This window comes from Notechis scutatus, chromosome 1, assembly GCF_049901735.1.
Source record: "Notechis scutatus isolate UNSWTSFEM ecotype Mainland chromosome 1, rNotScu1.2, whole genome shotgun sequence".
In the NCBI taxonomy this organism is placed as follows: domain Eukaryota; kingdom Metazoa; phylum Chordata; class Lepidosauria; order Squamata; family Elapidae; genus Notechis; species Notechis scutatus.
This window is the reverse complement of record NC_142009.1, coordinates 193500612-193636842: the sequence shown is the minus strand read 5'-3', so window position 1 is coordinate 193636842 and position 136231 is coordinate 193500612. Positions and strand designations below refer to the sequence as shown.

At 37.4% G+C, this 136231-nt stretch overlaps 1 protein-coding gene and 1 pseudogene across 2 annotated transcripts; one reads left to right on the top strand and one right to left on the bottom strand.

Annotated features, from left to right (window-relative positions):
* Positions 1-25735: 25735 nt before the first annotated feature.
* SCN2A (sodium voltage-gated channel alpha subunit 2) lies at positions 25736-133773 on the top strand. Of its 2 annotated transcripts, XM_087949806.1 has the most exons (27): positions 25736-26015; positions 76054-76375; positions 81905-82023; positions 84903-84992; positions 85972-86100; positions 86526-86617; positions 87767-88039; positions 90198-90261; positions 90981-91122; positions 93336-93542; positions 95093-95386; positions 96191-96538; positions 99259-99391; positions 100944-101182; positions 104449-104622; positions 105107-105463; positions 106675-107154; positions 119462-119582; positions 120149-120303; positions 121300-121473; positions 124122-124244; positions 125383-125664; positions 126409-126462; positions 127473-127610; positions 129356-129460; positions 130548-130818; positions 131006-133773. In XM_087949806.1, the coding sequence occupies exons 2-27, from the start codon at positions 76106-76108 to the stop codon at positions 132199-132201; spliced, it is 6030 nt and encodes a 2009-aa protein (XP_087805932.1). In that variant the 5' UTR covers positions 25736-26015; positions 76054-76105; the 3' UTR covers positions 132202-133773. The 2 variants fall into 2 exon arrangements, with proteins under 2 accessions (XP_087805932.1, XP_026530167.2); XM_026674382.2 differs by lacking the exons at positions 25736-26015; positions 76054-76375; positions 81905-82023; positions 86526-86617 and adding an exon at positions 86714-86805 and having other exon boundaries at positions 84905-84992.
* LOC113429783 (large ribosomal subunit protein uL10 pseudogene) lies at positions 72172-72591 on the bottom strand (annotated as a pseudogene).
* Positions 133774-136231: the final 2458 nt, after the last annotated feature.

Below are 136231 nucleotides of genomic sequence, written 5' to 3'. Positions count from 1 at the left end.
CCATCTTTTTTTGTTTTTCTTCCTTAAAAGAAAATTTCTGCTGGTGGAGGAAAAGTTTCAACTATTACCTGGGGCGGGGGAGAATCCATGAGCTTCAGAGGGCATGTAATCATATCAATTACCACAGCTGGCATTACTTCTAAATAGGCTGTGAGTTCAAAATGCAACATCCAGGGTAAATACTAATATTAATACCTGTCTACTACTTGAATAAAGGAATTCCACAAGACGAACTGAAAATGGCCTCGCGATAGGAAGTTGTGGTATAGAGCGTTTTTAAAAAATGCAGTTTAAAAATTTCCAATCGTTAACAAAATCAGTTACATAATAACAGAAGGCACAATGGAATAGCATTCAGCTAAATCTAGGAAAAAAAATATTTATTTATGTATTTATTCAATTTCTATAGCTGTCTATCTTAATCCAATTGACTCTGGGCGGCAGAATGATAAATGTCTGCTGAAACACGGGTCTAAAAGGTTAGACTGAATTAGGAAGAAAGCCTTGTGAGACTGTTCCACATTGCTGATGAAAATAGCTTCCCTCCAAGGCCAGCCTACAACCAAGCCAAGACTAGGTGAGACCAGGAGAGCAACATTGGTGAAGTGACACTGGATGGAAGTCAGAAAGTAGTTAACAGCAGCTAACTACTTATTTATTTATTTTTATCCTGCCTGTGTTATTTTTTGGTAAATATACTCCTTTCTCCTCCTATTATCCCCACAACAACCTTGTTCTTTTCTTTTATGTACACTGAGAGCATTTGCACCAAGACAAATTCCTTGTGTGTCCAATCACACTTGGCCAATAAAGAATTCTATTCTATTCTATTCTATTCTATTCTATTCTATTCTATTCTATTCTATTCTATTCTATTCTATTCTATTCTATTCTACTCTACCCTACCCTACCCTACCCTACCCTACCCTACCCTACCCTATCCTATTGTGAACTGGGTTGAGATAAGAGAGAGTGATTGACTCAAGGTGACCCAGACAGCTTTCATACATGAGATGGGACTAGAACTCACACTCTCCCATTTCTAGCCTGGTGCCTTAACCACTAGCTCTCCAATCATAATGATGAAACATGCAAAGTGATTTTTAACACACACACAAACACACTGTGAACACTGCACTTATGTACTTGTATACAATTTAGTACATGTACTGCTATATCCTAACATTTGATGCAAGGACATATATTCTGGGATTTGCATCAAGATAATATGAAGCCCATTTTATCACCTTCCCCCTTCCATGTGGATCTCTGAGAATCAGCAAAGAGCCATTTCTGCAGCAAAATTAAATGAGACTCTGAGGTGAGATTGGTTGAGATTTAGCAGAATGGCAATTCTATGGCAAGACACATATCAGCTAATATTTCACGTGTGCTTCTTTCTGTTTGAGCTCCTAACAGTAAATTATTGCTCTAAATCAGAGGTGGAGAAGTATGGCCCCTTTATGATTTTGTGGATTTCAATTCCCAGAATTCCTGCGCTAGCATGACTGGCCCAGGAATTCTGGGAGTTGAAGTCCACAAGTCGTAATGGGGCCATACTTCCCCACCCCTGCTCTAAATTATGCTAGAAATTTGGGATAACTAAAATAATCCTTCATATAGAATTAGGTCAATAATATAAGACATTCTATGAATTCAACATAATGTTAAAGCATTCCACAATCATTAGGGAGTGATGGATTTTTATCTAGAAGGGTCAAAAGTTGTATTTGCATTTGCCAATGAAGCAAAGCTTGTTTAAAATTAATTTTTCTGATTAATTATTGCATAATACCTTGGGTGCACAGACATACAAAAAGCTAATCTGCTGAGTTGCCCTTATTTTAATTAAAGTCAAGTCACTGTTTAGGATTCCAAAATCATACCAGGATGTACATGTGAATATTTTGTATATTTTGTTGTCACCCTGCAACCAAATTTTTAATGAAAGTTGCCTCATGTAGTGTGAGAAGATCAATTTACATAACAAAGAATGAATGCAATAGTATATTCTAATTGGTTGAAATACACTTGTTGCTTTTTGACATTTTTTATTTAGTGATCTGTTCACCAGAATGGAAGTAAGAGGATTCAAAGGAGAATCCTCTCAAAGGCTTTGGCAGATGAGATACATCAATTGCAATGTTATCTCTTTATTTCAGTGTCTCTGAGTAGAAGTTAACTCCCCAGGTGTCTATGAAGATTCTCAGTCATCCAGGTCATGGTTATATCAAATATGCTTTTTTTTCCTTCAAAATACAACTGAACTATGCTTTTTCCTTGAAGAACAAGACATTTCTCTTCTCATCCAAGAAGTTTCATCAATTATGATGGTAAAGGGATGGAAGGATAGGTATCGAAAGTTGGGATTGGACAGTGGGCGGATGGAAGGATTGTATTTCTCTGAAGTCTTCTGGTTGTTAGCACTCTCTCTGTGAGCCATTGAGGGTACTTGGGGGTTTATCTGCGCCCTCAAATGGGATGGAATCTTCTTGGAACTGCTGAAGGGAGATAGGTGGTACCCGTGTTGAGGACCATTGGTTTCAAAGAGGGGTAAAAGAAGCCATCTATGTTAAAATTGAACAGCCCTTTCACAACAGAGGGGAAAGACAAAGGTTGCTCTTTTATAAACCGCAAAGTCCACATTCTGGATAGAGAGGACCACTGATTTGAAAGAGGGTTCAAAGAGGCCATCTACATTAAGATTGAACAGCCCTCCTCTCTCAACAGAGGGGAAGGAATACAACACCATCTATCTCCAATCTACAACACAGTCTTTTCAGCAATTCCAAGAAGCATTCCGCAACCATTTGCACTCTGATTCAGGTGAAGCTGGGGGTACAGATAAACCCCCCCCCAAGTGGCCTCAACAGCTCTGAGAGAGAGTGCTAACAACCAGATGACTGCAAAGAAATATGATCCTTCCATCTCCTCCTTACTACCCTGTCAGAACTAATTCTTCCATCCCTCCCACCACCCAGTCAGAACCGTCCCACCCCTCCAGTTCTTCGAGGGGAAGCAAAACATCTTTTTCCTCAAGGAAAAAATAGTCCAGTTGCCTTTTTTAAAAAAAGCATATTTGAGACAAACTCACCAGGAAATTGGAAAACTACCTCTAAATGTGAGGGGGGATCATTTTCAGAAATAATCTATGGGCTACAAAATATCACTTCTGAAGATATTCTGAATATTCATAAGGCAACATTGCAGTGAAAAACTCTAGGCCACGAGTGCCCAATTTTTGGCTTGTTTGGGCTGCAGTGAGTGAAGAGAAATTATCTTGGGCCACATATAAAATACATAATATAGTTAATGTATATAAATAACAAATTTCCTTTAATTTTTTATGATATTGTAGTGCTGTATTACTAGTTGTCCAGGGCCACATGCAGCCCACAGGCCCTGGGTTGGACACGCCTGTTCTTTTTTTAAAAAAAAATTTATTGGTTTTTAAAAACAAATATAAACAAACAAAACATAAAAACGTCAAGCTATCTTCCATATGTGTACATACAGTGTGCTGGTTGGTTTACAAATTGTTTTGTGCTTCCAATTCGTAGTCTTCAATTACAATTACATTGCATATAATCTCATATTTTCAATCAAAAATTAAATACCTCGGTATCATTATTAATCAATCATTTGACTATACTTTTATTCATTCATGTTTTACAAAATGATCATAATTTACTTAGTTTATTTTATAACAGTTCATATTATCATCCCAAATCTATCCTTAAATCATTTTGTAGATATAATAAGAAAGAAGTACATCTTTATATATTTATTATTTTCTAAAAGTCTACATATTTCATTACTGTATTTTATTGTCTAACCATTGATAGAAAAGATCCCAAATTTTATAAAATTGTTTAACCTCTTGTTCTCTAATTTCAAATGTCAATCTACTCATTTCAGCACATTCCAATATTTTCTTAATGATTTCCTCCTGTGATGGTATTTTCTCATTTTTCCAGTTTTTAGCAAATACAATCCTAGCCGCTGTTAATACATTTACAATCAGGTATTTCAAGTCTTTACTATATATTTCAGGTAAAATTCCCAATAAAAATATCTCTGGTTTCAAATCTTTATGTTTTTTGTCATTTTTTCCAACCACATGTGGATTTTAGTCCAGTATTTTTTAGCATCCGCACAAGTCCACCACATATGGTAATATGAGCCAGATGTCTGATGACATTTCCAACATTTTTCGGATTTATTCTTGAACATTCTTTATATTCTTGTTGGGGGGAAATGCCACCTGTAAAACATCTTATACAAATTTTCTTTATATGCTGTTGACATTGTCATTTTATAATTTTGAGACCACAATTTTTGCCATTTCTCTAAATCGATCCCATATCCAAAATTCTTCCCCCAAGCAATCATAGTTTCTTTAACTTGTTCTTCTTCTAATTTAATTTCTAATAAATATCCATACAGTTTTTTAATCACCTTTTCATCAGTACCTGTCAAAATCTTATCTAAATCAGTCAATTTATCATAGAAACCTTCTGTTTTAGAATCTTTATCATACCTTGAATGTATTTGCGCATATGAAAACCAATTCATCTTTATACCTTGTTCTTCTAATTTTTGCATAGATTTGAGTTCACCCTTTTCATTCAATATTTCACCATATCTAACTGTTTGTTCCTTTTTGTATATTATAGAATAAGAAAATGCTTCAATAGTCGATAACCAGACTGGAATTTTCAAATAACATTGTCTTTTAATCTTCTCCCAGTTTAACCACAGAGACTCCCGTATATAATGTCTTCTAAAGTACCCCTGTGTTTTAGTTCCTTTATACCATAAAAAAGCATGCCACCCCAACAACAAATCATGTCCTTCTAATGTCAACAATCTAGTATTTCTTAGTGTTATCCATTCCTTAACCCACATTAGATTTGTAGCTTGATAGTACAACTCCCAATTAGGCAAACCAAATCCACCTCTAATTCTAGCATCTTGCAAAAGTTTTAACTTTATTCTCGCTTTCTTACCTTGCCATATATATTTCAACACAATTTTATTTAAATCTTCAAAGTAATCTTTTCCAAGCTTAATTGGAATTGTTTGAAACAAATATAAAATTCTGGGTAATATATTCATCTTGATTGTTGAAATTCTCCCTATTAGTGAGAGTTGTACATTTTCCCATTTCTCCAGATCTAGCGCTGCTGTTTAAGTTTGATATAATTATTCTCTTTTAGTGTACTGCATCTTGCTGTCAAATATATCCCCAAGTAGTTAATCTTATTCGTGACCTGAATTTTCAATAGGTCTGCCAGTTCTTCCTTTTGTGTTAATAGCATATTCTTTGTCAAGATCTTTGTCTTATCTTTATTTATTTTCAAACCAGCCACCTTTCCATGTGTCTCTATCTTTTCTATCAATTTTGATGCTGTTTTTAAAGGGTCTTCTAAGATGAAAACCAGATCATCTGCAAATGCTTGCAGCTTAAATTCTTCCTTTTTGATTTTCATTCCTTTTATATTCTTTTCATCTCTAATATTTCTATTTAGCACTTCCAAAGTTAACACAAACAACAAAGGTGATAGTGGGCACCCTTGTCTTGTTCCTTTTCTTATATTGATAGAGTCTGTCAGTTCTCCCTCTATCATTGCCTTTGCTGTTTGCTTATAGTATATAGCTTCTATTGCTTGAATAAATTTTCTAGCAAAACCCATCTGTTCCAACAGTAATAACATGAATCGCCAATTCACATTATCAAATGCCTTCTGTGCATCTAGAAATATCAGAGCCATTTGTTTTTCAGGATGTGCCTCGTAGTATTCCAAGGTGTCCAAGATTACTCTCATATTGTCTTTAATTTGTCTCTTTGGCAGAAATCCATTTTGATCAATGATGAATAAAATTATTTAAATATTTTTAAAGTCTTTCCGCCAATATTGAAGCAAAAATTTTATAATCTGCATTTAATAAAGAAATGGGTCTATAGTTCTTAATTTGTAATGGATCAGCCTCCTCTTTGGGAATAAGTGTAATATAGGCTTCTGACCATGATTTAGGTATCTTCTTCTTTAATATAACTTCATTCATAACTTCTAGCAATGGAAGATTCAACAATTCTTGTAATGTTTTGTAAAATTCTGCCGGAAGTCCATCTGGGCCTGGTGCCTTTCCATTATTTTGCTTCTTGAGTGCTTCAGTTAACTCCATCATCGTTATATTGCTTTCTAACATTGTTTCAATCTCTTTAGGTATCTAGGGTAACTTAGCATTCTGTAAGTACTGTTTGACTCTTTCCTCATCAATATTCTCTTGCATATATAATTTCCCATAGAAGTCTCAAATGATTTCCTTCTTCTCTTTACTACCATAGCAAACTTGGCCTTGGTCATCTATTAATTGCAATATTTTCCTTGATTCTTTCTTCTTTCTCAATTTGTATGCTAACCATCTACCTGGTTTGTTTGCGTCTTCAAAGTAGTTCTGTTTAGCACCTCTAATTTTCTGTGCTAATTCTTCTCTTTCTATTTGACCCATTTTATCTTTAATTATATCCATTTTTAGCTTGATGTCCTTTTTCTGTGGCATTTTCTGTAGCTCTTTTTCAAGTCTTTTATACTCATCCTCTAGGGCCTTAGAGGCTAGTCTTTTCATAGTATTCCTTTTCCTTGTATAGTCTATTATCAAGCCTCTAACATATGCCTTCATTGTATCCCATACATTCTGAATTGATGTATCTTCTTTTTTGTTTTCTCTAAAGAAAAAAGCCAATTCTTTCTCTATCCACTGTGTGAAGTCTTTTTCCTTTAAAATAGTATTATTTAACGTCCAACTAGATCTTCTTTTTTGTCCTTTCCATTTAATTGTCATTGGATTGTGATCTGCCCAAGTACTTGTTTCAGTATTTATTTTTTGAATATTAGTTAACAATTCTGTTGACGTCCATATCATATCTATTCTGGACCATAATAAGTGTCTATTTGAGTAGAAGGTGTATTGTTTAGTTTTAGCATTTCTTTCTCTCCATGTATCTTTTAAGTTTATTTCATCTACCATTTTAAAAAAGGATTTAGGGAGAGTCTTTCTGTTTTGCTTTATTGTTTTCTGTGCTGTATAGTCCAATTAATTGTCTACAATTCCATTAAAATCTCCCATCATAACTATATTAACATAGTCCAGTTCAATTATTTTCATATGTAATTTTTTGTAGAATTCTTCTTGTTTGTCATTAGGAGCATAGATTGCAATCAGGAGTGTTTTCGTATTATTGTCCATTATTTCCACCGTTAGTATTCTTCCATCATCATCAGTATAATCAATTTTGCTGGGGTGGTCTCTTTAATATATAAAACTACTGTTCTCCACTTTTTCATCGGTTTTCCCTGTTCTTTGTTCAATATTCTCTGTTCTTTGTTCAATGTTCTCTGTTCCTTGTTCAATGTTCTCTATTCTCTTTTCAATATTCTCTGATCTTGCTTGAATATTTTGAATTCCTTGCAAAAATATCTGCAGAGTCACTTTTTCTTGTTCTTTTTCTTGCTTTAACATTGTCTGTATTGAACGTTGTCCTCCAGATGGTGGAGAGGAAGAAGTAGAAGTTGAAGAACCAAGAGCTGTAAATTTCCTACTCATTTTAAGCAATTCAAAATCTTCAGGTTCTTCTAAACTTTAATCCAATTGTGAAGTAACCAATTATAGTTCAAAAATAAAAATAGTAAAAAAAAAGAAGCCCAATAATAATGATTTAAAAAAAGAAAAAAAAAGGGAGGACAAAATTTCTTCAGGTTCTTGTATACCATAATCCAATCAATAGTTAGATGAAGAAAAAGGCTTGGAAAAAAAAGTGGGGGAAGGAAAAAGAAAAATTCTTCAGGTTCTTCAACACCTTAATCCAATTAAAAGGTCTCAAATAGGAAAGAGTGCATAAGAATAAAGCAGAAAGGTAGATGAAAAAACAAAAATACCAGGAAAGGGGAAAAAAGGCTATTCCCTTAAAAAAAAACATTAATACTTAAAGGCTTTCCCTTTAAAATAAAAAGCAAATGTAAAGATTGGACTTCCAAAGAAAAAAAGAAAAACAAAGACAAGCTCCAACAAAGCCAAAAACCCAAATAGTTATTAAAAAAAAAAAAAGATAAAATGAAATACAATAAAGCTGGTGAGGAGGGATAGCACAACTTAGAAAAAGTAAAAAGAGCACACTGCACTTTGTTTAATTATCCAAGGCTCTTATTATAGCTCTCTTCTCCAAAAACTTACCACCCTTTTCCCCCCTCGGTTTCAACACCAGACTCCAGCTGTTGATAGAAACCCAGAAGAGCCCCTGCAATAATACTCTCCCATGCTCTTCCCTCTATCTTATCACATGACAATGTCCTTGAAAAAGAGTCTCAGTTCTTTCTTTCTCAGCTTTGTCTGGTCACAGGGAAATAGAATATTTTCAAGCCTCTAGTTGGCAGTGTTACAAAGTTTCTTTGCTCTCACTTTCCCCCTCCTTTTCCAAGCAAGATATAATAAGAATTAATAAAAAAAAGAAAAAGATATTTTAACAAAAGATATAACTAAAGGGAGCCTCTAGCCTAAAATATTACAAAATCAAAAAGGAGGAAAAAAATAGATGTAAACGAAAAAACCAGTCCAGTTTCAAAATACAAGATCGTGTATAGAAAATCCAGCAATGAGAAAAAAACAACATTACTTTGACATTCCTGTTTAAAATAGCCGCTTAATCACTTCTGTCAAGACTTTTACAGATTCTTTCTTTTCCTTAGGGTGTCCTTTCAGATCTTAGAATAAAGAAAAAGTTCTCACCAAACCGGCACATTCTCTCTTTCTGTTCTCTTCCGTTTCGGAGCTGTCCCAACTTCAGCAGCTTTAATGGCTGCCTCTTTGCCGCTGGCAAGAAGAGCTTCTCCTGGATCTACCAGGGACTTTGTGGTATCCCTGGGATCAACAGGATGCGCTCTTCATTTTCACCATCTCTTCGGGACGGTTTAGATCCGAGAGGACCGTCCAGGAGCAAAGCTATCGGCAGCGATCTCAGACCTCCAAGATCGCATGCCATATCATCGCGATGCCAGCTCCACCCTCCGGACACGCCTGTTCTAGAATGAAACTTTACTGGCATGTCAAACACCACCCTTCATAAACAAAAGAAAAACAATTCTCTATCTTCCACTCCATCTAGGCTGCCCAGAACAGTAGCACATGGCAGCATGGTGCAAGTGGCCATTTTGAGTGACAGCATGGTTCCAGGTTTGAAGTGGAAGCCTGGGTCTCTATTTCAGGTGTTTTCAAGTGTTTCAGATGTTTTCATGCTGCTTTTTAAGGTGGATTAGATGGAGGTTGGGAGGGAGACAGAGAATTGTTTCTCTTTTGTTCAGAGGTATGTGTTCAACACGTCACAGAATCAAGGTATACATTTTCTGAATTTTGGACACACTGAACCCAAAAGATTTCCCATCACTGAAATGAGCAGCAACTGTTAGCAAAACATGAGTTTAGCTTGGGAAAACAGGAAATAATGAGGAAGAAAGTCAAGACTTCCTTGCTGTGATCTTTTTTGGTATAAAAGGAAAGGAAAGGCAAACTCTGTCAGGCTTTCAATATTTAGTTACAAGTAGTCCTTGACTTACAACAGTTCATTTAGTGACCGTTTGAAGTTACAACAACACTGAAAAAAGTAACTTCACACTTAAGACCGCTGCAGCAGCATTCCCATAGTCACATGATAAAAATTCAGGCACTTGGCAATTGATTCGTATTTATGATGGTTGCAGTGTCTTGTGGTCTATCTCAAATTTGCAGTCTGTCTCAAATTTTCAAACTGCTAACACAATTATAAACTAGTTGGAAGAAGAGTTTCTCCACAGGAGGAGAAAAACAGCGAGGTCAGAAAGAAAACAGAGCTAGCAACTGAAGAAAATTGCCATGCATCATTTCCCCCCCCCCTATTTGAACTGAGAATGTTCTGGTTGACTAGAAAATTAGAACAGCACTCATAAAAAGTGACTTACAAGTCCACAGCATCTCCACAGTCATGTGATCAAAATTTAAGCCCTTGGCAACTGACATGTATTTACCGCAAATTGAACCATCCTGGGATTATGTGATTGCCATTTGCTACTTTTCCAATTGGCTTCTGACAAACAAGTCAATAGGGAAAGACAGACTTGCTTAATAACTACATAATTTACATAACAACTGGAGTGATTTCTTTAACATCCGGGGCAAAAATAAAATGGTTGTAAAATTGGACATAACTCATTTAACAACCACCTTTATCTAACCACAGAAATTCTGTTCCAATTGTTATTGTAAATCAAGAACTACTGTACAGTATCCTAAAAGTCCATATTGCACGAGATGTTTCATACAGTGACCTTCAATAAATGGAGCAAGTAGAATTGAAACAGGTTTCCCACCTTTTTCTCACCTTCCTACCAATCTCTGGAACTACCGCTTTCATCTATGTAAGGGCTGTCAAACTCGTGGCCTGCGGGCCAGATGCATCATATGCTGACCATGCCCACACCTGGTTTAGCGAATGGGAAAAAGTCATGATATGTCACATGATGACATCATGACAATGCGAGTTTGACACCCTTGATCTATGCCAAGCAGTAAATAAGTGACATATCTGGCTCGAGTTATATGCTAGGGCCTAGATTGGAATGGAGCCTAGAACAGAATAAAGTACTGTACAATTTGTGCCTGCCTATTTGCCTGCCTAGATTCTTATTTTCAGATTGGGTTGATTCATCTTCAGGCTGAGATTGGGAGGTGTGCTAATTGAAGGCAGTGTTAAAGAGATTAACTCTTTCTCCATTAATCTACTGGCTGAGTATCCTAGAGGATGTTTCTTGATAACAAATTTCTAATCTTTTTTATTTATTTATTTTGTCAAGCAATTATAAGATAACAGGTATAAGTATAAACATAGTTATGAATACATGAAATGGATACATATAAGAAAAATAAAAAAGAAACAATAGGACAGGGAAGGTAGACACGTTGGTGCGCTTATGTACGCCCCTACAGACCTCTTAGGAAAGGGGTGAGGTCAATAGTAGACAGTCTAAGGTTAACGTTTTTGGGGTTTGGGGAAGAAACCACAGAGTCAGGTGGAGTGTTCCAGACATTGACCACTCTGTTGCTGAAGTCATATTTCCTGCAATCAAGTTTGGTGCGGTTTACCTTAAGTTTGTATCTATTGTGTGCTCTTGTATTGTTATGGTTGAAGCTGAAGTATTCATTGACAGGTAGGATCTAAAGAAGTTCATTTTTTTGTAAGTCAAGTATCATTGTACATGTTCATTTTTTGAGAGCACAGCTGTGTTCCACCATTTCCTATGGGAATATGCAAGGGAGTTAGAGAGAAGCCAATAATTCCTTAATTTCTCTTGAGTTTCCTTACCCTTCTTGAACCCAGCTTGAGTCCCTGCCATTTAAACTTTCAAATATGTTTCAGAAATTTTAATATTCATTTCAATACTCCTTATAAGATCCTCCATTTCTTTTTGAAAGAAATCTTACATAGCTTAAATATTAAATCTCTCAGAATATGCAAAATTCTTTTATACAAAAAGTTCAGCTATGTTTTTCTGTTCACTGAAATTTAAAATTGTCCTCAGCTTTGTTGTAGGGAAAGCATTTGCATAGAGATGAAAGAAAGAAAGAAAGAAAGAAAGAAAGAAAGAAAGAAAGAAAGAAAGAAAGAAAGAAAGAAAGAAAGAAAGATAGATAGATTCATGAGAAGGATATGCAAAGCTTAGCTGTTAGCTGACCACATACCACCAAGAAGAAAAAAGTCAGAGGAGTGTTTGTAGAAGAGAAAAGAAATGGTCTTGTAGAAAATATGTGGAGAAAAACACAAACTGCCCAGGAAAACAGGAAAGCATAAGAAAGAAACTCAAGGTCACCCTGCCTTGGCTCTGTTTTGTATAAAGAAGAGAGAAGGGAAAACTCTTGGACTTTCAAGTTCTGTTATTATAATCTATTTCAGTAAAGTAGAGTTCCTTTTTTGTTGTGATGTGTTTGTTCTGATTTGGCTTGCCATGATGGCAGTGGTGACAGTGTTCTGTGTGTTTATATGTGTGGAAAGAAATACAGAAATAAATATTCTAAAATTCACATTCCCATAAAATAAAGAGCAGGTAGATGACAGATAAAGAGGATTCATGGAGTAAATCCCTATTTATAGTCCAGTATACTGGAGTCAGTGCCATTGAAGTTTCTCACAGCAATCTTTAATTCACATGAATTAAGTTCTAATATCTGCTTTCTCATATTCTCTTTATCAGTTTTCTCAAAATTCTTTTCATCTTTATCAACATCATTTATAATTCCAATGGAGTAACTCTTATACCCTAATATAGGAAAATAATCTACATTATTCATTTGATTTATTATCTGTATATCTTTTTAATTTTTTAAATCATCATCTAATTGAATTTGTAAATTCAATATTTCCATCTCTTTCTTGTTATAATTTTAAATCCACCTTAAAGTCCATTTCAGTTTTTTTCCATGGGGTTTGTTTCTCTTTAATAACATCTTTTGATTCCATTATCAAACTAGCTCAAAAGCATCTTTGACCTGAACATCAAACATTTTTTAGTATTAATGATTCCCTTCTTTTTCTTTTTAAGGGAGTAGCATTTTTTTTTCTTTTTCTCTTTCTGCCTTTCTGGTACTTTTGTTTTTCCATCTACCTCCAATACTGGTTTTTTTCTTTCTTTTTATCTTCCTGGCTTTTTTTCTTTTTCTCTTATGCAGCCTTTTATATTTGAGACCTCTTAATTGGATTAAGGTGTTGAAGAGGAAAATTTCTCCTCTTTTTTTTTTTAGCTTTTTATTCCTCACTTTTCTGTCTTTTTTAGGATTTTACAACTTTTTCTCTTTTGTGTATGTTTATGGTTTTTTCCTTCATTTTTGAATTTTCATTGTTATCTAACTAATCGATTGGATTAAGGTATACAAGAACCTGAAGAAATTCTTTTTTTATTATTATTACTATTTGGCTTCTTTTTCCCTACTATTTTTATTTGGAATCGCAATTGGTTACTTCATAATTGGATTAAGGTCTAGAAGAACCTGAAGATTTTGAATTGTTTGAAATGAGTAGGAAATTAACAGCTCCTGGTTCTTCAACTTCTACTTCCTCCTCTCCACCATCTGGAGGACAACGTTCAATACAGACAATGTTAACGCAAGAGAAAGAACAAGAAAAAGAAAAAGTGACCCTGCAGATGATTATGCAAGGAATTCAAAACATTCAAACAAGATCAGAGAATATTGAAAAGAGAATAGAGAACATCGAACAAAGAACAGAGAACATTGAACAAAGAACAGGGAAAACCGATGAAAAAGTCGAGAACATCCAACAAATGATGATGAAGTATGATGAGAGACTACTAAAAATTGAAGAAGATAAACAAAGAGATAAGAAGATTGGAGACATTGATAACAGATTAACTGTGGTTGAACAAGATAAAAGTGGTATGCTGAGATGGGAGATGGACAGATCAGAATTTTATCTTAGATTCCAAAACATAGAGGAAGAAAAAGGACAAAATCTAGCTGAGATAATGATAGAAATATTGGCTGAAGCTTTGGAAATAACTGAAGAGAAGATGGTGGATGGAATAGATGAGGTCTATCGAGTCTTCACAAGATACGCAATGACAAATAGCCTACCAAGAGAAGTTCACATCAGATTTACAAAGAAAGCCATTAAAACGCAAATATTGCAAGTGGCAAGAGAGAAAACATTGAAATATAAAGACAAGGAGATTGTGGTCTTGAAACAAGTACCCAGAAGAGTGAGAGAGATGAAGAGAATACCGATTCTTGACTAAATTGCTACTTTAAAAAAAGGTGAATTATAGATGGCTGATTCCAGAAGGTTTAATGTTCACATGGCAAGAACAGAGATACAGAATTGATTCAATTGAGAAAGCTGAATCATTTTATACAGGATTTTTCAGAGGGAAAGAGGAAGAGGAAGAAAAAGAAATTTCACGAATTGAATTCCAAGAGGACTGCCAAATGACGACTGAAAAAAAGGAAGGTGCAGTAGGTGGAAAGGAGGAAGCCAAAGAACAACGTGAACTAAGATCCACGAGAGCTGCCAAACCTAATTATAAAATATAACCATGGAAGAGAAAAAAATGATTACAATTAATATAAATGGACTTAATTCAGCCGTTAAAAGAAGGAAAACCTTTCATTAATTAGATAAATTAAAATTTGATATAATCTGCCTACAAGAAGTACATATTAAAAAGCAATATGAACAATTGTTGATACAGCCAAAACTAGGGAAAATATTTACCTCCTTGACACAATGCAAGAATAGAGCAGTGGTTTTATATATTAAAGAGACCATTCCAGCGAAATTGATTTATATTGATGACGATGGAAGAATACTAATGGTAGAAATAATGGATAATAATACAAAAACACTCCTGATTGCAATTTATGCCCCGAATGACAAACAAGAAGAATATTATAAAAAATTACATATGAAAATAATTGAACTGGACTATGCTAATATAGTTATGATGGGAGATTTTAATGGAATTGTAGACAACAAACTGGACTATACAGCACAGAAAACAATAAAGCAAAACAGAAAGACTCTCCCTAAATCCTTTTTTAAAATGGTAGATGAAATAAACTTAAAAGATACATGGAGAGAAAGAAATGCTAAAACTAAACAATACACCTTCTACTCAAATAGACACTTATTATGGTCCAGAATAGATACGATATGGATGTCGACAAAATTGTTAACTAATATTTAAGAAATAAATATTGAAACAAGTACTTGGGCAGATCACAATCCAATGACCATTAAATGGAAAAGACAAAGAAGAAGATCTAGATGGACGTTAAATAATACTATTTTAAAGGAAAAAGACTACACACATGGAGAAAGAATTGGCTTTTTTCTTTAGAGAAAACAAAAAAGAAGATACATCAATTCAGAATGTATGGGATACAATGAAGGCATATCCCAGAGGCTTGATAATAGACTATACCAGGAAAAGAAATACCATGAAAAGATTAGCCTCTAAGGCATTAGAGGATGAGTATAAAGGACTTGAAAAAGAGCTACAGAAAATGCCACAGAAAAAGGACATTAAGTTAAAAATGGATATAGCCAAACATAAAATGGGTCAAATAGAAAGAGAAGAATTAGCACAGAAAATTAGAGGTGCTAAACAGAACTACTTTGAAGATGCAAATAAACCAGGTAGATGGTTAGCATAAAAATTGAGAAAGGAGAAAGAATCAAGGAAAATATTGCAATTAATAGATGATCAAGGCCAAGTTTGCTATGGTAGTAAAGAGAAGAAGGAAATCATTCGAGACTATTATGGGAAACTATACACACAAGAGAATATTGATGAGGAAAGAGTTAAACAGTACTTACAGAATGCTAAATTACCCCAGATACCTAAAGAGATTGAAACAATGTTAGAAAGCAATATAACGATGATGGAGTTAACTGAAGCACTCAAGAAGCAAAATAATGGAAAGGCACTAGGTCCAGATGGACTTCTGGCAGAATTTTACCAAACATTACAAGAATCGTTGAATCTTCCATTGCTAGAAGTCATAAATGAATGAAGTTATGTTAAAGAAGAGGATACCTAAATCATGGTCAGAAGTTTATATCACACTTATTCCAAAAGAAGAGACCGATCCATTACATATCAAGAACTATAGACCTATTTCCCTACTAAACGCAGATTATAAAATTTTTGCTTCAATATTGGGAGAAAGACTTAAAAAATACTTAAATAATTTTATCCATCCTGATCAAAATGAATGGAGGCACATCCTGAAAAACAAATGGCTTTGATATTTCTAGATGCACAGAAGGCATTTGATAATGTGAATTGGTGATTCATGTTATTACTGCTGGAACAGATGGGTTATGCTAGAAAATTTATTCAAGCAATAGAAGCTATATACTATAATAAGCAAACGGCAAAGGTAATGATAGAGGGAGAACTGACAGACTCTATCAATATAAGAAAAGGAACAAGACAAGGGTGCCCACTATCACCTTTCTTGTTTGTGTTAACTTTGGAAGTGCTAAATAGAAATATTAGAGATGAAAAGAATATAAAAGGGATGAAAATTAAAAAGGAAGAATTTAAGTTGCAAGCATTTGCAGATGATCTGGTTTTTATCTTAGGAGACCCACTAGAAACAGCATCAAAATTGATAGAAAAGATAGAGACATATGGAAAGGTGGCTGGTTTGAAAATAAATAAAGATAAGACAAAGATCTTGACAAAGAATATGCTATCAAGACAAAAGGAAGAACTGGCAGACCTATTGAAAATTCAGGTCACGAATAAGATCAAGTACTTGGGGATATACTTGACAGCAAGATGGAGCACACTAAAAGAGAATAATTATATCAAACTTAAACAGCAGATAGCGCTAGATTTGGCGAAATGGGAAAATTTACAACTGTCATTAATAGGGAGAATATCAACAATCAAGATGAATATATTACCCAGAATTTTATATTTGTGTCAAACAATTCCAATTAGGCTTGGAAAAGACTATTTTGAAGATTTAAATAAAATTGTGTTGAAATATATGTGGCATGGTAAGAAAGTTAGAATAAAGTTAAAACTTTTGCAAGATGCTAGAATAAGAGGAGGATTTGGTTTGCCTAATTGGGAGTTTTTTTTTTTTTTTTTTAAAACAAGTTTTATTAAAAGTTTCAACAACAAACAAATCATTACATATTAAATCTTTCCCTGTCTTTCTACAATAATTTCCCCAATATTCTCATAAAACACAAACAAACACAAACAAACATAAAAAAATCTTTTAGTAAAGTACCTTGGCCCCAGTTACCTCTCTTTGCATGGGCAGCGCATATCACTCTTCACAATTTTATCTAATTTAATCCATCTTAATTAAATCATTAAATTTGTATCTTTTGCCCATTCATTATCCCTCTATCTCTTCTTATAATAAAAATAATTTCTCCTGAAATCACTAATCAGAGTATGATGCCTTTCTATCCTCCCCCTAAGTTAGTAAAATTAACATTCAACATAACAAATACCCAATTTGGTTCTGCTTGGTACATTCTATCCACCAAAAATGTTTAAATACATTGTATCCTCCTTTCCTTCGATATTTTATTACATTTTAAAAATCAATCATTATTAAAAACTTCAACAATTTAATTTCTTATTAAATCTTAAACCATTCTAATTTACTATTTCACATATAAATGTTACAATACCATCTTCTGTACCTTAGCAGAATCTTTCTTACAGAAGTTTATATTTCATCCTTTGTCTAAAAAAATCCCTCTTCTCCCATCCAATTTTAAAGCTTTGAGGCTTTTCTCCGCCTTTCCCCTTTCTTTCTTCCCCCACCAAATCTTCCTACCCCCTTCTTCTTCTAACCTCTGCCTTGCTGGGATCCCTTCTCTGTTGTGTTCCCTTTTTCTCTTGTTTGCTATCATTATATTTACTTTGCATCATATTTTTCTCTTTCTCAAATGTTTTTTTAGATCTTAAGTCCTTCATTTTCCTTGCTCTCTTCCTTCCTTCTTCCTTAAATAAGTTTTGGGATTCAATAAAGATGGCGTCTTCGTCTCTTCCTTGTTGTTCTTCTTCCATTTCCATCTGTTCCATTGTCTGTTGGTAATTGACCAGCGCCATTTCTAGAAATAGAAAAGCTTTTTCCATGCCATCTTTGCAGGCTGCTTTTGTTTGCTCATATTCATCCCTCAGGTCTTCAAAAAGGAAAGCCATTATAAATAAATCTTTTCTTTTCTTTATTCCTCTTTCTTCTTACACCAACCAAATATTCGAGAGAAAGGTAAAACAATCCCAAAATCCACAATCCTCAATAAATCCAAGCAAGCCAAAATTCCCCTTCCTCTTCCAGGGGTGGTATCAAACAAATAAAAAAAAAGAGTCCAAATCTATATTTTAAAGCCTTATTAAAATTATATTTCTGTCCTCAAATCTTCAAGGCATCTCCTCCAACAAGATCCAAATTTATATATTTTCTTTATCCTCTCCCTTCCGGCTTAATTCCGTCGGGAGGAGGAGTAAACTTTCCTTTCAGCACCTCAAAATAGCCGCTTTTTTTCCTCTTGTGGAAATAATCATCAAAAAACCATCTTTTCCAGGAATTAAATTAGATAAATCTCAAAGCCCTGGGTCGACCAAGAAGAACTTTCACTTTCAATAACTTTCTCTTCTTCCTCCTGCGCATACTTGCCCGGCTGTCGACTTCTTTGTGGCGGCCATTGCGGACCGCCGCTGCACCGTCCTGGTAAAAGGGGTTCTGCCGGCCAGGAGGGGGTCTGCAACACCCCAAACCCTTCCTCCGGATCCCCTTACCTTCAGCTACCCCTGCAGGGCAGCCTTGCTCCGCACCCGTCCGGTCGGAGCCCCAAAACGGCTAGCGCGGCAGGATCGCGCAGCTTCGCGAATCCCTACCGCTCGCGAAGCCGACAAACCGGAAACCCCATGTTCCCTAATTGGGAGTTGTATTACCAAGCTACAAATTTGATGTGGGTTAAGGAATGGATAACATTAATAATACTAGATTGTTGACATTAGAAGGACATGATTTGTTGTTGGGGTGGCATGCTTTTTTATGGTATAAAGGAACTAAAACACAGGGGTACTTTAGAAGACATTATATACGGGAGTCTCTGTGGTTAAACTGGGAGAAGATTAAAAGACAATGTTATTTGAAAATTCCAGTCTGGCTATCGACTATTGAAGCATTTTCTTATCCTATAATATACAAAAAGGAACAAACAGTTAGATATGCTGAAATATTGAATGAAAAGGGTGAATTTAAATCTATACAAAAATTAGAGGAACAAGGTATAAAGATGAATTGGTTTTCATATGCGCAAATACATTCAAGGTATGATAAAATTTCTAAAACAGAAGGTTTCTACGATAAATTGACTGATTTAGATAAGATTTTGACAGGTACTGATTAAAAGGTGATTAAAAAATTGTATGGATATTTATTAGAAATTAAACTAGAAGAAGAACAAGTTAAAGAAACTATGATTGCTTGGGGGAAGAATTTTGGATATGGGATCGATTTAGAGAAATGGCAAAAATTGTGGTCTCAAAATTATAAAATGACAATGTCAACAGCATATAAAGAAAATTTGTATAAGATGTTTTACAGGTGGCATTTCCCCCCGACAAGAATATCAAGAATGTTGAAGAATAAATCCGAAAAATGTTGGAAATGTCATAAGACACCTGGCTCATATTACCATATTTGGTGGACTTGTGCGGATGCTAAAAAATACTGGACTAAAATCCACACGTGGTTGGAAAAAATGACAAAAAACCATAAAGATTTGAAACCAGAGATATTTTTATTGGGAATTTTACCTGAAATATATAGTAAAGACTTGAAATACCTGGTTGTAAATGTATTAACAGCGGCTAGGATTGTATTTGCTAAAAACTGGAAAATGAGAAAACACCATCACAGGAGGAAATCATTAAGAAAATATTGGAATGTGCTGAAATGAGCAGATTGACATTTGAAATTAGAGAACAGGATGATAAACAATTTTATAAAGTTTGGGAACTATTCTATCAATGGTTAGACAATAAAGTATAGTAACAAAATATGTAGACTTTTAGAAAATACTAAATATATAAAGATGTATTCTTTCCTTATTATACCTACAAAATGATTTTAGGATAGATTTGGGATGATAATATGAATTGTCACAAAACTACTTAAGTAAAATATGATTATTTCCTAAAGCATGAATGAATAAAAGTATAGTCAAATGATTGATTAATAATGATACCAATGTATTTAATATTGGATTGAAAATATGAGATCATACACAATGTAATTGTAATTGAAAACTACGAAATGGAAGCACAAAACAATTTGTAAACCAACCGGCACACTGTATGTACATATATGGAAGATGGCCTGATGTTTTTATGTTTTGTTTGTTTATGTTTGTTTTAAAAAGCAATAAAAATTAAAAAAAAACATTTTTTAAAAAATTAGCAGTTATAATTTTAAATTCTAAGTCTATAGAGTTCACATTTTTCCCCAGCAAAACCTATGACTTTCAGATCACATTCTTTTGTGAATCCAGTTCATCTGCAATTGAATGCATCTGAATATTTTTTCACACTCATTATCATTTCATCAAACTTTAAAAAAAAATCTTTCACATTGGAATTGCATATTATGAAACAATATTTTTTCAGATATCAGCCACATTTGCTTGTTGGTTAATCTGATACATTATTGTTCTGTGTAACTTGGCAATGATAAAAGAACACAAGAATCCTCAGAATGTATTTTTAAAAAGCAGGAAAGATATTTTCTGGATATTTCAATCCAAAATTAAAAGAACTTTAAAAAATCCAAACCTTTTGCAAATTAGTAAAATACAAAAATTCTGTAGTGAGAGTCTCACCATCATCATCATTATTTTAGCCATTGTCTATCCACTGCAGGATGAAGGCTTCTTCTGCATGTCCCAGATATCCCAGAACATGCTATGTCTTCCTTATGAAAAAGCAAAAGTTATTCAGAATACCTGCATAAATCAGAGGAAAAAAAGATTTAAAAAAAGAACAGATAGAGTCCAATGGGGTGTGGTGGGGGTATTAAGATAAATCAGCATGCAATCAGTCACTCAATCTTTAGACATAAAAAGCAAAATGAAACAAAAGCTTGAAAAAGTGAAGTTAAAAGTCAGGCATGCTTAAGAAAATGAAATGCTGAAAGTCAATGAACATGACTTTCTAAAGGGAAGTGAAATCTTCAAACTCCCCTTCCCAGGAGGGTCCAAAGCTGTCTGAATGCCATCTTGGCTTATTCCTAAGTGCTCAAATTCAAATTCAGGGAGCAGCACTACCAAAGAATCAGCTTTGGCAGCAAAATCATCAGATTGTCAGTAAGAGAGGAAAAAAAACCCTCACCATTCAGTAGCCACCTTAGGGAGCCACCAAGTATCATTTCTAGACTAAGAATGATAATAATAGTAGCAATAAAAATATAAAATAAAATGAACTGTAAATAAAAGTAGAATGACTGTCGCAAAAATATTAAAGGTATTATCAATAGTAACAGGAATTTTGGATGCAATTCCAAAACATCTGCAACACCATTTGAATATCATCAGCATTGACAAAATCACTATCAGTCAATTGCAAAAGAGTGACATCCTATGATAATACTTTTAATACTATTAAACCGACAACATCTACCTATGCCAGGTCCTTGTGAAGGACTTGAAAGTGGACAAAAATGCCATATTCAGTTTAAACATCTGGCTGAGAAAAATCATAGTGTATTAAACTTGCATGCTGCTGAACTCTCAATGACTCTGAGAATGACAATGAAAGAAAATCAGTGCAATAAAATTGGTAAAACATGAATAATAAATAATGGCAAAATATGATGAAGGAAGGGATCTCTCTTTTCCTCACTGAAGGCCTGGGTGAAGAACCAGGTCTTCACAATTCTTCTAAACAATAGCAGAGTAGCTAAACACATCAGTGATATTCTGTAATGAAATTATTTCCACTATTTTCTAAGCTGCTTCTATTTTCTTTCTTTACATTTTTTTTAAATGTTGAATGTAGAACAGTCAAAAGACTACCACATTTTAAATCTGAAAAGCTGAATTGCAGTTGGAAAGCAGCCTGTAGTCATATTACCTAAATGGTATGCAAATATCAGGAAGTATTTTATAGGGCATCTTTTAATGCAATTCCATCTGTTTTGTCTCAGTCACCAAAGTTCAGTGGATGGCTTTGGCAGAATTATCCTCATTCAGCCCATCTCACTTCATCTTATTCTATCTCACTTCATTTCACTTCATTTCACACTTTACCTCTCCGCTTTTGTGAAGCAAAATGTTTATGCCCCTTAACGATCCTGAAGGAAAGATGAGATCTGAATGAAACAAAGATTTAACAACACGCTTTTGCCTTTGTGGTTCTGAAACCATTAGAGCAATGTTTCTTTTTTGCGCATTTAATAAATGGATAACAGCAGATTAATCTCACTTCTTTCACTGGCTCGACTTGGTAAATCAATTCCTGTAATGCTCCTCGTCATTTGTTTTATAAGCAGACACACATGGCTTACAAAAAGTAGCGAGGTGTTATATGCTATTCTATAAAGTTAATGAAGAGATTACAGGTAGACCTCGATTTTCAACCACAATTAACCCCAAAATTTCTGTTGCTAAGCAAGGTAGTTGTTAAGAGAGTTTTGCTCCATTTTATAACCTTTCTTGCCACAATTGTTAAGGGGCATGCATAAGTGAACCATCGTGCCTACCGTCCCTGTCCTATTGTCCCCATTTATTCATACCTATTTCCTGTATTCTTACTCATGTTTATACTTATGCCTATTATCTTGCAAGGGATTGACAAATCAAAAAAATAAATAAAAAATAAATGAATCACTACAGTTGTTAAGTTAGTAACACGATTGTTAAGTTAATCTGGCTTTCCCATTGATATTGCTTGTCAGATGTCACCAAAGATGATCCCATGATCTTCAGGACACTGCAGCCATTATAAATACATGCCAGTAGCCAAGCATCCGAATTTTGACCATGTGATCATTGCAATGCTGCCACTGTCGTAAGGGCAAGAAACAGTCACACAACTCGCTTTTTTCAGCAATGTTGTAACTTTGAACAGTCACTAAAGAAATAATTGTAACTTAAGGACCACCTATATTGAGGATTCACTTATTAGTAAAATGGCTGTATATTTTATAGATATACCGCAAACGCTTCATTGTTCTGTGGCTAACCTTGGAGAGTAATATACTTCTTGCCTTTGTATAAAAACACCGAACAATTTTCTAGTCACTTTCATTCTAAACACGGAATTTTCATATGCCAGGCATACTTATAAATTTCACATGGTATTATATAGGAATGATGTATATGATAAATCAGTTCATTGCTCTATAAATGATGTTGCTAAATTTTGCCAAGCATTCTATTTCCAGTCTTAATGAAAATGTATTAACTTTCACACATAAGGCTATTTTTGTAACACAAAAACATTGTTGCAAAATGGATTACACAGATTAGCTGCAGTTTGTCAAAAGGATGCAGGCCGTATAAAATGGGAAAGCACATTAAAAAAAGGATGTGGGTTGAAAACTATACATGCAAAAAAAATCCAAGCTGCACTGCTGTCCTTTGAGCTGATTTCCAGGCTTAAATAAATATAGGTGTTGTTAAGAGAGTTTTGCCCCATTTTATGACCTCTCTTGCCACAGTTGTTAAGTGAATCACTGCAGTTACGTTAGTAATACAGTTGTTTAGTGACTTCCCTATTGACTTTGCTTGTCAGAAGGTCACAAAAGATAATCACATGACCCTGGGGCACTGCAACATCATAAGTATGAGCCAGTTGCCAAGTGTCTGAATTTTGATCATGTGACCACAAGGAGGGGCCAATGGTTGTAAGTGTGGAAAAATGGTCGTAAGTCAGTTTTTTCAGTGCTGTTGTAACTTCAAATGGTCACTAAATGAACTGTTATAAATTGAGGACAATTTGTACAATTTAGTAGTAGTAAATATAATTATTATTCCTCAATGATATTATATTTCTTAAAATTAGAAATGATCCCTAAATAGACTTGCTACTAAGAGTTCTCCAGAATAGATGTCTGTGAATGCCTTCTACATTCTCAATTAAGCAGAACTCAGAATTTTTTTCTGTTAAGGTTAATTCCAAACTAAGTGAAATTCCCTTGAATCATAGTGTTTACTGCAGGGCTGTCAAACTCCCGTCCCGTGGGCCGGATGCATCACACGCTGGCCACACCCACGCCAGGTTTAGCAAAGGGGGGGAAAGTCCCAATACATCATGTGACGACACCGTGATGCCGTGAGTTTGACACCCCTGGCTTAGACATGCTAAAGCTTAAAAGAAACTTAAAAGAGATTTCATTGCTTAGAATGACAATGTCGAAAATAGCTAATTCACAACACAAGGTTCTTTTCTCCACATTAATGAATCAGAACTATCATCATCTTCTGAGTCTAATCTCATAAATACAGGTTTGTATCCCAATCTATAATAATATAGTAAATATTAAATATAGTAATATTTCAACGTTTTTCATTACTGTAAGTATGAATGTTAAAGGGGAGGATTTTAATTTAAAAATTAATTTTAGAAAGTAGTTCATAATTGTTCAGTGCACCTGAGGCCTCAAGCAATGAATGAAACTTAATGAAGAAGAACCACTTGAAGAGTCACTTGTTGAGATGTGCTGCAGTACAAATTAAATCTAATCTAATCAATCAATCAATCAATCAATCAATAACAACCATTTTGGTACAGGTCGGTCAAACTGGCTGCCCATGGACCGGATCCATCAAGCACAGGCCATGCCTGCCCCAGCTTCACAAAGGCAAAAAACATGGTGATACATCACATGACGTGATCGAGATTGACACCCATGGTCTAGTAGTTAAGGCACCAGACTAGAAAGCAGGTGACCAATAGTTCAAATCCTGCTTTAGCCATGAAAAATCAACTTGGGTGATTTAGGGCTAGTCTCTCTCTCTCTCAACCAATACACTTCACAGGGTTGTTTTTCTGGGGAAAGTAGGAGGAGCCAGATGTGTTTGCTGCCTTGAGTTTTTTGTAAAAATAATGAAGGTGGGAAATAAACAAAGAAACAAACCAGTAATTCATCTCCTTAATTTAAATAATATGCATGACAGGATGCATAATAGTACATAGTGTAACAATTTTCCTTTTCTATATGCTAGTCCTTCAAATACTGAATACCTTTTTAAAGTGGCATAAAATATTTCAGCAATTTATCCGTTGGTTCAAGGTTTGTTTGTTTTTAGGGGAAACTATGAAAAGTGCAAACTGTGATAATACTGATCCAAAGTCAGAGTCATGGATGGTACAAATGTCAAAAGGCTTTTGAGGAAGTGATGAAAGGGCTTTACATATCTGGGCCATTTGATAAATAGCACTGATAAATAGCAGTGCGTCCATAGACTCACTGTCACTTAAATATATATATATATAGGATTGCACTGACCTGCGGTGACCTGTAGTGCACAATTTCGAATTTATCTTATCAGATTCAATTAACAGTCATACCACTACTTTTTCTTTTCTTTTCTTTTATAAAAAAAAAACACGTGCTCAGCAATATTGCTTTTGTTGGTGATGATTGTCAACCCAAAGTTGTGCAAAATCTTCTAATTTAAACTTGTACCTTGCAAAGCTGCCTATGACAGATATCGCAACTGCTTTTTTGGCAGATGGGCTGATAAAACCCTTTCATTCCTTATCATTTCAATGTGATTGATCTACAGGAGGGTAGGAGGAGGAGCCTCAAGATAGATAAATGGCATAGGAGGCTGCATACAGGAGGAAAGATTTTCTAAAATGGGGTTACCTTATTGTCACCCTCTTTCCCCCTCCCCCTTTGAGTGGTGCAATCAGATAAAGCGTTTGTCGTTTCCTTGTTTAAAGTTGGTGTATTTGTAGTCCTTAAAACGAGAATATGTGACTAACGATGCAGCTTCTGTCAACGGGTGCAAAAAACAAGACAAGGGGAAAATAACATTCGTTCCTTTTGCCGGTAGATGGCGCTATCCCTTAATTTGCAGACTTGGTTTTCATTTCATTATTTAAATACAGAGCAGTCTCTTTTCTTCCTTCCCTGCTTTTTTTTTTTTTTTAAATTCCCCCACAAGCACCCCCTCCCTTACGGATGTTGGGGAACACAGAATGATCCTTAGAGAAAGACGCCAGGGCAGAAGGTTCCTGTAAAGGTTTCTTTTCGATTTTTTGGGGCTGGATCATTTTTGTCCCTGAGACGGTGTAAAAATGGGAGACTTTGGAAGCTCCTATCTTGAGGAACCTGGACAGCTGCAGTAAGGAAAACACGGCATATGCAGATCTATGGATAATGGTTCTCCTGCTGATGCTGTAATTTATCACTCTTCTTCTCAGGTAAGATAAAGGGTTTAAGGGAATATTTCATTGCCGGGTTTATGTAGTCCCTATCAGGCCCTGTTACTGATTGTCTCCTGCTGATGTATCTGCTGGACCCTTTATTTTGGATGCAACAAGGAGAAAGGAGATTTCAGAGAGGTGCATTTAGGCTGAGGTGTACTGAGTTTTGCCTCGTACATTCCTCCATTATAGGAAAAACAGTTTAATCTCTTACAGGATGCTGTTAATTCATTTTCCAGAAGGTATGGCAGAGATTTGCTTCCCTTCCGTTGCTCAAGTCAAAATGTATTGTTGCTTGAGCTTGGTTCTCAGCCACAAGTGATACATTTTTCCAGGTTGTCTTATTTTGTGCGTTAACAAAAATGGTCGAGGAATAACGAAGCCGACTGAGAAAACGGAGGTGGTGGGCTGAAGAAGATCCTTCGAATCACACTACCACAGAAACATACTGTATTGTTAGCATTTTTAGGTGACAAATAACAGTCTTTCGTAATATTCACCCTGTTGTTTATCAAGGTATATATAGTTCGTTTACAGTATTGCAGCACAGCACATCCTCCCAGTAGAACAGCCTTCTCAGTGGAGGAGACAGTATGAAAATCACAGATAAGGTCAATTCACCCACTGGAAGGTGGCAAAAAGCACAGCAAGATTAACCTTTTCTTTTCTTTTCTAAAAAAGATACCATTGCATGTTCAGTCAGGTATTCCAACGTATTCCTTGCCTTTGCTTTCGACTCCCACATGCCCCACTGCATTATGTGTCTCGTTCATATGATTCAGACTATGAGAAACAACAGGGCTTCCCAGCAGGCAGCAAACCAATGCAGCTCCTGATCCTAACTCCGCTCTATACCCCCACCCCAATTTTCCCCTCTTGGAAAAAAAAAATAGGATTGGGATAATTGGGAGAGCTGATTTCCTGAATCAATGATTCACAAGCACTGTCTCTCTGGGTGAGAAACCTTCTCTGGTCTCCTTGAGGATAAGCAAGGAGATCAATATTGCGGCTGTCAAGGCAACGCAGTTTGCCAGGTTGATTGCAGCAGAAGGTTTGGCCTCAGCTTCCTCTGGCACAGAGTAAATCAAATAGAACTCCTGTTGGCTTCTGAGAAGCTGGCTTTGCTGGTTGAGGTGCTTGGATTCTTTCCACAGCTGAGCTCTGAATCAGTGGAGGGGCCTAGAAGGAGGGGGGGGGATGTTCATGGGAAAGGAGCCGCCCTTTTTTTTTTAGGCAGGAAGTAGGGAGGAGACACCCTTGCTGTTCCTGGCTGGTGGGCCATGGATGGTCTTTGCATGTGAGAAGGGTTGGATGTGAAGCTGTGGATGATGCATTTCCTCTCCCTCTGCCCAGCCTTGGCCTTTTGTGCTTTCTGCAAGGCATTCATTATTAAGCAGAAATATACATCTCCCACATAAAGTCTTCCATTTCCAATCCACACAGCCATTTGTCTTACTAAAATCAGCTTCTCGAGAGCACTCGGAATGGAGATTTGGAAATGAAATGGGCACTGCAGATGTACTTTCTATAATTTAAGAGGGCAACGGAAGAAAACCGGAGAAAGCACATTTGAGGAGCAATATTTTGATGGGAGAAGAACCTCTGACAATCATTTTAGAGAAATAGACATGATTAGCTAACCGACAGGTAGCCATCTTATGATCTGTTGCAATTGAAGGTTGCATGCTGCCTTAGAGATAAAACAGATGAACTGTAGCAACTGAATGAATTTTGTGGAGCGATGCTCACTTCTAGTTGTGGGATAAACACCTGTGACTTGGTTTCTGTGGTTGTTTGTAATGGAAAACTACCTTTATATTGGTTTTTTATTTTATTTTTGGCAATGACAATATGTCTAGGCTTTCTATTCTCATTCTCACAACTTCCCTAACTGGGTTGAGGAAAGTGTCATGCAAACACCAGAAGTAGGAGAAGTAATGCAGGGAAGGATTCGTTTCACTTGAACCTAGGGCTTTCTGCCTCTTCCCCTTTCTGAACAGGTCACCTAGAAAAGTCACTATGAAAACAGGGGGAACTTTGTCCCTCTTTTAGTTTTCAGTGCAAACTCAACATTTCATTGAAAAAAAGGGTTCCTATGGTAGAAAAAAAAGGGGAGTTATATCCTTCCAGCAGATAGGTTCAGTGAGGAAATGGCTGCTCCCCTCTTCACTAGGTCACCGTTGGTCATAAGCTACATGCATATAGAGATGGTCCATTAACAAAGCTAATTGGATTATTCTGTCAGGTGAACCTAACTTTTGCATACCATGCATGCATTTCAGACCTGTTGGTCCTTTTTGAGAAATATTTAATACTTTATCCCTGAGAGGCTTCAGCTCTGAGAATCTCTTTCACTGTTCTAAGCAAGTATCCATAACGCACTTAAATAACAGGTAAACCTTGACTTATGACCATTTAACAATTTGAAGTTACGATGGCCTTGGAAAATGTGACTTACGATCCATTCTCAAAGTTATGACCCCTGTATTACTGTCCCAGGACTCCCAGTCAGTGATTGCAATTTGGCCACTGGGCAACCAGTTCACATTGATGATGGATGTAGCTTCTTGTGGTCACATGTTTAGGATTTGCAGTCTTCCCAGCTGCCTTCCAACAAGTACAGTCAGTTGTGGAAGCCAGATTTGCTTAACATTTATGTGACTCAATGTCTGTGGTGTTTCACTTTACAACCATAGTAAAAATGGTTGTAAAACCAAGTCCGGTCATGGGATGATTTGCTTAACGATCACTTAGTGACCGAATTTCCAGTCACAATCATGGTTGTAAGCCAAAGACTACCTGCATAAGTATAAGGCTATAGAATTCAGCCAGTTCACATCAATTATAGTTTAGCAAAGACTTTATGTAGTTTTCCCAGAAATAATAAGGAAGCTGTTCACTATTTACTTCAGGACCCTTATCTGGAAATTTGTTTGGGCTGTTCAGTCCAATTTCCTAGTGGTCTTCCATCCAAATACAGGTAGTCTTCGACTTACAATCACAATTGAGCCCAAAATTTATGTTGTTAAATGAGATATTTGTGAAGTGAGTTTTGCCCCATTTTACAACCTTTCTTGCCAGAGTTGTTAAGTGAATCACTGCAGTTGGTAAGTTGGTAACCCAATTGTTAAGGGAATCTGCTTTCCCCCATTGACTTTGCTTGGCAGAAGGTTGCAAAAGGGGATTACATGACCCTGGGACACTGCAGCCATTACAAATAGGAACCATCTCAATTTTGATCACATGATTATGGGAATGCTGCAAAGGTCGTAACTGTGAAAACTGGTCTTGTCTTATTTTTCATTGCCATTGTAACTGTGAACGGTCACTAAACGAACTGTTTTAAGTTGAGGATTACCTGTACTTGCTAGATCTGACCCTTGTAAGCTTTTTGACATCAGCCAAGGTTAGCTAGGTGCTATCACCTGTTGTGTCAGTGATCTTGAACTTTTAATTTTTTCTTCATTCCTCACAATACAATACTGTAGATACACTATCCCACCCCAGCCTTTCATTAACGAGAGGAGACACAAATATGTTATTTTGGATTTCATGAGGAATTGAGAAATCATGGAGCTTTAGTACCTTTTTCTTTAGTATCTACCTAATATCTGAAAACTAGTCAGATTTCTCACAAAGTTCTTTTCCCAGCTATCAACCCTTGAGAGGTCTCTTATAGATTTCCTTAAAATCAAACATGCAAAGCAGTAAAACAATCTGAAAGTCCCCACACAGAGTCCAATGATATACACCAATCCTCTGAATCCTGTTTCTCATTCTCTGAAAACTTTACCAACAACTTTAATCATCAATACCCAGCCTAGAATCCAATTCTTCTATTTTGTCAATCTGTCCAAACACTTGGATCTATTTCTAAGGTCCATCTCAAACAGGTAGGGAGCAGCCAAAGAAAGAACCGTCCCAGTGGTGACATCTGTCATCTTCCAATGGTCCTCCAGAATCTCTAAAATAGCATCTCTGCAGACTCCTTTCTACAATTTCTTCACTAGGCATAGACTTTGTAATGTTTCCATTCACTAAAAAGTTTAGTTTTTACAGTTTGTTTTTAAACCAAGTTGTTCAATAATGCGAGGGCCAGGACCATTTTAGAAATGGTTCTCTTTCTGAACCTCCACTCAGCTCTTCTTCTTTTCTTTCTATATCTGATCCAGCAGACTTCATTTTAAACATTAAAGCACTACCCTATAAATGTACAGTACAGCAGTACAAACGTACAGTATGTTATATTTTTTTCTGAAGTTTGTACTATGTATTTCAATAGGGTCTCCTCCTAAGTAAGCAGGTGAAGGAGTGCAAAAACAGTTTATTCATTTACATTTGAAAGTGGTAATAAAAGAAATCATGAATGAACTAATGTGATTATTACGTGATGATTAACTGTGTTATATATTTAACTAATCTTGTAAATAAGGAAGGATAAATCTCAAAAGTGAATGGAAGCATAAGCAGTAACAAATAATAGTGCTAATATGGTAGATTGCAAGAGGGTTTAAGTGCATCTGATTATGGTTACCAACTATGTACATAGATAGAACTAGAGTTGGTGTAGCAGTTAAGGCAGTCTATGGAGTTGGTCAGTCATCCAGGTCATGGTTGTCCCAAAAGTGCTTTTTCAAGAGGCAACTGGACTTTCTGGTTTTTTCTTTAAAGACCTTCCGCTTCTCATCCAAGAAGCTTCTTCAGCTTTGTTTGTTTATATGCTAGGAGTGTACTTGCTACACAGTGAGGATCTCTTTTCATTTTTTGTACTTACTCAGACTTCAGTACTACAGCTGTCTAATCTGGTAGGGCTAGCTACCCATATGGTTCATGCAAGGCAGGAACAAAATCAAATTTTGATCTGGTAATTCCTCCAACCTCACCCATGAAAGGTCTTGCTTGATTCAGTTATGGTTGCACTTGCTTTTTTTAAAAAATATTTTTTGCTGCTTCTTGGCTACTTTCATATTGGGAAACACTCCAATTGTTAAATAAGTTAATTCTGAGCTTGATTGCGATGTGCTTACTAAAGACAAAGGTTGTTTTCATACATCCAAACTCAGCTTTAGATTAGCCCAACGTGGTACTGTTCCCAGGCCAGCTACATGCTGTGTTGTTTTCAGAAAAAACCATGTAACAAACGGAAGCATTTGACAGCATTGTGGCAAATGGATGACACTTACTGTGTCCAAGTTCTGTTTTCCTCACTCATAACACTTTATTACTGTCTTTCTGAATGATTGCTTCATGTATACTTTGACAGCGCTGTTTGACAGAATTAAAATATCAATAATATTAGTTGATATTACTTTAGAGTATCTCCCAAACTGTTCCATCGCACGTTATGCATGTTTTACCCTAGATATTAAACCTACTTTTTTCAAAAGCCAAGTCACCCAAATATCTCCCTGCAGCCTTGATTATCTTAAATATGATAGCTAGAAAATACATCCTAGTAACTTTTAAGAACATGTGTTCAAAATACATCTTTTTTTTAATAGAAAAGTTTTATTGAATAAACATTAAAAACAACTGAACATAGTACGACTTTCCTGGCAGTTATTTTGCCATACATGCATATAACCACTTATAACAGTTAGTCTCTTCCTTATTTTGCATTACTAAGTTGGTGCTATAAATGTATATAATTTCCTAATTACAACCCTAATTTCCTTTCGCATTCTTTTTACACAGTCATTATATCCACTATTTTATATTGTCTTTAGCTTAAAGTTCATCCACCTTCCGTCTTATACAGCATCACAACTTTTTCCCCTTTGTTCTGACTTCCTTTTTTCGAATCTGACCATTGATACAGTTTGTTCCAGGCTTCATAGTATTCTGTTTCATCCTTATCTTTAATTTCCAGTGTTAACCTGTCCATTTCCGCACAGACCAAAATTTTCTTTATTATTTCACTTTGCTCGGGGATATCTACCTTCTTCCAGTTTTGGTCATAAACCAATCTTGCTGCAGTTATATCATGCAACATTAGATATATCATTCCTTTGCTATTTCCTTCAGTAATTCCCAGTAGGAACAATTCTGGTCTGAACTCTATTTTTTGGCCAAGCATTTCTTCCAGCCATATCTTAATCTGCGGCCAAAATTATTTTGCTTTGGTGCATGGCTGCCACATATGATAATATGTCCGTAACACTGTCTTACACTTCCAACATTGTGGTGATATGTCTTTACTCATTTTTGCCAATCTTGTTGGTGGGAGGTGCCATCTGTAGAACATTTTGTATAGGTTTTCTTTATAAGAAGTGGCCAAAGTTAGTTTCCTATTCCTTTCCCATAACTTTTGCCATTTATCTAATTTAATACTATAACCAAAGTTTGTTCAAAATACATATTTTAATTCCAAAATAAATGAAACATTTATTTGGAACAGCTCTGGGCAGGGCTAAGCCCAATAAATTGTTCTGAACGCTGAGACTTCAGCCATGGTGTCTAATAAATAGCTAAACAGGGTCAATTATGCACAAAGCACATAACCCTCTTTGGACTATTAGCGCAATTAGCCTCTGCACAATTGTGATTGGGGATGTGCTTCCTAATCAGGACCCTGAACCTTCTAGTTGTTGCATCTATACAAAATTAGAGCTGTCACCAAACATCATATAGATACAATATTTGTATTCGCTTGGAAATCACAAGCAATTCATCCCTATTTAGCCGGTTTCAAAAGTGACATACATATGCTTGATAAAAGTGCTTTACTGTAAGATTAACCATTATATTCTACACAGTTTTTATATAAATAACAACTTATGTATATTAAGGTTTAGATTGTTCTTAGCCCACTTTCTAATGGGAGCTCAGCTCCCCCATATCATTCTCCTCTTCCTCAAGCTGTTTCTTCCCCACTTACTATGTTCTAATGCAAACCTGCTTTTTTCCCCTTAACTCTTAAAGAGTTTGAGGACTCTGCAATGTAGAGCTACAGCTGTACATCTTTATATCTGGGCCTATAAGAAATGGAAATGGAAAATGGAATGGATGAATGAAAAGATGAGAAGGGCTGGACACCTAATTAATTTTTTTAAAAAAATATGATAATGTATTGTGCTGTATTTGTAGATCTGTTAGCATCCCAGAGCACATTTGTGGGCATACATTCATGTATACACACACACACACACACTGGTTGGACTTTGTCCTAATGAGGACAGGCTATTTAATACATAATGATCAATCAAGTAGCTTATTCAGCATTTATTATAATGAAAGGTTCTTTAATGTACCTTCAAAATATTGCAAATGCTCCTGTGATCCAGGGAAGGTTTCCACCCATAGAAATTGTAGGTGATCATGCTAAAGTCTCTCTTCCCCCCAAAAGATCTCCCCATATTTTGGAGCAGATTTTTCAGGGGCATGCAACTTATCCCCTTGTCTTCTACTGCCAGGAGTTGGGGGTTCTGCTTGTGAAGGCTATGACAATATTTGATCGTGCTTTTCAGGTAAAAATTGCTTCCCACAGGAATGCTCGTTATCATAATTTGCTATACCATTGGTACATGCTATGTTTAAATAAAAACAAGAAGAAGCAGAAGCAGAACCAATTCAGGCTTACAAACTAAACAGGCATGCCCTAGAGGGAAAGAAAGCAGAAGGGAAAGGGAGACGAGGGAGATAAATTTAACACTGCTGGGACAGAGCAAAGTTTATATCTGGATGGATGGCCAGATTGAACTTTCCTTGCTGCTGAACTGCTGATTAGCTTGATGCTTCCCTGCTTAGTCATACAAAGAGGAACGGATAACCTAAACAGAGGGATTTTGCTGAAAGGTATTATTTTCCCTTTTCCAAAGCTTCGTCTGCTGATCTCCTCTGCTGTGCTGGGGTGGAAGGAAAGAATTAAGTTAGTGCAACAAAAGGAATCCAAAGTCATAGGGATTATTCTCCTCTGACACTAAGCCAGAAAGGTGCATTGAGCTGAGTATTACAATACCAACCTGCCATTAACTAAGAACTAAGAGCCTAATAGATAAATCGAATAACAGGTTGTCCTCGCCTTATGACCACAACTGAGCCCAAAATTTCTGTTGCCAAGTGAGACATTTGTTAAGTGAGTTTTGCCCTGTTTTACGACCTGTCCGGCCACCGTTGTTAAGTGAATCACTGCCATTGTCAAGTTAGTAACATGGTTGTTAAGTGAATCTGGGTTCTCCATTGATTTTGCTTGTCGGAAGGTCACAAAAGGGACCCTGGAACTATGCAACTGTCATAAGTATGAGTCTGAAATATGAGTCCATTGCCAAGCCTCTGGATTTTGATCACGTGACCATGGGGATTCGGCTGTTTTTAGTGAACAGTCACTAAATGAACCATTGTAAGTTGAGGACTACCTATACTTCTGTTTTCAAAGTTGCCCTTCCCTGTTCTTAGTGAAGAGTGTTTTTTTTCTAAGTTGTGATTGGATGATATGGAACAGTGGTCGCCAATTGGTGGGCTGGGGACTACTGGTGGTTCGTGAAAAATTTTTGGTGGTCCGCAGAGAAATGTCCCTCCCCCCCAAAGCCCCCACCCCAAAGCAATTAATCTAGGCTGCATGGGAACACAAGGCTACGCCACTCAAATGGCTCGCTCACTCGTTGGCCCCCACCTTTCGGTCGAGCGCAAACCTTTCTTTGAGTAGAGCCATGCGAGCTGGAACTGAAAGGTAAGACCAACAGCGAGGGAGGGAAATCCACCCTAGGGTGGCTTGCTGATGATGGTGGGAAAATCGGTCCCATATTCCAGAGCTGCAATAGTCACAAGACTGGCCCTTTGGTCATCCTGGAGCTGCTCCTCCACCCGGCCTGCCATGGACTTGAGGAGCTGCTCCGGGATGACCAAAGGGCCAGTCTTGTGACTACTGTACCAATTTCAGCAAGCCACCGTCAGTCAAAATTCATATTAGTGGTCCGCAGGATTTAAAATTATGAGTTTGGTGGTCCCTGAGGTCCAAAAGTTTGGTGGTCCCTGAGGTCCAAAAGTTTGGTGACCCCGATATGGAAGGATTCCAGAAAGCACAGTATGGTTTTCTTTCGGTGGAGATAAATAATAAATGACTACATGTAATGCATTCTAGGAGGGAAGTTGGCATTCAGGGGAAGGAGATGCTTCTGTGATCCCTATCTTTCAAGGAATATTTGACAGCAGAAGGCTTCACAAGGCAAATGTAAATAAAAAAGGAAATGTGCTGACTGTGCAATGCTCAGGAGGCAGCAACGCATTTATTTTTCATGCAATCCCAATGTTTCTAAAGTATTGAAGGAAATTGTGCTAACTCATCATGTTTTCTCAGTAGCGATATCTGCAAACATGCCAGAGATGAAAGGATATCTATTAGCTAGAGTTATGCTTGTATATCATCTACCGTAATGTAGGGAAAATCCATCCAGGCACTTATCCTGTACAGTATAAATATAAGAAAAAATACTGATAGTTTCCAAGAAATAGTAAAATTCATTGATTAAATAGTAAAGTAGAGCAAAAAAAGGGGGGAGGGGGTTACAATTAAAAGGTAAATATCAAGCTAAAGAGATGACCACATCCAAGCAGACCACTGAAAGTAGTAAGACCTTCAGTGATTTATGATAAGTGAAGAAAAGAAGGAGGGGGTATGCCACAATGTTGTCTTGCATTATGACTATATAAAAGGATTTAAGATGCTACAATTAAAGGTGATGCGTAGCACTATTGAAAAGCTCTGCAAACCAATCAAGAAAGTGCTTAAATAAAATATCTCTTTTTTGTACAGCTTAATTTAGCATGCTAATATTGGCAGACACCAAAATGTCCACAGAAAATGTTTGATATGAAAGACTGGGAAAATTTTATTATTTATTTTTATTGCAGTGGCTCAGAGTCCATTGGAGTTGGACAGCTATAATAAACTTAATTTTAAAAAAAAGTTCCATAGCAGAGAAAAAATTTCTGTTCCTGGTTCTATTCAGCCCAGGACAACTTTTGATTGGCCCAATAGAATTTGTCAAAAAACTAACAGGTTTACCAGAATGGACAAAAACACAGCAAGTATAACTTTGGAAATGTAAGATTTCTTTAGCCTTTAAAATTACCTTTTCATCTTGGTAGCCTGTTGTTTCCATAAGATTCAGGGTAACAGAGATGAAACGAGAATTCTTTTTTTTTTAAAGGAGAATTTTTGAAGCAAGTATCCTAGAAGATAATTTGCAAAGTAAACTTACAAAGATTTTCCTCGAGATGGAGAAGTATATAAAGAGAGAGATAAAAAGAGGGTTGAATCAACAATAGCTGAGTTGCAGCATTTGGGAGAGGAGAAAGGAGAAGGACTGAATAGATAGATACCATAAATCTGGCAAAGGAACAAAGTGGTAAGCAGTAGAGAAAGCAAATAATAACTTTCCTTCCATATAAGGTATACAATGATATGTTCAAAGAGGACGAGCAAGTGTCCCCTTCGTGATGAATCCATCGTTATGAGTGCAAGAACAAATAATGTTAGTCATGAAGAAACTTTACCAGTCAAAGAACATCCAATGAGAGCTCTGTACATGCTTGCAAAGATGGCCACAAGATGGTCAATCTGAATGATTGAATTTTTCAGATTGAATTTTTCCAGCAGAGGTCCACAATGTCTTATCAATTAACATATCTAAAAATAGAGATTAAAAAAAGAAAAGGGAGTAAAAGTATAAATGTATCTTCCTCCAAAGTGTGTTGAAGGGGAACTTTTCTTTCCATCTTTCCCTCCCTCCCTCCCTCCCTCCCTCCCTCCCTCCCTCCTTCCTTCCTTCCTTCCTTCCTTCCTTCCTTCCTTCCTTCCTTCCTTCCTTCCTTCCTTCCTTCCTTCCTTCCTTCCTGTTGTGGTTCGCCGGCAGCCAGTGCAGATGGCAACGGAGTTGGACAGTAAGGAAGAAAGGGGACCAGTCGGGGAGTCTGCAGAGGACTTGGATGAGGGTTTTGCGTCCGATGCAGGGAAGGAGCCAGGATCATCTGGGAGTGGGGTGTGCCTTTGGAGCCTTCGGAGTCTGGCAGCAGCGAGGCAGAGGACCCAGGGTAGCCTGTTCTCAGTGCACGTGTGTGCAGAGCTGCTAGAAGGCGAGAGCAGCTGAAACAAAAGGGGCTGGGAGGTGATTGCCCCTCCCATAAGGGATAAAAGTCAGACCTCAATGATGAAAGCTTTGCAGGAAGCAAAGCAGTTCAATAGATTCCGAGTCCTCCTTGAAGCTCTGTGTATTCTGGTTGTTTTTTTCTGGTATTTTGGGTGGTTTCTGTTATAATTAATTTGGATACTTCTGTTTTTGACAGCATTCCATAGCACTGACAGGCGTGTGCTTAACTTGGGGAAATGTTTATAATTAGTTCTGGCTGGGAATGCAAATAATTCCCAGCGTTGCAATAAAATAGGTTTTGTTTTTAAAATAAGTTTGTGTTTAAGTACGTTTGACAAAGCCTGGGTCAGAACCCTTCCTTCCTTCCTTCCCTCCCTCCCTCCCTCCCTCCCTCCCTCCTTCCTTCCTTCCTTCCTTCCTTCCTTCCTTCCTTCCTTCCTCACTGTGTATCACATGCACTTCTAAAAGTCAGGAAAAATAACTTTAAACACACATCCAAGGTTGCTTTGCATTGCCATTTTGCATTTGGAGGCTGAATCACGTCCGCTCAAATTACAAAGGATAATTTACAAAGGGTTATATAGCAGCAGTCCCAATCTTTCTGGCTTGTGTAGACTGGTGGCAACAGGGAGGGAGAGGGGCTCATTTCGTGCACATGTGCACCACTTGCACAGCCCACTATCCAAAAAGCCACAGCCCGGTACCGAGCTGTGGATCAGGGGTTTGGTACTTACCCAGATTTTTAGAGCGCAAATTAGGTAGGTGTAGTGGTCTTAAACTGTATCAAATTCTCTCCAAAGCTCACTTTAGGAAAAATAAACAAGCAAAGTATTATTATTATTATTATCCCATTATCAATTTAAATCCGAATGAAAATCAAAACTGTTTGAATTGTTTTTGTTTTTAAAGACTTTACGATTCTTAATGAACTCTTCCTCCCCCAAGAGTATCTTCTAGTTTTAATACAAAAGGGCTCCAAGGACATCACAACTTTGTGTGTGTGTTCCTTATGTGAATTAGCTGGTCCCCGATGATCTGTGGAAATGCTTTGGCTCTGTAAACAAGTCTAGGTGATGCCAATAATGTTAATTATGTACAAGAAAATATACATTTGCAGATAAGTCAGTTCTAGAAGCGTATCCATAAATTTGCAGATATGCTCAATGATATGTAAATTGTAAACTTTAATCTTATGGCAAGGAATTGGATAAGAAATATCTTTTCACTTGGTAGACCAAAATTCCTTAGCAATAGTTCATTCTAAACTGCCATGTGTTTAATGATGAAGTAAATTACCACAAATTTGTATCTGTTTGTAATGTTGGTCTTAATGGAAAGCCAAATAAACAAATAAACAAATTGTGATAACAGTAGATTTACATACGTTCAAATTTCTCAAGGTATACTATCTTCATTTTTGGCCTAGTCATGTTCTATCAGTCCAGAATCAAAAATTACTCTAAAATATCTGGGATTGGAGCTATAATGGAATTTAAGAACTGTTGAGGTAATTCCCCATTAGGAGAATGAGCGCATACAGGGAGATGTATTTGAGAGTAGTGTTTGAATAATACACACACAGCACACAGATACACTGTACAGTAAATGTTGGTTTTTATTTTCAGAAACGTTTTAAGCAAAGTTCAAAATAAGCAGTCCAAATTCATTCACAGGTAAAATCAGTCAGTTTTCAGTCCAGGGATAATCCAGTAACAAAGTCCAGTGTCAAAAACAGTTCAGTATCAGACTTACATCAAATCCATGAATAACAGTCAATTAGAAAGAACGGCAATACTCTCCAACAGAAGGAAACAGAGACTGAGTCTCTCTTCTGAGACTAAGACTAAGACAACCCAAGTTTCTGGCTCCATCTTATGGCCGTTTGAGAAACCATACCCAACTACAGTTTTTGCATTTTCTTAAAGATACAGTATTAAAATGTCTATCCTGGTTTATATATTGTCCAACCCAAATAGCTGTTAGGTCGCTTACATTCCTAACATTGTCCCCTTTTGGGTAGGACAATATATACAACCTTACATTCTAAGTCCATAATCTTCACAGCACACCTTATGCTTTATAGAGCCTTGGCCCTTTGTAAAATGATCTGCTATATTGTTTTCTGACATACAGTATTCTAGCTTAATCATCTTACTTTGCACACATTGTCTCACATTTAAATATCTTAAATCTGTGTGTTTCGTTCATGTTTTAACAGCAATATTTGAAGCCATCTGTATTGCTGATTGGTTGTCTTCATAAACAACAATAGAATCTGTTACATTAATTCCCATATCAATGAATAATTGTTTATACAAAACTAAATCTGTACATAGTAAAGACAAACATGAGAATTCAGCCTCCATTGTTGACAAACTTAAATGTTTCTGTTGAATAGACCTCCATCCAATCAACACTTTTTCCAATAATACTACAGTACCCGATGTAGATTTTCGTGTATTTATGTCTGTAGCAAAACTTGCATCAGCATATGCAGTTAAACTCAGTTCATCTTTAGGCTCCAAATACAATGCATAATGCATTGTTTGTTTCAGATATCTTAACACATGTTTAGCAGCTTGCCAGTACCTTTCAGTCGGCTCAGCATTAAATCTCGCTAATTGATTAACACTGTATGCAAAATCTGGCCTTGACCAATTACTCAGATAAGATAAACTACCAATCAAGGACTGATAAATGTTCTTATCAAAAATAGAACTTTGAACATCACTATGGCTAAACTCCTGGCTCATTGGTGTTTTAGCCGGCTTACAAAGTTCCATTTTAAAACTTTTTAGTAATTGGTTAATTTTATCTGCCTGTGAGATTTTGTATCCTCTAGTTCTATCTATCTTTAAACCAAGATATTGTTTGATTTCACCTAACTATTTTATCTTAAATTTCTTCTCTAACAGTGAGATTGTTTTAGAAGCTTCTTGTTCAGTTTTGGTGATTAATGCTATGTCATCAGTAAACAATAGCAACAATGAAATCATACCATTACTTTCTTTTTTGAACAAACATAGATCAGCCATGCCAGCTACAAAACCTATTTTAGTTAATTCTTTAACTATACATTGGTTCCACTCACATCCTGATTGCTCCAAACCATAAAGACTCTTTTTCAATCTCCAGCAATCAGTTGTATTATCATCTTTTATACCTAAAGGTTTCTTTAAATATATAGTGTGTTGCAACGGTGCATGCAGATATGCCATCTCTACATCCAAATGATTTACAATGTATTTCTCCTTAGCTGCCCACACTAATGCTGCCCTTAATGTAGTAGCCTTCAGACTAGGTACAAACACCTCATCATAGTCATTTGCTGTCTGATTGAACCCTTGTGCTACTAACCTGGCTTTATGGGTAACAGTCCCACCCACACCTGTCTTCAGTTTATATATCCATTTATATCCTATGGCATGTTTACCTGATGATAACTTCACATTTTCGTATACCTCCAGTGTTTTTAATGATTCCAGTTCCTTATCCATTGCTTTCTGCCAAGCAGCCTGATCCTTAGCAGGATACAGTTTCAGTTCACTATAATTACTTGGAACTGTATTCACTTGGCATACAACACTAGCCTGATATCTATCAGGTGGTCGTGTTACTTGGGCTAATTGGTGGACTTTTCTGTGCCACGTGCTCCTGTTCTTCTACCTCTTCCTGTGCCTGTTCTACTACTTCCTCCTTATTGGCTATTTGTGGTTTACTTATTTTATCTTTAGGGACTATTTGGGTGTCAATAATAACATCATTTCTGGATTCCTGTTCCAGTTTATTCCACTCAACATGCTCAAGAAATTTTGCACTAGCACTACAATAAACACGAGCTGTGCCTTGATCCCAGAATCTAAATGATCTATGGTTGGCCTCATAACCTACAAAAAATAACTTCTTAGCTCTATGTTGCCCTTTCAGTCTTACTTGTGAGGGAACCCATGCTGGAGCTCCAAATGTGTGTAGGTAACTTAAATTTGGCTTTCTGCCATGCCAGCGAGTGAATGGCAATTCACCAGTTGTTGTGTTAACTACATTGTTTAACACATGATTACTACACATTATGGCCTCACCCCACAGTGTTTCAGGCAAACCTGAATCAGATAACATAGTACGAGCCATGGCTTGTAATGTTTGCCCTCTTTGTTCTACAAACGAGTTATGTTGTGGTCTATAAGGTGCAGAACGTTTATGCTCAACACCAGCCAATTTCAATATTGTTTGGAATCTTTTGTTAACAAACTCAGTCCCATTATCAGTAACTAACATAATTACTTTACTCCTCATTTTTCTCTCAGCAAACCTTAACCAGTTAAAGAAATGTTGGAATGTTTCTGTTTTGTTTTTCATAAGATAGCAGAAACCGTATCATGAGTAATGGTCCATAATACTCAAAATATAGCAGGCACCTCCTAAACTAGGTTTCTTAGGACCAATTATGTCAGCAAACACAACCTCTAAAGGTTGTTTGGTCTTAAACCCATTTAGTCTGTTTGCAGGAATAACCGTGCTTTTATCTTGGCTACAAGCATTACAGTTTAAATACTTGCAACAGGGTTTCAATTTTACTCCCTCTGACAATTCAACAGTGTGTTTGAGCATTTTGAAATTAATGTGTCCCAAACATCTATGCAGTAAATGTATGCATTCATCATGTGGCTTAACATTGTTATAAACTGAGTTAGCCATCTGCAATTGGTCGTCATGTATTACATATAAGTCATTCTCTAAAGTAGCAGTAACCCTTTTACCCTCTTTCTCTGTTATACAGTTATCTCCCTTAAAGGTTACTACATAACCAAGATTAACTAAAGCCCTTACTGATAATAAATTAAATTTCAGTTTAGATACATATAACATAGTTAAATGTTTGTTTATATAAGAATATGCAGTACCTTCACCTGATGCTTTAATCTTCCATCCATTTGCCAATGATACATGTTGTTTACTCGTGGACATCTTTACAAACCTTTTTCTATCTTTAGTAATGCATTGCAATGCTCCACTATCAACAACCCACAAATCATGGTTTACAGTTGAATTGCTAGACATAGCTAAACTAACATTCTTCTTAGCCTTCTGGTGATTACCAGTATTCTGTTGTTTTCCCTTCTTACAGAATCTAGCTATATGTCCCCTAGCCCGACAAGGAAAACATTTCCTAACATTATAGGCAGATGAAGACAAATCCTCTTCTTGTGGTTGTTCCTTCCTCAGTTGATCTTTATCCAGCCGTCTTCTTGCTTCTTCTAACAATCTTCCAGTTATGTCAGTCAATGTCAGTTTATCTCTGGGCAGGACTTCCAGTGAAAATACATAGTCATCATAACTTTCATCCAATGAGGAAAAATGATGTAAACTTGATGCAGCTCTGAAAACATCAGTTCTTTTTCATGTAGCTCTTGAAAAGTTCTTTTCATTAAGTTTAAATGAGCTAACATATCTCCACCTTTCAGAAGACGTGCTCTAAACAGTTTACGTGTAAGATGTATGTGTGCACCTACACTGTCACGAACATAAATCCTCTTCAAATTCTCCCAACACATAGCAGCAGACTCTTCTACATGAATATGGACTAGCTGCTGGTCACTCAGTGTTAGTCCAATTATACAAAGAGCTCATTCATTATTCTGTTTAAAGTCAGCAATCTTCTTGGCATTGTCCTCATTAGCTGGATCCCAAACATTTACATCCGGTGGGTCTTGAACTACATTCCATAAACCTTCTCTACGCAGAAGTAGACTGCACTTCATAGACCAGGAAACATAGTTTGTTCCATCCAACCGGGTTATCAGTGATAGACTTGTTGAAGTGTCTTGTGCCATCTTTACCACAATTAAACAGTAAACAGCTGTCTGTATATAGTACTGTGCATACACACCAACTCTCAATTATCTGAGCCTGGTATGGCCTGGGCCCATAACCAGTGTTGAGGTAATTCCTTGTTAGGAGAATGAGCGCATACAGGGAGACGTATTTGAGAGTAGTGTTTGAATAATACACACACAGCACACAGATACACTGTTTTTACTTTCAGAAACGTTTTAAGCAAAGTTCAAAATAAGCAGTCCAAATTCATTCACAGGTAAAATCAGTCAGTTTTCAGTCCAGCGATAATCCAGTAACAAAGTCCAGTGTCAAAAACAGTTCAGTATCAGACTTACATCAAATCCATGAATAACAGTCAATTAGAAAGAACGGCAATACTCTCCAACAGAAGGAAACAGAGACTGAGTCTCTCTTCTGAGACTAAAACTAAGACAACCCAAGTTTCTGGCTCCATCTTATGGCCATTTGAGAAACCACACCCAACTACAGTTTTTGCATTTTCTTAAAGATACAGTATTAAAATGTCTATCCTGGTTTATATATTGTCCAACCCAAATAGCTGTTAGGTAACTTACATTCCTAACATGAACCATTTGACATTTCACTATAATACATAAATAATGTATATAACATATATCTTAACCCCTTCTCCAGACCTTTTCCTTTTTTAAAAGCTGAAACATGATAACTGGGTCTTCAGGTATCAACATTTTTTTTTTAAAAAAAATCCTGGGATACAGAATCATTTGAGAATGCTGAAAAATATTTACAGTCACATCCTACAGCAATTTACACTTTTGGAATTACCACAGCTGCAGCTAAATTTAAATATGGTGCATGTTGTTGATCACACACTCTTGTGTTTGTCTTCAGACCCAGTAAAAGAATCCAGATAATAACACATTGTGAGAAGCAGTTGTGTTGGTTTATAGCACTAAAATTATATTTAATAAGTACAAATTTAACTTTTAGTCAGAATGACTGGCATTTTAGAAAATTACTTTTTACTGTGGCTGAATAAGCTATGTGAGGCCTTCTTTATATTTGAATTATTTCCTTTGCCTAGTTTTATAGAAACCAAGGCAACTGGAAAGGTTTTGAATGTAAGGCAGCTCATCCAGAGTGAAATGAGTAAGCTGAATTCAGCTTGATGAGTAAGACTATATGTTGTGCTTTAAGTCTTCATGAGCCAAGAAACCCAGTTTAGGAACAGCTAAAAGCATAGCCAAGGACTGATTTAGTCCTTTTAACCCTTTAGCAATGTATCTACATCCACAGGAAGATATTACCTTGCTGAAAAGTCCAGACCTAGAGTTTATTTCTGGAAAAAAACCTGCTTTAAAATATATTAATAGACTAGAGGGTTCTCAAACACAGGGGTCGCCAACCTTTTGGACCTCAGGGACCACCAAACTCATAATTTTAAATCCTGCAGACCAGAGACCCTGGGAAAATCCCCCCCAAAAAGTCTGCAGGAAAATTCCCCACCCCGTTTTCCTACCGATCGATCATTCTTTATTTGGGATTGCAGGATATCATCTCCAGCTCTGTTCTCGGGGGGGGGGGGGGGGGGATAGAGAGAGAGACTTTTGGCCTCATGCAAGGAAAGCAGCAGAAGCAGCAGAAGTCTTTCCCCCAAATTCCACCAGAAATGAGTCTTTGTGAGACTTGTCATGCCAGCACAGCCCCTTGGAGCAGAATGCCTTGCAGGGTCCCAAAGACACATTTCTGGTGGAGTTTGGGGGAGAGAAATAAAGACTTTTGCTGCTTTCCTTGTGTGCAGCCAAAAGCAGAAGAAAGAAGTGGAAAGAAGCAGCCCGGTGGCCAGGCGAGGCGCATGGAGCAAGTTCCCCCTTCTGCCCTTTCCCCCCTTCCCTAACTACCTCATGTTGCAAATGATGCAAGCCTTGTGTTCCCGCGGGCCATATGGGCAACAAAGCCTTGTGTTCCCGCGCAGCCTGTATTAATTGCTTTGGGGGTTGGGGGTGACATTTCTCTGCGGACCACCAAAATTTTCTCACGGACTACCAATGGTCCCCGGCCCACTGGTTGGCAACCACTGCTCTAACATGATCTCATTGAGGGGGTTCTGTTTTAACGTGTATCAGGCTTGCACAGGTAAAAATGACTGCTGTCAAATTCACCTCAAGCATTTATTCCTGTTTTGCCCATTTCAGGTTGGACAGAGTTGCATTCAAGTTGCAATGCTAACATTTTGAAAGCCCTTGTGATAAAGTTTAATTACTAAAATTAGGTGTTAAAGTATATGTATTCTTAACTCTAGGGAGTCAATTTTATTCCAGGAGGTACATTTACCATGTTAGAGAATCACAGTACCACAAAGTTTGAAGAGTCCATATTACAACTTTGCTCATGCCAATATATATATATTTAAATCTAAGGATAGCTCAGATAAATTTTACTACTTCTTAGATTCTAAACATGTGTTTCCATTTTAAAAGGTTTAAGTGAGTAGGTGCATGGCAGCATTTCATCCTACAAGTGATAATTCTGGTACAAAAAATTGGTCTTTTTCCCAGTTCATTTTAATTAAATAAACTGCCCTTTCTTCTCTTTTTCTCCCTCCCAAAGGGTATTTTATAAGCATTCACCTAATAAATTCTTAATTAATCCATTTGTCTCATGAAATTCAAGTTTTCCCAAGCAATGGATATGGCATGAAGAAAATAAAGCCCAGCCAACAATTTCAAATGTTTTAAATGCACTATTTTTTTATTGAATTGCAAGCCAATTATCTACTCAATTTTCCTTCAGATAAAAAATGACGAACTCAATAAAGACCAGCTTAATGTTTCCTAATACAGTTTTGTCCTGCCTCAGCTTTCCATTAGCTAGGATAATAAATATATCACAAAAGGGTTTAAAAATTGAAGTTAAAAAATGTCTCTGTGGAAAAGAAAAAGATTCTGATCCATCCACAGGTTTTAGAAATTTGGGTGTGATGCAACCATGAGAAGAGGGATAAAATAGACAAGCCCTCCAGCTATTATTTGCTTGTTTGCTTGCTTTTTTTTTTTTTTTTTGCCCACAATAACCAAGAAAGTCTTAGCAGGTTATAAGGGAAAAGCTTTAGTGATCCTTAACAGTAAATCTCAAAGATAAGTTTGAGGGTGAGGGAGCAAATAGGCTCCTGTCCTTGTTAAGATGGCTTTCAATATCTTATCTCTTTTGGTTCCTAGATGTACTGTTCCCATCTGGGCCTGAGTGACAGTAAGAGTCAGACTTTTTGAATTCTTGGAGGAAATTCTCTTTCCACAGAATGTCAAACTTCAAATGGAGTTAAGAACTAACCCCCACTCCTTTAACCTCAAACTATCTATTCTATTGACCTCATCCCATTCCTAAGAGGTCTGTAAGGGGCGTGCATAAGTGCACCATCGTGCCTACCATCCCTGTCCTATTGTCCCCATTTATTTGTACCTATTTCCTGTATTCTTACTCATGTTTATACTTATACCTATTATCTTGTAAGGGATTGACAAATCAATCAATCAAATAAACAAACAAACAAACAAACAAACAAATAAATAGTAGCAACCTGTATTACATCATAGGAATCCACAACAAACTGAGATGACATCAAAAACCATGACATATGCAGATGTGATATCATGATTTAGCTGCCCCTCAGTGCTTATGTCCTGACATCACTTGCCCACCCGACTCTCTTTACATGCCTATAACATACACAACACTTCAGCCATACTGTTGAATGGCTAGCAGTTGGAGGAACCATTTGTTGCTTTTTTTGAAATGGGGTGAAAATGGGAATGGAAGAGAATCCAGCATTTGACACATATGGGAGATAGGCTTGAACTCTTTGCTTTTGTGAACTATCTATTTAAATTTAGTTCTGTAGCTCCCAATCATCAAAAGGTTGCCAAAATGTATCCATTTTGGGTGGAAGCACAAAACTCCTTCCCTGTTTCTAAATGGCTCTTAGAGTATGCCTAAGAGATAAGGAAAAATTTGTAAAGTTTATAGGAGTACGACATATGATATAGCAAGTGCTTTTGGGAAAGTGTGTTCTGAAATATCAATCCCAAAAATCGTTGATGGAAGCACATTATGCTGAGCCTAAAATAAATCCTTCAGTTTGGAAAAGATAAGAAGCACTAAGTATTTTGTTGGCATCCAAAGTCACCTGGAAATCCAGGTTCTGCTGTTATGTGGGATCCTATTTATCTCCAATAGGTACCCCATATCATCTGTCCTTTGAAAGAGCACATTTCTGGCCTTTTTTATTAGATCTTTTTCCTGCCTTTATTACTTTATAAGTAACTCTGGATGATGTACATGTTTAATACCCCTTCCTTCTCCTTTTTTTCTATGAGATGGGATGAGGGCAAGGCAAGGTGAGATGTAATAAATAAGGAATCAGACTGAAAGCAATATGACAGTGATGTGTTCTGGCTTGCTGATTGCTCAACATAAACCATGCTTTGGGTGGCTGTTATAGGAAATTGGTTGATTACATTGGGTTTGATTCCATGATGTACTGTATTATGAACTGTCTCTGATCCTTCACATGCTCTGGCTGCCCTGGATTATCATGTACTTCATCCTCATCTTCATGCCATCTATAGATCAACACAAAGGCAATTGTGATTGTTGTTAATGTGACATAGTATCCCTAAGTGAAGCTGTCACATTTTCCGAACAAGCTGAAACTTTTGTTAAGTGTTCCTTTATATGAATTGATATAAGTCTCATTCTGAACCTCCTGGAACCTGGCATCTCCATGGAACTTGGAGAATTTTAGCAAATATATATTTGCAGAACAAACTTCACAGCTGTGGTTTTGTTGTTGTTGTTAAGATATTGATTAACCTAGCTGCACCAGAATGACTGCAAAGAGATGGAAGAACATGGATTAATCTTTGGGTAGCAAGCAGCCATTTTAGTTACACCAAAGAAACAATGCTTAACGAGCTTGCATATGGTGTCTCACCTGCCACATTGCAGGAAAAAAAGGGGGAGGCGAGGGGAGGAAATTGAGGCATGGTTTCTGCAAAATACCTGCTTATTTTTATTCAGCTATTGTCAACCGGGCCTACAGCAATTCAAATACAATTTCTTGTGAACAGGAGTCACTAATTTTTAAGGTGATATACTAATGAATCATTTTTGCAGAACTACTTCCCAGCATTTTGACAGATGCCAGTGCCAGTCACACTTGCTCCTTCGTTTCTTGTTCTCTTTTGTACCTTATTTAAACTATGCTCCTTGATTTCTGCTTGGAACAATAGTCCTAAGAGTCAGGGCATAATTTTGCACAGGTCAATGGAATTAATGGGATGGATAGCTTTCTAGATGGAAATCAAGACTGGAAACCCCATATCGTCTGTCCTTTGAAGGAGCACATTTATTCACTAGTTCTTTTCCCTGCCTTTATTATTTTATAAGTAATAAAGTAATGTTCTGCACCAGGGTGGGATACAAGTTATATAATGGGGCTTGCAATGGTTGTATGACAGAGAGATCCTGCTATCTCATAATTTGATAATGCAATCTGACAGCACTACAATTTAATCTGATAGGTGGGCACATCACTGCCCATGCCACTGAATTTTGGACCAGTTGAAGTTTCTGGGTGGTGTTCAAGGCAGATCTATATGTAGAACACAATAGTGTTCAATAGTACCCTGTTCCCCCGAAAATACAATCTACGCTGAAAGTAGCTTGATTTTTACACGTGAGCCCAATATAAGCCCTAACCCCCAAAATAAGCCTTAATTAAGATCCCACCCACTCCAGAGTGCACGGGTAAAAATTTAGGGTGAGGATGGAGGGGCAGGATCTGCCCTATTACTTATGTTTGGACAGTTGTAGCCAGGCCTCGCACACCCTGACACCTGCCTTGCCAGCCCATTTCTTCTGCAGCCAGCAAGGCTGGCAAGACTTTCCTGAAGGCCTCTGTAGCTGATAAAAAAGGTCCGGATTGATCCAGAGTTCTGTTATCGGCTGCAGAGGCCTTCAGGAAAGCCTTGCCGGCTGCAGAAGAAGAAGTTCCTAAAGGCCTCTGACAACGAAAAGGAGGCCGGGGGTGATGCACACAAATGAAGTTAGTCAGTGAATGACATCTCCTGAAAATAAGACCTGGTGCCTTTTTTGGTGGCCAAAAAAATATAAGACAGGGTCTTATTTTCTGGAAAACATGGGTAATCAAGCCATGAGGTAACCAGGGTAACCAGTCAAAATTATATTTTAATAACTTTAGTCATAAATCTGAAGCAAATGTGACGCAAACCATTTTATGACATACACAGGAATCCAAATTAGCCTAAGAACTCCAAAGCAGATGTCTAGTTTCACTAGAACATTAGCTTTTCTTATTTTTTAATTTAGATTTATTAAGTTTTTTAATAGAATAAAAGACTACTCTAAAAAAAGAAATAAGAAAGTGCAAAGAACAGAAATAACAGGAAAAAACCCTAAAGCTACGAAATATATGAATGATTTCAAACCTTCTTTTCAACAGATAATTACAATCTCCTTTTTAATGTTGTACAAATCCCTTCAGCCTCTCACTTAACATCTATAAATTCCTCTTTCAACACTATAGCCAAATTCTCCAAATAAAAGGCAATTTACATCAGAAGTAAAGTCAAAAGAGTAGTAACTACCAGTAGTTAATCTGTCAGTCTGTAAATAACACCAAGATACATATTTGACAAAAAAGAAATTTATCCTATGAACAACAACCACAAAAGCCCTTCTCAGTTTTCAGTACGTAACACTAGTCTCAAGAACAAAGACAAGATAAACCTCAAAAGACCTAAGGAAAATTTTTCTTTACGGTCCAGTTTTCCAAAAAGATATCAGGGTACGTCAGGGGTGGGATTTTACCGGTTCGGCCCAGTTCTATAGAACCGGTAGTTCAGAAGAGCAGCTGACACCGAACCAGTTCTCTCCAAAGATCTTCTTTTCTTTGGTTGGGCCCACCTGCCCACCCGGGCTCTAGGCTTTCCTTTATCTTTACCTTAGTTGCTTTGTGCGGCACAGCTGAGTGCCGCGTGTCAGCAGGAGATGGTGGTTGCTTGCAGAAGTTGTTTTGCAAGTACTGCGCATGCGCATGCCCGCAAAGCACATGCTCACCGAACCCGTTGCTATGCCGGTAGGATCCTACCCCTGGGGTAAGTGCCAATCAAATCTCGGGACAGCTGTCCTATAAGAAACATTTCTAAAATAAGTAGGGAAACTTGAGAATTCCCACTGCAGATGACTATATGCAACAGGCCAGCTCCACATACTCACCAAGTTCTCAGAAGTTTTCCCCAGGAAGTGAAGATTTGTGACTAGGTAGTAGTGGGCCAATATAACTGGTCTCTGTTAACTGAGACTAGAGTCAGCTGTCATGGTACTGATGGTTCCAGAGAATTTTTGTTGTTTTTGCTGTTTTTGTTGTTGCTGTTTACATTTTGGAATTTTATTACTTGTTTTTAAGGGTTTTATACTATATTGTAACCTGCCAGGACTCTGTTTTTTAATTGCTGGGATACAGAAATATAATAAACAGATAAATATTAGCTCTCTCCACTGATTTATACCACCGAGGAAAACAAACCATGGTCTGAATTTTATTTCCCCTGGAATGTTGTACAGCCCAATAATTATTAAGGGTAGTATTTTAATTTAAAAAAATCTCATATTAGAAAAGAAATACTATACATTGTGGTGTTAATCATGATTGTAAGCAGTCACCTTAGAATTAAGGCAGCACTGGCAACATAGCAAGTTCTTAAATTTTGAAACTTAAATAGGACGGTCTGGGAATCTAATCCTAAAAAAACAAGTTGCAGGTTTCCGTTTGGAACCAGGAGTCCTTACTTACTGTGCAACCTGCTGAAGCTCTCTTGGTCATAAATGGATGAAATTAATCCACAGCATGTCTACAGCAGGTAAAGAAAGCCAAGAAGCAGGCCTTCTGGGTCCCAGTGTTTCTCTGTGAAGGAGTTCAGCTGATTCTGCTCTGGGCAGAATTCAGTCAACAACAGCTGGGACTGCACAGCTGCAAAGAACTGTCACAGGCAGCTGGTCCCCAAGAGAGTGTTTTCATATAATAACCATTAAAAGACTAATGGCCCCTGAATAATAATATGCACTCCATATGTTTACAGCAAACACTCCTATTTGGTAAATTTATAGATTTCACCCTTCCTAGATTCTCTTCTTTCCAACTTTATTCAAAATATTATTTTTCTCTCCTCCTATCAACCCATATTCTGTAAGGCAGAGATGGGGAACTATGGCCCCTTTATGACTTGTGAACTTCAACTCCCAGAATTCAACTCCCAGAATGAGCCAGCATGTGTTGGAAGAAAAATCCAGGTCCAGTTTCAAGCTGGGAGAAAGGAAATAAAATGGAGGCTGATTGGAAAGAAAGATTCTGTTTATTGTGGGAGCAGAACCACCCACAGTGTGTGGTTCTGGGGCAGCTCAGCTGACCAATTGATTGAACGAGTGGATGGATCTTTATTGGTTTCTGTTATGCTGCTGGGGTTTTTACAACATCTGAAATGCCTTTAGGGGTTGTGCAATGTAGTGAGCACTGTGTCTTTTGCTATTTCAATGGTGGTGGTTAATCCGATTATGCAGAGTGGGATTCTACCAGTTTGGACCGGTTCTATAAAACCAGTTGTTATGATTTTTGTGCAGTTCGGAGAACCAGCAAATTGTGCCCCGCCCCTCTCTGCCCACCCCTCCCCTCCCCACCCAGTCACTCCTTATCGTGCAAAAACAACATCCCAGGAGGCTTCCTTGAGGCCCAGGAGCCCGAGAAACAGAGCGTGTGTGGGTGCTGCGCCCCCCCAGCTCTGTTTTCTGCCTTTTGGGGCCCTCCCCAGGAGGTTTCCCTGAGGCCCAGGAGGCAAAAAAACAGGGGGGGGGGGTTGCCACCAAAAAAGAAGCCACAGCCACCCAGTCACATGGCCATGCTCACCTAGCCACACCCACAGAACCAGTTGTTAAACACCCCCCCCCGCTATTATGTCTTAAAACAAGGGTCTTCAAACTTGGCAAGTTTAGAACTTGTGGACTTCAACTCCCAGAATTCCTGAGCTAACTTGACTGGAGGAGGAACTCTGGGAGTTGAAGTCCACAAACCTTAAAGTTGTCAAGTTTGAAGACCCCTGTCTTAAAAGGTCATGCCCTGTTCTTAGAATTTGGGTGGAGAAGAATGTAAATTTTAATCCCATCGCTGGAGGTGGAAGATTTTTGTTTGTGAATAGGCTGGCCCAGTCTTTCTTCATGGGCACATTAAGAAAGACTGGGGCTGCTTTCTGCTTCTAAGAACATGTTTCTCCATTTCTCCTTTGGGGAAATATAATATTCTGCCTCTTAATATTCCCCCAAATATTACATTCTCAGGGGAGGGGGCTTCCCCACATGGCTGGCTCAGAAATTCTGGGACTTGAAGTCTACAACTCTAATAAAAGATTCAGAGATCCCCACTCCTTTAAGGTTTTGGCCTAGGAGGCCTTTAAGACCTTGGCCTAACATTCGCTGGATGTTGGATGTTACTGGAACGTTTTGTCTGCTGGATTCACCATCTTCTTCCTTTTCTCTTTTCTAGTTTTAGGGTTTTAAAACTGTGAAATTGTTTTTATCTTGCTTAGTGCATTGTGAGCCACACAGAGTTGCTCAGAAGTGGGTGGCATTAAATTGAATAAATATATGTTTTTTTTAATATTTCAGCCCACTAAGATATGTACTTATCATTCATTCTCACTCCCATTAAGAAATCAATTAAAATCTAGCAAAGACATACATAAAATATACTATACATATATATACTATATACTATACTCTGCTTCCTTTCCCATGTAATCCTAGCCTTCACAAAGTATTTGAACAAGCGGCTAGTTGCAGATCTGGCATCTCTTTCTGTAAGTCATTTCATAGATACAGAAGTACGATGAGACCTTTCCTCTCATGTAATTTACTGGCAGTGACATATGTCTCTCTTCAAAAATGTTTATTCTCCTTATGCTTCATTGAAATAACTCCCTGGGATAATATAAAAAAGCGGACGCTTGATTTCCTACTGGTACATATGCACATGCTATACCTATCTGCAAACCACTCTTAAATGGGCCAAACAGAGCAAAATCAGTCCATGTTAATTTATACTTTAAAAAGCAACAAACTTAATATTTTTAACAGACAGCAGTAGCAAATCCACTTTTGCTGTCTAACAATGCACTTGCACTGCACAAATATTTTGAAATTTTGCTTGTAGTATTTATATTTTATATCTTGCAGTGCATTATACTTAAACATGTAACATTAGGACAGTCATTAATTACAATAATATATATAGTCTGATTTTGTAGCACTTTTCTTTATGTGTGCGCACTTTTGTTATTTATGTATTTAAAATATTTATATGCTTCTGTTCATGCAAAACGTCTCTGGAGGGGTTGCCCAACTGTACATTAGTTCATTCAGTATGATATATAAAAATGACAAATATGTTTGTGTGGCCTTTTAAAGTCTGAAATACAGGAAAAAATGATGGAGTAAATGATTTCATAAACAAATGTATTATGTTATTCGATATGTCAAATATCAAGAGAGTCTGACTGAGTTATGTGATTTTTTAGAATGATATCAAATTAAGCAATCTCCAGTCCTATCCTTCATAAATTGAATGCTTGGCAACCGGCATTTATATACAGTGGTTCCAGCATCCTGGATACATGTCAACTGGGAAGTCAATGAGTGAACTAGAATTCACTTAATGACCATATGATTCACTTAACAACTGCAATGATTCGCTTAACTGTGGCAAAAAAGGGTCGTGAAATCAAATGCAATTCATTTAAAAACAGCTTTGTTTAGTAGTGGAAATTCTGTTCTCAATTGTCATCATAAATTGAGGATTACTGATAGTAGAAAGTGTGTTGTTTATAGCTTGCCATAAATATCTAGGAAGGACTAGCTGAAGTGTTGTCCAGTCTAGCAGAGGTAATCCCATGCTTTTAAAATACCCCAGTGGTTTGCATTTTAATTTTTCAGCAGCCCTTACACTGTGTTTTATGCAACATGTTTGCCCATGCTGCTACTCTTCAGATATATTGGAACTACAAGCTCCAGGATTCAACACATTGTCAATGACTAGGGATTATGCTCCCAATATAACTAAAAAGCATTAGTTGTAAGACTATTCCTTACAATCCAAGATTCTAAATGGCCCAATGCATTTTATAAAAAACAACAGATACTCTGTTTTCCTCTCAAGTCCCTGTCCACATTTTCTGCAAAAAATAAAAAATAAAAAACCATCTTTCTAACACCGCAAACACTATTAAAGGCTGAGAAGGGCAGATTGTGTTTATTATGATCCATGCCCCCTGAAATAATTTAGTATCTGAAGTGGGTTAAATGAAGTATGAGTAAAGGTAGGTTTAGGGCAGAAAAAGGAAATGCTTTTTTACATAGCCTTTAAGGCAGGGGTTCCCAACCTGGGTTGCGAGACGATATTCCGGGGGGTGCAAGAAAAGTCCAGGTAAATAATAGGATATTGGCTATATGTTGGCATTTTTATTTATTATTTATTTCAGGGGGTGCGAGGTTCGAGTAAAATTTCTTTAGGGGTGCGGGGCAAAAAAAAGGTTGGGAACCACTGCTTTAAGGAATAATAGTCACAATGTTCAATCCAAAATCATCTTGTTAAGATGTCAGCCATATCGAACACAGTATGAATAACTTCAGAATCACCTGGGGTGGCAAATATCAGGTGTCTTTCCATTCAGCACACCTGAATATAGAATTTTCAGTGTTTCTCAACCTCAGCAACTCAAGATATGTGGACTTTAACTTCCAGAATTCCCCAGCCTTCATGGGAGTTGGGGTCTACACATCTCCAAGTTGCTGAGGTTGAAAAATGCTGATATCTCTATTTTCCTTTTCCTTGATTTCCTGCTTCCTAGTGGGCACCTGACTGACTACGTTTGGAAAGCAAATACTTTTGGTACATGTTGGTCTCATCCAGCAAGGCAATTGTCAAGCACCACCTTTAATTCCAAACACATTGATTCACAGGATCCATCTTTCATATAAAGTGTCAGAGGAGGAAACCTAAAATAGATTTTTTCCCCTCTGACAGTTATCAGTATTCTCTTTTTCCCTCTCCTCCCTGCTTGGGCATCACAGGTGTCTAGCTCTATCCGACTTCCAATAGAAACTCTTGTCAAAACCTGGCAGCTGGTGCCCTGAAGAATCAAGCTAACCCTTCCAAGGTTCCTCTTGACCACCTGTAATATTTATTCTGCAGAATCGCTCAGAGTCTAGCTGCCAGGGCCAATCAGGCCAGCGAGGGGGGCAGTCCCCCTTCTCAAAAGGCTCCCGTTCCCATCGCTTCCCCCGTTGGGCAGATGATGCGGATTCTTTCTGCCTCTTCATTAGATCACACCTCGTTGTTCTGCATCCCACCGTATGTATAAATAGCCTTGCTTCTCTTTCACCAGCGAAGGGAATCTTCCTACCCACAACACGACAGGGGTATCCCTCCACCCTTTTCTTGCCTGCACACTGAATTTCCCCCCTCCCTCCCTCACTGCAGTGGTACAGCTACTTTTTCCATCCCTTAACTGCTGGGAGCTTCATTTACAGCATGCAGATACTTGAGGTCGGGGTAAACCACAATGCTTTGCATGATAAAGACTTTCTTAAAAACTGCTAATTTGCTTAATATGCTGTAGCAGCTATTGGGGAGGGGGAAAGCCCGCCCCCCTCCCTGCATTCCTCCTCCCCACACTGTTCATCTAGCTGCCAGGTCACAATTCCCTGCTGCAGCTTCCAGGACCAGTTGCTAGGCAACCTTCCCCACTCCCTTTGCTGTGCAGCATGACTGCTACTGGGACCCTTTTACAGAGCGCAGGCAGAAAAACATGGTTCCCCTACTTATATGAAGGAGTAGGCCACCTTAGTTTTATCTCTCCTCCAGCCCCTTTCATTCCAGACAGCCTTTCTTTAATTTGCTAGTCTGTTGCCTCCGTTTATGATGAGTTTTTTTTTTTTTAATTCTCCAGATGGGGAGGCGAGCTCAGTGGAAGAAAATGTGATGAAAAGCATTTCTTCCTGCTCAGGTTATTGATGTGCAGCGTCTGCTCTAGGATCTGTTCTGCCTTCTTGCAATATCTGATAGGATTGTTTTCCCTTTAAGATCCATTTCAGTTTCATTTGCAAAAAAAATTGTACTCCTTAACTTACGTATTTGCTTAATTTTCCGAATGAGGCGTTTCCAGACAGATTTTAGATCGATGCCCCACCCTTTCTCCAATTATATAAAGGCAAAAACTTTGTAGGGCAGGAGAAGCATTTGCCTCACAATCCTAGTGAGGTTTATATGGCTAAATGGCAGTTTGGATTTAGTTTTGGCTTGAGATTTATTCTAATGCTCCTGCAATGTAATAGCAAACACCAGTTAGCACAGGGTCAGTTTATTGTGCCACTGGAATACTCCAAGTTTGATTTTTGAGTTGCGCACATTTTCATTATCCTTCCCAGTGATCATGGTATCAATGGAGCATTTCTGGGGGATTCTTGGCAGGATTCTTCTGCTTTATTGGTTTGGTGTGTGCTTAGGTGCCATCCTATCCAAGTATGCACAGTAAGCAGGCAAAGCAGAAAGTAATTTCTCAAAGCTCCTGTGCTGAAGGTGTTATGTAGCAGAATAATGAGATATCTGCATCTCCAAAACCAAGCTTAGATAAAGGTAATATGCTAGGAGCCTATTTATGAATCAATTCTGCAGTGAAAAGGCACTCCACAGATATTTAAACTCTTTCAGGGCCCGAGAGATCTTGACTCACGCAGTTACATAATGAAAAAGGTTAATAATAATATTTGTAGCAATTCTTATTAATGTTATTAATGTATGAATCTTCTGCAGTTAATTTTCCTCTGACCACACTCTTCTGCCCTATCCCCATGTATATATTTGTATGTATATATTCATAAATCACAGCAACACTTCATACTGCTGATGAAGCAAGCAGAAGTTGCACAAAAGTAAGCCTTAATACATTTATGTGTTTAAAGTGCCATAAAACTCACTGATGCTTCTTTGGCAAGTAGATTAATAGAGGCTTTCCCCCTGTAAGCAGTAGATTTATTTAAACCACTATAGTGAGCAAGGTAAGGGATACCTGGAGCAACAGTGGCCCATGAATAAGAAAAGCTTGTAAAGTTAAGTCTTATTGGTATTTTACATAATTTATCTATTGTGGTTGATATTTGTATTTAATTTATAGAATGCACTGTCATAAGGTGTGACAATATCCTACAACAATCAAAACTTCTACTTAGTGGCAATATATTAAGTCTCAAGTGCAAAAGATAAGCTGTAAGGATGAGATGATAGAGGATTTCTGATACAGTAGTACTTTTGTAATCCTTGTCTTGCATAATTATTCAAAGTTATGATGCTACTGAAAAAAGTGACTTATAACCAGCTTCACACTTATCACCATCTCAATGTTCCCCATGGTTACATGATGAAGTACTTGGCAATTGGTATGTATTTACAATGGTTACAGCCCTCTGGGATCACATAATTATCATTTCCAGTCTTCCCAGGGGAATGCCAACAAAGTCAATGAGGGAAGCTGGATTTACTTAACAACTCTGTGATTCTCTTAATGACTACAGTATTCGCTTAACAATTATAGCAAAAAAAGGTCTTAAAATTGGGTGCAATTCACTTAACAACTGCATCGCTTAATTATGGGAGTTCCAGTCCCAATTGTAGTTGTAAGTTGAGGACTAACTCTATTGGGGCAGGATTCTGGTCATTATGTCCATACTGATATACCTAGATAGTAATTCTAGGAATTAAACTATGGCATTTGGTTTTTCACTGACTTATATCCATGTTCCCATATCCAACCCAAGGATAAGTTGCTTTTTCTAGGCTACAATCAAAAAAGAGCTGGACAAAATTGTTCTGTAATTCAGTACAGTTTTGACCACATTTCTACACTAGCCATCTTGCCTAAGTGACTCTGAGTGGTTTACAATAAAAAAGATAAAAAGTGGTATAAAAGCATAAATACAACAAAGTTAGAAGAGAGTTAAGAACAAAGTTAAAATTAAGATACTAATAAGTTAAGAAAAGCTAAGGGAGCACCCTCACCTTACCAGCCACCCACAAAGCTGCATATCACTCTTCAACCCCATGCCAATTGGCCAAGCCAGGTCTTAATACTCTTTCAGAAGGCCAGCGGAGTGGGGGCTCTGTCTCACTTCTGGGGATAAGATATTCCAAAGGGCAGGAGAAACAATGAAAAAGCTTCTCTAACTGTAATTCTTTAACTAACGAGATTTGCAACATACTCTCCCTGCTTGACCAGGTAAGAAGGGATGATGTGTTTGGGATAAGACAATTCATCAGGTAGGCTAGTCCCATGCCATGAAGAGCTTTAAAGGTGAGAACCAACACCCCAAATTGAATTCAGAAACAAACTGGCACCCAATCCATCTTACATAGCAAAGGGGTTTCTTGAGTTTATTTCATGTAGATTTACCTTTAATCAATATTGTGTTATGTCATTATTTATTCAATTTGTATAGCTGTCCATCTTACCAAGTAACTCTGGGTGCCAAGCAACATTTTAAAAAATTACAATAATACAACATACACAACAGCTGAGAATACATACACATAATTATTAAATGAAAGGAGAAACCAATTCCTATGGACAGTCAGATTTCCAGATATAGGCACAGAACCAAGTCTTTAGGGTCATACAAAAGGTCATCATTGTTGGAGCCATTCTGACCTCCAGAGGCTGAATGTTCTATAAGGCAAGTGCTTCATCAGAAAAGCTATCTCTTCTAGATGTCACCAACAGGCATTCTTTGGCCAATGGGATTTGAAACATGCAGATCCCAGGTAGAAACTGGGAGAGAAGTAATTGTTAATTGTAATGATAAACATAAACTTGAGTCAAGCTTGATTTGAAATGACCTGAGTTGACAAAGACATCCAAGAATTTTGCCGTTGATTTTTTCCAAGATACCTTAGTACTTTTTCTTTGTCTGTTGCCTCCAGCTCTGGCATTTACTTTTGGTTTCTGGCCAAGTGCTAACTGGATCCAAGCCTGTTCAGTTTCCAAGCTCAGACAAAACCAGACAGACACGTCTACCTGCAAGAACCAAAATTAAAATTCTATTTATAACCTCTGCCATTTAGATGAAAAAAAGTATTTTAAGTTATGGGTGGAGGTGAATAATCATTTTGGCAATATAGTACAAGTAGTCCTCGAATTACAACAGTTCATTTAGTGACTGAAGTAACAATGGCACTGAAAAAAGTGACTTATGACTGTTTTTCACACTAACAACCATTGCAGCATCTCCATGGTCATATGATCAAAATTCAGATGCTGGGCAACTGACTCATATTTATGACAGTTGCAGTGTCCCAGGATCATGTGATTGCCTTTTGAGACCTTCTGATAAGTAACGCCAGACTCACATGTTACTAACTTAACAACTGCAGTGATTCACTTAACAACTGTGGCAAGAAAGGTCATAAAATGGGGCGAAATTCACTTAACAAATGTCTCACTTAGCTACAGAAATTTTGGGCTCAATTGACGTGAATTGAAGAACTACCTGTGTGAGATTCATTTATTTTGTGACATTTTTCAAACTTGATAATGATGAAATTGGTTATCATAATGGGTACATATATGGGGGAGTAGGCACAAATACACATTTGAACTCATGAAGATATTTTAGCAAGCCAAAGATTCTGATCTGTTTTCTGGTAATGTGACATCTGGGTACATTGTAACCAGGAGTCAGTCATACCACAAGAAGCCATCATTTTGAGTAGCAGATTGTTCCACAAGAGATAGATTTGGATACTGTGGAAAAAAACAATACTCTCTCCCTTGCCTTACCAGCCCTCTGTAACACCTCACTTGGAATTCCAGCACCATTAGTACTAAACATTTGTTCCTCAGCATTTTTAGCAATGCTGGATGAGTAATTCCATCTGGAGCTGTGGTTTAAAATTCTCAGGTGGCACAGCACAAAGACCACCAGACAGGATTCAGCAATGATTTTTTTTCCACACTGCAGCTCCTAAATTAGATGGCTGCAAGCAAATCTAAGTAGGTGGGCAAAGAACAAGAACTAACCAGCAAAATTTAGCAAGGTTTACTCTGCTCAGGGAAAAAAATTCTTTGTTGCACATTTGGCTACTGATTCCACACAGGATATTTTTTGTTAACTTGCACATTCAAAATATATTTCCAGTGCAGCTTGCACTTCTTCCAAATATCCCCCTTTTAAGAACAAAGTGCTATGTTTTGTGATGTTTTTCAGCAACCACTGCAGATCACTCAGACTACTCTAGAATACAGTTTATGGCATCAATGAGCAACAATTCAATATTGCTTTGTCATCCATTGCTTTCTACTGGGTATTCAAAGTAGACATGCTATTTTTTAAAGCACTGTTAATGTCTCTGTGCTCTGAGATTCAACATCTTGCAAGTAGAAATGCACAATTAGAAATACAGGTAGCCCTCAACTTATGACCACAATTGAATCCAAAATTTCTGTTGCTAAGTGCGACAGTTAAGTGAGTTTTGCTACATTTTACCACCTTTCTTCCCACAGTTGCTAAGTGAATCACTGCACTTGCATGGTTGTTAAGTGAATCTGGCTTCCCCATTGACTTTGCTTGTCAGACAGTTGCAAAAACTGATCACATGACCCTGGGACACTGTGGCTGTCATAAATATGAGTCAGTTTCCAAGCATTTGAATTTTGATCAATGACCATGTGAGGCTGCAATGGTTGTAAGTATGAAAAATAGTCATAAGTCACTTTTTTCAGTTATGTTGTAACTTTGAACGGTCACTAAATGAACCGTTGTGAGTCAAGGTATACTGCTTTTGATTTTTAACCTAAAAGAACAGTAGGGTATTGTGCTACTCTTGCTGAAAGATTTCTTAGACTATTTCCCCTACAGCTAAAATGCAATCAGTATGCGTTGAAAGTGATTCTGTGAAGAGACCACCTTTTCCACTCTCGTTTTGATTTACCATATCCTAATGACTTCAATTTTTGTGTTTTTATCAAATAAACTACCGGCAAAAATTTAGCAGGTGCACCTTAACCAGTAATATGAAAAGGTTGCACATACTGAATGTGGTTTTTTTCCCCAAACCCCAAAAACTTTTAACCTTAGACTGTCTACTATTGACCTCACCCCTTTCCTAAGAGGTCTGTAGGGGGCGTGCATACGCGCACCAACGTGCCTACAGTCCCTGTCCTATTGTTTCTTTTATTTTTCTTATATGTATCCATGTATTCATAACTATGTTTTTACTTATACCTATTATCTTGTAAGCAATTGACAAATAAAAATAAAATAAAAAATACATCCTTCATCAGAAATTGCAACTTTTTTAAAAAAATTTATTGGTTTTTAAAACAAACATAAACAAACAAAACATAAAAACATCAAGTCATCTTCCATATGTGTACATACAGTTTGCCGGTTGGTTTACAAATAGTTTTGTGCTTCCATTTCATAGTCTTCAACTATAATTACATTGTATATAATCTCGTATTTTCAATCAAATATTAAATACATTAATATCATTATTAATCAATCATTTGACTTTTATTTATACTTTTATTCATTCATGTTTTACAAAATGGTCATATTTTACTTAATTTGTTTTATGTCAATTCATATTATCATCCCAGATCTATCCTAGAATCATTTTGTAGATATAATAAGAAAAGAATACATCTTTATATATTTATTATTTTCTAAAAGTCTACATATTTCATTACTATATTTTATTGTCTAACCATTGATATAATAGATCCCAAACTTTATAAAATTGTTTATCATCCTGTTCTCTAATTTCAAATGTCAATCTGCTCATTTCACCACATTCCAATATTTTCTTAATGATTTCCTCCTGTGATGGTGTTTTCTCATTTTTCCAGTTTTTAGCAAATACAATCCTAGCTGCTGTTAATACATTTACAATCAGGTATTTCAAGTCTTTACTATATATCCTTGAATGTATTTGCGAATATGAAAACCAATTCATCTTTATACCTTGTTCCTCTAGTTTTTGTATAGATTTAAGTTCACCCTTTTCATTCAATATTTCACCATATCTAACTGTTTGTTCCTTTTTGTATATTATAGGATAAGAAAATGCTTCAATAGTCGATAGCCAGACTGGAATTTTCAAATAACATTGTCTTTTAATCTTCTCCCAGTTTAACCACAGAGACTGCCGTATATAATGTCTTCTAAAGTACCCCTGTGTTTTAGTTCCTTTATAGTATATACCATAAAAAAGCATGCCACCCCAACAACAGATCATGACCTTCTAATGTCAACAATCTAGTATTTCTTAGTGTTATCCATTCCTTAACCCACATCAAATTTGTAGCTTGGTAATACAACTCCCAATTAGGCAAACCAAATCCTCCTCTTATTCTAGCATCTTGCAAAAGTTTTAACTTTATTCTCGCTTTTTTACCTTGCCATATATATTTCAACACAATTTTATTTAAATTTTCAAAGTAGTCTTTCCCAAGCCTAATTGGAATTGTTTGAAACAAATATAAAATTCTGGGTAATATATTCATCTTGATTGTTGATATTCTCCCTATTAATGACAGTTGTAAATTTTCCCATTTCGCCAAATCTAGCGCTATCTGCTGTTTAAGTTTGATATAATTATTCTCTTTTAGTGTACTGCATCTTGCTGTCAAGTATATCCCCAAGTACTTAATCTTATTTGTGACCTGAATTTTCAATAGGTCTGCCAGTTCTTCCTTTTGTCTTGGTAGCATATTCTTTGTCAAGATCTTTGTCTTATCTTTATTTATTTTCAAACCAGCCACCTTTCCATACGTCTCTATCTTTTCTATCAATTTTGATGCTGTTTCAAGTGGGTCTTCTAAAATAAAAACCAGATCATCTGCAAATGCTTGCAACTTAAATTCTTCCTTTTTAATTTACATCCCTTTTATATTCTTTTCATCTCAAATATTTCTATTTAGCACTTCCAAAGTTAACACAAACAACAGGAGTGATAGTGGGCACCCTTGTCTTGTTCCTTTTCTTATATCGATAGAATCTGTCAGTTCTCCCTCTATCATTGCCTTTGCCGTTTGCTTATGATATATGGCTTCTATTGCTTGAATAAATTTTCTAGCAAAGCCCATCTGTTCCAACAGTAACAACATGAATCGCCAATTCACATTATCAAATGCCTTCTGTGCATCTAGAAATATCAGAGCCATTTGTTTTTCAGGATGCACCTCGTAGTATTCCAAAGTGTCCAAGATTACTCTCATATTGTCTTTAATTTGATCAGGATGGATAAAATTATTTAAGTATTTTTTAAGTCTTTCTGCCAATATTGAAGCAAAGATTTTATAATCTGTGTTTAATAGAGAAATAGGTCTATAGTTCTTAATTTGTAATGGATCGGTCTCTTCTTTTGGAATAAGTGTGATATAAGCTTCTGACCATGATTTAGATATCCTCTTCTTTAACATAACTTCATTCATAACTTCTAGCAATGGAAAGTTCAAGGATTCTTGTAATGTTTGTAAAATTCTGCCGGAAGTCCATCTGGGCCTGGTGCCTTTCCATTATTTTGCTTCTTGAGTGCTTCAGTTAACTCCATCATCGTTATATTGCTTTCTAACATTGTTTCAATCTCTTTAGGTGTCTGGGGTAATTTAGCATTCTGTAAATACTGTTTAACTCTTTCCTCATCAATATTCTCTTGTGCGTATAGTTTCCCATAATAGTCTCGAATGATTTCCTTCTTCTCTTTACTACCATAGCAAACTTGCCCTTGGTCATCTATTAATTGCAATATTTTCCTTGATTCTTTTTCCTTTCTCAATTTATATGCTAACCATCTACCTGGTTTATTTACATCTTCAAAGTAGTTCTGTTTAGCCCCTCTACTTTTTTTGTGCTAATTCTTCTTTTTCTATTAAACCCATTTTATGTTTGGTTATATCCATATTTAACTTAATGTCCTTTTTCTGTGGCATTTTCTGTAGCACTTTTTCAAGTCCTTTATACTCATCTTCTAGTGTCTTAGAGGCTAATCTTTTCATGGTATTTCTTTTCCTTGTATAGTCTATTATCAAGCCTCTGGCATATGCCTTCATTGTATCCCATACATTCTGAATTGATGTATCTTCTTTTTTGTTTTCTCTACAGAAAAAGGCCAGTTCTTTCTCCATCCACTGTGTGAAGTCTTTTTCCTTTAAAATAGTATTATTTAACATCCATCTAGATCTTCTTCTTTGTCCTTTCCATTTAATTGTCATTGGATTGTGATCTTCCCAAGTACTTGTTTCAATATTTATTTCTTGAATATTAGTTAACAATTCTGTTGACATCCATATCATGTCTATTCTGGACCATGATAAGTGTCTGTTTGAGTAGAAGGTGTATTGTTTAGTTTTAGCATTTCTTTCTCTCCATGTATCTTTTAAGTTTATTTCATCTACCATTTTAAAAAAAGATTTAGGGAGAGTCTTTCTATTTTGTTTTATTGTTTTCTGTGCTGTATAGTCCAGTTTATTGTCTACAATCCCATTAAAATCTCCCATCATAACTATATTAACATAGTCCAGTTCAATTATTTTCATATGTAATTTTTTATAGAATTCTTCTTGATTGTCATTCGGGGCATAAATTGCAATCAGGAGAGTTTTCGTATTATTGTCCATTATTTCCACCATTAATATTCTTCCATCATCATGAGTATAAATCAATTTTTTTGATTTATATCAAAAATGGTCTCTTTAATATATAAATGGGATGGTCTCTTTAATATATAAAACCACTCCTCTTTTCTTACATTGTGTCAAGGAAGTAAATATTTTCCCTAATTTTGGCTGTATCAACAATTGTTCATATTTTAATATGTACTTCTTGTAGGCAGATTATATCAAATTTTAATTTCTCTAATTTATGAAAGGTTTTCCTTCTTTTAACAAAATTGCAACTGTTGAATTCCAACGTGCAGTGTATCAGCTAAATAAGAGGTAGTGATAAGCTGACAAATTTCCTTGCCTATCTATTAAAAGTTGCATGCATATGCACTGGGACAAAATGAGGGGGAATCCATATATATAAGCCCATGGATGGGGAAGACTTGTATGTAAATAATTATTTTTTTACAAAATTAACCCCATTCCCAATACACACACCACAAAGTATTTCCTTATGTTACCTACTCGGAACACTAGTAATATATTCCTCTTCAACCTATACCAAAATGGCACATGCGAGAGAATAAGACGTAAATTATATATACCCTAGGTCAAACTTACAGCCTGTGGGCCAGATCCGTCACATGCTGGCCACCCCCATTTCCGTTTTAGCGAAGGGGAAAAAAGTTGTGATATGTCACATGACAACGTGTCATCGCGAGTTTGACACCTAGGTTATACATTCCTCATATTCTCCTGAGTACCCTTGCAGATGTTATTTACTTCTTTCAATTTATATAGCTGGATGTTGCAGAATCTATAGCAAAATTATTCTCACATCTCTCAACACAGCCATTGTGCAAGCTGTACTTCTGAGTTCCCAAGGTAAAATACATTTTTAAGGCCTTATAGAAAGCCATCAGGGTAACGGCCAATCTGGTCTCCAGAGGGTTGTTATTCCATAAGATGGAAGACACAACAGAAATGGGTCTCTTGCTTGGCCCCATCATACGACATTCCCCAGCTGGCAGGACCTGGGACATGCCAAATGCACTACAGGAATTTCGGTGAATTCATTGGAAGTCACTGTGGTCTTCCTGCAGTTCAAAGCAGAAATGGGAAATCTTTTGTTGCAAGGTCCTGTGGAAGAGGCATTGCATATACACAGATATCCATTTGGAGAAAATGGTCAAGCAGACTGCAAAAAGCATTTGAGTGCTTTTTATATATTTTGGTACTGTAAGGCACTTTAAGATTTACACATTAGCGAACAGCTGTATTTTAAAACAGGTGCAGTCATTCCAATGAATTACTGTCTTATTAATATTGTAAATGGATTTGGGTGTAACATTTAAAGCACACCAAGGATTTTATTGATTTCCCATCAAAGATTTAACTTCAAATAGTTTTGGTTAATGGGAAAAATATTTAGGACATTCAAATAATAATACTTAATGTACTTAATGTATCGTTGTCAAACAGTATTTTAAATATTATTTTATTTTCAAGATACATTTGCCTGTCACACCATTGATTCTTCATTTTGTTTTCTACCAGAATCCAATGAAGACATAGCAATTGTCAGTCTATGAAGCCTGGTATCTATTTTCACCTGGCCCCTCACTTCTCCATATCATAGGAGACAGGGTTTGGACAGAAATCAAATCAAATCAACCTTTATTGTCAGAGTACAACATGTGTACAATGAAATTGGCTGAACCTTCCTTCGTGCATCCCCCCCAACACAACTCACAGTGAAGACAGAAAGTCCCTAACCAAGTGAATCCTACTAACAAACACACAATCTTGTTACACCATGTGAACTTATTGCTCAATGTGCTGCAAGTCTATCATAGTATGTTGACATGAAGTTATTTTCCATTCAGGAGTCTGACAGCCCACGGATAGAAACTATTCTTCAGCCTGTTGGTGCAGCTGGCTATGCTTCTATATCTCCTATCCAATGGTAGGAAAGTGAAGAAATGCTGACCAGGGTGTGAGTCGTCCCTAATGTTCCAGATTCAAATTCAGTGTGAAAAGAGTTGGACTATTTCTGAGATACAAAGCTGCTCTTGTTCCTTAATATTCACAGTTTTCATTGTTGGACTTCGTATGTTGTTTGTGCTTCTGGCAAATGAGAATAGAATACAGGTAGTTCTGGACTTACGACCATAATTTCTGTTGCTGAGCAAAACATTTGTTAAGTGAATTTTGACTCGTTTTACCACCTATTTTGCCACGGTTGTTAAGTGAATCACTGCAGTTGTTAAGTTAATGACCCAGTTGTTAAGTGAATCTGGCTTCCCCATTGACTTGGGTTGCCAGAATGTCACGAAAGGTGATCACGTGACCCAAGGGCAGCGCAACTGTCATAAATATGAACCAGCTGCCAAGCGTCTAAATTTTGTTGACATGACCATGAGCAGCAGTCGTAAGTCTGAAAAATGGTTATAGCTTACTTTTTTTCAGTGCTGTTGTAACTTTGAATGGTCACTAAATGAACTGTTGTAAATCAAGGAATACTGTGGAGAATAAAGTAGGTTCTCATTGATAGGAATACACAACAAATCTACGTTTTGAGTTGTCATGCAGGATCAGTCATATGATAGTGATTTATGCAAGCTGAACACTATAAGCGCTTCCAAGAAATCTCTTGTTTCCTTGGGTAGAAAAATGCCATTTCAAGGCAGTAAATAAGGCAGGAAGACGAGTGCTAGGATTTTCAGCTCCACTCCTCTGCTAGTCACTTTTGGTTCAGTCAGTCCTACCCACATATCTGGAATAGATTAGGAAATAGTCAAGGAAGCCTAGATCAATTTCTGTTTTAAAATGGATTTTGAAGAGTTGAGAGACTGGTTATCTTAAGGAATTCTTTGTAATAAAAAGTAAATAAAATAAAAATATATAATAAAAATATATTTTGGCAATATTTATTGATTTAGCATATGGCATATCATACATGGACTAGAAATATTTCACCTAGATTAATAAAACACAATAAAATGTAAATGTTAAAAAGATCTGTGTTCAAATAGCAATGTCTAGGTCATGAAGCGCAGCATCGTTTGTAATGAAAAAAATCAGATACTGGACACCCTCAGCTACATGCCCTCAGCTTACTACTGGTCATATAGTTTGATGTGGGACTCTGCAGTCACACTGAGGGGTAGAAACTATGCCCCATTTATATAATGAGTTCTGACTAAGACAGTGTGAGGTACGATTCCTATTCAGTATTATCCATTACTGGTGTGATAGTTCTAAGGCACCTTTTTTGTGGGGTCATTTATATGTCTTCTTATGTCTGGGTGTTCAGTGACCCCTTTGGATAGGGAATCGATGTTAAAATTGTTGGCAGATGTTCTGCAAGTGCCAATGGGATTTGAGTCTTCCAGCTGATAAATGAGGAAGCTCAGCGTGCATTGGTAGGAGATATTTTCCTGTATTTTCTCATTACTGCCTCTTGCCTTTGTAAAACTGGCGGTGCTATATGGCTCAGAACAGAAAGTCAGCAAATCCAAGTGGTTTTAATACATCTGCTAATAGTCCTCATGGTATTGTTAAGTCTGGTGTGTAACTTACTAATATGGCAGCTGTTAAACCATACAGGGGCATGGTATTGTGCTCTGGAATAGAGCAGCCCTAGTGCTTATGACCCGAGGATGGCAGCTGAACCTCCTCATTTAATTCTGCATAATTTCTGGAGTATATTGTTCCTTGTATTGATTTTTGCCACTGTATTCTCTGGATGTATCTTATAGGAGAGAGCCTGGTCTACTATTACTCCGAGGTACTTCGGATGGGGGTTATAGGGGAGTAAGTTGTTTAAGTAGACCTTTGGGATTTCATAGGCTAATTTGTTGTTAAGGTGAAAGCTCGTAGTTACTGGTGCTAGGAGTAAGCCTCTAGTCAGTGAAATTTTTTCCCAAGATTTAAGATCTTTGGACAGGAGACTGCCACTTCCATGTGTTTTTCTTGTACTGCTGTGGCCAAATCATCAGCTTATCCAAATTTGCATTTCCTTGTTGCCAGCATAGCTGATTTGTATAAGTTGAATAGTGTAGGTGCCATTACAGACCTTTGTGGGACGCTGTTGTTTAATCTTCTTACCTTACTTATGTTGTCCCCAGGGATGGGATTCACAACTGATTCGGTGATCGTGCATGCCCGATGCACACTGTGTGCGCGTGCATAGCACTCAAGTAACACAGCGGCAATCCGCTGTGCCGCGCTAATAAGCTAAGAAGATATAGGTAGATAAAGCCCAGGGGTGGGCATGTGGGCCCACATTAAAAGTTGCAGAGAACCAGTTCGTTGCCAGCTGATTTTCAGAGCAAGGGGTTCGGCTGAACCAGGCCGAACCAGTAGAATCCCACCCCTGATTGTCCCCCATTGTTATCTGACAGGACCTGTCACTCAGCATGTTATTAATTAGTCGACAGAGATTTTTGCAGGGGATAATATGCACAGTCTGTATAACAACCATTCTTCCAAACTGTGTTGTATGCTGTGGTTTTTAGGTTTTTGATGATACTGATAAGGCAGGATGAAAATATCCTTTAATATCAACATAGCAGTAAATATTCTGAGTCTTTGGGTGCTCTTAACAAATAATAGGTCTGTCTTTCTTGTTCATCTCTAGCTGTCAACTGTTGTGGTTGAAAAACATTTGCCATAACAAGTTGGTATTCACGTCTATAGCAAACAAACAAACACAATATCTGGACCTGATCAATTTCTGAATCATGTATAGCAGGGGGTGTCAAACTGGCAGCCTACGGGTCAAATGCATCACACACAGGCCATGCCAATCTCACTTCGCGAATAGGAAAAATGCCACAAAACGTCATGTGATGGCAACTTGACGCCACAAGTTTGACACCCGTGATGTATAGGAATAGTTTCATTCTTTTCTACTTTGAATACTGTTGTTTATTTTGAGTATCACAGCTGGAAAAAATTCAGACTCACATGGGTCCAGAGAGAAGCAAGAAAAATGACTTCGGAATTGGAAACAACGTCCTGCAATAAAATACCCTGTTTCTCCAACAATACGGCCTCCCCCAATAGGAAGTCCCAGCATGTTTTATAGGCATGAAATGAAATTAAGCGCCTCCCCCCAAATTAAGGCCTATATTAAAACATGCGAAATGGGGGGGGGGGGAATGGGGGGGGCTTGCCATTAGGAAGTACTTTTGTTGCACACCTGGATATGGTGCTGCCTGCGTTGACCCCGATATGAAGTGCCCCACCAACGCCGAGGTCAACATCCAAGCCGTCGCTGCCCACCCAAAGATGCAAGGGGGGGGGAATTAAGTCACCCCCGAAAAGACAACCTAGCCATTTTTTCAGGGCTCAAAAAAAAATAAGATCCGGCCTTATTATATGAGAAACACGGTATTAAGGGAGCTAGATATTTATAAAATGTTAAAAATGATGATGTGGGGAGGATAATAGCATTCTTCAAGTATCTGAAAGGTTATTATCCAGAAGACCATAACCTGTTTTTATTGTTCCAGAAAATGATCCATAAACACTTACAGCCAAATGATGGAACCAGCATAAATTTAAATTAGCATCCTACATCCAGATTGCGGAACCAGTGACTTTCTAGCTGTTGCCCTCAATTGTGGCCGTACTGGCTAGATCTCCTGCAAGTTGTGGTTCAGCAACCTTTCCAGCCCTCATTGTTTCTCATCTTCCAAAGCATCTTTACTACTGCTGGCCTTCTACTTTCTTTGACCATTGATAAAAAAGCAGGACATTTGTTTGCTCATACAAAAATCCAGGCAATTTTCCCTCTCTTGCTGGAAGGGAGTATGCCGATGTGCAAATGCATTGTTGTCCCACCCTTTTAAAATTATGCATGCAGAAATAAGCACATATGAAAAGACTCAACCACAACTCCCATAGAAACACCAGTCCATATATGAATAATTACTTGGCCGTTCCTATGTAATGTTTGAAAATTGATTACCATGGAGAAAAACAGCTCCGTAGCTTGGAATGCCAATTGAATAGCTCCGAGAAGGGCTTAGGCAGATGCAAATATTGAGGCTTCTTTTCAAGGGTGGTGTCCTGTCCCCTTTGACCATGAGCTCTAAAGTTCCATTTCTGATCTGCTATGTAAGCCATCATTTGTCGCCTCACTTTATCCTTATCCTTCTTCTGCCCTTGCTGTGCTTTGTTGTCAAAGCAACAGGAAACAGCTATACAGAGGCACACAAGCATGCTAGTTTGTTCCCTAACCAACCAGAAGCTGACGGAAGTGCAGATAAAAAATCAATAAGCTGTTTTGTTCACTGATATACTCCAGAGGCATGTTGTGGCATCGCATCTACTTCCTGGATCTAACAGTGATGACTTCAAAATGAACTTCAGGCTCCATGCTGATTTTAAATCTTGCAGGTATTGCACTCCTGTAGGAAAGTGATTTTGCCTTATCTATTTAATTTAAGGTGATCTATCTAGCATTCTTTCTCCAGGTCTCAAGTAGATTTTTTCCTAGATCCCAGTGAAGATGCGAAGGATTGAATGGGGAACAGGCTACAAATCTACTTGTTCAGCTACCAACGTTTTGTTTCTGCACTTTTTAAAAATTCTGGAACCCCTGAACTGGGAAGTATGCCATTTATATCAGTACTAATAGTGTGAATGTTTTTTTAATATATAAATTTCAAGCGAAGGGGACCAATGTAGTCTGCCACCTTGACATAGTGGTATTTATCCCTTGTTATGATCTATTACAAATCAATATTTTTGGCCAGACCCTTTATTTGTATTCAGAAAAGAAGACATGCATCTGAGGATACACATCCTCTCTGCCCTCAATTCTAATAGCAGGGTGTAGTGCCTTCAATCTTGATCAGAAACCTAGCAGGATGCAAAGTATTAAAATCTTCCTCTCCCGTGGTCTGTAAATCCTTCTGAACTTGCCATTTACTTTTTAAAAAGCTATTTACCCGTTGCTATATGTACAAAACAGGCTGCATCCAATTTGGTAACATACATTTCTCTGCTTCATAATAACTTACTGGTCCAAAAGCCCACTTAATTCGCATGTACCAGAAGTAGAGATGAAAAAAAATAGCAGCATCTGGAAAATAGCATATATATAACAGGAAATAAACAAAAGAACACAACAGCGTTGCTGGATTATTCCAAAGTGTCATTCTCATTTCTCTAGAACAGGGGTCTCCGACCTTGGCAATTTTAAACTGGCAGACTTCAACTCCCAGAATTCCCCAGCCAGCAAAGCTGCCAAGGTTGGAGACCCCTGCTCTAGAAAAACCCCAAAGTATGCTCATGTTTCTCATCTTCTGGAATTCAGAGGCATATCATCTGTGATCTTGGAAAAAAATAGTATGCCTAACTATTCATGTTATAGTCGTGTGTGTGTGTGTGTGGTAAAGAAGTATACTTTTTATTTATTTCTTTTGAATTTCACTCTACTCAGCCTAAGACAGGTGGCTAGTCAAAAAGCCCAAAGCCCATGTCTTCATCAAACTCTTTGGATTCTTCCTTGACTTCTTCTTTGGCCGGCACTGCTACAGCAGGACCATCTGCTTCGGTCACTGCCGGAGCAGCAGCAGCAAAAGCTGACAGATCAACCAGGAAGGCCTTCACCTTTTCATCTAATGGGAAAGAGGAGTTTGTCTCCACGGCCACAGCCAGGACTCGCTTGTATCCATTGATGAAAGAATGGTGGAGGGAGGCCACAGTAGGGTAGCCGGTCTGCAGACAAACGCTGGCTATGTTATGAACGCCTTCCAGAAAGTGCTTGTGCAAAGTTTCCTTAGTGATACCCAGAATTTCTGGGTTGTAAATGCTGCCATTATTGAACACTTGCTGGATGATGAGCCCGAAGGAGAAGGGCGAGATGTTCCACATGTTATAGTCTTAATCAGAGGTGGTATTCAGCAGGTTCTGATCAGTTCTGGAGAACCGGTAGCAGAAATTTTGAGTAGTTCGGAGAACCGGTAAATACCACCTCTAACTGGCCCCACCCCCATCTATTCTCTGCCTCCCGAGTCCCAGCTGATTGGCTGGGTCTTCTTTTGTTGCCCTGCACAGGAGAACGGAGCTGGAAAGCAGGTTAGCGGGATGGGAATGGAGATTTTACAGTATCCTTCCCCTGTCACGCCTACCAAGCCATGCCACACCCACCAAGCCATGCCACGTCCACCAAGCCACACCCACAGAACCAGTACTAAAAAAATTTGAATCCCACCACTGGTCTTAATGATCTTCAGGAGACATCTTTTAGAGAGCCATGCAAAATACTTCCATTAGGAAGCACTAAAATTTATCTCTTCCCCCTAATGCTTTACAATTGAATCTACAATCTTGATCGTACAGCAAAATTTAAAAAAATGTTTTCCAACCCCAGTGAGAAAAATGGTTGTAAATTTGCACGGTTCTACTTTTTATATCCTAAGTTGCTTGCATTGCAACATGGTCCTACAACAAAACACAATTTCACTGTAGAAAAGTTAATATATTTCTGATCTGAAATAATAAATGGAGCTCCCATCATTATGCTCCCAGCTGGCCAGCCAGTTTTTGGCTCTTTTTAAAATAATTTATCAATGTTAATAAGTGCTATGTACTCCAGCATCAGCTAGCTCCAAGTGGTCATTTTGGGAGGTCTTGGATTGAAGACTTTGCTAAGAAAAGTTTGGGTCAGGATTGGTTGCGCCCCACATTCTCTGACTGCTCTGCACTTTCAAGCCCCCAGAGAGGCAGTTGTAGGGATTGATGCATCTTTGCAGGGACGTGCCAAAGAGATGCTGCACAGCAGTTTTTTCCTTCCTATGGTGGGGTACAGCTGGCCCCTTGAAGAACAAGCCAGCCTGGTATGCCCAGAGAGCTATTAGAAGAAAAGAAAGGGGTTCTGTCAAGTTTGGTGCAGGAAGAGTTTTGTATGTAGTGAAAGAGGGATGATCTCTGGCCAGGTGGAAAGTTAGCTTAATTAGAAGAATGTTAAGGTTGTTGTTGGAAATTTTTTTGTATTTAAACTGTTATGTAAGTGGAAACTTTCTTTTGATGTCTATGGAGATTCTCAGTCATCCAGGTCATGGTTGTCCCAAAGGTGCTTTTTCAAGAGGCAACTGGACTGTCTGGTTTTCTTTGAAGATGTTTCACTTCTCATCCAAGAAACTTCTTCAGCTGAAGAAGTTTCTTTTGGTGCATCTCATAAAGTTGATTTTTGTTTCAATTGGCCAGTTGCCAATTGCCCATCTCAGCTGGGCTGTGTTAATGACCCGACTTTTTTATTTGGTTTCCTTTCTGTAATTAGTCACACCTAGGTGGGGTGAAGATTTCCCTTCCATCCTATCTAGGTTCCCCCAAAATGCTAGTGTGGTGGGAGAAATCCATTCATAATGGTGGGGAGAGGGAATGGCATCAAGGAAATCTCATCTTCTAATCATTGATCATGTTAGAGAAGACATAACAGCTACATTTGCTTGTCATGATAAATATATTTAGTCAATTCATTGCTTATGTTACTCAAATCTAGCTAATTTGGTTGGGTTGTTGCTCAGTGTACTGTTCAGACGAATATATGAATCAATTTAGTAACCAGTTAAGCATATTGAGTGAATGTAGAGTTTTGTATCTGAATTTTAGCCGTTTGTGACTCAGTTAGTTAAACCTGAATAAATTGTATTTTTATCATAACAAGATATGTATATATAGTGATAAGTTATACAAAGGAGAAAATGGAATAAACAGAATACTGAATCTGACTTAAACGTTTGCAAACCAGAGCAGTTGGAATCAGAGGATCTACTAGATCCAACTTAAATGTTTTCTATTTATGGTATCTTATATCAAATTAATCATATATTTTATTATGCTTCACTTTTCCACTACATATTGCCTTTTACTCTAACTTTCACTGACTGAAATTAGGCAATAAGTTATCCATGGTAGCGCCCTGTCATTAGTTGAGATCTAGATAAGGGCACAATGTCAATTCCCATGCAAGATTGATCTTACAATTTGGTATCAAAATTGTTGAGCAACTCCCGTGATAGTGGTATTCTAACCATGGAAAAATTACACCCATTGCAAAATTCCATGGTATTACAGCTTTACCTCTGTAAGGATTATCTGAGTTCTAATTGGAGAGCTTTTTATCCATCCCATTTCCCACCTTCTAGGATCTGGTCATAGTAGCATGGTGGTTAGCAAAGGAATATGCAGAATTGCTGGTATGTCAGCATTAGAAATGTTGAAGATGATAGAGATTTGCCACGGGGAGGTGGCTGTATAAACCAAGGAATACGAGAAATTTATTATGATATGGGTAAAGAAAATATGTTTTGACTTGGGCTAGAAGGCTTAAAGTGAGGTGTTCATTTAATAACCTGGAATTATTGTGATCAGTTATTGGATGGCTGTTCTCTGGCAGTTACAGATATATAAATATGCCTATGCTTGTCATGTTGTACTCATCAAATAGATCAACATTTGATATTGAATTCAGACAGACAGAAATGTTGGCATTTAGAAGTGTCTTAATAAAGTACCCTGGCTGTATTTACACAACATTGTAAACTAAAATATGGTTGTTCACTTGTGCTGCGGATTGCAAATAAAGCTGCTGTACACTATTATTTTAAAAAATAGGAAAATAATGTGCTCAGTGCAGAACTTTCTTTACATGACTGCCAATGCATTGCTGTTCATAAGAAAGCTGATTTTCCTGAGAATGGATTTGATTTCCACTCTCTTAGGTCAGGGGTGTCAAACTTGATTTTATGTAGGGCCTCATCAGGGTTGTGTTTGACCTTGGGAGGCCGAGCTGGGAGTGGCCAGGGTGGGCGTGGCCAGTTTGATGTCACTCGCTTTGTGGGCGTCTGTGGTGGCCTGATAGCTCTGCCAGTGAAAAACGGGCTCCCGAGCTTTGTTTTCATCTGCGATGGCCTTCTGCTGCCTTCTGCCAGTGAAAACAGAGCTCTGTTTTGGTAGAAGAGGGTAGCAGGAAGCCATTGCGGTTGAAAACGGAGCCTGGGAGGGCCACACATGGACCTCCCAAGCTCTGTTTCTGTTGGCAGAGGCACAGTGGGCCAGTCCCTTTGCTGTTTCTAGGGCAGCCCTAGAGGCCAGATTTAAGCACTCCCCGCCCCCAGGCCTTGAGTTCGACACCCCTGTCTTAGGTGTTTAAAAGCTATAAAAAAGAGGAGGAAAACTAGCTGCTACGATAATCAATAAATAAATTGACAAGAAAGCCCTACTCTCCCATTTGTAACCTACCATTCCTGAAGAAAATAATAAGCAAGCATTTCAGTGTTGATCCAGAGAGCATAACATTCATTTTTTCTTTTATGTTTTTCTGCATCCTAGCATTTTTTTATGCATGGGGCACAACTGTAATTAAGAGCTGCAGGATGAAAAGATGGCACAGTCAGTGCTGGTACCACCAGGACCTGACAGCTTCCACTTTTTTACGAAAGAATCACTGGCAGCTATTGAACAACGCATTGCCGAGGAAAAGGCGAAGAAGTCCAAGCAAGAGCGGAAAGACATCGATGATGATGAAAATGGACCAAAACCGAATAGCGATTTGGAAGCAGGCAGATCCCTGCCCTTTATATATGGAGACATACCTCCGGGGATGGTGTCCGAGCCATTGGAGGACTTGGACCCATATTACATTAACAAAAAAGTGAGTGCTGGGATTTTAACATAGAATTTGGGAGGGGGGAAATTCTGCACAGTCCTCTTTCCTCAGTAGATAGACAACTTCTATACCTCATATTGTTATCTCATAAATATGGACTTTCGTTCATTTATGCTTACAACTAAAGCATTATTTGGGGATAATATTACAATACTGTAAATATGTTATTCCATGTCCCCACTTCATTATTGTGAAGTAGTTTTATAATATATTTTGTATTCACACATCTGGAAGAAAATGATAGGGGGGGGGGGGAAATTACTTAACAAAAATTACATGGCGCTTTTAACAAATCTTCACTTTACAGACTCAGTGTTTTTAAATGATTGAATTTGTTTAGCAATTGCCCTCTGGTCGAGTTCTTCTTTTCACACTAGTATGTATGTAAATGTTTGATTTGGTTTCTGTACTATCCTACAGCTATGTGGGTTGCTGTTAGATCCGTAGCTTTAGAACAACCTGACCCTGACTCTCTATTAAAAAAAAGAAAAGAAAAGATATTCTTGCAGTCAGAAAATCCTGCTTTCAATTTAATTAAAATTAAAAATAATTCTTTGGCCTGGTCATCTTTAGCCTGGTATCGTTCACATGCCCATCTCCTAGAATTCATAGCCAGAAAGGGGAAGGTCACGTTTTTTAGGAATCCCATATGTTAACACATCATTTGGAGAAGGCCACTGTAAGCCTTAAGAGCAAAACATTATTTTTCCTTCTAATTTCTTCTATAAGAAAATGTATACGAACAGTAAGATACATGTTTTTATTCCCTCAGAAGATGCATATTCAAATCCCGCTCAATTAGTAGTTTCCAAAACTTCATTCCACTTCTTTATTCTGAATAGAGCCCTTTTGCTAAGGGCTAAACAAAAAGTAAAAGTTAAATAAACTTCCTTTTTATGCAACTCAGTTAGCAGGATTTTTTTTTTAATTCCAAAAAATTGGACTTAATCTTTTTAACTCCACTGAATATAACTACCGTATATACTCAAGTATAAGTCGACCCGAATATAAGCCGAGGCACCTAATTTTACACAAAAAACTGGGAAAACTTATTGACTCGAGTATAAGCCAAGGGTGGGAAATGCAGCAGCTACTGGTAAATTTCAAAAATAAAAATAATTAATTTGGGAAACGATCTCACTATCACGAAAGGTTTAATTGATTCACTAACCCAAAAGAAGAAGATGATGATGACAGCGGGAAGCAGGAGTCACTCTCTTCCCCTCCCTCGGAGGCCCCCTGAGTCAGGAGTCGCTACCGCCGGCGCGGCCCCAGTCCCACGTCGCCTCGGGAAGGGAAAGGCAAAAAGGAAGAGCCGCGGCAGCGCTTTGCAACAGCGGCAGCGGCACCGGAGGCTCAGGCTCAGTGGCTCCTGGTTTTGCCCCACCCTTCCCAAGGCAACGCGGGACCGGAGCCGCACTGGCGGCAGCAACTCCCAACAGCCCCAGATGTAGGGAGAAGGCAAAAGCGATGGAAGATCCTTCAGGGGAAACTGAGGGGGAGACTCACCCTTGGTCCAGATGAGCCCCCTTCCCTGCCCCTAAGGAAGCAGAGGCAGCCAGCAAGGGCAGGCAAGCCCCGCTTCACAGACTCCGTCCGTCCTCACTCCCACCCACCCAAAGCCACAAAGTCCCCCAATCGCGCAGCCCAGAATCGCCCTCCCTCAGGGGGCAGCAACGACGCCCGGTTTTTCCCGAGACAAGAAGCTCCGCCGTGCAATGAAAGCGCTCTGGCTCTAGGCTCGCGGGCTCAGAAAACAACGCGAGCCGAGGTCGCTCGGCCCGCTCGGCTTCTCCAACATCCGGCACCGCCCTGTTCTATGTGCTGGGCCCGGCAAGTCCGAGCAGCCAGAGCGTGGAGCAGGACGGCGCCGGAGATAGTTCGCTGCCTCTTTCGCAGCACGGGAGGCCTCCCCCGGCTGGCCAGCGCTGCTCTCCTCCTTCTCTGCCTGTTTGTTCTGTGTGACCGAGGAGGAGGAGACTGGCCGGCTGGTTGGGGGAGGCTTTCTGCGCCGAGGGAGGCGGGTTGGGGGAGGCTTTCTGCGCCGAGGGAGGCGGCTGTTGGTGTCCGGCTTTGCTCCGCTTCTCCGGCGCGGCCCTGTTCTTTACTTGGGCAGCCGGGCGCCCGCAACGAGAAGGGAAAGGCAAAAAGCGCTTTCCCTTCCCGAGGCGATGGGAGGCCTCCCCCGGCTGGCCAGCTGCTCTCCTCCTTCTCTGCCTGTTTGTTCTGTGTGACTGAGGAGGAGACTGGCCGGCTGGTTGGGGAGGCTTTCTGCGCCGAGGAGGCGGCTGTTGGTGTCCGGCTTTGCTCTGCTTCTCCGGCGCGGCCCTGTTCTTTACTTGGGCAGCCGGGCGCCCGCAACGGGAAGGGAAAGGCAAAAAGCGCTTTCCCTTCCCGAGGTGACGGGAGGCCTCCCCTGGCTGGCCAGCTGCTCTCCTCCTTCTCTGCCTGTTTGTTCTGTGTGACCGAGGAGGAGGAGACCGGCCGGCTGGTTGGGGGAGGCTTTCTGCGCCGAGGGAGGCGGCTGTTGGTGTCCGGCTTCTCCTTCTCCGGCGCGGCCCTGTTCTTTACAGGCAGAGAAGGAGGAGAGCAGCTGGCCAGCCAGGGGAGGCCTCCCGTGCTGCGAAAGAGGCCAGCCAACGATCTCCGGCCCCACCCTGCTCCACGCGCTGGCTGCTCGGACTTGCCGGGCCCGGCACATAGAACAGGGCGGTGCCGGATGTTGGAGAAGCCGAGCAGAGCCGAAGCGACCTCGGCTCGCGTTGTTTTCTGAGCCCGCGAGCCTAGAGCCAGAGCGCTTTCATTGCACGGCGGAGCTTCTTGTCTCGGGAAAAACCGGGCGTCGTTGCTGCCCCCTGAGGGGAGGGCGATTCTGGGCTGTGCGATTGGGGGACTTCGTGGCTTTGGGTGGGAGCGAGGACGGACGGAGTCTGTGAAGCGGGGCTTGCCTGCTCTTGCTGGCTGCCTCTGCTTCCTTAGGGGTGGGGAAGGGGGCTCATCTGGACCAAGGGTGAGTCTCCCCCTCAGTTTCCCCTGAAGGATCTTCCGTCGCTTTTGCCTTCTCCCTACATCTTCCCTCTGTTAAAATTCCCCCCCACACACACACACTTATTTTCGGGCGGATAGATTTCGTGTCTGAGCATTCTCACATGACGGTGGGTCTTTCCCCCCCACCTAAAAACAGTTAAAAAAAGAAAAAACAATATATCCTCATGCAAGAACTTTTCTGCTTCCGATTACCCCCATGCTTAAAAGTTGCAAAGGAAACACGGAAGCAGGAAAGCACCTGCCCAGCTCCGGAGCTCCACACCATTTTTTTTCCAGAGGGGAATCTGACTCGAGTATAAGCCGAGGGGGGTTTTTTCAGCACAAAAAATGGGCTGAAAAACTCGGCTTATACTCGAGTATATACGGTAGTGGAGGCTTTTTTTTTACCATATGATCATGCATATAATCACCTCAGCAGACATATGTTTGACCCCATCTTTAACTTAGAATAATTAGTATGTGATCTGCATATGGATGACATTAGACTGAGTCCTTTAATGTGGTCAGATCACTTCCTGGTCCAGATGACATTTTCACTGCTCATAAATGGGCCCATGAAGGTCTTCCTCAAGATCTAATGATCTTGATTGCTTCTGGAAGGTTCCTGGTAAGTTTCATATCGTCTGTTAGGCTGTTCTATTGAGTGCCGGGTGGACTTCTGGCATGAGATGGTAATTGGGATGCTTGGTATGATTCTTCCCAAGCAGCCTCTTTCTATACTGGTTGACACTGGGATTGGAGTTGGGGGTGTTCTTTGCTTTACTAGGACCTATGGGACAAGATGTGCAACAGTTGAAGTGTCAGTGAAAGGAAAGTAGACTAAAGTGTAATCCGACTGAGTTTGAGTATGAACTACAGGTAGTTCTCACCGTAACTGAACCTAGAACTTCTGTCTCTAAGTGAAGTGGTTATTAAGTGAGTCATGCCAATTTTATTATTGTTTTGCCATGATTGTTAAATGAATTACCACAATTGTTAAACAAATCTGCTTCCCCCATTACCTTTACTTGTTGGAAGCCCCTTGGTTAGGTCACAAATGGTGATCACATGACTCTAGGACGTTGCAACCATTCTAAATACATGTCCGTTGCCAATTCTGATGACATGACCAAAGGGATGCTGTGGCAGTCATAAATGCAAGAATCGGTCTTTACATTTTTAAAGTACTGTCATAACTTTGAATGGTTATTAAATGAATGTCCGTAAGTCAAGGAATACCTGTATGGTCAAGCCTACCATCTGTGACTTTAAGTGTGGGGAGAAACTTGTTTAAATTTGACTGCTTCCTGATAGAGAAATAGGAGCAGGAGAAAGTCTTGTGACTTATAAGTACAAGATTTTGCTATTAACATTGTTCACTTTCTCTGTAATCTTAATTATTCAATCAGAACTGTGTGCTTGAAGCGCCACCAGCAATATTATCAAGGAGTCCTTTTTGATCTATGAACTCTGATGAAGTGAATAGGGTCTCATATCCTCAGCTGGGATTCAGTTATGGAATGAAAATGCATTTTACTCTGGTGGATGACCTTCAATACTTTTGAGGGAATGCATCCATTCTGATATTTTTCTATCTCTCAGGGGTATTTAATACTATTAGCCAGGTTATCCTGCTTGGCTGTTTAGAGGACTGGGATTTAAATGTGCTATCTTTTATTTTCTGAGGGAGCAAATCCAGTGAGATATTATAAATATGCAGATGATACCAAATTTATCATCTGTCTACATCTTGGTAGGATAATTGTAACATTAAATTCATACTGATGGGTTCTAGTTCATGGATGAGAGCATGGGTACATTTTTACAGAGATTTTTGGAAGCAAGACAATTTTTAAAAGTATAACCACACAGTTACAAGGTGAAGTATAAGCATGGTGCACCATATATATCATCTTTTCTTTATGAAGTTTTCTCAGATATACTGACTAAGTGCAGCTTCACAAGAACATATATAATACCTTTTAGGCATATCCTGATAAAAAAAGTTTTTAATGAGCTTTTTTTATTTGGCAGTGAAGAATTCTACAGCATTACTGGACTTGCCTAATCCATTGATCTCAATAGATTAAGATGTTGAGAGTGGGGGAAGAAACTGCTGGGTTACTGATGCTGAAGCTGGTGAGAAGCTAGTCTACAATTAAAACCATAGAAGGAAAGAGTTTTTCTCAGGCTGTCAAAATCTAGGTTTTGCTCTTGAATTTAAGTGTACAATATTTAAATTTTTATCTGGTTGCACAAGTCTGGCTCCATGTTAAAGAAAATATCTGCTTACCATAGTTGATGAGCCCACTTTGAATCATAAACAGATGATTGAACAAAATTAGATAGGGGGATAGAGAGATTACCTTCTATATTTGTAACTGCTACTTCAATAAAGTCTTTTGTATCTATGATAGACCAATGCAGAACCCATTTTACAGGTTCTGGATCCAATTTTCTCCATTAATTTTGTTACTTTTTTTCTAGACATTTATAGTATTGAATAGAGGGAAGGCAATATTTCGATTCAGTGCCACATCTGCTGTGTACCTGTTAACTCCTTTCAACCCTCTTAGAAAAATAGCTATCAAGATTTTGGTACATTCATATCCTTTTCAGGTTCTTTGCTCATAATGATTGAAATAATGCTATTTCTGTTTTCAGTAAGTTGACTAAACCATGGGGATTTTGTTTGTTTACTTCCTACTTTGTCCTGTTCGTCTTCTCTTTTTGCCTCTTACCCATTTCTATATTTTTTATTTTATTTATTTACCCATTTCTACCAATGTTGCCCTCCACCCATTTATGAAGTGCAGAGCTTTAAAAAAAAAGATGTTAAAAAGCCTTCCTTTTTTTCTTCTGTTTTTCCCCATGATTTCTTGCTGTAGCCTTTATTTCTATGATCCTGCTTTTGAATTTTGCTTTGTTATACCAAACACCAGTGATTTGGACTCTTGACCTATGATTTTTAGATGGTTATCAGGAATTCCTCAATAAAATCAATATGTTTTCTTAAAACGAATTCATCTGTCAATCATTCTTTCCCTGCAGTGAGATAAATGGGAGATTTGTCTTATATTGGAAGAGCCATTTCTAATTCCTGGGGCTCTAATTAGGCATATCAAGACAAATCAAATTTCCATGTGAACTGAGTGAAAAATATCCCTGCATTTTTTGCTAAATTCTCTGGATCGTGTATAGATGGATGCTATATATAAACTGATTTATTAAATATTTTAGCTTTTTTTTCAGACAGTTAAATAAGTGTTCAAAATATAAATTTGGAGCAATCTAGACGTTATGCCTATTGAAATTCATCTATAACTTGTAAGTTGTTGCAAGCATTCAGTCCAAACTTAAGTCCAAACAGTAAGTCTTTATGTTTTCCTTTTTATACAGAATTAAAAATATTATTTTTCAGGTAGAAAGCACTGGTATGTTTTTCTGTAATTTTAATATGGTATAATTATTCTGAATCTATATTTCAAGTGATTTTGAAAATCGTGAGAGAATTCTGAATACTGGTTCTTAGATAAATTAGAGCAAATATGATGTGGAGAATAAAATTATACTACTCCATTCAACTGTGAAGTTTGCAAGATGTTGTTAAAGGCAGTTTCTCTCCAATTTCAGGGCACACAAAATATTAATGAACAGCAAATGCTCATGTCAAGCAGCATGGCCTTCAGTTTTTGCAATTTCTATGCTGCTAACCTCAGTACCTTACAGTGGAATCCTATAACATCAGATCCATATAAACAATTAAGTTTTATTGGTCTGTTTTAATACATTTATGTATGTCATTTTTTTTTACTATTTGAACATGTAATACATTGGACCAGCTCTAGAGAATGAGTAGATTCCATTGTTTCAGCACAAACACATACCTATTTTAAAATGTCTCATGTATTCCATGCTACTTATTCTCAGTGTGTAAAAATGTATATACAATTCCAGATGAATTCATGTTTTTATGATTTTGAGAGCTCCCCCCTCCCTATTATTTTGAGCCTTACAGCCACATTCTAGTCCTTGATGGCTACATTCTAGAAAATTCTTAATGAACAACTTGGTGGTACCTATGGGGGGAATGAAACAGACTTAAAAGAGAAACATCTGACAAAAAACTAAATGTTAAGATTCTCTTTTATTAGAAGGAGGGCCCAAATTCCACTTTTTATATCCCCATGAATTGTCAGGAAAGACCTCTGGTCCTTGAACCAGTATTCCTTGGCAGAAGCCTTCTTTCATCCTAAGAAACATCACGCTGAAAACCTTTACCAAAATCTGAATAGAAATTGTGCGTGCTAATTCAGCAGTTCATCCCAACAATCCCTTGTATACTGTTCTGAGCACACACTAGGAAGGTGAAATGCACATATAATACCCAGCCCTTCAAATAAAGCAGCTCTCAACATCTTTTATTTTATGCTGCCATCATATGGCCATTTAATGCCATATACAGAAAACATTTCTAGTAAGATCGTGACAGGGAAGAATTCTAACACAAACCTTGAATTATTCTTTGCATGACTCAGCCATTACCTCAGGAAGGAAAGCAAAAAAGTCAAGATGATGGCCATGCCATCAGTGTCCTAACCTTTTTCAAAAAAAAATATTTGTCACAACGAACATTTAAACAAAGAAGGTAGTGCTCACCTGTCTTTGGCCACTTTTTTTTTTTACCTTTTTTGATCCTTTGCAGACACTCCTAGAATTGCTGCTGTTCAACCTTCCCTTTGAGCAAGTCTTTCAGGCAGGTAGACCTCATGGCCCAGCGCCATTTTCTTAAATCCTTCCATTAATAAGCATACAGATGTTTTGAAGTCAGGCAAATGTTTGTTGCATTCTCCCTAAAAGAACAAAAAATATGATCCGATTATTCCACCAGGACTACCTTAAAGAGGTGGGACTAGTATGAAGTTACCTTCAGAAGGTATAAATCTAACTTTAAATCAGTTCACAGAATGTAAGATATCAGACTGTATTTGAGCCTTGAAACATTAATGGTTCAGAATTATTAGTGCTCACTAATCAATGCCTTTCAGAGCATAGGTTAGCTCTATAAAAATTCAGTGGATATTGAACTGAATATTATTATTTTTCCATGTCAAAAATGTTCTTCCCTGGTTGCCTGTCCTTTTTGTTTGTGGCCTGGTCAGCTTCTTTGCATTCTGGTGTTATACTGGCCATTAACATCTTGCTGCAGTTACCTGGTTTTACTTTTAATAAAGAGGTAACAACTTTTTTCCATCTTTCATTTCTATAAAAATCCATATTTTTTTAAAAAAATTCAGCTTATGTAAATGTTTACTTTTAAAAAACCTGGAGCAATGTGTAGAAAATTTTGGAAATTCTCTTAGAGCATTATCATTATTTTGTAAATATACAAGAAGTTACTGATTCTGAAAATAAGCCAAATACATTGTTGATGTGATCATTTACAAGAAGTGTTTTCCAGTATGTTTTCCTTAACTATTAATACATTATTCAGCATGCTTATTATGTGCACTATTTTAACCAACTGTGTATTTATGACTATGAGTAATCCTCCAGAATGGACAAAGAATGTAGAGTAAGTCAAATTTTATTTCCATTCAACATGTTAACAAAGCCAGAAAGGTTGTTTTTATTTGCAGTAATCAAGTGACTTATTCTAATGGCAAGCAAACTTCAATAATGAGTTTCATAACATTGTTGTTTTTTTTTACAAATTATGCAAACTGTTCTGGATTACAGTATTTAGTGCCCATTAAGGTTATGCATGGAAAGCGTGATGTAAACTGGCCCTGAAACCAAGACCTACATTCTATACCATACTCGTGGCGTCACGTTGCCATCACGTGATGTTCCACAATATTTTTTCGCTTTGCAGAGCTGGGGTGGGCATGGTCTGAGTGTAATGCATCTGGCCCACGGCCCATTAGTTTGACACCCCTGTTCTATACAGTGAGATAAAGTGCACTACCTTCATTTCAAGTACTTCCAGAGGTGGGTATTCAGCAGGTTCTGACCAGTTCTGGAGAACCAGTAGTGAAAATTTTGAGTAGTTCAGAGAATGGCAAAAACCACCTCTGACTGGAGATTTTACAGTACCCTTCCCCTGCCACGCCCACCAAGCCATGCCCACAGAACCGGTAGTAAAAAAAATTGAATCCCACCACTGAGTACTTCCATTGGCATGATTACCACCAGTGGAGATATATGTGTTTTATATCATCTGCAAGCTTATATTTACTTGCATATAACTTTTATGTATATCCTTGCATATTGGATTTTAATTCCTTGCAGTTTCCTTCTGGTTTGGTGTACCTCCAAAAACTTAACCTGTGAAATGTAACATAAAATGGAACTGTTGCTCCCACCTGCTTTTTGTCCTTTTGAATTATAACCAGGCCATTTCTTTATTCTCCAGAACAGAATTGTTTGCTATTTTAAATTTCTGACATTTTCTCCATTTTAATTTTTTATTGGTACCTTTGAAAATGTGGTATATATAATTGTTATAATAAACAATTGTTTTCCTTTAATTCTTGTGCTGAAATTTTCCTTAGATACACGTTCACTGGAATTTATACCTTTGAATCACTAATAAAAATTCTTGCAAGGGGCTTCTGTTTAGAAGGTTTTACGTTCCTCCGGGATCCCTGGAATTGGTTGGATTTCACAGTTATAACATTCGCGTAAGTGTTTCATTGTGTTCTGATTATTTTGTGTTTTGAAGAATTTAATAGGGAGTGATCTCAGGAGAAAAGTTTATTCAAGAAGGAAAAGTATTTTTGAAAGATTTCTATAACAATAAATCTAATCGTGCTTATTCATGTTATTTATTTTTTAGCATGTCAGAAACAGTCTTGGCTATAGAGGCAAAATAATGTGTTTGGCCACTTGCTTATAATAAATTAATACACTTCTCAAATTCCCTAATTAATTTTCACAAACAATGTGATTTGTGCATTGATTTATTTAATTTGAAGGTCAGGAAAGCCATATTAGTAAATACAAGGCAATTGCAGCAAAGGGAGACAAGGTGTTAATTAAAGACCCCGCCCCAGCAAGTAGCCTAAGCTCTGCCTCAATTCTGAATAACTGTGGTTTAATTCTACAGGTATATAACAGAATTTGTAAACCTAGGCAATGTTTCAGCTCTTCGAACTTTCAGAGTATTGAGAGCTTTGAAAACTATTTCTGTAATCCCAGGTAAGGAGTGGCTTGACGAAGGGCCAGGCCCCTTGGTATTTCCAGCTGTTTTTTGTGTGTTGTCATTGTGTTTGTGTGTGAACTCCCCTATTACAGATATGTGACAGAGTTTGTGGACCTGGGTAATGTCTCAGCGTTGAGAACATTCAGAGTTCTCCGGGCATTGAAAACAATTTCAGTCATTCCAGGTGAGAGCTAGGTTAAACCCAGAGGCTGACTTTTTAGAATTCCATGGAAGATGAACCATCTTTTTAAGCATAAGCCATGTTGCTCACTGCACAGTAGAAGCAAAAATAAAAAGCAAGAATCAAACACATGGCTTTCAGTCTAATGTGATTCTTTGCTTTTTAAATATTACAGCTTACGTTTTCTTTCCAGTCCAGCCTTTGCGTTTAACACATTCTTGCATGAGACGTTTGCAGTAGGTGGCTATACAATTTGCATCTTATGACATCAAGCTTTCTACTTTTAAATTAAAGGCCAATATAGTGAGGCTTTCATATTGATGCAAATTTTATCTTCTTTTTTTTTTTGCAGGCACTTCAGACAAACTTGCAATCTGTTGTTTATATGCTTTTCTTTTTAAGAAAATGCAATGTGTTAAATATGCAGAACATGAAATATAGCATGGGCCATGCATGGGGATTTCCTAGAAGTTGTCTGTCTTTTCCAAACCATCACCTGTTTTATACCATAAGATTTAATCCAGTATCATTCAAATAGCTTATATCATATACACTTATTAATAAGCATAAACTGAGGCACATTGTTGAATACTTTACAAAGTGATCGCACAATAATGGTTTGGGCAAGAAACACAGCAAGTGAAAATAATGTGCTTTTCCATAGAGATACAGCATGGATAGCAAAATCATATTTTTTGCTTAGGCCAAGTGTTCCTCTGATTACGTACAATGTATATTTATCTAAAAACATAAATATATTTTATTTGTATATAAAATTTGAGATCAGCGTATACTTAACAGCTTCTCATTCATGTTCATAGGCAATCAGGCTTTTCATGAAACTGTCACAAAGACAATTCATTTCATCGCCATACTGCATGAAAAGTTACTTGAAACAATACTTTCTTATGAAGTCTTGAACACTATATCAAAACTGCTTTCTTTCTTTTTTCTTGGCTTGCAGGCCTGAAGACAATTGTAGGGGCCCTCATTCAATCTGTGAAGAAGCTCTCAGATGTCATGATTTTGACCGTGTTTTGTCTGAGTGTATTTGCACTAATAGGGCTCCAACTTTTCATGGGGAACCTGAGGCATAAATGCCTGATTTGGCCACCAGACAATTCTACTTTTGAAATAAACATCACTTCCTATTTCAATAGCACAATGGGAGAAAATGGTACCTTTGTAAATACGACAGTGACCACTTTTAACTGGGAAGATTATGTCAGTGATGACAGTAAGAACTACTTATTTATTTATTTATTTATAAAATGTATTGGCCACACATCTTACCTTAGGGTAACTCTGGGCAGCTTACAGTTACATCTTAGTTAAAACATAAAATGTTAAAACCAAACCTTAAAACTTAACATATTCTTTATGTTTTAACCTTTCTTCCAAAAGTTTTCCTTAGCAGAAATGGTGTATTGTAAGCAAATGCTATAGTTGGTTTGCTAGTTCATGGTGTTTCCAATCCAAGGAATATTAGTTATTCTCTTTTCTACTACTACAACAATGCTTGACTTTTGGCCACAATTGAGCCCAATATTTCTGGTACTAAGGAAGACATTTGTTAAATGGGTTCTGTCCCATCTTACGACTTTTCTTGTCACAATTGTTAAGTGAATCTCTGAAAATGGTCATAAGTCACTTTTTTCAGTGCCTTCGTAACTTTGAGCAGTCACTAAATGAACTGTTGTAAGTTGAGGACTACCTGTAATGGTATAAACATGAAGAAAATATGTTAAATTGTGGTTTAAATTGTGGCAAATTGCATTTTGTACCCTCTTAAATTTTGGATGATTTAAAAATAATAATAATGACACATTCCAGAGAGATTGCCATATCAGTCTAGTAAAGCACAACCCCCCAAAAGTGTGATTTGGGAGCCTTTAAAAGGCCTTTCCTTTTCGCTGAGTTGAAATACTGTCCAGCCATTCTTCAATCAGCAAAACCTTATGCCAGTATGATATTTCTGCCACCGTAGCTATTGTGCTTCTGTTGCTTCTGCTCCCAGTCACTTGGATCTTCCTTCCAAAACGGGAAGAAAGGAAGCATGTGAGTTGGAAAACCAATGTCTCCAAGGAGAAAAACCTAATTGCTAGAAAAGGTCTAGACACTCTGAGATCCAGCCAAAAGAGAAATGGCTAGGGAGGGCTATGTTGAGATTGGAGATTGGGGAGGGGGCTCAGAAGACATCCATCAATGAGCCAATTGAAGGTCACCAGCCTCCCTTTGGACCCAAAAGGCTCTGTAGATAAGGGCTTGTTCCATTTTTCCAATGATGAAAACAGATTTGATCTGCCTTTAGCTGGCCTCTGTGACAATCTAACACTGAACTGGAGGCTTGCTATCTCCTCAACAAATAATGAATAAGCCACTATGATATGAGGATGAGGAGGGCATGTGGAAGAGACCACTACCAGTCTGTTCATTTCTCTGAAAAGTAATGGTGACAAAGCCTAATAGTTTTTGTACACTTTAAGGTTATCCTTAGATGATCTCAGAATACAGGCAAACATTTATACAGCTAAGAATGATATATTCGAAGCACTCATCAGCTAGCAATGTCTTGAAGGCAACATCATACACAGGGAAAAGGGAAGAGGTTGCCAGGGGAAAAAAATTGCCATAATTAGATGCAATTGAAAAATATCTAAAGATTTACAGATTTGTTCTGACATGTAGATGGACACCAAGTCCAGCAGATGCAAAAATCAAAATGGCTCCGATGTGACCTTTTTAGATGTTGTAGCATCTACTGCATTAGTGGCAAGGCAATGTCCCTTGGGTGCTACGTTGAACAGATCAGACTTTGTACACACACACAAAATAATGGACACAGGTTTGACAATAGGACTCAAGACAAGGAGAAAGTAATATCAGAGTATTTTAAATTCCCAGAATATTGATTACTGATCCCAAAGTTGCTATTTTGGAGCAAATAAATGATTCTTCATAGAATAAGAGACTGCTGGATTCCCATATGTCAGGCTGTTTCACAAAGTCTTTATAAACAAATGAGTGTTTAGCACATTACAATTCTTAACTGTAATCTGTTTTATGTAACAATCTGCATCTGTATAACCACTCTTTTCCTCTTTCCTCTTCCTTGTTTCATGCTTATTCCAATCTTACATCAGTTTAATTACCCTACGCATCTCCTGAAGAGAGTTGTAGCTCAGAAAAGCTTGTGCCTTTTAGTAAAATGTGTTAGCTTGAAACAGTGCTACCAGATTCTGTTTTTTAACTACCGTAGACTTGCATAGTATTTCTCCTATAACATTGTTGTAATATATTTGTTAGTCTTTAGGATTCCGCAAGTCTATTTAGCTTATTTGTACTAACAGTGACTTTTAGTGTAAGTAAATATAGCCAATTCTCTTTCCAAATAGGTCACTTTTATTTCTTGGAAGGACAAAATGATGCTTTGCTGTGTGGCAACGGTTCAGATGCAGGGTAAGAGGACAATCTGTTTTATATATTATATATTGTTATTTATATAATAAATTATTTGTTTGGAAATTGCTGCTGAAATTATGGTTAAGGGTAAACAATTTAACTTTTTTTTTACTCTCTGAAGTGTTTCAGATTTGATAATATTCGGGTGGGGCAGAAGTTTGCTGCTTAAATATTTTCAGCTAACTTTAAGCCATAAATATTGCAGATGGAAGGAGCTATGGACATTTCTCCACTTCTCTTTATCAGTCTAACTTTATTTAATTATCTTGAAACTTAGAAACATTTCTAAAGTCAAAATAAGCCTCTTTCTTTGTTTCTGGTCTTGAACTGTTATTTAAAGAGATACTGATCTGATAGGACTGCATTTTATGATACTGCCTTAAGGATTTAGCTTAGCCAATCAATAATTTTCCCTAGTTAATATTGAAAAAGACCAGCCTTTCTCAACTTGGTGCACTCCAGTGTTTTACATTTTAGCTGGTTTAATCCTTCATCCCACATTGCCAAATTAAAATCCATTTAGTTTGAGGGCATCAAACTGTGGCCAGTCTTTGTGTGTAATTGGTATTCTTGGATGATTTCATAATACATTTACAAGTGAGTATAATTTTCATTCTATTGAAAATTGATAGGCTGCTTGCTCAAGCCTCAGTCTATAGTAAAGCATACATTGATTAGGATAATCTTTAAAAATGGCAATTTTTTCCTTTTTCTAGTCAATGTCCAGAAGGATATATGTGTGTAAAAGCTGGTAGAAACCCCAACTATGGCTATACAAGTTTTGATACCTTCAGCTGGGCCTTCTTGTCACTCTTTCGGCTGATGACTCAGGACTTCTGGGAAAATCTTTATCAACTGGTGAGGGTCTTTGAAAGCAGGAAGTACCAGTAGTAGCACCAAGGCTGACTATGTAAAGCAGCATTTTAATATGAGCACCTGAATGAATTGTGAACAAACATTTACAACTGTTATGCCATGATGAACTGTTTCTGAAGTATAACAGTTGTATACTCAAATGCTCAAATAAAGAACTTCAGAATCTACTTATTTCATTAAGAGTTAAATGTATACAACAAGGTCTTAATTTTGATCATGTGAGAGCCACTCTAGGCTTTACTTGGCATACTGAGGCCTGCATTCCAAAATAGATGGGATTCCAAATTGGTGATCATTTTGAGAGGTTGGAGAGTATGGGAGACAAATAGCGGTCTGCAATCTTGAGGCATTTTCCCCCTTTGATGTCCAAATTCTCCACAATGTAAACAAGTACCCAATACTTGTCCCTATCTTCTGTGAGTCACTTGCTGGTCAGAAAAGGAATAGTGATAGGCTATATGAAGCCAGCACTTTTTGCATCCCTGGTATCCAACTTTGTTAACCATTTTGGCATGAACATTGGAGCTCTTGGGCAACAGAGAACCATTCCAACTTCCGTTTCTCAAAGGAATATATGGAACTGTATTAGACTCCTTCATGCTATTAACCCCTATCGCCATAAAGAATGCTGAGATGGGGATTCTCTTACCAGGAGATACCAAGGAAATGAACCCACAATGTCGTGGAGTGCTGCAATCCCTTCCTGGATACCAGGAGCTATTACCGGATTGTGGGACCCTTCCCTATAGCCCTGTAGATTATGGATAAAAACACCCAAGCACAGTGTTTTGCATATGCTCAATGGATCCTGTTGTAATGCAACATTTACCGTTGGTTTTTCCTCCCAAAAGACAAACATTACTTTCAGGGTCAGCAACTTGAAAACTTCAAATATTCTCATGAGCTCTAATAGCTCCCATAGTTCTTTATAACTCTCATAAGAGCAAGCTAACTTGACTATCTGCAGGGCACCATTTAATCTATTCCTACATTGGCCCTATAAAGAATTCATTTCACAAATCAGATAAAAGTGAAGGGGTAGGATAGTATTCTCTTCCCAGTTAAACACCCTCCAGATGAACTCCATAATCTTCAGACATCATCTTATGGATAGCTTTTTGAAAGGAAATGGGAAGAAAAGCTCTTGAGTGAGTAAGAGGAAGTGAAATAGAGAACATTGACCATTGACCATTGAAATAGAGAACAGCATCTCATTGCTGTCTACAAAATAAAGCTTTGCTGGTAGTTTCAGTGTACTGCCTATGCTCCAACTCACCATACTGCTCAGTGTAGTCAGTAAAATGCTAAATGTGTATATTAGAAGCAACCATAGTACTGCACAAGTACAGAAATGACAGATGACCTGTATTTATGCAACCTCCTTGGCAGGATCAGGTAGCCCAGAGATGTCAAACTCGCGGCATTATGGCCACATCATGCGACGTATCACGACTTTCCCCCCTTTGTTAAACCAATCACGGGTGTGGCCAGTGTGTGACACTTCCGGCCCACAGCCCATGCATTTGACAGCCCTTGAAGTAGCAAATGCATTTGCTTGAGTGATATGTTAAGTTTGGTTAGTGTTAATCTTCATTGTGGCTTAGCATTTTGGTGATAAAGTCATGTTAACCTTAACGCATGCTTCCTAATTTGGTCCCTAGCCAGTAATTTTTCATGTTATCTTGAAACACAGCTGAGTGAAGCAAATGTTGGTAATCTACACTTCCATTCCAGATATTACTGAACTTCAATTTTTATTGTTCTCATCATTGGTCACCCTAGCTACTGATGGTAAGAGTTGGAATTAAGCAATGCCTATAGGGCCATACATTCTTCCCTGCTGTCTTATTGTGCATGCTGACAGAATTGGAAAATGTCCCAGTTTTCCTTAACCTCTTCTTCTTAACATAGTGGAAGTACCTCTGTTTCAGTGATGAAGGGAGGTAAGTTCCAGCTGTACTAGCTTAGTAGCCCAAATGTGTCTTATCTATGATAGTTACAGCAACTGTACGTTTATTTGTAGATTAACATGCAACTTTGTACATAAACTCACACATGTACCCAATATAGTCAAACTATCATAAGATTAGAACAGTGTTTGTCTTATGTTCATTCCCTAGTCTATAAGAAAAAAGGAGACTAACATAGTTTGGAGGACTGTTTTAAAAATATGTATTCTTTATCTTCTTTTATAGACTCTACGTGCTGCTGGCAAAACATACATGATCTTTTTTGTCCTGGTGATTTTCTTGGGTTCTTTCTACCTGATCAACTTGATCCTGGCTGTTGTTGCCATGGCCTATGAAGAGCAGAATCAGGCCACCATGGAAGAAGCTGAGCAGAAAGAGGCAGAGTTCCAGCAGATGCTGGAACAGCTGAAAAAACAGCAAGAAGAGGCTCAGGTTACTTAATGAGTGGAACACAACTTTTACTTTTTGTCCTGTACTTACAAAAGATATGTAAACTCATGGGTTTACTATATCAAATTTTGTGACTTCCAGCTGGTTGACTTCAGAGTCATGGAGAACTAGAACATTTCAAGATGGCAACATCTAGTGGGCATGAGTATACATATATTCAAACATATGTACTGATGACCATTGGGATAGGAAGAAAATTACCATGTCTTCCTTCTTTTGTGTCCCACAGTATTGAACCATTTGAGGACAGGAAACTAAAAACTTGGTGCATTAAGTCTCCAATAGATTTAATGTACCTATAAAAAATTAAAACTCTTTGTCCTCAAAAATTGTTCCCACCCCCAAAAGGAAGCATTGGACCCTAAATATCATTACTGCCTACTCCTTTTGTCATCATGCCACTGTTCAATTCTTTTTTTTTAAAGGCACTTCTGTCCTGAGGCAAAATTTCAACTAATAGTGCTAAATGAAGCCCTGTTATTCCTACCGTTTCAGAATGAATTAAATATCCCTCCATCAGAAATAAAATACAGTTGAGATATTTAGATATTAAATATATATCTTCTATACACCATTAAAAAAACCTAATAAGATTTTGTTGTCCTATCTGCTAAAAAGAAGTGGACAAGGTACTTTCCTTTTGATGCTGCCTAGTGAAAGAGGCAAGGGGATTTCCATCTTCCTCCTAGTATTCCTCTCCCCCTCCCTCTTATGGCTGAAACTCTGATTTTAATAAGGCCGCTCTGACCACCAATAAAAGGAAAATGTCCTGTCTGTGAGTTATTTTTTTAAAATTGAAGATAGCATATTAGTGGGGCAAGAGGCATAGCAATAATCCAAACAATTAATAGTCATGGCCAGAAAAATAACCGCATCCTATCTCCCCAAACCTTCCTTACATACAGGGCCTTATCCTCTACCAGTTCAACTAGTCTTAAAACCATGTTGTTTAATTTTAATATGAATAAAAGTTAGCTACAACTAGGGAGGAAGCTGGAGTACACATGAATCTTAGAGCAGGACAATTGCATACAGGCCCTCAGCCAGAAGGTATTCACCCATGCCTTTTATTGACCTCTTTGCCCAGGAAGGTTGTATTTTTAGTGATTCCCCAGTTCCTTAACCATTTTTGTTGCTTGATCTTTGTGCTCAATATTGTGCTTCTCACTATATAGCAAAGACCGTACAGTAAACTGAACAACTACCTCTCTTCTTATGCAATTGAGAGGTAGTGGATGAAAGCAAAGACTGGCATTTCAAGATTGCCCTAAGGCTTTCTAAATTGTAGATTTCCTGGGAGTTCAGAGCAGTATCCTTGGTGGGAAAAGATTGAGCCTAACATACTGAGGTAAATTTAATGAGATTAAAGTATGCTTCATATTCATTTAAACATGCCATGTTATTTGGCAAGTTCCTATTTCCTTGAAATATAGGCTTACTATAATGAGCATCATATTCACCTGTTTTATTTTTTAAAAAAACCATTCAATTAACATTGGTATGATGTATCTTAAATGTACTTTAACTTTCAGGCAGCAGCTTTAGCCGCCGCAGCTGGTGAATCGAGAGAATTTAGTGAAGTTGGTGGTGTAGGTGGATTCTCAGAGAGTTCTTCGGCAACATCAAAGTTGAGTTCCAAGAGTGCTAAGGAGAGGAAGAACAGGCGGAAAAAGAGAAAGCAGAGGGAACAGTCTGAAGGAGATGAAAAAGATGAGGATGAATTTCACAAATCAGAATCAGAGGACAGCATCCGCAGAAAAGGCTTTCGATTCTCCATTGAAGGGAACAGATTAACCTATGAAAAAAGATTTTCTTCCCCACACCAGGTATGGAGAATATACGTGGAGAAGGTAAATCTGGAAGTTCAATGCACATTTTCACCTCTGTAGATTTTTGGATCACTTTATGGGTTATGCCTCAACCCTTTTTCTTCTCATGAGTCTTCTTAGTTGGTTACTTTTGGTATGTAATTGTGCAGAATTAGAATTCATTTCTATATTCTATATCCATTTCTGTCCAAGCCTCAAGAAAAAAACTTACTGAGTAAATTGTAAAGTAATTCTTTGGGGTACATCTTAAATGAGAAGAATACACCTCAATCTCCTGGCAATTTTTGCCATTCTTGTTCGTGTTCCTCTGCTTGCTTAGAAGAAGACAATAGCAAGGCAGCAGCTGCAAAAAGAAGGAACAGTGAATGCTAGAGAGCTCCAGGAATAATCTGTAGCCTTTTAAAAGGGGTTGTCGGGGCTTGGCTGGTCCCACAAAATACCAACTTTTGGTTTGCACAATAAAGCAAATGCTAAAATGATGCAAGCATGGATAAGTCAGGGTTTTACTAATTTATTTTTCATATTTCTGAACCACCCATCTCCCTCAAAGAAGGACCCTTTATGATTTATTACATATAGAATGTAAAGCCAAGAGAAATAGTGGTGCTAGTTTAGAAATTATTTAATAAATATTTATTTAATGTTTTTTTAAAAAAAAATAATGAAGATTGTTCCTGTACTCTTGAGAGACCCCAAAATATCTGTGTTCGTTCATTTCCTTATACTTAAGAAGGATCTTTAATTTTCCCATCGCCTTTCAATCTGTTTATGGATGTTTTCTGATCTTGCATTCTCTTACAGTCTTTGCTGAGCATCCGCGGATCGCTGTTTTCCCCCAGGCGCAGCAGCAAAACGAGTCTCTTCAGCTTCAGAGGCCGAGCAAAGGATCTTGGATCAGAGAATGATTTTGCAGACGATGAGCACAGCACTTTTGAAGACAACGAGAGTAGGAGAGATTCCCTCTTTGTTCCTCACCGGCACAGTGAGCGTCGCAACAGTACCATCAGTCAGGCCAGCCGATCATCTAGGGTGATGCCTATCCTTCCAGCAAATGGGAAGATGCACAGCACTGTGGACTGTAATGGGGTGGTTTCCTTAGTTGGCGGGCCGCCTCCTCTTATGTCACCCACTGGGCAGCTTCTTCCTGAGGTAATAAGAGATCAGAAGGGCAACTATAATTGGCTCAAGGACTGTACCAAATTTTGCCTAGCATGTGAAGAAAGGTGGGGGACCAATTTTGACAGGGAGATGCTTTCGGGAAGTTTGGAGTGGTGCGATGGCCTAGAAATGGAGCTTTTGCCTCACAATCAGGAGAGTGTGAGTTTGATCCTAGGTAGAGGCAGATATTTCTCTCTCTGGGCACACTGAGAATATATCTGCTGAACAAACCCCCGCATTGGCGACAGGAAGGGCATCCGGCCATTAAAAAAAATCTGCTACCTCCATTCAGTTGCCCAGACTCCACCCTGCAAGGGATCGTTAAAAGGGGTTGTTAAAAGATGATGATGATGATGATGATGATGATGATGATGCTTTCAGGAATTTTAAAGGATGGGATGGGTGCTTTATGCACCTGCAATGCTTAGGCATTCATTTGATCTGTTAAATTCCCCCAAACCCCCAAACCAGCAAAAAAAAAGGGGTCAGAAATCCCAAAAGGGTTAGTGGTAGCTTTCTGCAATGGACAAAACAGCATTCATTTGAAACTTAAATTCAGATCTACCTGCAGTTTGGTGTCGAAGCAGATTAAACTAGAAATGTTCTTTGCTACTATATTAGCTTGTAAATTCAATTAAACTTTTAAAAAAGTACCCCGAAATAGGCTTTCAGAAGAATGCAGGAGCTAAATTTCAGAGCTTTGCTATAATAAGGAATCTTGCACAAGAAAAATTCTTGATCATAGGGTGAACTAAAAGAATTTCCTTTCAGCTTTTTGAAAAGAATCATATCATCCCAGGTTATTCCAGCTGTGGTCTGTCAACACTGGGTGGTTATAGGTTTTCTGCTTCTGAGGTTTTGTGTGGACATACTTGTACTGTTCCTATTATTTTTGGGGGAAAGGAACACTGGTTTGCCTATTTCATTCCACCTCCTTTTCCATGCTAGGTGTTGCCCTCTCTAAGGACAGGACTTGTCAATACTGCCATTTTCTTGCAGCCCTAGTTGACCTGGAAGCTTCCAACTTCACCCCACACTCAGGGTTGAATGCTCTTTCAGAAGACTGCTACTTTCACATTCAGAAACAGCCCAACTTGACAAAGCCAAGCCCAGATCAGCTGCAAACTATTAGGCAATTTGATTGGTGGCTCAGTGTCCTATTCGAGGCCCCTGTTTAATCCTGCCCTGCGACATTTCAGGGGGAATGATTGCTGATAGCTTCCATACTGGAAAGCAGTGTTTGGTAGGATGGGAAATGAAGATAGGGAAATTGCTTTCCTAAATCTACTTTTCATCAAAACAGTAAGAGCAACATTTATCACGAGCCATATTACTTTGGCAAAATAGAGCTTGACAATTGACACAGGAAATTTTATTCAGGCATAACTTTTCTGGCAACTCAGAGGCCGGTGGTTAGTTCCTTAATGTGGCCATCTGACTGGGCATGTAGACTGAGAAGACTGAAAAAAATGTAGTTTAAATAAAGGAATTTTGTTTCATTGTGTTCCTGTTTAATTTTTCAATGGCTGTAATCACAACTTGGAACATTGGGTTAACATGAGCGGTGTTTCAGCAGTTTGTCATGTAACTAAATCAAAGAAACATTAACATTAAAGGGCAACGGAGAACTAAAACTCTCTTGAAGTGAGATTAAGACATTCAATATTTTTCCCTAAAGGATACCAGTCAGTAGTCATCTTTCTTTTTAATCCAGAACATGGGCGTCACATTGTCATCATGTGACTTCTCATGACTTTCCTCCCCTTTGCTAAACCAGGGGTGGATGTGGCCAGCGTGTGGTGCATACGGCCCATGGGCCACGAATTTGACACCCCTGATCCAGAAGAACAACACTATTTATGATGATGCATTGCTCTGATGGAAATGTTCTCATTTTTTAAAAAAAATGTTCCTGAAAACAGAAAATTAGGCTGACAATATTTAACTCGAGGACAGTGTCAGAGCAATGCTGCTGCTTCATATAATATGATTCCAAATGCTTCCGATTAAAAGAAATGAAAATTCAGGCTTCACAAATTCAAATGGCCACTAAATGGCAGCAAAAATACAGAAAAGAGACCCTTTGCTGCCATGTCCAGACTGTGCAGATTTATACAAAGTACACCTACCCAGTAGTACCTTTAGTCATTAGTGACAATTGCTAGATGGGGTAATGATGCTGATCAATGAGTTTCATACCAGACTTTCGTTTCTCTGTTCTTAAAAAAACCTCATTTTCATACTATACAAATAGAATGGAGAAATGGAAAGGGGAAAATTATAAGCCTAGTTCACAATAAATTTGAGCATTATAAATTGAAGTTGATGTAACTTTTTATTTGTATGCAAATATAATCAACTAAACCCTTAAGGTCCTTAATAAATTCTTAAGGCATCTTTAAATCGATTGCTTCCTTAATTAGGAATATTTGAGCAGCAGAAATCCAGATGACAGATGACTATAGAGAGTTAATATTTTCTGTAACTACTTCTGGGGAAACTTTTGCAAACAAGCATTGAGCCAAGATGCACTAAGCTTGATAATAAAAATGATTGTTCAAGCCAAATTATCTCTCTCACTCACTTTTTATATGCGGAAAATATATCAAAGAATTGAATATTGCCACCTTTAGTATTCTGTTCATGCATAGTCTGCTTTTACAAGTCAAAAATAACCCCATTCTTCCAATTCATAAATCCTATACTTTCAGGGTACCACTACAGAAACAGAACTAAGAAAAAGGCGCTCCAGTTCCTATCATATGTCAATGGATTTTCTCTCTGATCCTACTGCAAGGCAAAGAGCAATGAGTATAGCTAGCATACTTACCAACACAATGGAAGGTAAGCATCCCATGTAAACAACGCTTCTAAAATTCAGAGGGCAAAAGCTGAATTTCCATTTCAAAAACAAACATCTTCATAGCCATTAATTTAAATGTTATTAATTTGTTGGTGGCTATTGATTTTTGTTTTCTCGATATAAACTTTTTTCCTTATTACTAGTACTGAGGATATAATGTTAAGACCTAAAAAAGTATCTAATAAAGACAGCAGATTTGTTCTAGGAGAGAATTCTTAATGTTCTAATCTTTATTTATTTTTATTTTATTTATTTGATTAGTCAATCGCTTACAAGATAATAGGTTTAAACATAGTTATGAATACATGAAATGGATACATATAAGAAAAATAAAGAAACAATAGGACAGGGACCGTAGGCATGTTGGTGCGCTTATACACGCCCCCTACAGACCTCTTAGGAAAGGTGAATAGTAGACAGTCTAAGGTTAAAGTTTTTGGGGTTTGGGGAAGAAACCACAGAGTCAGGTAGAGTATTCTAATAATCTTCTGGATTATTTAGTTCAAAGAGCCAATCAAAATGGAGCAGAACAGTGCTTCTTTTCTGCTTTCAGTTTTCTCTGTTTACTCTGATTTTCATGCTGCAACAATTTCTTCAGCTAAAACAGGGTTCTAATTAGATCTTGCCTACTCTGGTTTTTCATAATATTCAAACGCAAACATAACAGCAAAGCACGGTTAACATGAATATAATACATATGATTTGCAAAGTAGCTTCAAATATTTCTGTAAGTTGGCACAGATTTAGGTATAACACCAATCATGGGTTGGGTGTGTGGTGTCAGATCAGAGTGTAGTCCTATTTCCTAAATGCCAATTGAAACTCTTAACTACAGTAGGCCTTTTGCCAGAAATGATGTGTTATGTCTCAACAAAGATGCATGCAATTTACCCTGATAAGGGGGTTCCTGTTGCCTCATCACTTCAGTGTAATTTTTTATCTCTTCTTCCGCTTTGCCTCATCCTCACTTGCAAAAACTAGAAGAAGGGTTAGGAGAGATAGCACAGGTAGACAGAAGCTCCTCTGACACTTCTACGTACAGAATCCTCTTTCATATTCCGAAAGTGCCAGAGAAGGTTGCAGGAGTCCTGGAGGAAGCTGTATAAACATCTTCTTATGGACTTTATAGAAGTAATGCAGCCATTTTGCTGCACTGATACAAATAATGTGGAGCTGTTTCATGAAGCAACTTTGGATGGATTCTCTCCTCAGAACTTGCCCAACCCTAAATTATAGTCAAGCAAGTCATTGATATGTGGCTACCAGAGAGGAAGACAGAGGAAGATCCCTTATCCCCACCACACATAAAAGAAACGTATTGCTAATATGCCTCTTCTCTCAATCCATGTTTAGTAAAGAATAGTTGTTTGCATTTTTCTGGCCATTTGTAAAAAATAAGATGAGACCTTGTTGCAGAGGGAAGTTATTCCTAGAATCGCTGCCGTGCTGGTTTCTTAACATGTGTTGAATGGATAAACTGGGTAACTTTTTGAACATTATCTTTCCATATGCTCTCTTTTTCACTCTTTCTAGAACTTGAGGAATCCAGGCAGAAGTGTCCTCCCTGCTGGTACAAATTTGCTAACATGTGCTTAATCTGGGATTGCTGCACTCCTTGGCTGAAAATAAAGCATATTGTTAATTTGATTGTGATGGATCCATTTGTTGACCTTGCTATTACCATCTGCATTGTTTTAAATACTTTGTTTATGGCAATGGAACATTACCCAATGACTCAACAGTTTAATAATGTACTGTCCGTTGGAAACTTGGTAAGTCTTCCGGAGTCTCATAAAAGAGCAAAGAATTACATTTATTGGATAGATTGCTGAATTTCTGGACTCTGCTTAGATCTAGTTTAAGTCATCCTTCAGGGTTCTATTCAAATCAATATGCCATGACTGAAATTTGATTGATTTTAATACTAGTAATATTTTGAATTCTACATATGAAGCTGAAGTGCAAGGAGGGCATGAGATCTGCTGCTTACAAAATCTGGCAATTTCTGGAAGGATTTGTTTTCTTCACTGCTGTTTCCATCAGCAGCTACAGGGGAGTCAGGAGGACAAATGATAAACACTGAAGAATAAGAGGAACTAGATCCAATGGACGATTAGCTGCCCATCAGAAATCCTGTCTTGAGGCAAAATGCTGAAAGAAACTACTAGTGAAGCAACATATTTTTTTTTAATTGTAAACCAGACAGACAGACACAGACATTGAATTTCTATTGCCAATTTTATAGTTGGTAAAATGTAAAGGAGGTGAACGTATAATTTTAACTCTTTTATTACTGAATACATAATGGTGAGTTGGAATTATAAAACTGTAACTTCTTTAGAAATATAAATGCTCACAATCACCTCTTCAGAAAAAGCTTGATTGTAAAGACCTTGCTTTGCATGCTTATATTCAATCCAGGGAATCACCTGTTTAAAAGAAAAAGTAGTGAGAAATTCTAGAGATGCACAACCATATAAAATAGACAAATGGTTTATGATTGGGGTCTTTAGTGGGAGGGCAGAGATCAGAATCTAGAAGTTCCAGCAAAACATTCAGAAGCAAAATAATGGCATAGACAGATAGTTAAAAGAATAAAGTACATAATAAATCTGAGTACTTTATATATATTCAGTCCAGGAATTTGTGATGAATATCAGAAATAAATTCAAAAGATCTCTTTGCACAAATATTTGTTCCCATTTTTTTTCTACTTTTCCATAGACTTTTCTAATAGTTGTTGTTAGATATGGGTGAATGCAACAGATGTTGTACAACTGGCACTGGGTATGCTCTCTGTTGCAATGCAGTATTCAGGGAAATTTTATAATTAGCACAGATTCGAATTGACCCCTCTGGCTTAACTGGAGTGATTATAGGGGTCTCCCACTTAGCGTGATCAACTGGCTCTAGTACTCCCTGGGCTATGAGTTTATCTAATTGTTCATCCACTTTGGGTCTCAAGGTGAAAGGGACTCGCCTTGGTTTTATTCTGACAGGTGGAATTTTTGGATCAAGGTTGAAGGAAATAGGGGTCCCCTTATACTTGCCTAGGGTTCCGTCGAACACATCCTTGAATTCAGACTGCAGGTCCTCTCTCATTTGATTGTGCTCCTCCACTTGCGTGGTGTGAATGGTCACTTCCACTCCTATGGCTCTAAACCATTCTATTCCGAGGAGGCTTGGTACTTTGTCCATGATGGTTAAAGGCAATTCACCGGGGAAGTTTCTGAATTTTACTGGAAAAATTCCTCTTCCTAACACGGGAATTCTGTTCCCTTGGAAATCTTTTAGTATTAAACGTGGTTTTAGTTGTTGTCAAGTTATGCCAGGGATTGCTTCTTTTATAATTGTCCAGGACACCATAGATATGTAGGATCCGGAGTCAATTTCCATATCACAAGGTTTTTCTCCTATTATCACTGTGATATTGAATTTCTTTGATTTATGGTAATCAGAATGCCCCACTATTGTGTGCTCATAGCCTCTGTCCTTCTCCATTCTATTCTCTTCCCTCCTGTAATTTGAATGAGGAGGTCTCTGGAATCCCCTTCGTTGTGCGCCACGTGGATGATTAGGGAACCCTGCTTGTCTCTGACTGGGGTATGCTGGCAGATTTGCTCTGCATGCTTCAGCAATATGCCCCCTTCTCTCGCATCGACGGCAGATTGTATCCCTGAATTTGCAAACCGCCCGGGGGTGGTTACCTTTACAGCCTGAACATCATAGGGGGCTCTGGCTCGTCCCTTGGAGCCCTGATCTTCTATCAGGTTTTATTCTATGTATTTCTTCCTCCTCTTCTTTGGAGAGTTCTCCAATCTCTCCCTCTCCCTGATATTTGCTGGTCGTCCCCCATGCTGAGTGAATGCTCTTGGATTTCTCAATTTTAGCTGCTAGTTTTTCTGAGATTTCTGCTGCTCGGGCTTCCTCTATTACTTCTTTTAAAGAGATGCTCTTTTTAGTTATCAGCTTCCTTTGCAATCTCAGCTCCCTCGTTCCAACTACAATTCTATCTCTTAAAGTTATTTCCATATTTTCAAACTCACAGCCTGCAGCAATATCTCGTAGGTTTGTAAGGTAATAATTTATGGTCTCACCTGGTTTCTTCTTCTCTGCGGTAAAAGTCAAGTCAGTGAGCCAGTGACGATGCAGTGGGAGCATAATGTTCTTCTAACATCTTCTGTAATTCTTTCCATTCCATTGTTTTCACATCTTTGGGAGCAGCTAGGGCTCTAGCTGTTTTGTAGAGGCGATTTCCATAATATCCCAGGAATAGAGCTCTCTTCCTCTGTTCTGTTGTATCTTGCAGTGAATTTGCTTCTAAAAACATTGGAATTGTCCCATGTACGTGACCCAGTAATGCTTTTTTGGATCAAAAGGTTCTGGTTGAGCGTGGGTGGACATTCTGATGATCAGCACGGTGATAGCAGGGTTCTGTTGTAAGAATTTTCCATCTTTGCCTCGTTTCCTTTGTTCTCTTCTAGAATCCCACCTTCGTTGCCAGCGTTAGATATGGGCTAGATTGAAGAGGCAGGACAACGATAGAAGGAAAGGATTTCTTTATTTAGCTCTGAACAAAAGACTGCCGCCCGGTGTGCCTGCTGTTCTTTTTACAGGCTGCTGTCCACAATTTCAGCCACTGACGGCTGTTCATTTTCCCACCTGGAAAATGAACCAATGGGGGAAGTCTGACATCACTGACTTTCCCCCATTGAATATCTAACAGTTGCTATTGCTAATGGAGGGATACCTATAGATCCTGATCTGACTTCTACTAGATAAAGAATACTGGGGAAAAACTTATGGGATAGCTTCCTTATGAACGGGAAGTGTGTGAGACTGAATCTTATGCCTAGTGGTAAGGATATACAAAAATTGTGGTATGCACATATCAAGATACATGTTTCCATTTCTCAAAATAGCAAACTCTTCAATTGGAGGTATTTTTTTTATATTTCCCTCTATCTTTCTCAACAACATTTTTATGAATAGACTGTTCACTGTTGGATGATGACAAATGATATTTTTTTGTATGTAGGTGTTTACTGGCATCTTCACAGCAGAAATGTTTCTCAAAATAATTGCCATGGATCCTTATTATTATTTCCAAGAAGGCTGGAATATTTTTGATGGCATCATAGTCAGCCTGAGTCTGATGGAGTTGGGTCTTGCAAATGTGGAAGGATTATCAGTTCTAAGATCTTTCAGATTGGTAAATATCCATAGGAGGTTTCAAGAAACATTTTGATCATATTATGTATTCAGAGTAATCAAATTGTGAATATACATACTGTATTCTGATATCTGAATGTTGTGCAAAAATAAAATAAGTCAGCAGCTAACAGCATAAAAAAATATAACAGCAGAATAAAAAATATTGACCAATATTTTCTTAGGTATTAAATTCATCAAGACCAATAAGATCTTTTCCAAAATAGGTTTGTACACATCTTGAGTCTCAAACACAATTACTTAAAGCCACCAATATATATTGATGTTACATATTCTAGAGAACCCTCACATGGATTTCTAATCCAGTGTCCATTTTCAGGAGCAGAATTTCTAAACAAAATTAAATTCTTGATGAATTGAATACCTAAGAAAAAATTGATCAATATTTATTATGAATTAAAAGTAATTCAAATCAAAAGTAATTAACACTGTTACTGATGCCTGTGTGCTTTTATTTTTTTCAGCTTCGAGTTTTCAAACTGGCAAAATCTTGGCCAACATTAAACATGTTGATAAAGATTATTGGCAATTCAGTAGGTGCCTTGGGAAATTTGACTTTGGTTTTGGCTATCATTGTCTTCATTTTTGCTGTAGTTGGAATGCAGTTGTTTGGCAAAAACTACAAGGAATGTGTTTGCAAGATTTCCAATGACTGTGAACTCCCACGCTGGCACATGAATGATTTTTTTCATTCTTTCTTGATTGTCTTTCGAGTTCTTTGTGGAGAATGGATAGAGACTATGTGGGATTGTATGGAGGTTGCTGGACAACCCATGTGCCTTACTGTCTTCATGATGGTCATGGTGATTGGCAATTTAGTGGTACGTATCAAAGAAATGTCCACTTAAGGCAAGTGGAACATTACAACTGGATTATTTAAATATTGACATTTAAAATTGACATAAAATTTAAATTTAAACCAGTTTTGATATTTCTTTTTACTTTTCTAGTCAGAAGGTCGTACAAATACTATATATATATATATATATATATATATATATATATATATATATATATATATATATATATATATATATATATATATATATACTTAAGTTTTCGCGGGTACTTACATGTATGGCATTCAGCTATGTTTGGGTATTTTCCCACGTCATTGTAGTTGTGCTTTTAAAGTTGTAACAACGTTTGGCAGAATCTCATCTGCCATCATCAGGCTTCTGTATAGTGTTCGTCTGTGAGTCACAGTGACTCACAGACGAACACTGTACAGAAGCCTGATGATGGCAGATGAGATTCTGCCGAAACGTTAAAAGCACAACTACAATGACGTGGGATAGGGTATTTTTTAAGAGTAAAAGATAAAGATGTTCTGTCCAGTTGTGTCCTAGTTGAGGTTGTAGTACTCTCCTCCATTTCTTGGCCGAGGATGCCAACATTGTCCAAAGACATTTTCCATGGTCATGTGGCCAGCATAATTATAAGCCAAAGGCACACGAAACACTGTTACCTTCCCACCAAAGTGGTACCTATTAACCTATTAGTCTTTGCATGCTTTTGAACTGCTAGGTGGGCAGGAGAGTACTTTTTAAGGGTACTTCTGTTATAATTGTCATGGACTACTTATCCTTTTTTATCAGGGAAGCACAGGAACTTTACTTTATATGAAGTCAGATCATTGATCCAATTAACTCTATGATGTCTATGCTACACATAGAGAAATCTTTTTGGCTGTGAAGGATGCTAATCTTAGATCAAAAGTGCAAATCATGATTAGGAAATCTCAATTATTACGTTTAGTCAGTAACAGTGTTAGAGAATCTTAAATAACCAAATTATTATTGAGAATATCAGAGAATATCACCTAACACAGAAGTGGGTTAATAATAATGCTGATCTATTTCAGTATTGGTTCCTTATGTTCAAAAAAGATATGAGATTAGGAAGCAGAACATAGGCATTAAAATAGTCTGATATAATCAAGTAATCAAGAAGAAGCAACACTTACACAAAATATTCAAACCTTGTGGCCAATAACATGATAAACTGAGTGACCCTGTTTTTCTTTTAATAGGTTTTGAATCTTTTTCTGGCCTTGCTCCTGAGCTCCTTCAGTTCAGACAATCTTGCTGCTACAGATGATGATAACGAAATGAACAACCTCCAAATTGCAGTGGCTAGGATTCAGAAAGGAGTAGATTTTATAAAAAGAAAAGCTCATGAATTTGTACAAAAGGCGTTTGTGAGAAAACAAAAGGCTTTGGATGAAATCAAGCCCCTTGAAGATCTAAACAATAAGAAAGACAGTTGCATTTCCAATCATGTGATAGTAGATATTGGCAAAGATTTTAACTATCTGAAAGATGGCAATGGGACTACCAGCGGCATAGGAAGCAGCGTGGAAAAATACATCATTGATGAAAGTGATTATATGTCATTCATAAATAACCCAAGTGTAACTGTGACAGTACCCATTGCTGTTGGAGAATCAGATTTTGAAAATTTAAATACAGAGGAGTTTAGCAGTGAGTCAGATCTGGAAGAAAGCAAAGAGGTAAGTCCTATGTAATACACAACACATATATTGTGTTCTTTTCAAAACATTATTTGCACTTATTAAAAAGTTAAACTGACAAGTACTGTTCAGTGATAAATCCACGTATCTTAATATAGTACGTATTGAATGCCAACATATTATAATTGTCCGTTAAGATCATTCTAGATATGTTGGCCTTTCTTAGAAGTTTAACATTAACATCATTAATGTTTTTATTTTTCTAACTTACAGAAAAAATACAGGTTTGCAATTAAATCTTCGTTATTCATAGCAGGATTTCAGGAAATACTCAAAGATGCTCCACAGCTATTTAGCTTATATTAATAACTGTATCCATTCAGAGGTGACTCAAGAGTCATTCTGTTCTTCGGCATTTACAATTGGCTCAAATGGGATGGAAACTAACTTGCAGCATTAAGTGTAAATCAGTCATGTTCTCAGTGTTAATTTTATCCATTCTAAATGAGCTATTGATGACAAGTTTGATGAAAATTGCAGTATTCTGCACAATCATACCAGCATTCACACAAAAAGTGGGTGCACTTATTTTACTTGGTTTGCTTTCTATGTATTATTTTGTAAATCATTTGTGGTTGAAGTTTTTTTAATGAAGGATCAAAGAATTGCACGCTTAAATCCTTTGCAAACCAGCTATAAAGCCATTTTTCTTTTTCCCAGTTTTTCTTGGTGAAGTATGTCAGCCATTCCTATTGAGGTTTCAATTGCATTTATGGTATTACTTTGAGGAAAAATTTCAGTCTGCTTCATTAAAGCCAGACTTAGAACCTGGTTATTGTTAGAACCTAGCTATTTATGAAATTTTTTTCAATTGTTTAGGTAACGGATAGTGATCTCTTTCATTCCAGAGGGATGTAACTGAAATAAAATAGTCCTTGGACTATGAAAAAACTGAGCCATTTGATACTCACAGAAACCATTTATAATTTACTGATTGGTTTATAAAGGGTTAGATTAGAGCAACCCCAGCTTTTAGAAATACCAAATGACATATAATTTGATAATTAGCTATTTTATATAACTTGTATTTCATGGCAAAGGTTTTCCAGAGCAACTTATAGAATCATTGTAATTGAAATAATTGAAAAATTGTAATTAAAATAAAATAATCGAGATGGGAAAAAAATCAACAAAATAGTAGTTCAATTTAAATGGTAATTTACAGATGAAAAGCTAAGTCCTCAAAGCCAAAAAGGCTTACATTCCTTTCCTTTAATCTAGTATTATATTACAGGCAATATAAAAATTATGGTAATTTTCCTATCAAACCACTTCTAATATTTTCAACTTTTGATATTTTAATGTGTAATCCAGAGAAATTTAAATTTTCAATCTCATTTATTTCCACAAAAGAATTTAATAATTGCTTAAATCTCTCTCTTTTAAATTTAAATTTTTATTCTTAGTCATGATGTTTATACCTTTTTACACTTTATACTTTTTTAATGACCGTACTTTTATACCTATTAATGGCCGTATCCAGTTCCCTTATGCTCTAATAAAGATTTAATCAGATTTGTTTTCATACATTTGTGCAATGAAAAACTTTAATTGCTTCTAAACATGGCTTATTTGATTTATTCAGGGTTTTTTATACATGATTCATCAGAATCCATAAATATTTCACTAACTATATTACGGTTTTTAAAAAAGCCACTGACTATTCCTTAAGTTTGAACTTCTTGAGTTCTTTATCACCATCAATCATCTTCTGTTAATGTTTATTAACATATAGTTATATGATATAATTGCATTTCTTTAAGATTTTGATATTGTTTTAAGTTACTTTGGAAATAATTTGTCCATCATTTCGTAAATGCAATTCTTCAAGGATTGAATTTTAACACTGCTAAATACTGAACATCTAAATACTGGACATCTGTTCTGTTAGATAAACTTTTGAAATTGCTGCCATCTCCAGAGGTGAGAAAAAAGGCAATATTCATTTATTCGTTCATTCATCCATTCCAATATGGTAATTCTATACCACCCAATTTCTCACAGCTCAAGATTCTTTTATCCTGAGTTCCCAGCCTCTCTTTCCATTTACCTTTCTACAGCAGTTTTTTTTTTTCTTTGTACTTGGGAGGCTAAAAGAGACAGAGAAAAAAAGAAAATATTTCCACACAAATACTTTCAGTCAATACTTCTTGAGAAATTAGAAAGTTTCCACTCACCATTTTAATCCTCCCATCTTTTCTCACTATTTCTCCCATTATTATTTTTTTTAAAGAACTTCTGTAAATGAGAAAATGAGAATAATTGTGCATTCTCTTCTAATTACTACCACTGGGTGTCTCCATCCAGTCTCTCAAAAACAAAATCTAATAACGTGAATTATCAGTTCTGAAGATTGTTGATTGTAAATCTGTCCTTGATTTCCAAAGGAGAGATTTAGGCCACAGTCCTCCTTTCTTTACAGGAATTCTCCATGTGAACAAGGAAAGATTTGGGAAGGAAGGCAGGGGTGGGATTCAAATTTTTTAACTGGCTCTGTGGATATGGCTAGGTGGGCGTGGTTAGGTGGGTGTGGCCTTGTGACTGGTGGGCGTGGCTTTTATGCAGCACACTCCCCTCCATTTTTTTGCCTCCTGGGTCTCAGGGAAGCCTCCTGGGGGGCGTTTTTGCTCCCAGGAAGCTTCCCTGGGGCTCAGGAAGGCAAAAAACGGAGCGTGGGGGGTGCATCTCCCCCCGCCCCCCCCGCCCCCCCTCCCCATGCCCCTTTTTTCCTCCTGGGCCCCGGAAGCCTCCTGGGCGAAGCAGTAAGACAGCGAGGGGGATCCTGGCACAGCTGATCATAGGAACAACTGATCGTTGGGAGGTGGGGAAAGAAATACCTTAAGGAGTGACTGGGCGCGGGACAATGCAGTCAGCGATGTCGGGCATGCGTGCGATAAGGACTAACTGGGTGAGGATGGGAGGGGCGGGTGGAGAAGGGCAGAGCCAGCCAGGTGCAGGATTTGCTGGTTCTCTGAACTGTGCAGAATCGCAACTACTGGTTCTATAGAATCGGTCCGGACTGGTAGAATCCCACCTCTGAAAGAAGGGGCTACCACTCAACTCATATTACTCCTCTTATTGAGATGTTGTAGAGTTTCATCAAGGATTGTGTTTCCTTTTACTCCTGACTGGCATTGCACCTTGTATGGTGACAGGCTTCTTATCAAAAGAAAAGCCTAGTGGGATCTTAATATCCTCTGAGAAATTATAATAAAACCTTTCATGTTGCTCATCCACAGAAAATACAATGAACCCTTAAGCTCGTGCTAAAATTTTGCAGAGACATCAGTGAGAAAACATGTAACTTTCCCTTCATACATATATTAGTTCTGAAGATTTTTTCATGCAAATAAAAAAATGATGAAAATTGACTTTTCAAACTCATGTCTGACTCTTTGTGCTTCTGTAAGCTATTCATCTATGGCTAATTTGCGTAGCCTATGTTAATAATACAAATAATTGGAACTGCCTTGGCAAATAGCCCTGGCAATAAAATGTGTGGCCTGCTGTTAGAAAGCTCAGTTATGCAAAATTTTCCATAATTAATTTGTCATTACGTAAGTCAACCCTTGTCTTGATTTCTTGATCTTAATTTTTTAAAATGTTTATTTAAATGATTTATAAAGTCTCCTGCCCCAATCTCACAGGATAAATTATTTTGACGAGTAAGGAGAGAGTGAAGTCCATTTGCATCAACTCCACTGCACACATCTAAATTTGGATCCAATTCAGATTTTAGTGATATAAGATGGATAGAAGACATTTGTTTATTGAGTTTGATTGTGAAACTCTAGGTCATGTTTTATGATGAGTACTAACAGTAAGGCTAGATCTTTAAAGTACATATGAATGTTCTTGCTTTGTGCATGATTTTCAAACAAATTGCAAGTCTTCAAGTAAACATTCCAATTCAACAAGTCAATATAGTTTCAATCGTAAAATTTCATTTCCATTTCATCTTGGTTCTTTATTATAAATTCTAAGACTGAGCAGTGCATGCTTCAGGGCCAATCTGGCCATTCTTCATATAAAAATAAGCAGTTATATTTAAGAAAAATAGTCATATTGGTAAGTCAAATCATATCTACCTACCCAAGTTAAACGCCAAGATACTGTATGCAAATTTATTTCCTACCATTCTTCTCACAGGATTAAAATCAAGCTGGATCATTCAAGAATGCAACTCTGGTGCTTTGTTGTCAGACAGCACCGAACAGCACCAATATTACACAGGTTACTTAAGCAAGTTCTACCTCTGTATGATATTTTTTTAAATGGGTACTGACTGGCCTGCATGCTACTCTGCCATCTCCCTTCCCCATTCATTGCAGTATTATAGAAACCTCACCGCTACTCCCTGCTGAGTCACATGACTCACATCCCAGCATGGTCAGGCAGTACTGGCAACTAGAACATTTGTAGGATTTCAGACTTTAATTCACCTGTGTTTCTTTACCATACAATTTTAGCAATGTGAGCAAGCTGCATGTAATGTATTCAACTTTGAAAGCATTGGTTTAGATTAATTCTGGACAAACTAAAGTATTCACTGTTTTAATCAAACTGGAGTGAACTTTATTCTACTTACAATTATACATTGTTGGATTATCTTCATGCTCTTTGAGGTTTTTTTTAATGAGGATCTTCATTTTAATAAATTTCAATGCCACATATTACCAATTGTCTGGCATTCAGTTACATGATTTATAAAAAAGAGAAACTTTTCAATGAAAGTATGTTGACAAGGTGGAAACACTGACAACCAAGCTCACAATCATGACAGTTCCTCTCACTGACTTTGGAGGTGATAAAATGGCAGTTTTTTGGGCCAGAGAAATTTTAATTAACTGTAGCACAAATAATATTGTCTCATGATGGTCTTCATCAAGTCCCCTCTGATTGATTTTTAAAGCTTCAAACTTATTCACAAATGTAAAGATTTACCTCCTTATTCATAGGAATTGTGATTTGGACATGAACTCAAGATTCATCCCTGTGTTTCCCATTTCACTTTTTTCCCCTGCACATACCTGCAAAAAGTTGCATTTAACAAAATATAGTTTGGCCCTGAGACTTGTATACCAATCCAAAAACTCATTTCTAGACAAAATTAATGGGCAACTGTGACACGTTTAGAGAGATTCATTGAAAATCTAGTTCCAACACATCCATATAAAGTAACACATATTCTTCCAGAGACATTATCCTTAGTACTGGAATACATTCCTCTTTCTCAAGTGTGGAAATATAACAAGCATATACTGCAACTAAAAAGCATGCACAAATTTGCTTCTTTATGCTCAAAATTTTAAGAACTTGATATGTTGGGTAAAATAATTTTTATTGTACTGAAAGAAAAGTCTGCCTATACACAGCAGAGGTAATGAAATAATGACACTTCAAAGTTTATAATCACTATAATTTAAAAAGAAAAAAATGGGGCTATTAAATTATTTTATAAATAGAACCACTTTAAAACCATTGATAATATTGCTTGCCCCTGTGTTAACAGATAACAGATAATCAGAGTTGGAAGGGATCTTATAGGTCATCTAGTTCAATTCCCTGCCCAAGCGGGAGACCCTACACCATTTCTGACAAATGGCAGTCCAATCTCTTCTCGAAGGTCTCAAGTTAACAATTCATAATTAAAATGTTGACAAACATGATATACTGTATAAACAATCCATTGTTCCAAATCAAAAGAAGATTTCTCCTTCCCCTGTGGTGTTATGATCATTAGCCGCACTTCATGCTGAGGAAAAAAATCTCCACCAGTGTACATAATGTTTATTTTTCTAGACTACAACAAAAACTAGTCACAACATGGACAGTCCTGACTTTTCTTGGTGTGATATACAAGTAGCTGGACATTGCCTTCATGTTTTGTCAACTTCCTAGACTAATCTGGGTGTTTCTGGAAGATTCTTATCTCAACTCCTATCCAGAGTTGATCCTGCTCAGATTTTTAAGTAGACTAAATGTTGCCACCAAGCTGGGTTAAGAAAGAATGATTTCCTTTAAATTAAGATTCTTCTCCCCCAGATATATGATAAATATAAATAATCAAATAGTTTCTACATGCTGTCTTCTAACTCCCATCATTCTGTGATAATCCCCATTTAGCCTTTTCTCCCATTAATCCCATTCCCTAATTTCTAATTTTAATTAAAGAATATAACACGAAGAGTTCTTTTTAACATTTTGCTTAAAATCTTATTTTTTTAAAAAAAAATCTTTCAAAGTGATGAATATGAATACAACTATGGGAATCATAGCAGTAGTTGATTTTATTATATAAAAAGGGCACTTTCAGAACGCTTTAATTAGGCTGGTTCGCTGCTTTCTGAAACTAATTAGGCTGGTTCGCTGCTTTTCTAAAAGTATTCTCTGGCAATCATGCTTAACTTTGATATTAGCTTCACTTTTCTAAACTGAAAAGTGGTTTCCTTTTGCCATGTCATTTTGCTGAATGAATGAAAGCATGATAACAAATTTGATGTGTATTTGAACAAGAATATTTCCTAATTGCGTCTGTGCATTTGTACCTTTTATTGCTATATATGATAGATTTCTGAAAATTAAAGCAACAGTGAAAAATATATCAGAATATACTCATTACATAATTAGCAATGTATAATCTCATGCATATATTATGCAGAGAGAAAGAATATGTTAATATTTATATAGCCTCTGAACTTGAATAACATTTTTAAAGTGGCCTATTTCTCATAGGAAATTGTTTAGTAAGATGCCAATCATTGCATGTTTTGCAAAGGATGGTGGAGGTTGACACTCTATTTTAACAATTATTTTATTTCATCTTGGTATTTTGGGGTCTTTATATAAATGAGAGTGCTCCTCACAAAAGAAAAATAGTTAGTATACTTATTTAGTGTATGCTTAACATCTAAGTGCAATACAAGATTTATTTTTCTCCCATCAATTCTGTCAGGTAGGTTGGGCTGAGAGAGCATGAGTTTCCATGAGAAGTACTAGAATTTGGGTCTCCCCATTCATAGTCCAACACATGGACTTTGACTGAAACCTAAATGTAATTTTAAATTATTTACAGCTATTGTATATTCTTTTTGCAATTCTAATTATTGGGGGTAATTAAATTTGCTGATGAATGTGAATACCGGAGTAAGCAGGCTTAGCAGTAGAGAGCAGAAGAAATGGTCTTGAAGGACAGGATGAAAAACTACTACTAAAACAACTGTCAGCTAAAAAAGAAGTATGGGAGGAATGTAATCCAGTATGAGACATTCCCTAGTTTTCATGAAGATAAGGAAGAGAGGGGGGAGCCCATTAAGATTTTCAAGGTTCTGTTATATAGCTGTACAATAAAAGTAGTCCTACCATTCTACATAATATTGGATTCTTAGTTTACCTGAAAGGGTAACATCAACAATTTCAGTCTTGTCTGGACTTCATAATCTGTCTTTTAGAAGTTTATAGATATATCTGGTTCTCATTTGAAAGTAGAACATTTATTAAAATTCTTATGTTGTGATTTTAACTTTCCTTCTAATAAGTATTATCAATCAACACTCTGAAAGATTTGCTGTTACTTGGATTGTTTCCAATCTAGAGAGAAGTTTGACAATGAGAAAAGTAAGCATGAGAAAATAGTGAAATGCTTGATGAATTGTTCAAAACTTGAACAAGGGAAAAGACAAGAAAGTCTAATGTCTCTTTGGTTGTTTGATACATGTATGGATGAATGTATAAGGAAAGCTTGTAATGAAGGCAAGGATATATTGCCTAGCAGCATAATTGTGAATGTACCTTTGTATGCAGACAATAGCATGTTGTTGGCAGAGAACCCCAATGATTGGGAGTGAAAGAGATTATATCAAGAAATATGAATCTGCCATCAGTTATTCAAATAACAAGGCAGTCATATTGAAGAGGGAAAATGTACTTAAGTGAATGACTGCAAGTTATATATTGTAACAAAGACTAAAGCAAATTATTGAATTTATATACTGTTGGTAAAATATTGACCAAAGTTAAGAAAATGAGTGGAGATGTTTTAATATGTGCAAATGCTGGCAGCAGGTAGTGGATTGTTTATGGTTTGTTGTAAACAATGAATATTGGTCAGAAGAAGCAAAAGAGTCTGTATGAAGTATGTTCTTGCTTACTTTGTTGGATTAAAGGAGGGTAGGAGATATCAGGAGAAATATCACAGTAAACTGAATGCAGTGCAAACAAGTATGTGTTGTAAAAAAAGAAAAGATAGGGTCAAGAATGAACCGGTGCTGAATGAACCTAGAATGAATAGAAAGTTGAATATTAGTCTGAAAGAAACATGACGAGGTGCTTTGGTCATAAAAACAGAACAAATGAAGCTCTAATTACAACAATATATAAAGGAAGAATGAATGAGTCAAGACAAAAGTGAAAACAGAAAGTTGTGATTGGATAGGTTCTCAAAAAGAAAGAGATGACAAGTTTAACAAGCAAATGTCTATGTTTAAATCAGTCTATGGATGTATAAAGTTCATTTGCAAATATTAGAAAGTGTGGAAAGGTAGAACGAAATAGTGTATATTTCTTTTTTCTTACTTCATGTTTTTAATTCATTTGGCTTACTCTTTCTTAACCGCTTTCTGCATTCTGCAAGGAAAAGTGTGATATGTATGTCTGAATATATGGCACTGTGTTCACCTGTGCTGTGACTTGGTTATCTTATTTTCTTAATAGCTGTCCTGGTCCATAGCTCCAGCTGAAGTGTTTGAAGATGGTTAGTTGATCACCCTTCTCCTCTGTACTCTTTCTGAGATTACAGCAGGGCTATGGAGGCACCCCTCCAATTTAATCATCTCTATCGGTCAGTAGCATGAGCAGAGCTCAAGTGCTTGGGGTCTTTCATTTTCGTAATGGTTTGGGTTCTAGGCAGCATCTAATTCAGATGTTGTGGTTATTATGAAAACACCATCTTTTCTACTGAGAATAATTTTGCAAGCCTAAATTTGCAATTCATTAATTGTAAATTCCTAGGCTAAATGTAAGAGTACTTACTTGCATGATATCAGTTCCTCTATTTTTTTCCCTGATCTTTTTGCTTGCACATGAAATACCCAACATATATACGAATGACTTGCAGATGAAGGATATTTAAAAAAGAAAATAAAGAAATGGTCAAATTTGGATTTGTGGTTTCTTTTACCTCATTGCTTATGAAACAATACACAGAAAGTATTTTACCTCTTTATTGAAATGAATATGTTAAATATACCATCTTTTTTTTCTGGAAAGCAAAAAGATGCCTGTTGTTTACTTTGATTTTGGCTTTTGTGCTCCTATTGCTGTTAACAATAGTGCTATAAAACAGGGATGAAATGATGCAAGCAAACTGCTATACAGTTCTAAATTTTAAAATACGGGATGATTTGATGTTTAAACATAAAATATACATAACTAATATTATAAAACCAGATTGGAATTCATGTTTCAGGCCAGCAATGGTCATGGGCATAAGAGTTTTCATTTATATAGAGAAATTTAGTGCATCTGAATAATCTCCATTTATTGCAGTTTTTGTATAAGAGATTGCATCTGGCCTTTTCTAGTAAAATGAATGAGGTAGTGAATGCTATAATTCCTGTACATGTACTTATTTCATAAATTGTGCACTGTCCACTGGAATGTTTTTGAGTTGCTTGAGATATGCATATGCATAATTGTACAGCTTTACATAGAAGCCAGATACCGATTTCAATATAATACAGTATAATTCTATATATTATAGAAATTTCATTCAGGATCAATTTATAAGCATGGTAGAATATGTCATTTATGATTAGCATTAATTGATTATGTGCCATCATGAGTATAATATGTGGAAATGATTCTTGTGCAAAACCTATTCTTGGATGCAGTTGGAAGGAAAAGAAACAGAATTGTTATAACCATGTACTTCACAAATGGTGATGTACAATAAAATATCAAAAAATCCTGAATAGAAATGTATAATGAAACTGACTCTCAGGGTAATATGATTTTTTTTGAAATGTTATTATTTTGACTGGTTTTGAAAATATGCCAGTTGATTACAGAAGCCTGCTTGGACCATGTGATCAAGAAGTTATATTCTACTTCATTTTAGTTAGACTATTACTGGTAATTAAAGCATAATTCTAGATTTTCATAACTAAAAACTCAATGAAAAGTATCAAAAATTGTAAATTTTATTATGATTATTTTTAATATGGTCAGTATAGAGTAATTATTTGTACTCTCAAAAATATATAATTATGAATGAATATGCATTGTTTGTATTTCCATTACAGCTCTACTACATGACATTAATAAGGTTATTTTTTAAGTTAACTATAATTCATACATGTTATGAATACAGTAGCATGTTCTCTAAGCAATAATGTCTACTTTGTTTACTGATAGTGAAATATTTGGAAGTTGATCTTCTTTGTAATACAAAATTAATCCCCTAATATTGGTTTACATAGCAACTAGGAGAATTGAGTTTGAAAAATGCCTTCAGACTAGTTCTGATTTGTTTCCTACTGTAACATTTCAAAATTCAAGTAACAATAAACTGTTGTTTATTGCTGGGTGTAATTATTTGAAGCCTTCTAGAAATAGATTGCAGTAACCAACATGAAATTCTAAATATTTTTCAGAAACAAATGTTTTAATCACAAACTGGCTGAAATAAGCCAGGTATTTTCCTCCATAACAGAATAGACATGCTAACCATTATCCTTGAGATGGCAAAAAATTAGACTGACACATGTTCCGTCCTCATCATGATTCTGTCCTGCATCTGATGCCTGCTTTTAAAATCATTTGACCACCTTAAAAAGACATGAGCCACAGAGGAACAGATTTTACATACCTTGAGGCTCCTTTTGGATGATGTCAGAATAAAGGGCAGGGAGGGGGGACACACTGATACAGCAAAAGAAGGTTTAAGCTGTCTCTTTCAGTGGTTTGGGGTTAGGGTTACAAGCATCATCCTGGGGACACTGTGTAAAAAAAGATGTTGCCAGATGTTTATGTGGTGGTTAGGTACAAATGGGATGAGACTCTTCAAATACCTGCTTTCGTTGACAAAAACTGCTTGGCTCATCCAAAGTACTTTCTGTAAGTTTTAAAAGGTAACTAAATCTTTCTGCTGTTTATAAAATTAACATCTCAAACTGGAGCAGAACAAAGATGGTAAAGTACTTTCTTCATCAGACTAATATTTAAGCTGGTTAGAGTTCATGAAACCAGCTTGATGCCTATGAATAAATGGCCATAGCTTTAACTTATTTTTAAAAAAGACCGATACAAGTATGTGACAATTCACCATCTGCTTACATCATTCCCACATAAAGTTAGTTACTTACCAGTGCAGCCATTTTGTTAATGTTATACATGTTAATAACATTGTACAAGGCTAAAAATGACATGATCACTACTTTTATTCACAATGGTACTCATATTATCTTCATGGGGCACAACATTCATTTCTATGAATAGGATCAGGAAATCAGTTGAAAGCTTAGTCAAAAGCATTTCTCATCATTAGGGTAAAGCCTTGCTTCCAAAACAGGTCAACTTTGCATTTTAAATGCTATGCCAAATAATACATACGTACGTTTCACTATGTACTCAAAGGACATATATGTGTACCATGCAAGAATAAAAAGTAATTTTAAAATGCACAGTCATTTGTGCAAGTGCATTGCCAGAAGAGAATGCAAAATAATGGCTCTTGCTCTGAAATTAATATGCTGCTTTCCTTTCTGAATTACAGAAACTTAGAAGTACATACACACTGATAATTTGTGTTTTCATGTCAGTGGGAAGTAACCGGTTAAATATAGTTTGCTGCTTATGCATATTCTATCTGCATCAGACATGAAAATGCTGCTTTCAGTTTTTGGTTGGTTTGGTCATAATTTTGGGGAAATGCTGCAATTCATACTGCTCTCTGTTTTACCTCATTTGAATAACCAGCTAGCTATGGATCATGCTAATAAAGCATTTCTGAATTTTTAATTCTGTAATTGGCTCACGGTGTTAACAAATTTGGTTCCAAATTGTGATTCGTAGTATGAATATAACAATGCATCATGGAGAAATCCATGTGAATATAATTTCTTATGCTTTCGTGTTCAGGAAATAAATTGGTATTAATATATGCGTAGGCTAATTTAAGTTTTATTTCAAAGTTCCTTTTAAAAAAGAGAGCATTCTGAAATGTACTAAGCACATCCAAGGCCGTAACAAACAAAGCTGTCATTAACAGGTTTTTATTCATTTGCAGAAACTAAATGCAACTAGTTCATCTGAAGGTAGTACAGTTGATGTTGGAGTTCCCCAAGTTGGAGAACAACCTGAAGCTGAACCCGAAGAAGCTCTTGAACCAGAAGCCTGTTTTACAGAAGGTAAATAATATAAAATATTACAAATCTTTCCGTGGCTGTCTTAAGGGCCCTGAATCTAGCAAAGGACACAACTGGAATACAAAATGAGTTGTGCAAAGGCCTTCCTAGTAACACTGACTCTTCAGCAAGAGCTGTGAGTCTAGGAAGACACCTGTATCACGTACCAACCTTGAAGGGAGAGGTCAAATCCCATTCAAGATGGAATATTTTCAGATCTGGACATTTCAAATATGCATAGCCATATCATCTTCATTGGATTGAGTAAGAGACAGTTCCTCCCCATCCAAACTTCCAGGCACCGGGACAGAATCTTGAATCAGCTGAAATACATGTATACAAAGCCTCAGTTGTAATAAACAATTTCCTTTGAAACTGTCCTATGAAAACTGATTTTGACAATATAGTAGATTTCCAAAGCATCATTTCAAATGTAGACCTATTAATTTTAGAATGAGAAAAGGCTCCAAAGCCATCTGCTGGTTTAAGAGTATATTCTGTTCAAGACATGTAGTACTATAACTATTATTCTGTTTTCATTTGCCATATCATTTTGCATATTTTGCCAGGCTGCATCCGGAAATTCAAGTGCTGCCAAGTCAGTCTAGAAGATGGGAAAGGAAAACTATGGTGGAATCTTCGGAAGACTTGTTACAAAATCGTAGAACATAATTGGTTTGAGACTTTTATTGTCTTCATGATTCTCCTTAGCAGTGGTGCTCTGGTAATTTTTAGAACTTGAAAACCATTCATTATCATAGAGATTTAGCGTAGGAAATAACCCAGACACATAATTATCTGAAAACCTCTGAATTTCTAGTAGGGATTATCTTTTCTATGAGTCAGAGCTATCCCTAAAGTAGTATGATTTTATTACTTAATTGTTAGAGTTATATCCCACCTTTCAGTCAGGAGCTCAAGGTGCTACCCATAGCATTCTGCCTTACCATTTTTCCTCACAATTACACCTCTACAAGTATATTTCACTGACACAGCAATTAGTCACAGTCACAGTGAACCTATGTAGTTCAGGGTAGGTTTGAAGCTGGGTTTTCCCAGTACCAGTTAAATACCTGGCTTTCTGCACCAAAGTTGTTTTCAATACATGTTTTCTCTTTAAATTGTTCCATATAATATTCCTACAGAAGAGGGTTGATTTTTTTGATATTTTAAACTCCACCATTACTTCTCTGTGTGGGATTAGAGAGAGAAATGATCAGTTCGACTTTTTTAGGTTTATAGGACTTTGGGTCTAAAGTCAGAATTAGCATGACATTTGCCTTTGCCCACCTTTGAAATTTTTTTTGTAACTTTATTTTTCTATGGAATGGAACAGAAGAAACATAAGAGCTACATATGGTTAAACAACTTTATTTAGCTTAGTTTGTGAAATTTGGGAGTGGAATCCCAAGGATATATCTTAATTTAATTAAAGATGCCAATGATTGATTCTGCAATGCACTACATATAAAACATGTCATCAGCCACTAAGGTATGGCTTCTACCAGTAAACTCTATAAAGTAGACTCTATAAATATAAAAAAAATGCTTTTGATATTTTTATCATATTCTGATTTAATATATATATTGATTAAGGTGAAGCATTTGAGCCTTTCAGTAGAAAGAGGGGAGGATTGGTTTTTAGTTCTAGAACTGAAAAGCAAATAATAAATAATAAGCCATGCTAAAACCATGGGTTGGGGGGAACTTCTGTCCCCAGGCTTTCGAAGACATATACATTGAGCAACGCAAGACTATCAAGACCGTATTGGAATACGCAGACAAGGTCTTCACCTACATCTTTATTTTAGAAATGCTTCTGAAGTGGGTGGCTTATGGCTTTCAAGTCTATTTTACAAATGCCTGGTGCTGGCTGGATTTCCTCATTGTTGATGTAGGTATTTTTTTCTTTAACCAATTAATACATTTGTAGCATGAATGTTTATAAGAATCATTGTATATACAATAAACTCACTACTTTCAGAAAAGGAAAACTTCTGCTTTCAGCTGGGTGAATGGTGTTCAGTAGAATTGCCACTGAGCGGAGTTCCCTTGGTGAAGCAGAACTTCTGGAACCGGAATACAGAGAGGTAGAAGTATGGTGCCCCTATCAGCAGGAAGCTTGAAATGAGATGTAATAGGACATCTGCAGGTCCACCAAATTAAAAACTTTCTTATTTCCTTGATAATATTTGAGGAAGGAAGCAAAGAATGGCCAAACATTTCTCCCCTCTTCACTACCTTTGTTCATTTCAGCCATCTCCAGAGTCATATCTGATTCCTTTTCATCTAAGCACATGAGCAGTGGATAGGAACAGATGGGCAGCCAAGAGAGAAAAGTCCATTCTTATGCAAGTAGGACCAAATAATACTTTACTCCATCCTCTTTGGAAAGGCAAAAAAAAACAACAACCCACAAAGCTCAAGAGATCAAAAGGTTCAAAATGTCTATCTTTGGAAAGAGAAAGAAAGAGGGAGAGAGGTATGACAAGAACAAGATGAACATGAACCGCAAAAAGTAAGACTGCACATTCTAGAACAGTTAAAGGAAAATCAAAGTAACTTTGTCTCCAGTTTCATATGTGCAGATTCTGATTTGTATAATTCTCTTCTTTTTCATGCATCTTTGAACCTTATTACCTAAGATGCTTCCAAGCAAGAGCAGACCATACAATCTTATTTTTCTTTTGTACTATTTTTAGGAAGAATATTTTTTAACATCATGTTTCTGACTTCAGCCACATTTTAGGAATATTTTCCCCAGCAGCCTCTCTTTTCACAGGAGGCTGATTAATCTGAAAGGAAAAGGTTTTATATTTTTAACAATATTTATCATATTTATTTAGCCGCCCCTCTCACATGAAAGTGACTCTGGGCCACATACAGCACTTAATTAAATAAAACCAATCACATAAAAACTTCACAATTAAAATAACAAAAAGGCACATAAAATGGGAGAGGGGTAATATTAACTGCAGTAAGGGAGCTATCAAAAAAGCCGTTGCAAAATCTCCTTTATCCCTTGGGACCTTCAGGCCTAATAACATAGCCAGGTCTTGAGACACTTGCAAAATGTTGAGAGGGATAAATTGTTACCAGTATTTATGATTGCCAGTAAGTTTAAACTTATAATTAACATTTGATTTATTGTTTTGACTCCCTGGTGGCTTTTCCTCTAGCACATGTCTCAAGCTCATATTAGTTACAGAAGACAGCACAATAGATTTTAGCTCACTTTTATCATTCTCTTATTTCTGTGATTTACCAGTACAGACTATGGGATTGCTATCTATCCCACGCAGTTGGGTGAAGCAAAGCTATAAAGCTGCTGTGATAAGGCAGATAGGCAGGCCAGGAGGTATAAAAAACAAACGATTTGGAAGAGAGAAGTGACTTCTTCAGAGACTGAGCACATGCCATTTCAAATGGGTACACTGGTGAAGACATTATAATTCTGGTTCCTACAAGCAGGAGTCAGGAGCATGTCAAAAACTGGAAGGAATGAGCCAGAAATACTTAGGGGTTGGTGAATCCTCCATCATTCCATAAGAGCTGGTTTACTGAGTGATAACAGAACCCCACCTCCTCCCCCCTCCCCCACTCTGGCCCGGCCCTCCCCATGTGTCTTTGGTTTGATGTTTGTTTTTAACTTTTTATGTTTTAGTTTTTATGTAACTGTAAGCTGCCCAGAGTTCCCCTATGGTAAGATGGACGGCCAGTAAATTTTATAAACAAATAAACAACATAAGGTGGTCTAATTCCATAAGAGAATAGTGCAAGGTGAAGAAAAAGTAATAATTTCTACCCATCCGTTGTAACTGTTTCCTGCACAAATCCTTTTGAATTTCAGTTATGGTAATTTGGCCAGGGTGATTTTTTTTTTAAATATTGAGATATTGGTCAAATTGCTCATTTAGGACAACAGAAGACAAAAACGAGCACAAGGTTGAAAAGCAGAAAATTATTAAATCTGGTAAAAAAAATACTTTTTACTGTATCTTCCTATAATTGATTCAGATCTGCCGACTGACTTTATGAGAAATGTAAGTTTGGAGCAAAATTTGGAGTAAACTTCGGAGTAAAAAGAGAAACAGCTTGGTCCAGTGGCTAAGGCTACCAGACAAGAAAGCCAGAGACTGTGACTTCTAGTCTCTGGCTTAGCCATGAAAGCCAGCTGGGTCGCCAGTCATTCTCTCTCAGCTTTACTCACCTGCAGCATTGTTGTTGTGGGGAAAATAGGAGGAAAGTGTGTTGGATATATTTGCTGCCTGAATTATTTGTAAATATAATAAAGGCAGGCTTCAAATAAATAAATATAAAAATTATAAACATCAGAGTAGGATCAAAGATTCTTCAGTTCGTTTTCTTGCCATCTCTTTCTTTGATATCACTCATTATATTCCTCTGAACTAGTTTGATTTTGTAAGATAATCTTCAGCTTTGACAGACTGGGGAGAAGTGGCATTACCAGAGATTTCTTGAGAAACACATGCTGATTCACACAGTAAATTGCTTTCTTTTTCCTTTTTTATTCATATGTAGGTCTCTATCGTTAGCTTAACAGCGAATGCCTTGGGCTACTCTGAACTTGGTGCAATTAAATCTCTTAGGACTTTAAGAGCTTTAAGACCTCTAAGAGCCTTGTCACGGTTCGAAGGAATGAGGGTAAGAAAAATATGAAATAACATATGCTTGAAGCAAATTATTTTCTTAAGGGTATACTACAAATGTGTATCTCAAAGCCACTAGTTTAAATTTCATTTAGAGTGCCCCTGGGCAATATGCTACTTCTATTCCCTTAGCCTCTAGACAACATGAGAGAAATAGTTTCAGTATATCTAGGCAATGTCTGAAGGCAGTTCTTTACCTCATTGTCAGATTATTTATGTTCATTTAAATCATAGCTCTGAAATCGTGGATATCCCAGACTAAAGAAAAGCAAGCAAGCAAAAAAAAAAAGGGGGGGGGGGGACTAGCTAAAATAGTGCTACATTTCTCTGTTGTATCCTTGCCCCAAATTTTGAAAAAACACATCGTTTAAAGAAGCTCCTTGATTCAAAAAATCAAGAGGTAGCATGGAGATCTGCTCCATGGTTGATGGCCAACCCAAAACCTTGGAGTTCATATCTCAGCCAGGATATACATTAGCGAGAAATAACCACAAACCAATTATTTCCAGATTAATTCCACAGGTCTATCTACCCTATGGTACTAGTAAAGAAAACAACTGAAATAGTTGGAGAGCCCATATGCATATGTTTCCCGGCTAACTCAGAACTGCAGCTACTTGTTTTCTTGCTGTGTTGTCAGGGTAACATATGAACCAGCTGAAAAATTACTTTTCATAAGGCTTTGTTTGCTTCATTATGACACTTGAACTGTCCTTCCTTTCCTTAGAATTCATTTTCCTTTGACTTGCAACTTGGTTCTCCAAATGTGTGAGGAAGGAGTATTTCTAGGGTTAGGGTACTGATAGGGTGCTGCACTGGTATTATAAAACCTTCAATTATGTTCTGCCATATATTATGGTCCTTCCTCTTCAATTTTGTGAAGCTACATTCTGGAAAGTCTTTCTTCTTCAAATCTTTTCCTAAATTTGTAATTTTTCTTTGTTCAAACCAATGTTTATGCCTGAGTCCTGATCTCTTTTTCATAATCTATTATTACCATTGCTGGCTTTAGCTGGGATTAAATTATTGCCAAGAAGCAAAACTATGAATTAGAAATTCTCCTTTTCATGTCTCACTTTAGCAAATATGTTTTCACTTCTTTGGCTTCATGTGTTTATTACTTTGTATTACAGGTAGTGGTGAATGCTCTCTTGGGAGCAATTCCATCTATCATGAACGTGCTTCTTGTATGTCTTATATTCTGGCTAATCTTTAGCATTATGGGAGTGAATCTGTTCGCTGGCAAGTTCTACCACTGTGTTAACACCACAACTGGGGAAATGTTCAGCACTGATGAAGTTGACAATCAGACTGAGTGTGAGAATCTCATTGAAAGAAATGAAACAGCCAGATGGAAGAATGTGAAAGTCAACTTTGATAATGTGGGACTTGGCTACCTCTCTCTGCTTCAAGTAGTAAGTAGTTGTTCTTTCTATGTTAAAATTTGAACAACACGACCATTTTATTTCCTCTTTTTAGCTGGTTTTTCCTTTATTAGAAAATCCCATCAATGTGAATTTTACAAATGATTCATCTGTCAGTTTTTGAAATGGATTGATTTGCATCATAGGTGGCATCCCTTAATCTTTTTCGTCTAAGGTCTCCTCTAAAATACACCTGTTAGCAAACTTTTTGCATGCCATATAAATCATATCTTATACATGAACTAAAATGATCATTAGTAAAATACAGATGCCCCTGTGAAAGGTCGTTTATTTATTTCACTACACATACTGCAATCAAGCAATCTCACTTACCCCTATTTAATAAAGGAAATTATTCATAACCAGAGAAGACACAATTGGATATAGAGAATGGCTGTTTTACAGAGCTGTAAAGAGCAATGATGACTAAACAGAATGCCATTCTGGGTAAAATTCAACACGGCCTGATGAAAAATTACCTGGTCTTTTTTTTTACTTCTTGTAACACAATCTGGTACCAACTCCTCAAAAATCCTTCTTAATAGAATATATATGGGTTGAAAGGCTGGGTGGACATCATGCATGCAGATGTAGATTCATGAAATGTAACTGGCAGAGGGGCATGGAGTCTTCTAAAAGACATTTACAATTTACACAACATGAACATTTAGAAATTATGTACTGTATGCTTTTAGCCCCTTGCTTAAAATATAATTGCCTGCCTTCTGCTTGCAGGCCACCTTCAAAGGCTGGATGGATATCATGTATGCAGCTGTAGATTCACGAAATGTAAGTATGCTATTGTGTAGGGAAACCAATATTGGATTGCAAAAATAGACTACAAGACCCCAGAAAAGACATACATAAAATTGGCTTTTTTTGGTACCATCTTGTAATTGCCTGGTAGCCCAAATGCTATTTACTACATGGTTTACTACATGGACACTTGGATTCATATCCTCCATAGCTACTCGTCAGATCAGGAAGTGTTTCCCTAGAAGGATCAGATTCTTTTTCAAATTAAGGCTGCTCAAGTAGGATGAAAGCAAACTTGCCATTGATCATAGTGTTTGTTTGCTTTTTTTTTTTCTTTTTCAAAGAGGCAAGGCAGGTAAGATGCTGGGATCAGAGATAGGAGTGAGGAGATTATGGCTAGAAAATACTTCTCTGTGTGTGTTTGTTTGTTTGTTTGTTTCCCTGTGTATTTTACCTTAGGGGAGCATTTAAGAGGTAAGAATGGAGTCATAACCTCTCCCTAGAAGCAGAAAAAATAGAGGTGGAACTTTTTAAAGGTTTAAGGCACCCATTTTTGCTATTAAATCTTCCAATTCTTGCCCCACTCCTTCAGTGTAAGCAAAGATTTAAAAAAATGGGTCTCAAATACTCCTTTGTATATAAAGCTCAAGAGGAAATACAGGAATCCTTTCCTATCAAAGGATAATGACTGGAAGTAATGAGAACATATTACCCTGTGCTAGTTATAAAAATAGCAGTGTATCTTTTAGTCCAGTTTGGTGGAGAGCAAATAGAGAAAAGTGAGTAATAACTGAGAAGATAAATGCTTTAGTTGAATAATTGTACATAGATACTTTATGTAAGGTTAAAATAAAAATTGGTCAAACTCTTCTCCATGGCTTTTCTTAATAATGGTATCATATAAATATTAAATATGATAAGGCTTGACTCAGGGTTCATACTACATAAAAATTATACCCATATTTTTTAATAGAATTGAATATATTTTGAATATATTTTGAATTGAATATATTTTTCTATTTCTAAATTTGTTTCCCTTGCAGGTGGAACAACAGCCACATTATGAGGATAATCTTTATATGTATCTTTATTTTGTCATCTTTATTATCTTTGGATCATTCTTCACTTTGAATTTATTTATTGGTGTCATCATAGATAACTTCAATCAGCAAAAAAAGAAGATAAGTATTCTATCATGGTGATTTCAGCAGACTATCAAAGGTTGTATTTTAACAGAAACGTGCTTTGTGTAATTCTTCGGATTTTTCTTTCTTTCAAATATCAATTATTATTCCAATGTGTACAACCTAAAAATAAGTTGTAAACACTAATTCTAAAATTGCCACTGTAAAAAAGGAGCATATGATGTTAAAACCAGTACATGAAATGAAAGATTTCCACCATGAGTTAGTTTTAAAGGCGGGAGATATAAATAATTACATTTTAAGATAATGGATTACTTCATATAAATATGCATAAAGATCTCTTAAATCTAAATAATTGTTACTCTTAGTAATGGCTTTCTGAAACTTGCAAAAGATGAACACTTCTGGAAGTCATTTGGGCTATGATCCTTTTCCATAATTGTCTTGTTTATCATGCTTTTCATTTTTCAATATGGGCTTTGGGTTTTATTTTGTTTTTTTTTAGCTGTTGAAGGTACTGGTATCATGGGAGCTGAAAAATATTTTTTTCAATTGTTCATTTACCGTATATGCCGGCGTATAAGACGACCCGGCGTATAAGACGACCCCCCAACATTTCCACTCAAAATATAGTTTGTTATATACTCGCCCCCTCTTCCGCACGCCTTCCACTTTTGCACTTTTTTTTTTTGAGGCACTTTTGTCTACCGTAGAAAGCGAATCCCGTGAAGCCGAAAGGAGCAGCCAGCCTTCTCCCAGCTCCCAAGGAAAGCGAGGCTCGCACCGCCCGGGCTCCGCTGAGGTATCCGGCTGGGGCTGTCAGGAGTTGTTACCGCTGGCGCGGCTCCGCGCGGCTCCAGTCCCGCGTTGCCTCGGGAAGGGAAGGCAAAAGGAAGAGCCGCGGCGGCGCTTTGCAATGGCAGCAGCGGCTCCTGGTTTTGCCTTTCCCTTCCCGAGGGCAGCGGGACTGGAGCGCGCGAGCCGCGCCAGCGGTAACAACTCCTGACAGCCCCAGCCGGATACCTCAGCGGAGCTCGGGCGGTGCGAGCCTCTTTCCTGGGAGCTGGAGAAGGCTGGCTGCTCCTTCGCTTCACGGATCCATTCCACGTGCGAAAGTGCCTCAGCGCGAGCAGCCGCAGTGCTTCCCAATTACTATTTGCCGGCGTATAAGACGACCCGGCATATAAGACGACCCCCCCAATTGGAGGCATCTTTTTCAGGGCAAAAAAGTCATCTTATACGCCGGCAAATACGGTATTTCTTAACCTGGATGTTTTACTATCTTTGGTTTTTTTTCCCCCCAACTATGGATGTTTTTATTTTATAGTATTTTATTTTGTTGTAAAATACAGGAAATTTAGGCAAAAATGTAATACATGATGATAATGATGGCGACAGAAATGATGGTGGCAGTGTTGAGAGACTACTGTAGTAACTATACTTTTTTTTCAATCTACTGTAACTTTGCTGAGATTAAATTCCTGACCCTAGCTGAACTATGGAAGAAGGATGCATTGTTCTCTAGCTATTAGGGAGCCACCCCTAATGAAGTGAAGGCAAAAGAGTGGGTGTGCTCCCAGGTTGAAACTCTGCACACTTGTACATCCATGCATCCAACATCAACACTTGTACAAAGGAGCAGAACTTGTATTTGGGGTTGCTCCTAAGGCAGCCCAAGAAAAGAAATTGCCTGTCAAATAAAAGTCAATATATAGAAAAACAGAAAGAAAAAAGAGAATGGAAATATATGGTTGTAACTAGTTTTTATTTGTCCTTTTTACTTTGGAGGTCAAGACATCTTTATGACAGAAGAACAGAAAAAATACTATAATGCAATGAAAAAACTGGGCTCCAAGAAACCACAGAAACCTATACCCAGACCAGCAGTAAGTGTTATGTGTTTTTTCCCATTGTTCCCACTGTTTTTGCAAATGTGTGCTAGAGTTGGAAAACAATTTAAACCTTATAATCTCCCAAAATCTTTTTAAAATAATAACCGAGGAAGGTGTGGGTTTAGAAAAAATAGGATATCTTTTAAAAAAAATTTTTTTTTTAAATTAATGAACAAAGCCTTTAGTTAAGTAACTGAGATGGACAACGAATGACATCCTATGGCTATTTTCCATGTTGGAGAGTTGCTTCTTCTTTTCTTAAACTATGTTAAACCTATTTAGGGATTCTGCCAGCAGTCCCCAACCTTTTTGGCTGCATGGACTGGCGATGGTGGTGCCACGCATGTGCAAATGAAGCTTCAGGCACTAGCCTGCCGCTTGCGCAGCCTTGTTCCCAACAAGCCATCACCCAGTAGCAGACTGGGGCTTGGGGGTTGGAGACCCCTGGATTACTCTACAATTTTCAATGGTTTCTAACTTAGACACATTGGAAAAAAACATGTTACAGATTTTCAATAATTATGCCACCAAAATTATGCAATTGGAAGATCTCTGAAGGCTATGTCCCTTATATTTAAATGAGTTTGGGGCTGACCAAACTAATCTAGCATTAACAAATCTAAACAGAGTTACAGCAGTAATTGTTATGGTATTCCTATCTGATTCATGTATTCAATGAGACCGTGAAATCCCACAGGAAAGCTATTAATGGATGTGCTTCATAATGCTTCATATTTCATAACTTCACACTTATGGAGTTTCCGGGAACATAGTGGTGTTCTTTCTTGTTGCACCTTCTGTCTATGCAGTTTGACTAGTATACTAGTATACTACAGAACAGAGGTGTCAAACTGGCAGCCCATGGGCCAAATGCATCACATGCAGGACATACCCACCCCAGCTCCGCAAATGAGAAAAACATCATAAAACATCACGTGATGGCAACATTACACCACGAGTTTAACACAGAGAATAAATTTACGGAAGTTTCAGATCATAAATGAAAATTATATAGGTTATAATTGTCTTCAAGTGATCATTATGAGATACATGAATAATCCCTTATTTTCTTTGACTACAGAACAAATTTCAAGGCATGGTCTTTGATTTCGTAACAAAGCAAGCCTTTGACATCAGCATCATGATTCTTATCTGCCTTAACATGGTTACCATGATGGTAGAAACTGATGACCAAACTGATGCAATGGAAACTATTTTGTATCGAATTAATTTTATCTTCATTGTCCTTTTCACTGGAGAATGTGTCTTGAAACTGATTTCACTCCGCTATTATTATTTTACAATAGGCTGGAATATTTTTGATTTTGTGGTTGTCATCTTATCTATAGTAGGTAAGAAAATTTTCCTTGCAGTCAAAGATGTTTATAAATGAAAACTATGAGAAATTAACAGATGATTTTAATATTTAAAATAGGTTTCATTCTTTACATTTTCATACAAGATTTTATGAAAATTACATTCTAATTAAAGTTTTAAATCTGCATTTCAGATTAATAGGCACTTAATGTTTGTTTATAGGTATGTTCCTCGCAGAGATTATTGAGAAATACTTTGTGTCCCCCACCTTGTTCCGAGTAATTCGACTTGCCAGGATAGGTCGAATCCTGCGTCTGATCAAGGGGGCAAAGGGAATCCGCACCCTGCTTTTTGCCTTGATGATGTCTCTCCCTGCCTTGTTTAACATCGGTCTCCTCCTTTTCCTGGTCATGTTCATCTACGCCATATTTGGAATGTCCAACTTTGCCTACGTGAAGAGAGAAGTTGGCATTGATGACATGTTCAACTTTGAAACTTTTGGCAACAGCATGATCTGCCTTTTCCAAATTACCACCTCTGCTGGCTGGGATGGCTTGCTAGCACCCATCCTGAACAGCGGGCCTCCAGACTGCGACCCTGAGATAGACCATCCGGGTAGCTCAGTCAAGGGAGACTGTGGCAATCCTTCGGTTGGGATTTTCTTCTTTGTCAGCTACATTATCATTTCATTTTTAGTTGTAGTCAACATGTACATTGCTGTCATTTTGGAGAACTTCAGCGTGGCTACCGAAGAAAGTGCTGAACCTCTGAGTGAGGATGATTTTGAGATGTTCTATGAAGTCTGGGAAAAGTTTGATCCAGATGCAACACAATTCATAGAATTTGCCAAACTCTCAGATTTTGCAGCCTCTTTGGATCCTCCTCTTCTAATACCAAAACCAAACAAAGTTCAGCTTATTGCGATGGACCTGCCCATGGTGAGTGGTGATAGAATTCACTGCCTTGACATCTTATTTGCTTTCACCAAACGTGTCTTGGGTGAAAGTGATGAAATGGACGCCCTCCGTATTCAAATGGAAGACCGGTTTATGGCTGCCAACCCTTCAAAAGCCTCCTATGAACCAATTACCACCACACTGAAACGAAAACAAGAGGAAGTATCCGCTGTTATTATTCAGCGAGCCTTTAGGCGCTACCTCTTAAGGCAAAGGGTTAAAAAAGTTTCCTCCCTGTTTAATAAAGATAGAATTAAAGAAGGCAATGACACAGTTATCAAAGAAGACATGATCATTGATAAGCTAAATGAGAATTCTACCCCTGAAAAAAACGATATGACTCCCTCCACCACCTCTCCACCTTCGTATGATAGCGTTACAAAGCCCGACAAAGATAAATATGAGAAAGACAAATCAGAAAAAGAAGATAGAGGTAAAGATGTCAGGGACTATAAAAAATGAGCAAAATGAATGATTCCTCTATGACAAATTGTTTACAGCTTGAGAAAGTAAAGTATCATTTCAAAAGGACTCCTATAGGAGGTTTATGCCAAACTGACTGTTTTTGCACACTTAGACAGACATACACACATATAAAAATATCTATAAATATATATATGTATGTATGTATATATATATATGTATATATATATATATGCATACAAATGTTAGCTATATACTTAAGGTCAGTGCCTATTAACAAGATAGTGACCCCTTGTCAAATTCAGATGCTGCTCTGTAAAACAGGATGGCACTTTTGACAAGCATCTCCTGTTGGCATTCCCAGCTGACACTGCTGAAGAGGAAAGAAAAATGGCTATCCAGACTGTAGGGATCAGGAAAAGAGATGCAAACCTAGAATTGACCCGTGTTGATCATAAAACACTCAGAAACAATAATTGTATCCACTGTTTGCATTCCAACTGCCACACCGTTTGCCATATTTTTACAAAAACCCATGTTGAAGTTGTCGTTTTTTTAATCCACAGGTTGTTTACTATTATATGTGACTATTTTTGTACATGGGTTTTCTGTTGCGGGGGTGGGGAGGGGTATCCTAGGGTCAAGGGTGGAATAGGAGGACCAGCTACCCTGTCTGATTCTCTTGCAATGTATAGGCAGAAGTGATTTGCATGAAGGCATGCTGCACTTGTAGACCACGCATGGAAACAAATAGGACTTCTTTGCACAAGAGTTTCAAAGACTTCTGTGTTTCAGGATGGCTCCAGATTCCAAGGTGCTTAAAAATAATATAGATCTTTATGTCTCATCCTGATAATTCTTATGTGCCTGTAAGTCTCATAAAATCAACAGTTGTTCAACTCAGATGTTTTTCCTCCCCCCTCCTTCCCCTCACCTCCTCCTCCACACGACTCCATTATGAAGGTGACATGAACATTGACTACAGTGTACGTGCATACATACATACTTTATCGTCATTCCCACTGAGTTCAGGGGCCATGCTTTAGAGGAAGAGCATATATAAATTGTACTGTTCATTGTAAAATTGGGTGGAGATATGGGAAGAATCTTCTTAGGAATCTTGGAGCATCACTTACATTAATCTGGAGCACTGTACTGTCCAAAAAGGGAATAGGGGAAGTGGGACATCTGTAAGTTAGTTTTTACTTTCTCCTGCAGTATTGTTTAGCCATCTTCTGCTCTCAGCAAGGTTGACATTGTATGTGTCAATGAGATAAAGCTGTCTATGTAAATAGTTACTTTAACCCCGTGGTGCATGTTTGAGCAAAGGAATAATGACCTGTGCACAATATTTATTGCATCAAATATGTACCACAATCAGTGTAATTCGCAAACCTTGAACAGGAAAATATGATGTATTCTGTATCATTATTAAGTAGTTTGGAGGCGATCACTGATGCATGTTGTTTATCTTGCCTTCGCTACTGTATTTTTCTTAGATTTGTTCAGAAATCTGATATGGGAAAGCCATACGTTGGTGGTAAAAAGTGAAAAAAAAATTGTTCAATCGGACATCATTCCTCATTTCATCAAGCAATAGTTTGCAGCTAGTGGGGGTGGGCAATGGGAGGGAGGGAGGGAGGGAGGCTTCTTGCTCTGCCCTGACTTCTTTTATTCTTCTCTGGAATTTTATGTGAGTATTATCCAGTGCGTAGCCAGCTGTACACTTCATATTGCAAACAGCGTAATCCGTTCAGAATAACTGGTGAAACATTTTCTAAGGAAAAATATAAATAGTGTACAAATTTCATTCAGTTTTATTTTTCAGCATTTTGTACATAATCGACAAAACTGATTTTCAGGTCGATGTCACAGAAGGTCCTTTTATTCATAGCACTTTTTAATTGAAGAATTTCACCAAGTGGGAAAATGCCGAAAGAAGGGAATGGGGGAGAATGTTAGGTTTCCGGGTTGCTTTTTTTTTTTTTTTAATTAGTACTGTATTTTTGCACACATCTTAATGTGATTTTTTCCAGACTGAGTCCAAAATGCACTTGCTTCCAAATAGCTATAACTTGTAATTGAAATGTGGTGGGAAAGATTTGTTTGAAATTCTAGCACTGCCTGCATCAGCAGTTAGTCTTATTATTCAACATCCTTAATCTTTTCCAGTGTTTGTTTACATAGACTATTATTATTCTTATTGATTCATGCTGCACTAGAAGTCTTTTAAATATTATATGCGATTTCACAATTATTATCCCCCACCTCCCCCCACAAAATTAAGTAGCTAACTTGTATATCTGATCCCATCAGGACATTTTTTTGTATTCCAGCCACAAAAAAAATTAAATGTTAATTCCTCCTTTTACTGAAACTGTTGACTTTGTGTCTTGGTGAACTGCATGCAGGGAAAATGCTATTACCATAAAGAACGGTAAGCCACACTACAGTTGAACCAAAAGAATAAAGACTTCTCTCTCTTTTTTTTATTTCATGATTCTGTCATTTTTATGTGGCTTTCTGGCCTTAAATATGTGCTCATAAACTTAATAAAAATAAAAACAAATTGATGTTTCAATCGTAAATACATTTCCGGGGCTTGTAGCATATTTGTCACTGGATTGATCCTGTACATGAATCTATTTCTCAGTCATAAAGCATAGAATAACTTACCATATTGCTATCAACTCCAAAGTAGTAGTACCTTTGAGAACAAGTTTCATTTTTGAGAATCATATCCTCGTGTTTCTCTCCAGGTTGGATCATACACATAGACCACATTTTAATGTTTCATCACTTGACTTGATGACTTGAAAGGTATTCATGAATTGATTTCATTGGGATGGATTGATATGAAAGTCCCAGCTACATAATTTGTTGATTTATTTGTATGTTATAACATTGACCACTTCAGCTGAAAAGCTACCCAAACCCTAAACTGAATAAAGAGGAACAAAATACCTGCCAGCAGCTGACTAAAAGTGGGAAAAATGGTGAAGAAGAAAGAACAACATATATCACACTGCAATTCTTAAAAGTTTCAATATTCGTAAGGATCAGCAATAAATGAAAAAAAACTCAGAAAGAAGATCAAAATTGTTTCAGCTGGTCTTCCTCTACTATGCAACCAATAGAATAGCCCTGCTGATAACTCTAAATTTAGCTGGGAAAAGTTTGAGGCATGAAGGCCCAACTTGGGGGAGAACTTTAACTTGCAATGACAAACTGAAAAATATGCATATGAAAAGGAACCCACAAATGCAAAACTATGTGCATGTGTCTGCACCCAAGCTTTTATACGCTAAGTCGGGTGTCAAACTCAATTTCATTGAGGGCCACATCAGGATTGGGTTTGAACTTGGAGGGCCGGTGGGGTGTAGCCACGGTGGGCATGACATGGGACCGCACCTCTGCAGACATGGTTTTATAAACTTATAAAAATGAACCATTTCTGTGATTTTGTTTTTTTTAAAATATTTGGTCACCTTATGAAAGAGAGACCAGATCAAGAAACTGACTCCATAGAAAGACTAGAACTACAAAATTGTTGACATAGCAGAATCCTGCAAGCCTGAAAGGCAATATATTTTACATTTCCACCCTTTTATAACCACCTGAGTCAAGAACAGCCTCCTGGATCACTCTGGAGGCCCCATTTTAAGCCTGGAAAACCTCATGGATTGTTTTGGGCCTAGAAGGCTGCCTGGACCACACTGGAGGCTCCATTTTGGGGCCTGGATGGCCTCCTTGAGAACTCCAGAGGCCAAAAGCAGTTCTGGGTGGGCACGCCCTGCCCACGCCCCATTTTTGCTAGTAGAGGCACCGGGGGCCAGTCCTTTGCTATTTCCAGACCAGCCCTAAGTACTCTTAAGTATTTTTATTATTATTCAATGTGAAATAACAGTGGGCAAAAAATCTTTCACATGACAGTAATTTTTTATGTATAGAGACCGCATTCATATTTTCTTATTCCAGCTAGTATCTTGATTAATTTAGCATTAATTAGTTAAAGCAAGTCTTGCAAGACATTTTTGGTTGGGTATCTTCCTTAATAGATTCTGAAATC

Coding starts and splice junctions, on each gene's coding strand:
- SCN2A (XM_087949806.1), top strand. CDS start 76,106: ATGGCACAGTCAGTGCTGGTACCACCAGGACCTGACAGCTTCCACTTT. Junction 101,183..104,448: donor TACTGTCCGTTGGAAACTTG/GTAAGTCTTCCG, acceptor TTTTGTATGTAG/GTGTTTACTGGCATCTTCAC. Junction 126,463..127,472: donor CAGCTGTAGATTCACGAAAT/GTAAGTATGCTA, acceptor TTTCCCTTGCAG/GTGGAACAACAGCCACATTA.